Source organism: Cibotium barometz, chromosome 32 (assembly GCF_041138505.1).
Source record: "Cibotium barometz isolate CiBa-2024 chromosome 32, ASM4113850v1, whole genome shotgun sequence".
Classification (NCBI taxonomy): Eukaryota; Viridiplantae; Streptophyta; class Polypodiopsida; order Cyatheales; family Cibotiaceae; genus Cibotium; species Cibotium barometz.
This window is the reverse complement of record NC_141077.1, coordinates 51,250,306-51,373,431: the sequence shown is the minus strand read 5'-3', so window position 1 is coordinate 51,373,431 and position 123,126 is coordinate 51,250,306. Positions and strand designations below refer to the sequence as shown.

At 42.8% G+C, this 123,126-nt stretch overlaps 2 protein-coding genes across 2 annotated transcripts; one reads left to right on the top strand and one right to left on the bottom strand.

Moving 5' to 3' along the window:
- Positions 1–22,029: 22,029 nt before the first annotated feature.
- On the bottom strand, positions 22,030–44,480 carry S1P (SITE-1 protease). Its single transcript, XM_086772513.1, has 10 exons — positions 43,424–44,480; positions 43,188–43,316; positions 26,833–26,985; positions 25,652–25,768; positions 25,339–25,523; positions 24,962–25,225; positions 23,780–24,851; positions 23,014–23,685; positions 22,866–22,926; positions 22,030–22,722 (listed from the first exon to the last, which is right to left on the bottom strand). The coding sequence occupies exons 1-10, from the start codon at positions 44,216–44,218 to the stop codon at positions 22,631–22,633; spliced, it is 3,540 nt and encodes a 1,179-aa protein (XP_086628639.1). The 5' UTR covers positions 44,219–44,480; the 3' UTR covers positions 22,030–22,630.
- A 20,510-nt stretch (positions 44,481–64,990) lies between these two features.
- Positions 64,991–106,293, top strand: CLS (cardiolipin synthase). The gene is made up of 8 exons (XM_086772512.1): positions 64,991–65,602; positions 70,134–70,200; positions 97,745–97,819; positions 97,923–97,974; positions 98,137–98,222; positions 98,308–98,382; positions 98,481–98,575; positions 105,676–106,293. The coding sequence occupies exons 1-8, from the start codon at positions 64,992–64,994 to the stop codon at positions 105,749–105,751; spliced, it is 1,137 nt and encodes a 378-aa protein (XP_086628638.1). The 5' UTR covers position 64,991; the 3' UTR covers positions 105,752–106,293.
- Positions 106,294–123,126: the final 16,833 nt, after the last annotated feature.

The following is a 123,126-nucleotide window of genomic DNA, read 5'->3' as shown; positions in this document are numbered from 1 at the left end:
GTTGCATCCTTCTTTGGCACTTGTTAAGGCTCACCCTAACCCCCCTTGAAACGCATTTAACAAGAGGTTACCTGGTGAATCACAACTGTCATGAGAGGATCTTTCTAATGGCCGAGCTCGTAACCCTTGAGGTTTCCAAGCTCACAACTCCTTAGAGAAGCAATTCCATCATGCCTCCCGTGAGCATTGTCACACTGTCGCGTTGCACTATGGGTACTTGTCCCTCCTCTCACATCACTTCAATCACACACTGACTAGCATGCATTAGGGAGAGAGATTAACACAAGAGCAAGACTCAATTCCACAATGAAAGAGTATGCTATATAATGAGAGATATTTGTTGAAATATACAAGTGAATAGGGTGTGTGCGGGAACAAGCCCTTGGTTAGAGGCTGTAAAAGAGGATGTGTAAATGTGAAAGAACCTGTGAAAAGGTGAGAAGAATCTATTGGGAGAGAATAAAGGGTAGCATGAGAAGATTTAGGAAGTGTGGAGATATTCTGGGAGATATTATGGGAAAAGTGAAGAGGTGGAGAGAATCAGGGAAAAGAGGTGGAGTGAATCAAGGAGAAATCAGTGGGATTAGATGCTTGGATGTAAACTCTATAAATTGAGGCATTTTCCTAATGAGAATTTGCTGGTTTTTTATTATCCATGCCTACATTAAGCTATTTACTAATTACTCACTAATTACATCTTAATTACTCACTAATTATATCTTAATTATTTATTAATTACTCAGTAATTACATCTTAATTATTTACTAATTATATCTTAATTATTTACTAATTACTCACTAATTACATCTTAATTATTTACTAATCACTTTGTTAATGATGTTGATTCTAGTATTTGATCCACCATAGCTCATCATATTACTCACTAATTATATCTTAATTATTTACTAATTACTCACTAATTATATCTTAATTATTTACTAATTACTCACTAATTATATCTTAATTATTTACTAATTACTCACTAATTACATCTTAATTATTTACTAATCACTTTGTTAATGATGTTGATTCTAGTATTTGATCCATCATAGCTCATCACATTGCTCTAATTTCAACATGGTATCAGAGCCATGCCTAGAATCCATCAGGTTTATGAGCCCATTATTTAATTAAATAGGATTAGTATATAATTAGAAATTAATTATATAATTAGTATATAATTAAAAATTAATCAAAATTTTAGTTAGTTTTCAACTAGCCTCTGTACCCCCAGCTGGTGGAGGAGCTCTAGCTCCTTGCACACATCACATTAGGCCAAACCCTTCTAGCCATAGGTAACCAACCTCCTTGTGCTCCAGCCAAGTGAATCCACGCAGCAAACCGCCGCCTCTACAGCTGTCGATTTTCGCTGATTTGCTAGCACCGTTTTTCTGGAGAAGAATGGAGATGTTGTCTTGCTCAGCTACAATGGGTCTAATTCCTCTTAGCCTCGGGGGTTTTTAAGCATGCTCTACAAGAAGCTGGTGAAGACAGAATTCAATTTCATAAAGTCTACAGTGAGATCCAAGCTCTTCATCAAATCTGCATAGGTGACTTTGGTAAAACAGAGATTAAGCTTTCAATATTTGGTCAAATCTTGTGTTTCTTGGCTTAATCCTCTACTAGACTCATTGCTATTGATGGCTTTGAAAGCATTTGAGCTCATTTGAAGTCTAAGGCACCAGATCTGGACTCCCCGCATACTCTGTTTTCTGCACACAAAATAGTGGATTAATTTGTTAATCAGTGATTAATCAGTGCTAATCACTGTATTTTGGTGCAATTGAGGGTTCAAATTAGCCATTAGGTATTTGATACAGATCCCTATAACTTCAGATTGCAATTCGGAGTTGGTTTGATACTCCAACCATTCCGTACAAATTGGTTACCCTTGATTTAATGTAATTTTTGGGGAAAATTATGCTGATAAAATTATGATTTTTGGAAAAATTATGCTGATAAAATTGTGATAATCATCATTTTGCATTTAACCCTTGGTTAATGCCTGTAAATCTCACTCAAATTCAAGATTATTCACAGCCAGAGTTGTATTTGGGAATGTGCATAAGAATGAATGCTATACGCATTATGTATTGGGCACATTACATCAGTGTAAATATGGGCACAATGCGCTTTTGAGTTTTTCCATATGGTAGTTATTTTCCTTAGCAAGCTTTGGACGAGTTAGAGCGGTGTTATGTGTTTGAAATGTCAACCACAGGACCCGCTTTGGGTTTGGATCTGGTAAACTGTATGCACCAAACAAGAGGCGATGATTTGAGGAGAGCTTGGGTTTGTTTTGATCACGTCAAGTGGTGCAGCGATGGACAACAATGGCTGCACATGTATACGATCCAAGGTACATTTTGGTCTTTTCAAATTCTTTAAAATTACGAACTTGTTTTCGGCTACTTTCCAATTGTTATATGATGGCATGTAGCCTGTAAGAGCTCATGACAATTGCGACTTGCAAAATGAAAGAGGAGGACACAATGGCATAAGTTCTTTTCTAGGAAATGATCAACAATGTTGTGGTGTAAAAAGGCTTTTCCAAACCTGAATTTATTGGCTTCATGGTGGATGAGGCCGGAGCCAACTGGAGGGCAGTGAGGATAGTCTATAATAATGGACCAGAGAATATAATGAAAGGTTGTAAGTGTGTAGCATTATACGGTAGTGATGTGTGTGAACACACTTAGGACCATCAGGGCACTTTTTCCCTCACTAGGAGGTTTTTTTTCCCGTGCGTATGTAAACCCTCTTATCTACTCATTTTGTGGTGTGTACTTATCTTTTGTATCTGGCACACATTTGTTGATTCTAATCTAGTGAGTTCTTATGCTCTCAAGCTTCTGTATCTTGTGTGTGTGCATTGTTGCAACCCTAACCCTAATTCCAACAATTGGTATCAGAGCTAGCTTCCTTGACATGTGATCTAGTAGTCTACCTCCCTCCTCACGACTCTTCTGTCTCCAATTGAGATACCCTCTTAGGAGAAGAAGGTATATACTGTAGTGTTATGTATACGAAGTATACGTAGTTTTCGGGGTCTATGACGTGTTGGACACCGCAAGGTTTTTGCAAATGTTCTGGAGAGGTGTCATTTTGGATTGGCTCTGCTCGATTTTGGGTGTTTGGGCTGTGCAATGGCAAAGATTTGGTGTGCAGCAGCATTTACAGTGTCTTTAACAACATCAACCATCATAATTTTGCCAGTAACAATCTATTCTCTACTCTTTGTTATTTTTCATACACTTTGTAGGTGATTCAGTCAGTTGGCAAGCAGCCATCCGAGGTTGCATTCAGTGAATACTGAGTACTTGCAGTGTGTTGAAAGATTTTGCATTTGGTAGACAGTCATGGCTGGCAGTAGTGATATATTCAACATGTTATCTGCTGAGGACAAACTTGATGGGACTAACTACCCATTGTGGTCCTATATATTGAGGCATGTACTGGTTGCTAAAGGCCTTTGGAATGTGGCGAGTGGTAGTGAAACTCATCCTGTTTCACAACTACTAGTGCAACCAGGTGCTGCAGGTACATCTGAAGTAGAATCTGGTACAGATGTGGCTCCTCCACATGTACCACTAGTACCTCCCACTGTTGCTCAAACAAGATAGGATGGAAGAGATGCACAGGCACATGCATTGCTTGCACTTTCTATGAAGTGAAGCATTATTCCTCATATTCGATCATGCAAGACTTCACAACAGGCATGGAATGCATTGCTTGCACTTTCTGTGAAGTGAAGCATTATTCCTTATATTCGGTCATGTAAGACTTCACAACAGGCATTATTCCTCATATTCGGTCATGTAAGACTTCACAACAGGCATGGGCAGGCATGGGATGCACTTGTTGCATTATACCAGGTGCGCAATGAAGCACGTGTTGCACTTTCTGTGAAGTGAAGCATTATTCCTTATATTCGGTCATGTAAGACTTCACAACAGGCATTATTCCTCATATTCGGTCATGTAAGACTTCACAACAGGCATGGGCAGGCATGGGATGCACTTGTTGCATTATACCAGGTGCGCAATGAAGCACGTGTTGCATATTTGCACAAACAATTGGAGTCTGAGCACATGAATGAGGGAGACTCAATGGACAGCTTCTTGACCAAGATCAAAGATTTTAAGGAGCAGCTCGCTAGTGTGGATGAGATATATCCTGATAGTACATTGGTGCCCACAATTCTCAATGTATTACTGGATTCTTATCAGAGTTTTGCCTCTACCCTTAGATGAAGAGAAATCCAAATGCCCTTACATTTGATGAGCTGGTTTCAGTACTCTTGTAAGAAGAGCGATCTAGGCAAAACAGATCTGTTATGTGAGTTGGTGACCAAGCTTTTGTTGCCACTTAGAAAGGCAAAGGTAAAGCTTCTTCACATGGTGGCTATAAGCCAAAATCAGAATCCTCAGGTAAGGATGCAGAGAAAGAAGGTGATAAGCCAAAAAAGAAGGGCAAGTTTCACTATTGTAGGAAACCAGGGCACTACATAAATGAGTGTAAAAGAAAGAATCGGGCATGGCTGGGCTAATGCATTTGCACCAAGTGCAGAGAAGAAGGAATCTGTAAGTTTTGCTTAGATGATTGGGCATGGACTGTACATTGCAGTTATGACCCTTCTGTTCATGATGTATGCATGTAAGTGGTAGAATCGGATGCTTGGTACTTTGAAAATGGTGCTAGTAAGCACATTACTTCACAAAAAAAATTATCCTCATCTCTGGAATCTGTCCCAAGTGCAGGAACCATCACATGTGCAAATGGTTCCTCATATCCTGTCATAGAAGTTGGTAGAGTTGTGCTCACTACTGCAAATGGGAGCGCATTTACTCTTTTTAAAGTTTTATATGTGCCAGGCATTAAGAAGAACTTGCTATCAATTTTAGCCTTATCCTTGTCAGGTTTGATGTGGTGAAATTTATGGATGACAGATGTACAGTTCATGATAGAAATGATGGTTATTCTATCATTGTCTTAGGTACCTTGTTTCATGGCCTATATAAAGATGGATGTATTTGAGAAGTTACAGCAGCTCAATCTCTCTACTACGACTCGTGCTATGAGTGATACAGAATTATGGCATGCACGATTTGGCAGTTTGTTACGCCTTCAAAGGCATGATATGGTGTCTGAGTTGCCAACTCTTGAGACCCCTGCTAGACATGTATGTGAGGGGTGTATTCTTGGTAAAATGCATCGGGCATCGTTTCCAAAGGATGAATCTGTGAGAGCTGTTAAGAAATTACAGCTTATACATAGTGATGTATGTGGTCCTATGAGGACACCATCTATTGGGGGATATCTCTACTTCGTCAATTTTATTGATGATTACTCCAGATATAGTTGGGTGTATCCATTAAAGTAGAACTCAAAGGTTTTTATGTGCTTTAGGCACTTTGTATCCATGGTTGAAAATGCATGTGAATGTAAAGTTGGCACCCTTCGTTCAAATCAAGGCGGGGACTATATGTCCAAGGAATTTCATGCATATATGGCTGAAAAAGGCATAAGGCATCAATGTACACTGCCATACACACCTCAGCAAAATGGTGTGGTTGAGAGGAAGAACAAATCTCTCATGGAGATGGCACGATGTATGGTGAAAGCCCAAGATTTACTTCATGGTTTTTGGTTAGAGGTAACTATGTGCGCAAACTATGTGTTGAACAAATGCCCTACCAAGGCCTTGTAGTCTAAAACTCCTTTATGAAGCTTGGCATGGCAGGAAGCCTTCTGTGGCTCATTTGCGTGTTTTTGGTTGTCTTGCTTATGCTCTTATGCTCGAGCAACAACGCAGTAAGCTTGATGATAAGGCAATTAAATGCATATTTGTGGGATGATACAATTCAGAAAGCAAGGGATATAGACTCTACAATCCGGCCTCAAAGCGGATTTTGGCAAGTAGAGATGTTGTTTTGTCAAAAACTCAGTTCAGCCCATGCTTTCATGCAAAAAAAAGCAGAATGTATGCTCACAGGACATGTTTGATTCACTCCTACCTTTGTTTAATGGAGGCCAGCCATATGTAGAGCAATTGAATGCTCAACCAAGTGCTGAAATTCGGCCTGTAAATTAGCCTTTTGATGAGGCAATTATTGAGGATGTAGTGGATGAGGAGAGAGCAACCATAGAAGAATCTAGGTGTATGCCAAAATGGCTTGCGCAAACATTAAGGGATAGCAAGTTGGCAGCTCCTTTACCTAGCAGAACTCGTGTAGGTTCTCATCATCATATGCAGATTATTCTCATGTGGATCATGTTCTCATTTCTACTTTATGTAATGAGGAGGAATCTGTTTCCTTTGAGGAAGCACATGATGATGATCATTGGATGCATGCTATGCAGGATGAGTATAACTCTATACTCAAGAATGACACCTGGTATATTTGACAGATCTACCTCATGGCAAGAAGGCCATCGGTACTAAGTGGGTTTACAAGTTAAAACACAAAGCAGATGGCAGCATTAATCACTACAAGGCCGAACTTGTTGCAAAGGGGTATGCCTAGCAAAAAGGGCATTGATTATGAGATGAGACCTTTGTACCCACATCTCGTATGACTACCATTAGGTGTCTTATTGCTTTGGCAGCACATCATGGGTTCAGTTGGACATTAAGACTACATTCTTGAATGGTGATTTACATGAGGAGGTGTATGTATCACAACCTTCTGGTTTTGCTGTAAAAGGAGAAGAGTCTAAAGTATGCAAGTTGAAAAAGGCTCTTTATGACCTTAAGCAGGCTCCTAGAGCATTGTATGAGAAGATTTATGCATACTTGGTTGCAATTGATTTTTGCAATAGTCTAATAGAGAGTACCCTCTATGTGAAGACGAGTAAGGACACATTTTTGGGCATCGTTCTATACGTTGATGACATGCTGCTCACAGGACCCGATATAGATCAGATTTTAGCCTATAAGGTTGATTTGCAGTCATCGTTTGAGATGTCAGATTTGGGGCCCTTGCATTACTATTTGGGGATTCAGTTTATGCAACGCAATGATGGCATTGTTATGTTGTAGTCTAAATATATACAAAAGCTATTGAAGAGGTTTAATCTTGAAGACTATAAACCTATGGCTACACCTATGGAGACAGGTACTACCCGACTTAGTCTTCAAGATGTAGGAGACTCTTTTGATGCTAGTTTGTATCAGCAGGCTGTTGGATCCCTTCTTTATGTGTGCAACACGAGCCCAGATATACAATATGCGGTCTCATAGTTGAGCAGATTTATGCATAGCCCAGGTATGAAGCATTGGCAAGCTGTTAAGCAGGTTTTCTGCTATTTACAGGACACTCAATATTTTAGATTATTTTATCCAAAGGGGGGTGAGTCATAGCTGCATGCTTTCAGTGATTTAGATTGGGCTAGATGTTATGACACACGAGTGTCCACTAGTGGGTTTTGCTTTCGCCTTGGTGATTCATGTATATCATGGCTTAGTAATAAGAAGCAATCTACAGTGGCCACTTCCAGCTGTGAAACTGAGTACAAGACATCTTTTATAGCTACAATTGAGTGTGTGTGGCTCAGACATCTTATGGCTGATTTGGGTGTTGGTAGCATTACGATTTTCATTGACAGCCAGAGTGTATTAGCAATTGGAGGAACCCAGTGTTTCATGCTCGCACTAAGCACATTGAGGTGCATTACCACCCACTATGTTAGGGAAAGACTCTCTGCAGGCAGAGATTAGCTTGGTCTATTTGCCTACACATGATAACATGGCAGATTTATTCACGCGACAAAAGCTCTTTCTCGTGAAAAGTTTGAAGCTTTTCGTAAAGCTTTGGGCTTACTATCTTTTCAGGATTGATCGGCCACACTCTGTACATGTTCACATCATCACTCCATGGGAGATTTGTAGCATTATATGGTAGTGATGTGTGTGAACACACTTAGGATCGTCGGGGCACTTTTTCCCTCACTAGGAGGTTTTTTTCCCCGTGCGTATGTACACTCTCTTGTGTGTGCATTCCCTAACTCTAATTCCAATAGAGTGTTCTTGTCTTTTTCATTGGGAACAAAGCTTGAACATCCATACAGTACAATATGTAGTCAGAAATTTTCAAGAAGAGCACAAGCGACTATGCCGTCAGTGACTTGTGCATTGAGTGAAGAGGAGACACTCTTGAAATATAGACACATTCGATCATGGTGGATGAATGGTAAAGTTGTTGATGCAAACTTACCAACCATGGATCTTGGCTTAGTTATAATTACCCCAACAAGTTGCTTCCTCCAATGGGTGCTTCTTGTCTTTTGCATTGGGAACAAAGCTTGAACATCCATACATTAGAATATGTAGTTAGGAATTTTCAAGAAGAGCACAAGCGACTATGCCGTTAGTGGCTTGTGCATTGAGGAGGCACTCTTGAAATACAAACACATTAGATCGTGGTGGATGAACGGTAAAGTTGCTGATGCAAACTTACTAGCCATGGATTATTGGCTTAGTTGGTGGCATACTAGATATCCCAATTGGAGGAAGCACCTTGTAGGGGTAAGTATAACTTTCTTGGATTTGAAAACCAATTGCTTGCATTTGGAATCTGAATTGTAATTCTATTCTTTTGTCATGGTTTTATTTTGTATATTTGTGTATCTTTAGGTTAGATGCAAACTATAATATGTTTATATATCAACCCACTCTAAAAAAGGATAACCTAATGAGAATGTTCAGTAGTAGGAGAACAATGTGAAAAGGACATTGTACCGTTGATGACATTGTACTATAGTTTTAAAAAGATCCTTTATGTTGCAATAATAAAATGTCCTTTGTCTCAATTCTCAAGCAAGGACTACTTACTTTTTGTTTTGTTTTTAAATGTTTTAGCAGGACAATCAATATGTCAATGGCCTGAATATGTTCATTCCTTTTGCAGGATAATATGTATGTCAATATCATTTTTTTAATGTTTTAGCAAAACAATCAATATGGTTTTAGTAGGACTATCAATATGGTTGTATGTCAATGGCTTGAATATGTTCATTCCATGCATCTACTTTTCTAAATTAAGGAAATAGCCATGCATGTACTTTTCTAAATTTAGGAAAAAACTATGCATCTACTTTTCTAAATTTAGGGGATAGCCATGCAAAGTACCTTTTTGCTTTTAGCTTTGTGTATCTATAAATATGACCCCTGTCTCTTACTCTAATCCTCACTTCCAAATCTTTTTGCCTCCCTCTTCCTCTCATTGTATTTATCTCCCTCACCATCGTTTGCTTCCTTACAACCCTCACCATCATCAACTAACCTTTGTTGATCTCTAATGGCTTCTTCTAATGGCCCCAGCTATACTCTGAAGGATACCCTGGATAGGGTTTGCAAAGATTTGTGCAAGAAAATAGGTGGAGATGTAGACAGAGGCCTGCAATCTTTGGACCAAGTTGCTAGCAGACGAGCCTATTGATTCTGGAGATTTGTATGTGTGAAATATGAAGATTGGAAGCACTATCAATACTTGGCGGAGTTACGAGTATATTGCCGAAGAGATGGAAGAGCCCCTATGAGAAGGGTTGAAGAATAGAGTAACCCATAAAAGCGCATAGGTGCAGGAGCCCTAGGTAGTTATGGTATGTTATCAGTTGTAAACAATGTTTGATTGCTGTAGCCCTTATAAGTACGTAGTTATCTTTAGCCTGAGAGGATGACGTAATAACCTTTTTGGAATAAAGTGGTCTCAACTATAGTTCGCCTTGTCTTTTTTATTAATTGCCTTGTCAAATTCCGGTTTGTTGTTGTTTCGAGTAATCAAATAAAATTTTTGGCTTGTTGTAATAAAATGAAATCATAATTGTAAAATTATTGACCTTAATAAATTTACATTCTTCATTGGTTCTTATGAAAAAGTATGCAAGGCATACTAGATATCTTACCTAGAATGAAATTATCTTGTATGTATAATTGTGTACATTATTCACCTTGTCAATTGTACTTGCATGCAATGATATAAGATCACATGCAAAGGCTTCAAATGATATACAATCACATGGAAAGGCATGTAATGACATGCAACACTATACAAATGACATGCAACACTATGCAAAGGGCAAGAAGTACCATACAATGACGCACATGTAATAACATCCAAATGCAATGCCAAGTCATGCCATGCAATGCAATGTATTGTAATGGACATACATGCATTGACATGTAAAAGGATAATAAAGCACAGACAATGTGATGTAAACGCAAAAATACAAATGTAGAAAATAAACTCACATGCAATGCTATGCAAAGGCGTGTGAAGATGAGGGAGAGAGAGAGAGAGAGAGATAAATGAGGTGAAAGAGAGACATGGGGGCAAAGGAAGGGAGAAGGGTTAAAGATGAGCGTGCAAGAGGGAAGATAAGATTATGCATAGGGAAGGTGGGACAGGGAGAGAAAGAGGGAAGAGGGTGGGAGAGGAGAGGAAGGGTGGGTGGGAGAGTGAAAGGGAGGGAGGGAGAGGGTGGGAGAAGGAGAGAGAGGGAGGGTGGGAGAGTGAAAGGGAGAGAGGGAGAGGGAAATAAAGGAGAGAGAGAGAGGGGGGGGAGTAAAGAGAGTGGGAGAAGGAGAGAGAGAGGGAGGGTGGGAGAGTGAAAGGAAGGGAGGGAGAGGGAATGGAGGGAGAGAGAGAGGATAGAGAGAGTGAGAAAAGAGAAGGATAGAGAGAGAGAGAGAGAGAGAGAGAGAGAGAGAGAGAGAGAGAGGGGAGGAAAGAGGGTGGGAGAAGGAGAGAGAGAGAGGGAGGGTGGTAGAGTGAAAGGGAGGGAGGGAGAGAGAAATGGAGAGAGAGAGAGAGAGAGGGGGGGAGGATATAGAGAGCTACCAAAGAGAGAGGATGAAGAGAGTGAGCAAAGAGAAGGACAAAGAGAAGGAGAGAGGGAGAGAGAGAGAGAGAGAGAGAGAGAGAGAGAGAGAGAGAGAGGGAGGGAGGATAGAGAAAGTGAGTAAAGAGAGGAATGGACAGAGTGAGATAGGGAGGACAGAGAGAGTTAGCAAAGGGAGAGAAGGATAGAGAGAGTGAGATAGGGAGGACAGAGAGAGTTAGCAAAGGGAGAGAAGGATAGAGAGAGTGAGATAGGGAGGATAGAGAGAGTGAGAAAAGAGAAGGATAGAGAGAGTGAGAGAGGGAGGGTGGGAGAGTGAAAGGGAGGATGGGAGAGGGAGATGAAGGAGACAGAGAGGGGGAGGGAAGAGGGTGGGAGAAGGACAGAGGGAGGGTGGGAGAGTGAAAGGGAGATGAAGGAGCGAGAGAGAGAGAGAGAGAGAGAGAGAGAGGTGGAGGGAAGAGGGTGGGAGAAGGATAGAAAGGGAGGGTGGAAGAGTGAAAGGGAGGGAGAGGAAGGGACGGTGGTAATAGATAGAGAGAGAAAGGAAGGAGCAAGGTTGGTGGTGTGGAGGGGGCTAGCTGGGCGGTGGTGGGGGGAGATGGTGGTGGCAATAGTTAGAGAGAGATTGTTCAAGTAGAGAGAGAGGGCAACCAAGAAAAGCTCCCTTGGTGACCATCCTCACATCCTAGGAGTGGTTAAGGAAGTGAGAAGGATGAAAAGGTATCTGCAGGGGGAGTTTTCCCATTCAATAGACCTGGAACATAGGAGTTCAAAGTTAAGTGAAGTGAGGACCTCTCCATAGGAAATCACCTTGAGACCAAGAAGCGTAGTAGCATGGCAACAAGAAGAGAATTTTATTTTATTCCACAAGGGAAACAAACTGCAGACTCGAAGCTGAGTTGAGACTTCTCTCCAGATTCGACCCAGACATTCAGATTTTATAGGGATGAGAACCATTAAGTGAGAGCCTTAAAGAACAAGGTTGGTAACCCCAGTTGACCACCATAATACCAATATAGTTAGGAGAGGAACCACGAGAGTTGAGAGCCAAGACAATAGAGCCTCAAGCATACCACAACAGCTCATGGCGCATCGGTATATGGATAAATGATGACATATTCAGGCTTTGTAACCCTTGAACAACCAAGAGAAGGATCTTTTAGGGTAACAACCTATGGATATACGGGACCACCCTATACACATGTACCAAGAATTGAACCCAAGCACATGGCTTGTGAATATATGGGACCGCCCTATACATAGGTACCTCCTAGAATGGAACCCAAGTACATGGCCTAGCTTTTGAGCTAGTTACAAAACTAAGAGAGACTGGATTCAACCCAGAAATAAGAAGAAACATCAATCTCGTTTTGACATTAATGAGACCAACCAGGGGATTGAGGGAGGAGGAAGAGAAATATAATCATCCTAAAATAAGACCCTCTCTTGCCAAGCTGATTTCAAAGTTTGACAGATTCGGAGATCCCTACAGCCATCTAGCTGCATCTGTATAGCAAAAAGGGTAACTGATCCTTGAACTAAGATAGATGCTTTACTCTAGTTTCAATTGTTAAAAGATTCCCAAAGAGAAACCATGGAAGGCTTAGAGGTAGTGTTCACAATTAAATTCTCTAAGATAGATGTCAGCATAGCTCATTAATACAACTTGACCAATTCAAAGAGCTTGAATATGAAACAAGTGTCAAGCAGCTTTACCAATTCAAACAGTTGGAACAGAAAACAAGTGTCAAGGAGCTTTACCAATTCAAATAGTTGGAATAGAAAACAAGTGTCAAGCATAGCTTAGTAATGTAGCTTTACCAATTCAAACAGCTTGAACACAAAGTAGTGAGAGACTGCTTCAACCGTCTCAAGAACTTTAATAGTAGGTGCCCTATTAAGGAAAAACCGAGCCAAATTAGGCCGATTTTGTTGTTCAGAAGGGTTAAGAAGTAAGCAATTTCGTGATGCATTATATGCCAGAACAAGGATGATTTGATTGTTCTTAAAAGGGTTAAGAAGTAAGCAACTACATGATGAGTTATATGCCAAAAGGCATCGAGTGCTAGTGGAATGTTACTTGGATGCCATAGACTTTGATGCATTATATGCTAGAACAAGGCTGATTTCACTATTCTTAGAAGGGTTAAGAAGTAAGCAACTACATGATGAGTTATATGCCAAAAGCTAGTGGAATGGTACTTGGATGCCAGACTTTGACAACCATGCAACCACCTGGCACATCAACAACAACAAGGCCACACCATGCTGACAAGACGCCACTGGTGAGCAGTAGGCTTCATCTGGTCGCGCTACTAGAAATTTGGCAAGCAACGATCAATGCTTGCGTTTCACTCTTCCCAACAAATCGGTAAGTGCAGGTAACCACTTCACCCTCCTTTTATTGCTCATTTGGCTCCCCATTGAGTGGGTAGAGTGCTCCCCACAGAGGGTACAACTGGTATATCTAGGCTAGTTTGTAGGTACATCGCCCACAAATAGTCCAATGACAGAAAATCTTGCTAAGGCCAAACCCAAACCCAAACTTGCTTGCACTTACAATGAAACCATGGCAAGTTTCTAATGTGAATTCAACCCCCTTCACTCACATCCTTTCACCACACCTTCTTGCACTTGCAACCAAACCGTGGCAAGTTTCTAATGTGCATTGAACCCCCTTCACTCACATCCTTTCACCACTCCCACACTGAGGAACTTTGACCATCACTCCTACCTTATGGTCCATTTGAACCCCATCTACAATGTCATGCCTTCCACCATATCCCATTCTTTCATGCAACATCCATTCCCCATGCCAACACTTTGCATGGTTTCCTTTGATCCTGTTGTCTTGACTTGCTCATTGAGTCTCGTTCTTACTCAGTCTAGCCCTCTTCCCATCCATGACTCACCATTCTAGTGTCTACACCCTCACAAGTACTACTAGCCTTCCATCCATGTACGGCACACTTGAACTTTGTAAATATGCCCAATGGAGAATCTTTCATCTTGCCCAATCCATTGGGTATCCCAATCATAGTCTATGAGTCATCTTGGATCCATGCACCCAAACAGAGTTCTTCACACAACACGATGCTTCAATCAACCATGCTCTGCATCTCCCTCTAGGTAGAAAACTTGCCTACATCTATGCCAATCAAGCGAGGTAGAGATGCCCAAAAGGATAAGGCAATGTTGCATGCCCAACATTGGCATGGTCCGGACATCCCAAATTTCACCCCATGCCATGGGTAGCTCTATAATTCTTCCCTTCTGTCTGCCAACATCTCTATGCTTCTAGCACGTGGACCGTACAACCACCAACATTTTAAAACAAGGCTCAAGAACCACCTGGCTCCATACATCCATGTCCGGCAAGCCACGAATAGTTAGTAACTTACCATTGTCTGAGCGAGATAGGGTGTCCAGATTACTTCCATTCTCATGGACACCCTAACCTCAGTCTCATCTGCCTTATCTGCCAGCCTCGTTACACATCAACCACCAATTTTCTATCTGAATCATGTGTAAGAGTCACATAAAGCAAACAAATAAGTGTCAAATAAAGCAGTGTGTTAGAACTTTCACCAGCCGAAGCCTCCACACGAGCCCACAATTTGCCCAATGCCTATGCATGCCACCTGCAATATATGCATAGGCTCTCCATGTTATAGACACATAGGCTTTGTTTATACACAAACTTGCAATGAGCCTCATTGTCAACAACCTTTCACTGGACCTTCCTCAAATTAATAAGAACCTTCAGTGGCCCCATCTTCAGCCACATCGCCCATTCAACCCACCTTGCCTCTTTTGCGAGTGCTCGACAATGCCAAATCCCTCGAGCCACCGAGGCCGGCAACTTTGTGCATGGTGTGTTGTTGCCATGCCCCAAACAAAGTAACAACCTTGACTCCCCAAGGTAAGGGCTATCAAGTAACTATCGAAGAAAGCAACCAAAAGAGTTGAAGAAAGCAAGCAATGGTGTTGGAGAAGTTTTTGTTTGGAGAAGTGCACCCACATTGCCACACCTTCTGCCGCCCATTACCCATGCACATCACTTGTATATTTCACTGCGAGAATCACTTTTTTTTTTCACTTCTCCACACACAAACACTTGCACCTATAACTAACCTCGTTAATGCTAACCCTCTAGGTACATCTCTAGATGGGGGGACCATAGTAGGCTTAAGCCTAGCCCATGGTATGAAACGTTGCTTGGAAATTGCTCAACCTTGTAGGTACCTCCGTCGAGCTTCCATGCCTATATCCTCTCCTTCAACTCCAATTCAACACCAACAAAATCTCGCCATGGTTGGTCGACGTATTCATCAAGCAAGAGCCCAATCTCTAGGCATTACACTATGATACTGGAGCATAATACCCTATTGCGCCAAGTTGTCCCGACCTTCATCTACCCATGCCAATCATTCTATGGGGTCTTGGTGCTCATTTTGCCAATTACATGGTGCGGACCACATCTACCAATTACCTCATACTAAAGGGTTCACACCACTTCCACAACCACTAGAGGCTTGGCATGAAGCACCTCTTCCTTGCCTATCACTTTCCATGTTGCCTTAACAAAATGTCGGCCATCAGGACCGCCCACATCTTCCCATCACCTTGCCCTGCATCTAGCTGTGGATTGATCCCGAACTATACCACTTAACCATGGTCGGCCAACTCCCGGGTGGTGCATCTTGGGACCATCCGCACCATGCACTTCTCGACAGAGCAGCTTCACTACCGACATGTGATGCAAGAATGCGGTCACCATTAGGAAGGGGGATATGTTAACCAATTCATTGGTTAACATGATTTTGCTCGCTTGCCTACTACCATAAGGTTCTTTGCCATCTTACCTAGAGAATGGGTACTTAATTTTTGACAACACTTAGACATATAAAGCAACCTTACCATGAGCTTAACGTCAAATAGGAAAATTCTACGGACTTAGTGTACATAGTTGCTTAAGACTAGTAATAAAGGCCAAACCATTTTTACGCTTGGTCAGCCTAGTGTGAAAACTAGTTATTTGAATATGCGTCATTCTTGAAAAAAAACAATAATCATTCCCTTGCAATAGTTTACTTGTGAGTGAGACCTCCTTCTTCCCTATTCTTGCTTGCTTGTATGCTTTTGAATCTTTCTTGCATGCTAGATAGGTTTGATTATAGGTTTTCTTCTTGCAATAGATTCTTCTTCTTCCCCTACCTTTGTGAGAGAGAACCATCACAAAGGACCATCTCTTCTTGCCTCCATCTAGGCATTGAGAGCTCTCCCTTCACCCCTTTGGCAAGAAGCATTCTGGTGTGATAATGGAGTGAGGATGTGACAAATGAGCTAGTGCACTTACAATGAAAAGTTACATTTGTGGCTCGAAGGGAAGACCTAATGACACATGCTTCAGCAAGGCTAAGGTAAGCTCTTGACTTGAACGATAAGTGATATTTATTCTTAATCATAGATTTATTAAGAGACTTGTACTTTACATGTCTTCTTATTGTCTTATTTTTCTTGTCCACCAAGAGAACTAACACTTCCCAAGGTAAATTTCTAGGCCTAATATGCCCCATGTGAAGGTAATTTTGAAGCGCTTCATTCTCCTTATACTGTCTCAACTTGTATGGCTTCCTAAAGGATGGCTTTATCACAAAGTAATATCCTAATCTTATGGTCTACACATCTCTTATGGTCTACACCCCTCTTATGTTCTACACTTCTCTTTAGAGGTAAACTATGTGATGGTCTACACCCCTCTTATGTTCTACACTCCTCTTTAGAGGTAAACTATGTGATACTTCCTTTGAAAACATGTATGACTACTCAGACAAAATCTCATAAACGAGCACATCTAAAATATCTGCACTTCAAAGATAAGCACTTTCCAATCATGCCACATCCATGCCATGAGAACTTAAATTAACTTGCTGATCTTTAGTGATAATGTACTCAAAGAGAGGAAATGAACCACCCATTTCTCCCCATTCAAAGTCTAATCCATAAATTACTATGAAAACCAAAAAGCAACCAACCATGGCACGAGAACTTAAATGAACTTGCTGATCTTTACTAATAATGTACTCAAGAAGGAATGAACCACCCATTTCTCCCCCATTCAAAGTCTAATCCATGAATTATTATGAAAAGCAAAAAGCAACCAATCAAGAATAAATTACTCATATCAAACAATGCTTTATATATGTTCTTATTTATATATAAATTAATACTATCATCAAATCATAAATTAATCAAGAATAAATTGTTCATCTCAAACAATGCCTTATATATGTTCTAATTGAAATATAAATTAGTATCATCATCAAATCATAGATCAAATTAAGAACACACCAAAGATGTCCCATTCTTGTGTATGGAGCATATTCACAAAATTCAAAGCTGAACAGTAATGGCCATTACTATGCAAGGAAACCATCAGTAAAATTGTGAGTACTCCCATCATAAAAAGATATGTGTAGAGGTTCCCAGAACCTCACTTGTTATACGATTAATTCATGAGGACCAGTTATGATGGCAATTAATTCATGAGGACCAGTTAAGATGGCAATTCTCAAAGCCCCCAAATCACCTTGTAAAATCGACGGGTGTATGATTCGACGCTTCACTTATTCCTCTACAGCGTATCTTAATTTCTCTTTGGCGTGTATCTTATCCCTTTTCGACATGCATTCGGGACTCTTCTCCAATCCTTCTTCGACTCTTCTCCAATCAATGCGCTTCTAATTCATCTTTGGCACAACTCTCAAGGAAATTCTCACATTTTCTTGTAAAGGTTTTGAGAGCTTATGGGTATAAGGATGAGTTGAATTCACCATCTGGTCTAGAACCCCTTTCTAATGAATGGTGCCTAGTGAGATTGGATGTCCAAATACAAGTATCGAGAACATGAGATTTCCAAGATATGAGAGATTTGCAAATAGACATTAACACTAGAAATAAAGGGATTACTTATTTCAACAAGTGTACTATTGATGGCTTGTCACCACTCCATGACCACCAAGTTTCTTGTTCAAACTATAGGCCAAAAAAAAAATTGGCCTAGTTTGTGACATTTGGTACACAGCCCCTTCACACACGGCTACCACAAAATTCGCTTGAAGTCTCTTACCAAGAGATCTCTACTTTGATTGCTCATCAAGAGGCCAGACATGCCTACAAGATCTCTGGGTTGTAGTTATTCAATGCTTTCTTTCTCTTTTTCCATCCACTTTGTTGTCTAGAAGAGAACTATTCTAGAAGAGAAGTAACATTGTCTTTCCAAGTGTGGCGGTGCCACAACATCATATAAAACTTAATAAAGTGGATTGCATTGTCATATGTCTTGACCAAATTTTGCCTCACTTCATTTTGAAAATCTTGGGAAAGTCCTTGTTGGAAAAAGAGGTGATTTGGAAAGTGGCACCACATGTGTAGTTAGTCAACTATTGCTTACTCAAAGAGCAACCCTAGCTTGAAGATCTTAGGGCCATGGGGATAGGAACACTCTGAGGCTAGGTGGTTTTATATCCCATAATAGGTCCTCTATAATCATACAAATCACCAAAGTAGAAGACAATGTCTCCATATTCTATCAATTTAAAACAATTTGATTCGATATCTGTTATAAAAATAAGACCCATCCAAGTAACACATATAAATCACTAATGCATGCTAAAAACCTTTCACTATTTGCAAATATATAGGTAGAAGTGAAACCAATCAAAATGTGCTAATTTATAAAGTCTTAGAAATGTTAATGAAAATTGAAGCTTTAGAAATCTTTGCTTTATCAAGGAGAGAGTTTAAACATTTATAGGGATTTATTTAATGATGAATAAAGCCTTTGTAAGTTTGAAATATTAGGTTTAGGACTATTAAATGTGTACCCCTCACATTTTTTTTTCGGTGTTTCGAATACAATTATTCTAGCATCAAGCTGACGGGTGTGTAGTTCAATTGGTAGAACAATCGGGACCTAGGTTCGATGCCTAGGGACTACATGATGATGGCGCGCTTGTTGAGCTGATGGTATATATCTACCTTCACAATTGTTCTAGCGTCAAGAAACAATGTCTGAAGGTTTGTTGTTTATGGTGGCAGGTACAACTCCATGCACGCTTGACATGTACTTCTCCTTGCTTCTATCATATCATCATGGTCTAGGGTCGTAGGAGTGTAAATCTCCACCACAAATTTCACTTGCTTTAAAAACAAGAATTTGCCTTTAAAGGAAATCATGACACATCCAAATACAAAAATATCAAGTGATACCTCAACATTACTTGGAATTTAAAAATCAATAAGCTTATAACACACCATCAAAACTTGGAATTTAAAAGAAATTCCACTCGCCTAGACCATGAATGGTCCTCGAGAAGCTTTTCTCGGTCAATAACTCCCAGTCTAATGGCAGTCCATGCATGATCTAGCGCCTGTAAGGAACTCAATAGGGGCAGGTTTGCCTTTTATGTAGGTTGGATAGAGACTACAAGAGAACAGCGAAGCTGCCGCGGAGACAAGTGTTCTCTCTGTGTCTGTAAGCTAAGGGATGGAGGAACCAGGGATTTGTAGCGACCTTAGAAAAGCCTCACAGAATAAACAATATCGTGTATACCAAAGGTGGTTTCCTTGCCAAAAACACACGCTGGGAAAGAACCACGTTTGAACCTTACATTGCTTTAAAGATGGTGGTGCCCTTCACAGAGAAGGGCAAGAACGCCACATGTAGTGCTAGAAAAAAAAAACTGTCCTCTAGTGTATTTTGCATCGCTTAAAATTCAAAAAAAAAACATTGAATTTACTAGTCTTTATAAAAATATAAAAATCGAATTTTGAATTTAAAAAACCGATCATACTACAACTTGTCTTTTTTCTCATCGACTGGAAAAAAAAGTTTTTCTGTAGCACTGGCCACATGTATAGCCATTTGCTCAACAAAGCATTGTCATCACCGCCTTGGAGAAGCCTAATAGTTGTTTTCCAAGAAATGGAGGCTAGACCACGTGGTCATCCTTCAACATGATGGTTTTAGAAAAAATAGTACTAGTTTTTTAATATTTTAACTTAGTTTTTGACGGCTAGTGAGTGTATTTTATGACCAAAATCCCCAAAAACAGGCATGATACCACCTATTGTTTTTTAATTTATTGTTTTTTTTAAATAAAAAAAAAACTTGTTCCAATGTGGCAACCAAGGAACCTCTCAAAAGGTTGTGTCATCCGACAACAACTTTAGTCCTCCGTGAAGGTTTAGCACACCCACGACCCAACACCACCTTACCCAACTATAAAATCCAAGGCGAGGCACAAAGGGTGCCAAGCCTAAAGGAGCTAACCAAACTCCACTAAAGGAATGTTGTGAGGACCAGCCCACTACCACACACGCGGCCTTCTTGTGCACACAACATCGTGCAAGCAAAAAAAGAATAAATCATTATTTTGAATATTGTACTTATTTTAGGGTTAAAACAAACTTTTAAAAGTTAAGTTTTTTTCCTCTCTTTTTTCATAAGCTTGTAAGGTTCCTTAGAACCTTTACTCTCTCCAAGAATAAAACCCAAAATATATCTCATATTTAGATTTCTCTTCACATACAAGTTTAATCAATCTCTCAACAAAGGAGCCTTCATTTGTTTGCTCAATCCATAGTTTCCAATATGAACCTTGGTTCATATCCAAATAGTTAACAATAATACTGATTTATTAAGCTTCACATCCTCAAAAAGTGAGCTCTAATACCAAATGCAACATCTCCAAAGTAACAAGTCCAGTCTACCCAAGATCTAATCACACAAATACCACTATGAAGACAAAGGTGGGTTTAGATAGCACTTGCCACCCTACCACAGGCTGCAAAGCAGATACAATAATAAGCCACCCTTGAGGTAGAGACCACCCAACCTTGGTAGAGGCCACACTACAAAGGCATGCGTGTCCCATACCATGCTCCCCCACTTCCCTGGATCATCAGAGATCAACTAGTGGAGGCCCTTCTCCCAAGACCCAACTCCTATATTCTGTCCCAATAACCCAGTTCACAACAATATGAACTGTTAGGTCCAAACAAGAAAAAATAATCTGGCTTCTTCCTCTTCCTCCAACACAATCCACTATCCTTAAATTATGCTCCTCATACTTTGACCATTGTTGTACCTTTTTGACAATGATGATTCCTTGCCATTTCTATCCAATGTATCACGACAGCCTTCTACATTTTCAAACCTAACTTGAAAAACTTGATAGTAGAAACTGATACAAAACTAGGATAAGAGGCAGCATACCAAGCATGGTACAGACACTTGTACACACCTTATGTTTATGCAAGTGTTTTGAACCTATCAAAAAGCTTTTGGCTTGGAAGGCAGTCAACAGACTAAAATCGAGCATGTCCTTCCTTAGTATTGCAATTAGTGTGGACTTCATGAATCCTATACCCTCTGTTGTTAACTCAGCTTAGCAACAGTAAATACCAAAGAAGTCAAAGCCCAATATGGATTTAGTGGCAGAGGGTCAGTGACATCAAGAAATACTCGCAGTTATACGCATTCTTGAGTTCTGTGATACGGTAGGAAGACACGTTTCACCAAACTTCCTCCACCACTGTCTTAAGTCATTTTCAAGAGAAGGCTATTCATGCATTGTCCATGCATCCTCAACAAAGCCCTCTTCTACAAATGGGGTGGAGAATCCAACGCAGGACTTGGGGGCTCCTTTGGTCCATTAAAGTAGCCCAGCTTCCAAAACAAGTAACCAGGCAAAGCGCTGTAGCAGCTTATTATAAACATTGTCTCCATGTATTAATGGCAATTACGTATAAAGAAGTTTGAAGTGCTGCAGGCTGATCATTAAATGCAAATTGAAAATTTAGAATAAAAACCATTCAGACTTAAAAAGAACTTGAACTAGAACTGTTGAAAAAAATCTGCTTAAGTTTTTTTTATCTCCTAATATGTAAGCACATACCAAAAAAAAACTTAACCAAAGTTTGTTTCTGCAAGAGAACCTACATCACCAGCAACCTAAATTTTGGGTTATTTCCCAAAGACGAACAAAGAAAATTTAGAATCAGATTAAAGTGTGGATGTGTATTCTTGTTCATATCCCTTTTGGTCTTCTTTCAAAGGCCCCCCCTCTCTCTCTCTCTCTCTCTCTCTCTCTCTCTCTCTCTCAAAGACAACGAAACCACCCAGAATTTGTTAGTTCTTCCAATCCAAGCAATCAATTTTCCTCCACTGTTTCATTAACTATTGACCCCTTGAGTTATCTGTGAAGCTCTCTTCACTGGTCTCCTTTGTTTGAAGGCATATGCATACAAAATAGCACAACTGTTATCTTCTACACTGCAAGAAATTTGCAAAAATACAACAAAGCATTGGGATTGCCGCATTCGTAAAACCAGCAACAACATAGCTACCTTGCTGAAACCATTGCACTGGCAAAACTGGAGCACAATTGGAGCATCCTTGACAAGCCCAAAGCAAATGAGAGGATCCTCTTTGCATTTTGATAGGAGCAACTAGACTGCCACTCATAAGTGGTGATAACGGTTAGAAAGACCACCACATATATCATGAGCAAGGTGGTGCCATTGGTTAAGGATGCATCATAACGTACCACTTGGAAGTGGTGATAACAGTTAAAAACACCACCAATAGCCCGTGCAAGGTGGTGCCAATTCAATCACAATGCATCATATTCTTGTGGACTATATTAGTGTACAAATCCAAGCTGGAAATGGCTGTCAGCGATTGCAGAATCCTAAGGCATTTAGCAGGACATGCATTCTAGAAAGTTAGCAATGAGCGAGTTGTTCCTTTGCGTGCACGTTTCCGGCGCTTCTGTTGCATGCGCCACAGACCAAAAATCAAAACAAAGCCTGCAGAACACAATGGCAATTTAGGTACACAAAACAGATAAAGCATTCCATGCATGTTCTTTTACGTATGTTAAGCTTTTCAAACTAGCTGCCATTTGAACCACCATGTACTTTAGCATGAATTGCATACCATGAGAGCTTACCTGCTATACACAGAAGAATAGGGATGAGCCATTGAACAGCCAGTAATGTTGATGAATCTAACTGCACAAGTCAACAAAGTCTCAGCCCTGAGGTGGAGTTAGGAGCAAGAAGCTACTCAGAAAGTCCAAAGATTCAAGGGTCTCTCACCTCGTCATGGTTTAGCTGTCCAGACCTCAAGCCAATGTCTTTCCTATTCTGCTGTTGTTTTTGACCTCTGCCAGCTCCTCCCTTGTTCTGCCCAGCCAATGCATCTTTTGTGACAAGATCTGCAGTTGCATCAGTAAAACCACCACCATCTTCTTTGCTTTCACTAAGCTCAGTCTGGATAAATTCCATGTCTGTCCTCGAGTCCTTACGGATCGATGTAAAATTCCTTTCTACATCACCCATGGAAAGGTTGAGAGACAATGTAGGTGTATCGTCTCCCCCATGTGAGTTACTTCCCATAGGTTGACGCTGACCGAAACTATAAGGGGACCTCGGCAGTGGTATTTCATAACCTTTAGTACCTTGCACCTCAAATCGGGCATCATTACCACATTGTAGCTCATGATCAAGGACCAGTGAATACATTGAAAAGTTCACATCATCTCTGCGAGAAGGAAGTAGAGATTTAGGACCATTTAAGGGGAAAGTTATTTGCCTCGAAGGTGCAAAAAGTACAGGATCCTTTATATCATGGCTTGTAAAGTCCAAGAGCTTTTTAAGCAACCAATAGCAGTTTGTCACCAAGTGGCTACTATCAAGACAATTGGAATCTCCATAGACTGCAACACGACCTGCGCCAACTTGTACAGCTCCAAGTATTGCTGCCTCCACCTATTCAAATGGTTAAAAAGCACTTAACTTGTGACATGTATAGCAAGAGAGCTCGCAATCCACTGCAAAAAAACACTTTTTATAAAGGACTTACTTGAGGTTGAGCGGACGTTTGTAATGAGGATGAAAGTGAACTTCCTTTTGTGCTATCTTGAAACATGAAGCGATGCAGAAACCCACCGTCTGGGAACCTTGCAATGTCTGTGCCAGAAGCAAAAAAGCCCCGTTCTCCATTGATAGAGTAGGGTCCATTAAGTATTGTACCTCCAAAAGCAATACCAAAAGGCAGAAGTAGCTCATTTAATGCAGGGACATTTGCTCCACCTGTAACAGGAGTCCACCAGCTTCGAGTATTGTCATCAAAAAACCTCATTTTTGCCATTGTTTCTACATGATACCAGTCAGCAAAGACTATCAAGCCCAGCCCTAGAAGCTTGACATCATTTTCTAGCTTCTTTATTTCCTCTTTATGGTATTCATCTTCAAGGTCTACCATCAACAATGTCCCATAGTGCCGGGCATCAAAGCAGGTGATTGGAGAACCTAGAATTTCCAAGTAATACCCAGCATCTCGTAGCATATCAAACATTCCATGGAAATTTGTGTGAGGATGGTCTCCATGCCAATCAAGTATGTCATTGCGAACATCCAATGAGTCTCTTGGTATATATCCCGGTGGATACCGCACATTATGAAACTGGTCCCAAAGGATTCGGCGTTCTCGTTGAGGAGTGGAAATAACATTTACTCTCACATGAAGTGTGCACTCACTTCGCTGCATTGCTTGTTTCTGTCTTCTAGAAGGTGACACAATAGACAAAGCTACATCCCCTTCTATTATGCCCGAAAAATTGACTCCTTCATCTCTGATCTGCAGGTACAGCCCCAAGAAGCCTGTCCAGGGCCAGATGACATCCGAGAAGGTGAAGTGAATGTCCAAAAGGTCACCAGCTGCATCAGAGGGCTTCCATTCGGGACTACCCTCAACATAGCCCACCACACCCATACCATTCAATATTGTAACATTGAAGATAACAGGCATGGCACCTGCGTAAAGAGGCTGCCGACAGAACGGCCACATGTATGGGCACTCCAGAAAATCTATTGCGGGTGGAACAATGCTTGCTCGAGGTTCATATTTGACCAGAATTTCATAAGACTCCAGCCTGAACCCACAAAAACATACAAATGTAAGAACTTTACTCCAGTATGGGTGAGCTTTCTAAAGCTCCTGAAAACAACTTCTTTATTGCAGACAAGCTCACATAATACTTACAAGTTCAATCGACCGGCACCTTGTTCAAAAATATTAGGACCGTCCAATCGAGCAGCACCCTCAATGAGAGCTTGTTTCATACTGGCTGGATTGATTATCTCCCAACGAATGGCATCTGGGATGACACTAGCCAGTAGACACACTGCACCAGCCACTACAGGGCTGGCCACACTAGTCCCGGAAAGGCTCTTGCAGCCAGAATTTATTTTTGATCCAATGATATCTTTTCCATAGGCAACAATGTCCGGTTTAACTCGCCCATACCTTAATCACACCATACGAAAGTGCTTCAAATAGTACACATCCACAAGCAACACATCTATAAAAGTGTGCCATAGAAATCTCTCTCAAAAAAAAAAATCTACTAGGATGTATACCCATGAGGGATTTCCCAAGTGGTCATTCCACGTGATGAGAATGAAGCAATGTGATCACTGTAATCGATTCCACCCACGCCAATCACATCACTCTGATCCGCAGGATTGTTAAGAGTTCCATAAAGAGGCCCATCATTCCCGATGGCAGAGACCATAATGACATTATTAGCTGTCATCTCCCATACCTTCCACACCAGAAACCAAACATCAGACTAAGACATACAATAAACAGTTACAGGTTATGCATTGCACAGGCCCCAAGAGCCAGGCTGCCTGGTTTCCTTCCTATTTTTTGAGTGAAGTAAATTCTCACCTTTTCAATAAAAGGCCGGTCAAGAAAATCTGGTCCACCAATGCTAAGATTGAGGATGTTCATATCAGTTGCAATTGCATAATTGAAAGCATCTAAAAACCATGATGTGTAAGACACCTGCAACACACTGAGAAAGATTTCCCATTACATAATAATACTGACGGAGGAAACATTCCAAGAGACCACAAAACAACAGCAATCGATTACATTCATTTGCTAAACTGGGGCTAGGTACATAAAGGATCACAGAGATGATGAGGTGCTGAGAACAAGCGAAGGGAAAAAGCCAGTGTGCATATGTATATATATACATATATACATATATGTATATATGTATATACATATATGTATATATGTATATACATATGTATATATATACATATATGTATAGATATATACATATGTATATATATATACATATGTGTATATATATATACATATGTGCATATGTATATATATATATACATATGTATATATATATACATATGTATATATATATACATATATACACATATGTATATACATCTATACATATGTATATATATATACATCTATACATATGTATATATATATACATATATACATATATACATATATGTATATATATACATATATACATATATACATATATATACATATATACATATATGTATATATATACATATATACATATATGTATATATATACATATGTATATATATATACATATGTACATATATATACATCTATACATATATGTATATATATACATATGTATATATATATACATATATGTATATATTACATATATGTATATATTACATATATGTATATATTACATATATGTATGTAATATATATGTATATATATATACATATATTACATATATAATATATGTAATATATATATATACACACACACACACACACATATATATATATATACATATATATAAATGAGTATGCACATACCTACCTACATATGTGCCTACGTACAATATGCATGCGCACACACACACAGCTTGCATGCTGGATGAACACTAACACTCTACTACTCAACTCTGACTAACCCAACTAGAACACAATAAGCTCTTCTTGATTTATTAAACACCAACAAAAATGGAGCAAAAATCAGGGCATTAAAATGAAACGGATCCATGAAAACACCAACTGAGATCCTCAAAGTGCACATTTTTATCTTACCTGTGCATCTGTGAATACTCGAAATGCAAATATCTCTGCATCTGGAGCAAAACCCAAACATTGAGGATCTTGACTCGAGATAACCCCAGCCACAAACGTCCCATGGCCTAAGTTGTCATTCAATGTATCTTCATTTGTCCAATTAGTTCTCTCCTGCGAGTAAACAAGAAATTGTTAACAAATATCTCATTCATACCAGTGCACTTATGATTTGTAAGACCTTAAAAAGGCTTTCATTAGCTATTTAGCCCACAACACTGTTCTTGCAAGAATAAACTCTCCTTTTGTTTTTAAGTAATCTGATGGGTTTAGGATTGAATAAGATGGCTAGCTGGAACTTGCATAGCTATGATTGAAGAAGAACATGCCAATGCCTTCAACGAGGAGACACCGGAAGAAACTTTAGTCAACTGGCTGCCCCAGCACCCTGGGGGGGGGGGGTGGGGGGGGCAAATTATAAGATAGAGGGGAATGAGGAGATTATCCAACGGTTGGAGAGCCAATTGGCAGCTTGTCGACAAGAGATCCAAGCAAGAAAGATGGCACATGAAGCAATAAGTCCATCCATAGATGAAGCTCAAGAGGCGGAGGATGCCGGAAAGCTTTCAAGAGAGGAAGTGGTATCACTAACAGAGTCCCTAAGTAAGGAGCAGATTTTGGAGGATGAGCCGATGGAGCAGACATTACGAGGCTTCGAGGTAATCCAGACACATGGAGAACAATCCATCCTAGAGTCCATTTTCGTTTCCGAGGACAAAGAGGAGACAGTGAGTGAACTTCCGATTTCTCTCTCCAAATCCATTGAGGAGGATGAGATGAGCAATTCCGCAATGGTGTCTACCATGGTAGCTGAGCATCCAAAGGCAAAGTGCCCACAGTTCCTAAGGAGGCAGTGGCGGAGACATCATTGGAGACGGTAGGTCCAAGAGCCATGCCATTGGAGTTCAAACCAGTGTGGAGCAGAGCATGAGTTCGCCAGAAGATCTGTACCAAGGTGGAGCGGTTTACACCTGTGCTCCAAGTCTGAGCAAAACGGGATGTCACGTCACACTCTCCCAAGTGTGACGTGGACATTCTTCTACCCATTGGCCAGCTCAGAGGTCAAGAGCATGGCCGGATTTGTGTTTGTAAGAGCTCTTATGCCAAATCTTTGTAATATTGTTCAGGCACCCAATGAGCAGCCGAGCGTGGACAGAGTTATTGGGTTATTGTGTAAACACACCTAGTTGGACATTATTCTTAGGGTTGGTAGAGTTGGTAGCCAACTCACCAACATTAGACACTATAAATAGGAGTCTAGGCTTTAGCCATATTCATTCATCGATCATCATTGAGTCATTGAAAACTCTAGAGCAGTGCTACCATTGAGTATCTCAATTCTCTATTCAACATTGTATATACTTCATGTTAGTAATACATGGTAGATTAGGTCCTCTCTCCACTCTGTATTGAGCATGAAGAAGAAGCAGTTTGTACATGGATTTAAGTCTCTGCTTAGACGCTAATTGCAATCAATCAATTCATAAGCACGCTTCCGCAAGCACCCATGTTACATGCACGTTATTATAGCTAGCAATGATGTATTCTGCATGCTTATAGCTAAGGACAAATTGGATGTGACTAACTACCCATTGTGGGCATACATGATGAGGCACTTGTTGGTTGCCAAGGACCTATGGGCTATGGTTTCAAGTGAGGAGGCCCAACCTTCCTTGCCAGTTTTACGGCAGCCAACTGCTCCTACTCCTAAAGGTAACCAAAGCATAGATACATCTGGAACTACGAGATCTTTTGTCACTTAGGCACCCACACCTCCTATTGCGGATAGACTATGGTGGAATGCCAGGGATGCACGAGCACATGTGCTCATTACGCTCTCAATGAAGAGCATCATTCTTCATATCCATTCTCGTGTCACTACTAAGTTGGCTTGGGATGCACTTGCATCGCCCTACCAAGCGCAAAGAAGTACAAGTGGCCTATTTGAAGAAACATTTGGATATGTTGCATTGGATGAGTACTTGAACGAAGATTAAAGACCTTCGAGAGCAGCATGCCAACGTTAATGAGATCATGTAGTACAACCCTCTTGTCACTTCTATTCTCAATGCATTACATGAATCGTATCAAGGCTTTGCCATGCCACTCAGGATGATGAGATGAAGGGCAATCCTAACACATTCTCAGTTGATGAGTTGGTGTCCTTCCTCCTGTAAGAGGAGCAATCGAGCGGAAACAGATTTAGAATGAGAATTGGGGATCAAGCTTTTGCTGCCTACCGCAAAGGCAAAGGCAAAGGCAAAGCATCTAGTAGTATGTCTATGGCCTAGTGCTGAAAAGAAGGAATCTGCTAACTATGCTCAAGAAGATTGAGCATTCCAAGTTAAGTGTAGCTATGATCCTTCTTTTCATGTGATGCATGCATGTCGGTGGTAAATACACATGGTATTTTGATAGTGGTGCTAGCAATAAATGAGGCATCCAAATGCCTAGCTGTAAATGCCAGCATCAAAAGGTTTACCAATGTCATGCATGCTAAGCTGTAAACCTAGTTCTACTGTAATAGAAGGCAGCTTACATTCTTCCATGTGAAACCTTTCAGCAAACTCTTTATGTGCTTAGTTTGTTGCATAACAATGCCATCATCTCTATGCATAAACTCTATGCCAAGATAGTAAAGTAAAGACCCCAAATCTGACATATCAAATTCAGATTTCAAATCAGCCTTGAAATTTCCTCTTCGCAAGTCCCTATTATGAGCATGTCATCTACACACAAGATGACTAAGAGAATTTCGGCACTAGATTTCTTCACATACAAAGTGCTTTCAATTGGACTATTCATATAACCTTGGCTAGTCAAGTGAGCATGTATCTTATCATACCAAGCTCTTGGAGCTTGCTTTAAGCCATACAATGCTTTGTGTAACCTGCATACTTTATGTTCCTCCCAGGAACTTCAAAGCCAATGGCCTGATTTACATAGACTTCCTCTTGCAAATCCCCATTCAAAAATAGGGTCTTGATGTCCAACTGATGCACTTTCCATCCTTCATGTGCAGCCAATGCCATCACTGAACGTATTGTACTCCAAAAAGTATGAGACACCTTCTATGCTTTCACTATACATCTAGCCATCACTATGAGAGACCTATTCTTTCTCTCAGCTACACCATTTTGTTGCGGTGTGTAAAGCATAGCGCACTGGTGTTTAATGCCCTTCTCAAGCAAGTAATTCTTGAATGCATTAGACATGTATTCCCCCCTCTATCTAAGCAAAGAGAGAGTACCTTACATCCAAACATATTTTCAGCCAATGCCGTGAAATGTTGAAAGCATGTAAATACATCTGCTTTTGCTTTCCAATGATACACCTAGGCAAACCTTTAGTCATCTATGAATGTGACAATAAAGATGGCCCTCCATGGATGGTGTCCGCATTGGACCACATACATCACTATGTACGAGCTGTAATTTATTTTCAGCTCTAATAGCTCCATCCTTGTTTGCGGTGCGTCTTTCCCAAAATACACCCCACATACATGTCTTGTAAGAGACTCAAGAGGCAACATATTATCAACCATATGATTATTCTACAAAAGCATCAAACTTCCAAAGTTTACATGCCCAAAACAAGCATGCCATAGCATTGCATCATGCCTAGCAGGTAGCCACTGTATGTGCATCATATGGACACTTGTTATGGCTGTCTAGCTTATACAAGCCATTGCATCTTGCTCCAGAAGTGACTATAGCATAACCCCTTGAAGGGTCCTTGACTAAACACTTCTTATCTGTAAATTAAACCATCAAACCTTGATCGGTTATGGCTGAGACAAAGAGCAGATTTTTCTTTATCCCTTGAACATACAATACATTTGTCATGCATACATTTGCACCATTGGCTGCAACAAGCATGACCTTGCCTATCCCTTTCACTAAATAAGTAGAAGTGATATGGTTTGAAGCACCACTATCAAAATACCAAATTGCATCCTTCCTGTAGGATGCAATCAAAGACATATCCTATTATGTAGCACTTGGTGTGTCACTAGTGCATGTGACCAAAAAATGTCCACTCCTCATGGACTATAGTCTACATTAGCAGACTACTCTGCTTTATCGTTAGAAGTGCTGGCTACTACTGCATTACCTGCTTCTTTTTCCTTCTCTTTTGCCATCCGCTTTCTACATCCATTTATGTAGTGGCCAAGCTTACAACAGTAGTGACATCTGCCTTCTCTTGGGCTTGCTGGCATCCCCTTTTTTAGACGAATCACCCCTAGAAGAGGGCTGTCCATGACCAGCCTTATTGGACTGGTGTTCTCCATGCTTAAAGCTCTTTGCTTTCCCTTTGTCCTTGGCTGAAAATGCCCTATCACCACCCTAGTTGCTTGATAGATGTAACACGCGGAAGCTCTGGGGTCTTCTTTCAGCCCTAAACACCAGTGAGAACATGCTGATGCAAAAACACAGACAGAAGGGAGAGTAGAAAGAGAGAGATATGGCTGGAAATTCAATATATTCATATGGTACAAAAAGGTACTCAGTCTACAGCCCTAGGCTGCCTTGTAAACAAGGTGTAACACACCAAAATCTGTCCTACATTAAGGACCCATTCCTTAAGGGAATGAATGATCTATCCAATGAGCACATATGCTATTTATAGCCCCTTTGGACACAAGGAGAACTGCTCGACTGCTGGTCGGCCAGCCAACTTGGCATCTTCTCCATAAAAGCTGATCGAGCAGCCGACTAAACCTGTTCTTCATAAACGCCGAAGCGCTTTGCTGTAGCCGCCTTAATCTAGTCCAGCCGCCTCTCCTGTGTGCAGCCGACAACTCTGTCCTGCAACTAACAGCCTCCTGTGCAGCCGACAGAGCCTTCATCTTTTCCATGCCTTGCTCCAAGTCCAACACTGGCTCCAAATTGTAGCTTGCTCCTAACTCTGGTCTTCTTCTGATCTTTTTCTGGCTGCCCCTTCTGGACTAGCTCCAAAGAATGTCCATGGCATTTTCATGCACATGGAACTGCTAACTGAAACAGAACCTAAGAGAGCAACTGTCACCATTTGGCCACCTGACTGGTTCACTCTTGCTTTCACACTATGTACATATTGGATTGGTGTCCATGGCTTATGGAATGTGCCTATGCATGTGATTGACACGTGTCATGCTGTATAGTTGGATATGATATTCCGCTGGGACTTGACGTTATCATGTCCGGAATATCTGGAGGACTTGGCTTTCCGCTGGGACTTGTGCCTTTGTGTACATGCCCGGAAACGCTTGGAGGATTGGCTTTCCACTGGGTCTGGTATCGCATATACTTGCCTGGAAACGCCTGATCTTATATGGTTTCATGAACGGAAATTGCTCATGCCAATGCTGCATTGCATAGCATCTTTATGTGCTTGCCTGCAAATGAAATTGCATGACCTATGTGTAGTTCCGGGCTAGGGGACGCCCGCCCGTAAACCGTGCGTGTGAACTGTCTGCTGACATGGTTGTGTGGCATGTGAACAGGTGGTAAGTATTACCCAATCTAGGCTCAAATAGCCCTTAGGACAGTGAGTGCGTTCCCACTTCATTAAAGTTTGGGCATCCAAAAGTCACTTATAAATTATGACCGCTTCCAAGTTCACACTCACTGAAGTCCCGAGACGGACAAGACTCAATGTCCAGGACCTGATCCTCCCTTTTTACTCATAAATGGGCATCTCCCCATGTCCCTTCACCTGATTGGACCCCAATTCACTTACTTATTAAGAGAAAATTCGTGTTTTCTCTTCATGAGGATTTTTGGAGGCTGAAAACTATGTTTTTCCACCATTTCTCTCCATTTCCAAGCTCTCCATAGCTATACCCAACTTGCTAGGGTGTTTTCCAAGCTTCCAAGAGTGTTTCCAAGTGCTAATCACTCTCCTACTCACTCCCAATGACTGAAATTCAGCAAAACAGCTCTCATTTTTGTTGTAATTTCTGGTCTTTTTGCTGAAAACCCTAATTTCAGCCTTCCTTTCTCAAGTTGAAACATAGGGGAAGCTTTCCCAATGTTCCCTTCATCCTCTTGAAGACTTTTGTCGCGAAGGATTGCGGCAAATCGAAGATATCAACACTTCTAAAGCTTCCAACGCGAAGGCTTCCGCTTGCAACAACTTCTATGAAGACTGGAAAGCTAATTGGACAATGTGTTGTCATTACTTATTCAGTAGAAGGGCAGGACTCCTTGTTTAGCCGCCCTGTGTAGTATTTCTCTTGTCCTATGTGCTCTTGAAGATGTTGCTACCTTGCTTGGTAGAACATAGAGCCAATGGTAGAGAATATGGGCACTGAAGTCAGGCCGAGCATCAAGGCAGCTCCTTGGTGATCTACATCGACATACCATTGTTCTCTAAATGCTGAATTTCATATGCATTGGCATGGAGGATTTGGCAATGGATGCCCGTGAAGCTATGTATTGAATTTCTCCAATAGTAATACAATTTACTCAAGGGAGGGGTCGGCCGTTCCGGCTCATTGTGTGTCTCTTGTCAATTCAGCAATTTACTTCTTGTATTTGAGCAAGTGTCCTTCAAATCTTAGTGTACTTAAGTGTATTGATTAGCATTGTGTTCAACCAAGTTACATTAGCAAGGTAGCAACATCTTCAAGAGCACACAGGACAAGAGAAATACTACACAGGGCGGCTAAACAAGGAGTCCTGCCCTTCTACTGAATAAGTAATTACAACACATTGTCCAATTAGCTTACCAGTCTTCATAGAAGTTGTTGCAAGCGGAAGCCTTCGCATTGGAAGCTTTAGAAGTGTTGATATCTTCGATTTGCCGCAATCCTTTGCGACAAAAGTCTTCAAGAGGATGAAGGGAACATTGGGAAAGCTTCCCCTATGTTTCAACTTCAGAAAGGAAGGCTGAAATTGGGTTTTCAGCAAAAAGACCAAAAATTACAGCAAAAATGAGAGCTGTTTTGCTGAATTTCAGTCATTGGGAGTGAGTAGGAGAGTGATTAGCACTTGGAAACACTCTTGGAAGCTTGGTAAACACCCTAGCAAGTTGGGTATGGCTATGGAGAGCTTGGAAATGGAGAGAAATGGTGGAAAAACAGAGTTTTCAGCCTCCAAAAATCCTCATGAAGAGAAAACACGAATTTTCTCTTAATAAGTAAGTGAATTGGGGTCCAATCAGGTGAAGGGACATGGGGAGATGCCCATTTATGAGTAAAAAGGGAGGATCAGGTCCTGGACATTGAGTCGTGTCCGCCTCGGGACTTCAGTGAGTGTGAACTTGGAAGCGGTCATAATTTATAAGTGACTTTTGGGCGCCCAAACTTTAATGAAGTGGGAACGCACTCACTTATAAATATTGGTTAAGTCCTAAGGGCTATTTGAGCCTAGATTGGATAATACTTACCACCTGTTCACATGCCACACAACCATGTCAGCAGACAGTTTCACACGCACGGTTCACGGGCGGGCGTCCCCTAGCCCGGAACTACACATAGGTCATGCAAGCATGAAAACATTATGCAATTTCATTTGCAGGCAAGTACATAAAGATGCTATGCAATGCAACATTGGCATGAGCAATTTCCGTTCATGAAACCATATAAGATCAGGCGTTTCCAGGCAAGTATATGCGATACCAGACCCAGTGGAAAGCCAATCCTCCAAGCGTTTCCGGGCATGTACACAAAGGCACAAGTCCCAGCGGAAAGCCAAGTCCTCCAGATATTCCGGACATGATAACGTCAAGTCCCAGCGGAATATCATATCCAACTATACAGCATGACACATGTCAATCACATGCATAGGCACATTCCATAAGCCATGGACACCAATCCAATATGTACAGTGTGAAAGCAAGAGTGAACCATTCGGGTGGCCAAATGGTGACAGCAACGAGAAAGCTATGTCCTGCCAATTGAAACAGAACATCTGAAAAACATAAATCAAGGCATCCACCTCGTGAATAGTCATGTCTCCCTGGGTGCTTTACCTGCTCCGCTCATGGCCATCCCTCAGGACCCATGCTCAGCAGTACATCATGAACATGAGTAAACACTGATGCATATCAAACGAAAATCTAGAATAGGTGTCCCCATTCTCTCAAAAGATTCGTATATCCATGAATCAAACCATGTGACTAGTACACATATATCATAGAAATCCCATAGGCAGATATACTGTCAGCTTAGTATCTCCAGTGTGCTGATAAGAATACCAAGCGACTTCCAAATCTCATCCAAGTGAACTCTGTGACAAGGAAGCGGAGTCACCCCCCTCTTGAGTAATAGGTAGTAGTCCAGAATGCACAGCTGAACCTGTTGAAGCACTTTCTAAGGTAGGCTCCAAACCAAAAGCCTTGAAGTAAAGTTGTAGTATCCTCGGTGAATCTGCCAAGTCACGCTCCTCCATCCACTTCGAATCCATAGGTGAATAGTTCACAAACTTCACCAGATATCGACGTGAAACTTTTACTCTGACTTTTCTTTCTTTATGTGCCAGAATCTGTTCCGGTTGAAGTATCTCATCAAGTTCTTCTACCTCTGGTTGTGTCTCATCAACCTGATCTGTAGGCACCTCACCTCTGAAAGGTTTAAGATGACTCACATGGAATGCATTATGAATCCTCCAATGATCCGGTAACTGAAGACGATAAGAAACATCACTCATCTTCTCAATCACCTAAAAAGGCCCATAGTACCGCATACTCAATTTAGGATATAAACTTTGTTTACCCTTCATTTTCCTGCGTCTAGCCTTCTCAAATCTCAAAAGCACCCAATCACCCAAATCAAAAACCAATGATCGACGGTGTAGGTTTGCTGCTTTCCTCTGTTTTTCTTGAGTCCTTTGAAGAGCCACCTTGACCTTCTTGTAAGCCTTATCCATATTCTCCACAAAACGATATGCCTCGAAGATCTTATCTTTTGTATGTAGGATCGGAGGCACTTTCTTCCCACCTTCCACAATCTCGAAAGGTGCCTTACCTGTCGAAGTGTGAATGGTGTTGTTGTAAGCAAACTCCACCAAAGGAAGATATTTTTCCCACTGTTCCTTATGATCCGAAACATAACACTTTAGAAGATCCAATACAACTGAGTTTGCAATTTTCGATTGTCCATCTGTTTGTGGATGAAAAGACCATGACAACTTCAACGAAGTCTTCATGTTCTCGAACAATGCTCTCCAAAATAAACTCGTCATTCGAGGATCTTAGTCACTGACAATAGATGTGGGCATTCCACGGTACTTGAAGATATTTGTCAAAAATATCCTCACCATTTGCTCTGCATTAATCTTTTTCCTGACTGGAATGAAATGAGCCTGCTTGCTGAAACGATCCACGATAGTCCAGATGCCATCATTCCCACTCTTTGTCCTAGGAAGATTAAAGATAAAATCCATAGCAACACTCTCCCACGGTCTATCTGGAATAGGCAAAGGATGAAGTAACCCAGGTGTCTTTTGACGGTCATACTTCACCTTCTAACAAATGATACAATCACGAACAAAAGCATCAACATCCCTACGCATAGTAGGCCAATAAAAGAATGCCTCCAAAGCCTTCATTGTAGCCTCAATACCACGATGGTCTGCATAAGGCGGAGCATGGCATTCTGTCAAAACCTTCTGCCTCAACTGAGATGTGACACAATTTGTCATGCATCATCAAAAATCCTTCCTTGAGAGAATAATGATCGACTCGCTCTCCTTCAGTCAAACGATCAAAAATCCGCTCAAAAGTTGAGTCATGAGCATACTGTTCTCGCATATTATTAAGTTCATGATGAAAGATAATAGAGACGGCGGTCACATGTGGTTTCCTAGACAAGGCATCCGCAACCACATTCTTTTTGCCATCCACATGAACAATCTGAAAGTGAAACATGGACAAAAAGTTTGCCCATCTCATATGCTTCTCTGAGAGCTTTGTTTGAGTAAGAAAGTATCGAAGAGTCTAATGATCACTCTGAACAATAAAATCAGCCCCAAGAAGGTAATGCTTCCAAGTAGAAAGAGCATGAATAATCGCAAGAAGCTCCTTCTCATACACTTGTAGATTCCTTTCTGCTGGTGACAAAGTTCTACTCTCATAAGCAATAACATGTCCTTCCTGCATAAGAACAGCTCCAATGCTATTTCCGCATGCATCACACTATACCACAAAAGGTTTATGTAGATCTGGTAAAACCAAAACTGGACCAATGGTTAGCTTTTCCTTAAGCTTGTTGAAAACTTCCACTTCCTTCTCTGTCCATGGAAATTTTACATCCTTCTTGGTCAGGTGATGTAAAGGTGAAGCAATTTCTGCAAAGAATCAAATAAACCTTCTGTAATATGAGTAAAGTCCTAGGAAACTTCTCACATCATGAATGGTCTGCAAATCCGGCCAATTCTTTATTGCTTCAACTTTCGCTGGATCCATCCTGACGCCATCCTTAGACACTATGTGCCCAAGAAAGTGAATCTCCTGCATTAAAAATTCACTCTTCTTTCCATTGACAACCAACCTATGCTTTCTGAGTTCCTCAAACACTTTGGTCAAATGCTCCCGGTGCTCCTTCTCTGAATGAGAAAACACAATCATATCATCAAAGAAGGTGCCCACAAAAGCACAGTGTGGTCGGAAAATTCAATCCATCATCCTGGTGAAAGTCGCTGGAGCATTCGTAAGACCAAAAGGCATGACCAAAAACTCCTAAAGTCCAAAAGTTGTCATGAAAGCTGTCTTGTGCACATCTTTTGGCCTAATGCGAATTTGATGATATCCACTCTTCAGATCAATGCGACTGAAGTAAGCTGCTCCCTGTGACCGATCCAAGATATCATCAATTCGGGATATAGGGAATCTGTTCTTGATGGTAATCTTATTCAGTGTCCTGTAATCAATGCACATCCGCCAAGATCCATCTTTCTTTTGTACCAAAAGCACTGGTGAACAATAGGGCGAAAAGCTCGGCTGAATCAACCCTTTGTCCAACAGATCACGCACTTGGCTCATAATCTCTTCTTGCTGGGCTGCACTCACTCTATAGGGTGACTTATTCGGTGGTGAACTTCCAGGAATCAAATCAATCCCATGATCCTCAGGCCTAGCAGGCAACAACTCCCATGGTAAAGCCTCTGAAAAACAATCTTGAAAACTTTTGAGAAAGTCCAATCTTTCCTTATCCAACTTAGACAGGTTAGAATCTGTGGTATCCTGATTCTCTTTAACAAACACTAAGTAAACACAAAGATGTTTCTTTGTTAAATGAGAAATGGCCGAGGCCGATACAACAGGGATAGATTCTCCTTTAAGCTTTATATCAAGAGTGTGTTCCTTATTCTTGTGAGTGAGAGATTTTCCTGTTGAAAGTATCTACTACCGCTTTAACATTATGGCACCAAGGCATACCCAACAAAACATCACAACCCTCCAAGGGCATAATGTAGAAATCATCCTCTCTGTCCGTGTAAGTCTGTACACTGAGTCGCAGTTTCCCAATGATCGGTGTAACCTCAACTGAATGTCCAGGACAAGCCAAAGTAGCCTCATGTAACACACCCATCTCCTCTGGTTTGATGCCCAACTTTGCCGCAAGCTCAGGGGTGATGAAGTTAGCACGAGCCCCAGGATCGAAAAAGATCAAAACCTGCTGATCTCGAAGTCTTCCCCATGCTCTGCACAACTCTGAAGATGCATCCCCTTGCTTCAACCCTATCAAGTCAGGTACTAGTCCAGCAGACGGTTTCTGTTTCTTTGCTTTAGGCTCTTCCTATGAGTCATCTACGTTTTTAGGTGTTCTCTTCGGACAACCAATGTCCCTCTTCTCCACAAGAGAAACATTTGTTGCCAGCTATAAGCTCTTTCTTTTCTTCATCTGTTCTTTGAGGTAAGGGCTGAAATTTTATGTTCTTGGATTGCCTCTTCTCTCGTGGTTCAGTGTTTTTGGCCTCCTTTGACTCCTTTGTCTCTTTTGATGCTTTCTTGGAAAAGAGACGTTGATCCTTGAATCCAGACATCTGACCAGTAAGCATGGCATATCCAGTCTGAGCATTTTCTATCATCTGAGTCATATTAATCACCTTTGTTTTAATGCAATAATCACAAAGCTCCTTGGGTAATGAAACTGATCCCGTCAAGTGGGAAGACTCCATTGGACACCCACACGCTTAATAGCACAACTTTAAAACCACAATTTGAAATGGACAACTTATTACAACTTGAAATTGAAATGAAAAATGAAATGGAAAGATGGACACCAGCACTGGGGCCGGAACGGGCCGACCCCCCCCTCAATATATGATATATTTATTGGGAGTATTTAACAAATACAATGCTCCATGGGTTCCAAGAACCAGATGATGTCCATGTACATATGAAAATAGTACCAAACAAATAGATTCGAAGTCGACGTTTGAAGTAGACGCTCGAAGCAGAATGACCACTAGCGTGGTCCAATCTCTACGGTCCTGTGCTTTCACTGGACTCCGCAGAGAGCGCCTCACTGGTGTTCCGAGACCACGCACAAACAGGCGCTCTCGTACTAACGCCTGGCTCTCCCGATCTCAGCACCTTTGGTGCCGAGGTTCTCCAATAGAGCTTGGACTACCCGGCACCGAACGGGTGTGACCGTGGGGAATGAATCCCTTAGCAGATTTAACACAAAGTACTTTATTTAAATCTGAAAATTCACTTACTTGTGGATTGCAAAGGAAGTCCAATACCCGAGGTATTTGTGAAGAATAAGCAGCCACCTTGTTGAGATGGCACAATCGCCTCGTGGTGAACTTAGTGCAGCCACCAAGATAAGTACAACCGCAAAAAGCACAGCCGCCTGCTGTGAGAGAAGGAGCACCCACTAGCAAGGGAGGAGAGGCCTGGCTGCAGCGTGGAGGAAAGAAGGCGTGGAAGAGCTCAAGCACAGTCGCCTGAGAGCAATGTTCTGCTGACTGGAAAACAGGCTTACAGCCACAGTCGCCTGTAAGAGCATGCGTAGCCTGGAGAGGTGCAGCCGTTGGCTAGGGGTCGCCTGCAGTCTCTGGAGGTACAGCCGCCTGTAGAAGAACATGCGCAACCAGCAGTAGCATAAACAGCAGTCAGTAGAAAAGCATGCGCAGCCAGCAGTAGCTTAAACAGTCGCCAGTGGAAAAGCATGCGCAGCCACTCTAGCCTGTGGAGTCGCCAGCAATGATGGAGAAGGAAGCATGCGCAACCGGCTCAGCCACCTGGGAGCAGAAGCGTAGGAGATGGTCGCCGGTTCTTGATCTTCACGAAGATGGTGGAAGCGGGTGATGTCCACGCTTGAAGGAGAAGGTTTTTTTTATAAAACTTAAAGTGGAGTTAACACTTTAGGCTGGCCCCCACACGATTGCATGTGGGTGGCCAGTTCTAAGGTGGGTTGGGTAGGTGCCCATGCACCCACCCCCACACACACTTAAGTGGGGCTCCCCACCTTGGCCCCTAAGTGGGTGCCCAAAGGGGATGCCCACTTTTAAATGAATGTGAACATTTAACCTTATAAAACAAAAGGTTAGAAATAAAATATTAAAACAACATGTGCGATATGCTTACCACCTGTTCACATGCACCAAAACTTGTCAGAATACAGAGCAGACTTCACGACTCACTGGCAGGCGTCCCCACTCAGTAAGTAACACGTCAAGCAGGCAAACACAAAAATACATGCCATGCGAAAACAGTTTCAAACATGCAAATCATGTGTGCATGTGCAAATAGTAACATGGACATATCTCCCGTTCATGGAACAAGTACAAAATATCTGTCGGCACAAAACTGGCCCATCCCTCTACCTATCACTGCCTTCTCCCTCACCTATTTATTGGCCCCTCCTCACCCTTCCTATCAACTTCTACTCCTCCCTGTCACCTCCTCCATTCCTTCGCATTCCCACTGCTACAGAGAGGCAAGCTGAAGCCATTGTGGCGCGTTGTCAACAAGGGGGACAGTGGGGTGGTCATGCATGTGGCTAATGGGACGCTTGCTAAACTGGAGGACACATCAAGCACCAGGCTTGAAATTTAAGCAGTTTTCAGTAGTGCTGGGTCACGACGTAAAACATAAAAACCTAGTCTTCCTATGGAGTGACAGTCCCATAGGTAAGACAGTTCCAGGCACGAGTTTCCCTATGGTGTGACAGTCCCATAGGCAAAACACGGCACGAATACTGGCTCTTCCATGGCGTGACAATCCCATGGATCGAACACAGTCCAGGTCATACACGGGTGGCACCAGTCTGGCTCCCGTCCATACGACACCATCCTGCTAACACACGCGTGGCACCAGTCTGGCTCTCGTCCATGTCAGCAAAATACTTGCCTCTTCACATGAGACACCGGCCTGGCCTCAAGTGAACGAGACGCAAAAACTGGAGATGGACCAAATGGTCGGCCAATTGGTGACAAGTAACCCACAGCAATAAGTCTCTACCTCCTCAACCAGGGACACAGGCCTAAAGGATGTGACCGGTAGCAGAGTATTCCAAAATTTCTTGTTATATTCTTCCAGATTGCTATAATCTCTGGAATCTAATCGATACCAAGCTGTCATAACATCCACCTCAAAAGTCGGTGTCAACCATAAGGAAGATAAGATTTGCTTGAACTCCACCCAAGTGCTAGGTGCTATTCCCTAATGAAGAAGAGTCAACCACCATTGAAGAGCATTTCTCTTTAGGAAAGAGCTTCATAGGTGGCATCATCATCTTCAGCTTCTGGCATATCGGTAGGTATTTCTTGCTCGCTTTCCTAATCTTCATGGAAGTAGTCGTCCTCTTCCGAAGATAAATCCTTCATCTCCGCACTAGTTCCAGCCATAGAATTAAATGTGTCGACCACAGGCTCACCCCTTGAGAAAGTTGACGATGAATCCCGGCAATGGAACCTTGAAACTGGCCTTCAAAAACTTGACGGGCAGTGAGCACACTTAAATCTCTTTACGAACTAGAATAATAAACTTGGAAGAAGAAAAAGAATAAGTGGAGCTAGAGTGCTCCTGCACAAAAGACCAATTGGCCCCAAAGCATGGCGTCCCCGCAGGTATTTATTTATCAAACGAGGTCGGCGTAGCCCTTGTACAATTCCCGAGAAGAAATCTCCTTGCTCCACGTAGAGGAGATCTCCTTGAAACAAGAGCCTTGGCCCCTTATTTATACAAGTTTGGGGAAAAAAGCTGTGCTTTTTCCCCTTAGAGAAAAAAAACTATACAAATGCTTCTTTTTTTTTTAATCTCATTCAAAAAACTCGTTGAATATTTTCTTTTAAAAAAATAGCACGGTGCTAGCGTTTTTTTTTTCGAATTCCACGCTGCTTTCTTCTTCGCGTTTTTGGCTGCCCGGTGTTTCTCTTGCGCTTTTGCTGCCCGGCGCCTTTTCCTTGCGTTTAGCTGCTGCCCGGCATTTCTCTTCGGTGCTTTTTCTTGCACTGAGTGCACCTGCTGGACTGCTAGCCAGCGTCTGCTTCTGACACGTGGCAGCGCCTGTGCCATGTCAGCTGACTGTGCAGTCAGCCGCCTCACATGCGCTTGTGCCCTGACATCGCTCCAGCCACATCAGCGCCTGCATCAGCCTGACTGTGCCACGTGTCAGCACCACGTCACCTGCTGTGCTGACTGGCTGTGCTTGCAGGGCTGCCCCACAGGTTGCCTCAGCTGCTGCTCTTGCAACAAGGTAAGAGAAATACCCAAAAACACATACATGCAGATGTATCTTCATATGAGCATGCACACACATGTACTCACACACACGAAAACATGTATCTGTACCTACACACATGTGCACCATATTACATATGCATATACAGAGCAAAACATGATTAGTGAATGTTAGACATGCTTAAAACATAATTACAATGCTTAAGAAAAGAGGTAAAATACTCAGTCCTGTAACAGTCACAGTAGTCATTTAGCATGTTCTTTCTCGGCTAAAAAGGTACCCAACCCGTGGCCGCTCTCAACCGGGTTGATGTGCACACGCTTAGGCTGCAAAACTCATCCAAAACTACCCTATGGGCTGCCCACGCTGCTGTCCATCACTTCCCGACCAAGAGATTTGCTGCCTGACTTGTCTGCCTTGCTGTCCCCGCCCAGCACTAAACTACCAAGACACTTGTACAAGCCTCGACATAAACCGCCTAGACTAGGGCTCACAATAAGGGCACAATGCTCATCTCGCTAGCCCAAAATTGGCACATAATGCTGGTTAGTATGCCCCCAAGTGTGGGGTGCACACGGTAATATTAAGCTAATGGAGCTAATAAGAGGAGAACAAGAAAATCAACCAAAACACTTTAATGAGATATTTCAAAGTTGCTCATTCATGTTCCATGCAATGCAATAGTTGAAATACCAACCTTTATATTCCTGAAATGTGGATGGTCAGCCCTTACACCAGTGTCAAAAACTGCCATCCTAACTTTTGCCCCCGTAAAACCTTTGGCCCAAAGCTTTTCAGCTCCAAACATAGAAGTAATTTGTGATCTCTGTAACCAAAAGAAAAGGAATCTCCTTTTGTTAATGAGCTCTCTATCTCTCTCTCTCCTCTCTCTCTCTCTCTATCTCTCTCTCTCTCTCTCAGATACTTAAGTACCTGCAAAAGAAGCTTGCGGCCTGTGTTAAGGTGAAAACCCTTTTCAAGCTTTTCTAGAGTCTCCCCCTCCAGGGTCCAAGAAGTGAATTGCTTTCCTTGCTTCAAAAAATTCTTGCGGGAATCCCCTTCATTTTGCCAGAAATCGCTGCTTTCCATTTCAAACGATTTGCCAAAGCCTCCAGGAGAACATTCCTCCTCTGCATCTATCTCTAACTCTTTCAACAAGGCCCTAGAAAACCGTGATTGCCGAGAAACATCCTTCACAAAGCTCAGCCTTTTCAACTGCTCCAGCACTCTATGCTGGGCAGCTTCTTCAACTCTAAGCAAGGCAAAGTCTGTAGGAAAAGCAGCCGCAGGATTCACCCTGTCTATCCATTGCCATCCACCTAACCACCGTAGAGACTTGTCCAGCACCTCTCTATGTTCAGACGCGTATTTATATGCCGCAAATCTTACGATGATTTCATCAGAGACCTGACCAATGACCCTAACGTTTGCACTGACAGGTTCACTAACAGTGTGCTCTTTTTCTTGTCCCTTCAAATCTGACAAGAGATCATCAGAAGGACTACACAATTGCTCATCTATGTTGTGATTCTCCTGGCTACTATGCGGACTCCAGCTTCCATGGTTGCAGAAAGCAGAAGAGCTGTTTCCGACGGAAAAACGGAATGTTTCTGCAGTTTGCAGCTCGCTGCAGAAGGGACTAGAGGCCGAATTTTCGACGGGCAGAAACCCTAGAAAAAGCAGCAAGAAGAAGAAGATCAATGGCGAAGGAGTTGCAGGAAATACCATTATCGTTTTCACATCCTGATCGTCCGCGATCCGATCCTACTCCAAAGACGCGTGCCCTAGGCTTAGGAGAAGACGCTGTGGTGCACAGAGTTCCTTCATGTCTAGAGTTTTGTTTGATCACATACTTTCGGTGCCTGCTGCCATCGACGACATGTGATACATGTAAGGATACATGCCAGTGATGCCACTTTTAGTTCCTTTGGGTTGCTTTAAGAATCTTGGCTCCGATATTTAACGTGTCCCCTTTCACATGAGATTAAGTGAAAGAAGCTACGTTGTAAGGTCCAAACCCTAGATGAAGCTACATATGACGCTGGATCAATTGATGTCTTTATTACCCAATCATCAGACACAATTAATTCGAAAGCTTGTGGGAGAAGATTGTCTTGTTGAGGTTCCAACCATAGCGGTTCATACTCCAAAAGACAAAGAGGATTAGTCTACTTTCAAAGTCCAACTAACTACAGATTGGGACGAGGTAGTTCCAGAAGTGACAGTTCAGATACAGGGTAAGACCATCAAGGGTGTGGTTCTTGATAGCAGATCTAGAGTAAATATTATTATGGATAAAATCCGCTAGGAAGTGGGCATCCTAGAGAAAGAATTAGAACCAGCTCCATTTCTCATCCGAATAGCAGATTAGCGCGAAGAGTGAAGCCACTTGGGTTACTTCGAAAGTCCGAAATCCAGATAGCAGGATGTGACTTCCCAGTTCCTTTCATTGTGTTGAAGATGGAAGGAGTTGTTGAATCTTACCTCATGCTTTTGGGTCGACCATGGTTGAGGCAAGCAAAGATTAAACACAATTGGGCAACTGATCAGATTACAATCCGGAATCGAAAGAAGAAAGTTCATGTACAAGTGGCATCCCGTGATATGTTACAAGAATCGGTGCACCCAGTTTGTGCTAAAGGATTGAACTGGTTGCTGGAAGGAGTTGATGTGGATGAAGAGGAAGAAATCCTTAACTAGAATCTAAATTTAGTATCACTGTTTGAAGTGGATGTGGATGTGGATAAAATTATTTCCTATTATAGTCCAAATTCGAATATGGTCCAATCTTCTGAGTTGGAGAACACTATCTTAGATGATGTGGGTGTACCGAAGGAAGTTCAAGCTCTCATCCAGGTAGAAGAAAGTCATGAGAAAGCAATGAAGCACAATCGCCGCAGGGTGACAGCAGATGAGCTGGAAGACATAAATCGGGGTGATGCGGAGGATCCAAAGATGGTGGTCCACGTTAGCACAGCAACAGGCTGAATGCGGAGGATCCAAAGATGGTCCACGTTAGCACAGCAAACAGGCTGAATGCAGAAAACAAAAACTCCATAAATTGTATAAAATCGTATGTGGATGTATTTGCTGGAGTTATGAAGATATGAAGGGAGTTTATCCTCAGTTTTATCAACATCATATCAATCTAAAGGAGGAGGATGTTTCCATCAAGCAACAGCAATACTGGATGAACCCGAATTATGCAAAGTAGGTTAAGGAGAAAATTGATAAACTTTTGAAAGTAGGATTCATATATCCGGTGGACAAGGTGACTTGGCTGTCTTGTCAATGGTGATTGTGTCGAAAAATAACAGAAAGCTCCGCACCTGTGTGGATTATCAAAAGCTCAATGCTCTGCAACACAGACAAATCCTTTTCTACTTCCGTTCATAGATTTAATGTTAGATGATATCGTAGGCCGTTGGATGGTTTCAGTGGATATAATCAAGTCATGATGGCTCCAGATGATCGAGAAAAGATAGCTTTTGTTACAGAATGGAGAGCATTTGCTTCCAATGTGATGACATTTGGCTTGAAGAATGCTCCGGTAACATTTGAAAGAATGGTTCAATAAATTTTGTATGATTACTTGGTCACATTTATGAAAGTATTCTTGGGTGATTTTAGTGTCTTTAGTAAAATGGTGGAGCATCTCTTGTTTTTGACACACTGTCTTGAAAGGTATCGGACCGCCCGTCTAAGTCTCAATCCGGCTAAATGTGCATTTGCAGTCACCAGTGGAATCCTGTTAGAGCATGTAGTGTCCACAGCATGTGGTAGATTCCAAGAAGGTCGAAGTAATTAAGGCTTTATTGGCACCCCGCAATATCAAAGAATTACAAAGATTTCTAGGTCAAATTAAATGGCATAGTCGATTCTTTTGCGGTATCTGTGTGGCTTATTTGATGTATCTTCTTACAAAGAAAGATGTTCTGTATGTATGGACGAAGAAAGCCTGTCAGCAATCTTTTCGGTAATTACAACTGATGTTAGCAGTCGCACTAAGTGTTCAACCACTAGATTGGTCCAAACCATTCCATGTCTTTGTTGATGCCTTAGATGTAGCCATTGGAAGTGTACTTATGCAAGAATCTGAGGATGGATGGTTCTGACCAGTTTATTATGCTAGTCGGATGTTGTCCAGAGCTGAAAAGAATTATTCTACTATGGACCAAGAAGCACTTGCAATGATTTATTCAGTGAAGAAGTTAGTACATAACGTCACATACATTCAGTATGTCGGTTGAATTCTCATAGCTATTCGGCATTAAATAACTAAGGATAAAATATGCGTTAACACCTGGCACACTTGGTGGGCTATCCACCCCACAAATGAAAGTCGAACCCACTTGATGACGAGGATAGGTAAAAGTGAAACCAGATTCTATAACTTCTTTAAAGAAATTCTGCTAAAAACAGTTCTATCTAAAGGGTTTCTAAAATCTATATCTATAATATGGGCTGATGGATGTGCTTGCCTATAATATGGGCTGATGGATGTGCTTGCCTATAAGAATGAAATTGAGATTGTAAATAATTTAAGAAAGAATGTGCCGGATTTTACAGACTGTCAACTTCCTCTGCATCTTATGTGTTCTCTTCTGCTTCTGGCTGGTTACTTTGACCATATAGTCAGTCAAGTAAGGCCACCTCGACGTTGTGCATGACCAGCTCCTCAGAAGATTGTCCCTAAGCCCTTTGTGCATATTCTTTGAATCTTCTAGATCGCTTTGCACTTTGTCTTTGCTGGTCATTCAGTGGTTGCTGGTTCGATGGCTATACATTTATGCTGAAGTGTGCAACTATTTTCTATACCAACCGTCACCCAATTGTAAGGAAGAGGTAAATCATTGGATTGGAATGTTTCCACTGCTTCCATTATGCAAATTGAGCACTTTTATAACTCCCTCTCCTGCACCTATATTGATCCCCGGCGGAGTCCCCTTATCTTGCCTTCACTTGCTTTGGCATATTCGTTGTGCTCATCCTGCAGTCTTTGAAGATTTAACTTGTATTCTTCCAGTCTTTTCATTGTGTCTTTGAAATCTTTAGTACTTGCATCTTTTTCCTTCAATTTATTAATTTTGGCCAAATCTTCCAGCTGGCCATTACGCTCCTCCAGTTGTTGATTTGCTAGCTTTAATGCTTCAGCTTCATTCTTGAATGCTCTACATTATGATGAAAGGCTCTTGCTTGCTCTTGAATCAAAACATATTGCATTCTAAGTTGAGTTAGTGCTGAACCTCCTGATGGACCACCTTGGTCTCCTTTTTTCTGCGTGGTCTCTCCGGCTATTTGCTGATTCTGTCTAGTTTGTTTGGAAGGTCCTGCTCCTCTAGCTCCTTCAGGTCCTTCACTGGATCCACTTGCCTCGGATTCATCATCATTCTGTTGTTGGAGTACATCAGGGCGGCATGTTAATTGAATAATTTCCTTAAATTCTTGGATGTATGCATCATAGAGACTATCCATGAGCTCATGGATAGGAGCTTCATATGTATCAACTTCACTTGGCAGATAGTTCGTAGACTTCTACATCATCTGCTTGCATCAAGAGCACTAATTCTGCTTTGCAGCACCTATAGAGTTGCTATGTCTGCCTTTGCTTGAGCTTCATGCTGCTCCATGACAAACATGTGGTGGCTTAATAGATGTTCACTTTGGAGCTTAGCATCTCTACATTTTTTCTACAGGTCCTGATATCCTGCTGCATTTGCACTTTTTCTTGTTTAACTTGAGAAAGCTCCCGAGCCTGCATATCAATGATACTCCAAAAATTTGTTTATTCCCCCCGTCAAAAGTTGCTGTTTGACTGGCTGAAAGTGTTTGCAGCTCTTCCTTCTTTTTAACGGAGCTCTTCTCTGATTTCATCTACTCCCTGCTTTGAAGAGATACAACTTTGTATGCACATAGGGAGGGATATGTGCAAGCAGCCTGTATCTTGTCCGGATTGATAACATTAATTATATCTAGAAAAGAGATTTCTGTAGAGCACTATTGTTGACCAGTCGGATTTGGAAGGGCTTTCTCTTCGTTGGCTGCTGTACGTTGCTGCTCCTCTTGTGTTCCTTCTGCAGGCGGCACTTCCTTGCACTTGATTCTTTTTGCTATGATCATCCATGTGCATGAAACCAAATGCACCTCCAGCCACAGCAGTATGCAAATTCGGTGTGCTCTGCAAAACTTCTTGGTGCATGAATTGGATAAATAGGCCAATCTTGGTCTTGGATGTTCTTCAATTCTACTGCTGCTAGTACAGAATTCGAGCCCATGCAACTAGTTTCCCTGCAGATGCATACAAATATAATCCCATGGCCTTTTTTGACATGTAAGTTACCTCCAATCTTGGTCTTGGGAGTTACACCCAATGTTCTTCAATTCTGCCTTTGACTGTTGCTGCTCGTATAGAATTCAAGCCCATGCAACTATGCATACAGATATAATCTCATGGCCTTTTTTGTCATGTAAGTTACCTTATGTGTTAAGATTATCATTTTGATGATAAATCAAAAATGCAATCTATTGTGGGCGTCTTGATTGTTTGTTGACCTTGTATTCTTTAGGCTGATCCTTTGGAGCCAAAATAGTACTCCATGTCCTCCTCTGTAGCTGGTACGGCTCGATGGTTTGCTGAGCTTGTATTCTTTAGGTTGATCCTTTGGAGCCAAAATAGTACTCCATGTCCTCCTATGTAGCTAGTATGTCAACTGCACCTTCTAATGGAAGATTGAAAACTTGAGAAACATATTCAAGAGTGAAGGCGAAGTTAACATCTGTAGTTTTAATGCATTCTTTTGCACTTCCATAGCAAACTGTTTTAAAACTTCGGGACCAGGTGGTATCTAGTTCCATGGCATAGAGGCAAATTGTAGGCTCACTTTTTTCAGCCATGCTCTGTTTCGGTTAAGATTGACATCCATGGTTGCTGTAAGCCTTTCAAATTCCACCATGGCTGCTGCTACTTCTAAGTTTGGAGGATAAAGTAAACTGTGAAGGCAACAAGCATAAAGAAAGCAGAGAGAACAGCGAACATGAAGAAAGCTAGGAAAGTAAAAAGTGCAAAGTGAGCTCTAGTAAAAGATTGTAAGAAAAGGATGAAAAGTAGATAATAAGAACGTTAAACTGTGTGGTGATGATAATTTAAACAAAAAAAAGATTTACCCACGATTTTACCATAATGACAATAATGAAGTTGCATTTTATTTGAAAGAACAAGGCAACGATGTGAGTTAAAAATGATTAAAGAAAGGCCGCCCCATTTTATGATAATAATGGCCCAATTTGGTACTGCATGAACCAATGCATGAGTGCAACATGGACTGCAACACATGGTACATGCATGTATGATAGAAACAGTGTACACTAGGGACAGACGTTGGTTCAAGTAACCATCCAAAATAAGGCTTTAACCAGAAACCATTTACAAGCTTCGAAAGTTTCACACCATCCAGTGTCACTAATTTGAATGTGCGGTGCCAAGTCTAGAAAATATCTGGTATGGGCCCGTCCACTGCAACCTTAATTTACCCGGATGTGGACCCATCCTGGAATTAAACAATAAAATCGGATCATTAACATAAAAAATTTGGAATTTTGTATTGCGCTCGATCGATCTACAACTTCCTCTAGCACTAGATGACATCAAATGTCCAAACACTTTCCAACCGCTTTTCTTCCGGGGCCAATAACTATTCCGATCTGTGTGCTTCGGATTCTTCGGAAGATAGTCGGGTAGACACTGCCACTCTTAAGCTAGGTACCACAAATTCCATTGGAACTACCACCCCCAATCCATAGACCATGGAAAACGGTGTTTGTCCTCTTGGTTGTGGTGATTTGTAAGTTGTCCGGAATGCTCAAAGTGCGGAATACAACTTTTAATCCCAATTTGTCTGATTTTCATTGACCACTTTCTTCAAGATTCTTAATAAGATTTTGTTGAAAGATTCAACTTGACCATTGGCTTGTGGATAATATACTGTGGACTTCTTATGAATAATCATATGGTATTGAGTAAATCTTTTAATTACTCCATTCAAAAAGTGTCCACCTTGATCTCACTGACCAACTCAATTGGGCAGCTGAATCTGGTCATAATCATTTTATAAAGAAATTTTGCAACAGAATTGGCTTTATTATCTTTTAATGCTTTGGCTTCCACCCATTTGTTGGTACAATAATATGTGCCTACCAGAATATATTTATTGAGCTGGTGGTTCAAATGGTTCGATAAAATCCAGGCCCCATTTCTAAAAAGGTTTCATTAGAAGTATTGGACTGTGGGGCATGCACTTGGCTGACCCAATCATTGACAAATATTACACTCTCGAGCAACCTTCCATGCATCTTTAATCACTATAGGCCATAGATTGATCAATGCCCATTTGGTACAATTGACTCGCAATTACCAAAAAGGTTTTACTTTGGAGAGCTGAACGCTTTTGAACATCTCTGGTCATACCATCTAGGAAATTTCATTCTAATAAGAACATAAGCATTTCATCATACCAATCTAGAGCTACAGTAATTCAAAACAAATCTGCATCCGGTTAACTGATCTAATACACCTTCTGGAGCTTCTCCAGTGTCTATGTGCGACAGAAAATCTACACCTATATGTTGATTGCCTGGTGTGTGACGAACAATAAATTCAAATTCTTGTAATATCAACATCCACCTTGATAATTTTCCTAATAAATTGGGCTTATTGACAAAATAAATACCAAAGCTTAATGATCTACGTGAAAAGTAAATTTATTTCCCAAGAGATAGTTAGCATCTTAAGGTGTAAAGCGCACTATTCACTTATTCATTCATTCAGAGTAGTAGTAATATACGTAGTCATTGATGGTTTGTCGATTACCTATTCTTTATTTACTTGTTTACACATTGTTATCGTTTAATGTTTTGTAATTTTTGTATGTTAACATGAGTAATTATATACGTTGGCATTTCCACCAACAATAATTAGTTGTCAAGCGCAATGACGTCGTGACCATTGAAAGTGGTTCAAATGAGAGCTCCAAGGAGGTTGCCTCCCTTGTGTTCAAGACAACTAGTAATCTCCTACATAAACCTCCTCTTCCCAAATAAAAGAAACCCGTAAATTACAAAAACCTTTTTCAAAGAAACTCATGGAGTACCCTAACCCCATGTTGGAGAAAGAGAGAATGAAATAAACCTAAGAGCTTGTTAGGAAGGTACACGCTATGAAGTGCTAGAGCAAGTGATCAATTACAAACTAGTAACCTCGCTCGAGTGTATCCTAGACCCTTGCCCATATCCAATGATAGAACTAGTGAGGTAACTTTAAAATTTGTTAAAGGCCTCAGAAATACCCGTTACCATGCATAATAGGCTGCAAACATAGCTATTTCTGGAGCCTTTACCACGAACCAATCCAACCAAGACCCACATTGCTAGATGCAGTGAGGGAGGACTCAATGGGAGGTGAAAGTTGGCCATTTATGGGTTATCATAGCTAGCGTAACATTTTCTCCGTGGGTGGTGAACGACAACTTCATGGCACTACTTGTTACACTTTAATAACACGTCAAGCATGGTCTCAAGCTATGCTAATACTCCTCTTCAAAGGCACCCCCTCCTAGGGGGGCAGGAGGATCAATGCTGCACATCCCTTACATATGGGTAGCTATCCCATCTCACAGAGTGAGTATAAACCTACTGAGTGTGAATATCTAGTAGGCATTATAGCCTTGTTGTCCTCTGAAGTCCAAGTTTCGATAAGTTCTCTCTTGCAAGGAAATTCCAAACACTTGAGAGACTTATTTGGTTGGATGAATGGGAACTTAAGAGCCCACACAGTTGAGCCTAAACAGGAGGAGGACAAGCCTTGTCCCATTGAGTATCCTCCCTTTTGCAAGGAAATTTTGATAAGTTCTGAATAAGTCCTCTTTTGTAAGGAAATTCCATTCATTGGAGAGACTTATTCGGTTCGATGAATGGGAACTTAAGAGTCCACATAGCCAAGCTTGAACTTGAGGAGGAGGAGGACAAGCCATGTCCCATTGAGAATCCTCCCTCCACCACCAAAACCAAAGAATAGCCAAAAGTTCCCATGGGACTATTTTAAGAGTGACAAAATGAACATCGTCATGTTACCTATCATGTACAAGGGCCTTGCGATCTTCACGATCTTGAATGGTGGTGCTCATGTCAACATAATCAATAAGGATTACTATGAGGCCTAGGGTAGCCCACCATTCATAGGCACAAGCCTCATAGTAAAGCTTGTCAACGAAAGGAACATAGCCAAACTCGTAAGACATCCTGCAAGATGTAAAGATTGTACTAAGCTTTCCACCACACATTCGTGGTGATGGATTTTCAGAGAATAGGGTCATATAGATGATCGAAGGATTTACATGAGAGAAGGTTGTTCATGATTGGGAAACCAATCACATTTATATATGCAAAGGCAACCACTACTTGAAGATAAAATTGAAGACATGGAAGACTCATCACATGGGTAGAGGTATCCCATGCGTAGAGACATACTCATTAATGAGTCTGATACAATTGTCTAAATCACTTAGTCAAACATGTCTAAATCACTTCAGTCAAACATGTCTAAATGTTACAAACAACTAGGACTACAAGTCTCTCCCATAGCATGACGACTTTGAGGATTCGGTCCATATATTGGCCACCATGAAAACTCTTCCACAAAATCTTGAATAAGGTTTGCAAGATTGGACGAGGTACAAATCACCTCCCTATATCATGCTTAGTGCACCATCCATTTTGGGAGCTAACACAATGACAACTTCAAACCAGGGGTAGCTAGTAACTCATTTAGCGAAGACTCCGCAATATAGAATAATCAACTCTTCTTTGTTGCCCATAATCTCCTGAGGCCAAGAAGGAGAAAACTACATAGAATTCCTAAAAGTATCTTCTCCCCATGGAGACAGGACTTCACTTGCTTCTCTAATGTTAAGGTTGTAGATTCACATGAAGCCTACACCCAAGACAGTGGGAAGCTAACCTACGTAAGATCACCATTCAGGCCAAGACAGTGATCTATCAAAGTGATGAGGAGCCTATGAGCTCCAAGCAAGCCAAGATCTACTGCACCACTAGACACAAGAAGCTGAATAAAGTTAAAGGTTGAGGCAAAGAAGGAAGCAAAACTCAAAGAGCTTGTCGAGCTTAAGAGGAAGATTTGAGGCAAATGCCTAAGTACTTTAAGTCATATAACATTTGGGATAAAGTGGTACATATTGTGAAAGGCTTAAAGAAGCATGGGCAAAGAGCCACATGCTTCATATAACATCAAAGAAGTGAATCTCACTAGCCTAGGTGAAGAACCCAAGCCACATTTATTGCCAAGGACCTCACCAATGAGCAAGAAGGATAATTGATATCTTTGCTCAAATAATTTTAGGATCTGTTTGCCTAGAAATATACTAACATGAAAGGGATTCCCTCAAAAGTGGTGAAACACAACATCCATCTCCATGAAGGTGCAAGACCATCCAAATAGAGAGCATGTCAAATGAATCCCAAGTACGGACAATCTAGAGAGGGTTAACCTCAAAAAGAATGAAAAGCTTAGAGAGAGGGTTAACCTAAAAAAGGTAATGCTATAACTGTTCATAATCACTACTCCTTGTTGCTTCTCACACTGACCACATGTTGGAAAGAATCATCGGAGCAGAAACTTATAGCTTCTTAGATGGCTTCTCTATCTATATCAAGTCTACTCCTTGCTAAAAAAGGTTAATGCTATAACTGTTCATAATCACTACTCCTTGCCTCTCACACTGACCACATGTTGGAAAGAATCATCGGAGCAGAAACTTACAGCTTCTTAGATGGCTTCTCTATCTATAACCAAGTGACAATCAACCCAACCAATCAATGTAAGCCATCATTTGCTATGGAATGGGAAACTTGCGTGTATATACGGTGTCATGCCATTTGGCTTGACCAATGTCCCTACCAACTTTGAATGCTTAATATGTGCAATCTTCGAGGATCTCCTTCCAAAGATCCTAGAGATATTCATTGATGACCTATGCGTACACTCAAGATGGAAGGAGCATCTTGCTTATCTTCAACTAGTCTTAAAGAGATGCAAACTCAATGACATCTCTTCACAACATGTCCCCCTTCCTTGCCCTTCCTCCTTACCTTGCTATCGAAATCAAAATCATCATTAAAATCATCTCCATGTATGTCTTTGCCTCACTACCCAAAGAATCATCTATGTCTTTGCCTTGCTACCTGAAGAATCATTTATGTCTTTGCCTCAAAGCCTTAAGAATCATTTTCTCCCACCTCTTTTTTCTTCTTTTTGGTCTTTAGGAGACGGGTTATGTTTTGCTCTTTTAGCTACCTCAACTAGTTTCTCAAAGACGTTAAATGACATTAATTGTGGCCCCACTGCAGGCCTGGGCTTACTGCTCAGACCCTTGATGAACCAATCTCCCAACAATTTCTCTGATGGTCTATTGTCTTTGTCGAATATTTGTAAAAGTGATTATAGCATATCCTTCCATATTTATCTTCTTGTTTTTTAGTTCTCATATATGATATTTGTCAACTAGCATGGTGTCTTGACTTAACATCTTCAAGAATGCATCTTTGAGCTCTTCAAAGGATTCAAAATGATCATCATCAAACTGTGTGTACATCTTTCAATGTAGAAGCAAATTGGTCTCTTTTCAGCTCTTCCAAATGCTATCCTCTTGCTATGTAGACTTTCCATGCTTGTTCAAATTTCTTGACATGTATATCTAGGTCATTTGATTTCTTACCTTTGAATATTTATGACATGCCGTTTAAAATTTATCGACATTTATATCTAGGTCATCACCAAGTCTCCTAGTAACTCTTCTTCTTGCAGTTTCTCGTTGTTCTATAATTGTTACACCCACTCATCCTCCACATTTGCTAGGTTGTTCTCAGTGCAATGTTGATCTGCTTCTGTTCATTAGTGTCTGCTTCAATATTCTTCCTCTTGACTATTAGTGAACTTCTCCTCAAGCTTCTTTGATAACCAACCTTTTCCCCAACAAGATCACTATACTAAAAGTGTCAAAGGTCAATTGACACAACAAGTAGACATTCGTTGATTCGGATGGATCTAGAAAAATATTTGGTTATGCAAGATCGTGAGTCATATAGCGCAATTTCACACACACACACACACACGCACGCACACACACACACACATAGAGGTAGAGAAGTACATAGTCAAACTACTAAAAGAGACTATGTAGATGCAGTAGGTCACACAATCAAAGAAGATACAATAGGATTATTAGGACTGTATTATTATTTGTAAAACAAGACTACAAGAGGACCGTTGTGTGCATAGAGCTTATTAACATTTAGTGCTCACAAGAAAGAACTGATAGGCTTTACTCTATGCAAATATTGAAAGAGTGCATAGAGCAGAAGCAAGATGAGCCTGATCTAAGAAGTGCAAGAGAGAGAGAGAGATATGAAGCAACTATGTTGAATATACTGCAATGAAAGTAGACGTGAGCAAGAGACATAAAGGTCTCATAAGTGAGGGATACAAAAGATGACCAAGCTATGACAAAAGTGAAGAGGCTAGCCCACATATATATAGGTCATGAAGGGCTGGCCAACTAGAGCACAAGACCTGGCCGACTAGATAAATAATATGGCCGACTAGAAAATAACAAGAAAAATCGAGGAAAAATAGGGGTGGCCAACCCACAACCAAGGGCCATAAAAGGGATCAAATATGGACACAATACATGGGTAGAATATGGGGATGAATATGCTAACACCCCCTCTCACCACCAAATATGGACACAATACATGGGTAGAATATGGGGATGAATATGCTAACACCCCCTCTCACCACCAAATGCTGAACAAACTCCGAAAAGCCAAAGAAGTCATCCTTTGTCAAAGACAAAAGAATACAGCAACAACAGGTACTAGGAAATCTCCACAAGCAATCTTCTTAGCAACTCAGCTTCTACAAAAGCAACAGAACAAGCTGCCAAGTACACTGCTTCTCTAGAAGAAAACAACCATATAGGTTGCGTCGTGCTACTCTAAATATCGGTGCTTGCCAAACCCAAATGTAAACACAATGCCACAGAAATCCCTAGAAGCTTGTAGCTCCAAGAAGATAATACCCTCAAAAGAAATAGAGTCCATCTACTCCAACTCCATAATAAGATTAGCCAAATGCTGTACAATAGCATCCTCCTCGAAGGTCGACATCGCCAGATGTAATGACTCAACTGCCCCCTCTGAAAACTGATGTCGGGACTCCACAAGCCCAACTAAATCCAAATCCCAATCCCAATCCTTCAATCCCTAAAAGTACCATTGTGCCCCAAGCACACGATCACAGACACACCTGACGAGAATCCATAATCCTCACATAGAGTAAGGAAAACAAGAACATTCACAATAGTGGTAACTAAAGTAGTAGTAGCCTCCTCAATAGCATCATATAGTGTAGAAGCAGGCTCCTCCATAGAAGGCAAAGGGTCCAGCAACACATCTTAGTCACTGGGTGTCGAAGAAAGAGTCAGAGGCGAAGCAATAGGAGACAAATCCCCCTTAAAAGCAGTGAAAAGATAGCCCACTCTCTTCCTCAAAAACATTACCAAAGATAGCCCACTCTCTTCCTCAAAAACATTACCAAAGATATCATCCTGGGGCAAGGAGAAGTATGCACAAAAATTGAAGGTAAGGCAACAAGAGAAACAAACTCTTCAGATGTAGTGAGCAAAACTAGCCCACTATCCTTCGCTACAAGAACATCTCCAAAAGAAGTATCCATACGATCACTGGTTGCATAGTACCCAGAAGCAGAAACCATCTGTCGATCATCACCATAATACAGGTCACAAAGCAACTGCCACACATAGAAAGTAGAAGCATCATCAGGAGCATAGATGAAGTGTCAAAGAACCGAATCCTGACAATTCAGGAGGAGAAAGCCATAGATCTATCCGTTAGTCTTCCTCCACCGACACACATCCTCTGCAAAGGCAAGGTCTGACAAGCACCAATTCTTGTATGAGAGAAACTCCATCAAACCATACTCCCTGAGAATAGAAGTAACCTGCAACTTCTATGACTGAAATTTACCACCATCCAACTTGTCTACCTCATCTAGGAAATAACAAGAATGGGAGCCAAATCTGAAGCTGTCATCATTGATCCAACCAATAGGACCAAACCTCATAAGATAAAAAAAACTATCCAACTCAAAAAACGCTAATGTAGGTCCCTTCCTCCCACCAAAACGCAGCCCTAAGAGGCTGGACAACACCTGAAATTCCTCCTGTAGCAAAAAACGCAAAAGCTTCTATTGATTGTACCTCTAACCTTGAGGCCACCAGAAGAAGGAAGCAAAAAATGTAGATGTGATATAGAGAGAGAAGGCAGCCACATAGGGCTTGGGAATATGTTGTAAGAGGGTGCAAGAGGGAAAGGCATCAACTATAGGACTGTAGCTTGGGGTCTCCTCAAGAAAAAAAAACGCACAATCTTAGAAGAAGTGTCCACCACCCACATGTACCAAGGTTGCCACGAAAGCCAGAATCACCACAAGACCCCCTCTGCAATAGGTAATGTCCACTTGAGAGGAAAATGCAGCCAAACAAGTGGCTGTAGACCTGAAAATACAGGCCGAACAGCTCCACACTCTTAGTAGAGAAAAACGCTGATGAAACAATACCTTCAGGCTAAAAGCGATGAAGCGCAAGTGAAGGCAAAGCGATGAAGCGCAAGTGAAGGCAAAGCGACCAACAACTGTCCAGAAAATGCAGTAACCAGAGGGCTACAAATCTAAGAAAAACACAGAGGTGAAGGGGCTATAGATAGGGCAAAATCTGGGGCAGCAGAGAGAACTCAGAACCGGGAGCTCTGATGCCATGAAAGAGTGCACAGAGCGGAAGTAAGATGAGCACTAGAGTGTGCTGATCTGAGAAGTGCAAGAGAGAGAGAGAGATATGAAGCAACTATGCTGAATATATTGCAATGAAAGCAATCCTGAGCAAGAGATATAAAGGTCTCATAAGTGAGGGATACAAAAGATGACCAAGCTACGACAAAAGTGAAGAGGCAAGCCCACCTATATATAGGTCATGAAGGGCTAGCTGATTAGAAAATAACCCAAAAAATGGGAAAAAATAGGGGTGGCCAACCCACAACCAAGGGCCATAAAAGGGATCAAATATGGACATAATACATGGGCAGAATATGGGGATGAATATGCTAACAAATACACTACAGTGTGAGTGAGTGGGGATCTTCTTACCTCTAACCCGATCGTGTCTAAGTCCACACATGTCACTTACATCCATGCATATTGGCTACATCAAAGATCCTATAACGGCTTAATGATTACAAGGTAATGTACAAGGAAAGGCACATGGATGGATGCTAACATATGGTGTTACTGAGTGGGTGGTATTTATATGGTCCAATGAGCAATTTGTGGTGCAGGCATGTGAAGAGTTATTCACATGGTCTGATAGCTCTCTTCAATGGCTATCTAGCGGGCCACTTGATGGGTTGGTTCCACCAGTAAACAATTTCAAACGCTAAACTTATTAGCATCTCCATCTCCTTTGTCTATTGGATATTTTCCTCATAGTTCCCTGTTAAAATGAGGTCGGCCATAAAAAGGACTATGATCATGTACTTGCCTTTCTTAGAGAAAATGTATAAATTTATATCTAGTGGGCATTTAGAAAGACCATTACTCATAAAATATGTGTCAGTCTACTCATAACAAATGTTTGAGGGGCCTGTTTCAACCTGTACAATGCCTTCCATAGTCTATTGCTAGTCTATTTACATTGCCTTTTGAATCGAGCATCACAAATCCTGGGGTTTTTCACAACATACACCTCCTCCTTGAGATGTCCATTCATAAAGGTAGACTTCACATCTATATGCGCATTACTATAACCACTTTCCATGGGTAGCCAAAGCTAGTACTAGTCGATTTAGTTGGTGAGGAAAATGTCTTCTCAAAGTTGAATCCTTTGACTTGTGCAAAGCCCTTCACCACTAGCTATGCCTTGTACTTCTCCATTGATGTAGCATTGAGTCTCCCATAGTCCTCACATTGTGAGTTCATAATTTTCATGAACTCACAATGTGTCATTGAGTTTGCCAAGATGTGATCCCATATGGTTTCCTTGGATTTTTGCTTTAATGTTTGAAGTTCCCTTGTTGCACTCAACCTAAAGCTACGCCTTAAGAATCCATGAATAATGCTTCTTTTAATGTTTTAAAATTTGCCTTTATCTCGTATCTTAGAGTTCAAAACCACTGGCTTGCTTTGACTTCTAAACGTAAATTTAAGGCATACACCTTTGAGGAGTAATTGATTACCCCACAAAGGCTTGCACCTTTACGGGGCAATCAAAGTTTCCAAAAGCTTCACCAATTGTATCAAACATCTCAAGTTATTGAACATGATCACCTTCTCCATAAAATTTAGACATAACTTTGGAAATTTCCATGGACGTGGTTTTAAGTGGCTTTAAACCTTAGCAGAGCAAGAGAGACTAAATAACATATAAATAGCCTCTAAGGGACCTTGCAAATGTTTGGGAAATCTGATTTAAGTCTCAAAGTTCTACAAATGTAAGCACAAGTGCTTTACACAAAAAGATCCCATGTGGTCACCCATCCCTGTAGTATTCTTGATGAACTAACTATGAAGTTTCCAAAAAGTGGTGTAATCCAGGATGTGGAGGTTTATTGTAAATACTGTGTGGGATTTTAAGGGGTGTGTTTTTTTTTTAAGAAGACACTCCACTCCCTCCATGCCTTTTGAGAGGAAAATCCGCTCATCTCCCCAAGTCCACTTTTAGGGTGTGTCTCAAGTCTCAAATTGTTTCCTCCCCTTACCTTCAAGTATGTGGAGGGTCTATCCCCACTTCTCAATGTCCATTTTTCACTCACTTTTATCCTTCTAATCACCTTGGTTCCTTTGGACTATATTATTCTCTTGGATGGGGGTTTGGGTGTTTGAACAACACCGTTATTTGATTTGAGTAACATCGTTAATGTGTTTGAGTAACACCGTTAGTGTTTGAGTAACACCGTTAGTGGGAGAGCACTAACATATTATTGGATTTATTAATTTGGAGGTTTGAACAACACCATTATTGGAATTAAGTAACATCATTAACGGGTTTAAGTAACACCATTGGCAGCACAAGAGCATTAACAACACATTATTGGATTTGATTAACATTGTTAGTCGGAAACACTAATCCATTATTGTATTTGAGTAACATCATTATTGGGTTTTTAAAATAATGTCATTATTGAGATTTCGAGTGATGCATTATTGATTTTTGAGTGATGCGTTACTGATTTTTTACTAACACCATTACATGCATTTCAGGTATAGAAGATGAAGGCTCTTAAAAGGACATTGGCTAAGTTTAGATCAAGATTTACGAGATCCCACACAGTCTACTATGGTACATGTGATTGTTCTTTGGGAGGGTCACAAAACAATTACATATAACATAGAAAGTAATTGATGTTAAAGGGAAGGATTCTTTCTTAGATAAAAGATATCATTGATGTTAAAGGGAAGGATTCTTTCTTGCCATCAACCTAAAAAACAAAAGAAGTTAGTACTTAAATTTGTTTTGAAAGGAGAAGGCACATGTCAACACCTTTCCCCCTTTTTATCAACTTTTCAACTTTGTGGTGCATGTAACTTCATTTTCTGTATCAATATAGGAGGTCCAAGTGTATGGTTGAAAAAAACAATCCATATACGTCAAGTTATATGTATCCAACTCACAATAAGAAGGGCTCAAACAGCTTCTTATCTTGTTATAGAGAAGCAAAATATATTGTAATTGAGTTTCCTATGTGTTACAAATACACACATATCTTTGGTGCCAAAAATGTGACAACATCTCCTCCCTTGATTCTTGTATATGCGCTTGGAGGCTTTCGAGTCAAAGTAACCACCCTTCCCTCTTGATTAAAGTCACCACTTCTCTCTAAGTTCAAGTTCTACTAGAACTACGCCAACATGTAACATGTAGATTCAATTTTATTTTACTTTTTCAAAGCCTACTTTCAAGGGAATGTAGCCGAGCTAAAGGCTTACACCACTCACACACACAACCCTAAGGTGTCACGGCTCGAACCCACCACCTCTGTTTTTCTTAGGAGAAGGAGCAATCCATTTGCTGAGAACAAGAAGACAACAATTGACCTCACCTTGCTCCAAAATGTAAGTGCAAGAGCTTCTTGGCCAATACAAATACCAACAACTACAAAGCTTTGTACCCAAAGTGTATTAGCTCCATCATCAGGCAATGCAAAAGAGGATCGACTGAACAAGTAGAAGCACGAGCTCAAGCCTCAAAGAGATCGAGAGACCATATGCAAACTGCTCAGTGCAAGAGCTGTGGAAGTACACCATTAGGATGGTTGCATCAGGTTGGCGAAATGCACCAGATATATGCAAAAGAAACGTACATAAATCTTGGCATAAGTTTTTGATAACCTCTGATACCTAGCGACCCTCATGTGCACAATGCAAGCTTCATATTTCCACCCGCATGGGTACCCCATAAAAGTAGAACCTTTGTTTTAATAGAATTAAAACTTAGTTATACCATCCACAACCCCCTTTTGTGGCTCAACTCGCATGTCCTTGATTGAACAACACCCCCCCTTCCCCTTTCTTCATCCCATTTAGCTCCAGCCCTCTCTAATCTAGGGTTCCTCCACTAATGTGTAACCGCCACTAGGAGAAGAAGAAGAAGGTTGGTGGGGGGGGCATCTGCACCCCTCACCTCACAGCTTATAACAATCATCCATAGATCTGCCATTAACAATTTTCCACACACTTGTCGGTCCATCGCCAAAGCCTGCACAAGTACCATGCCTTAGAATTGCTAGTATGACGACAAATGCCATATCACATGTGCATGTCTTTTGACATCCTTATAGTGTATCATCATGATACAATAATAGGATGGACAATTCATCCTCTCCTTTGATCATTATGATAATAATAACAAGATGGACATTCATCCTCTCCTTTGATGATCATCATGATAACAATATGATGGACAATTCATCCTCTTCTTTAATGATTGGCATTTTATGAGCTAAAACAAGTAGCCTTTTCTTTGGAGAAGTAGTTTGAGCATGTACAATAGCAACTTTTAATGCTACTCCTCTACAACAAGATCAACACCTTGTTCCTTGGCTCCATAAAACCACAACCGTTTTGTAGTAATAGCTCGCCTTGCACAACGTCATGAGGACTTGTAGGTGAACTTAGTAGTGAGACTAGCATCTTTATTGAAATAACTTTCAATCAACTTCATTCTCTATAGCGGTGGTGAAGAAGAGCAAATGGTGTGCTCCCCCAAATGGTCAATAATTGAAAGGTTTCATTCAAATTTTGGCTAAGGTTGTTAGGCCTAGCTCTGAAAGGCATAAAACCCTTTGTTGTGGGAGGTAGAATCGCAAATCGGTATGGCCTCAATCAATTCTGCATGGCTATAATGTGCTTTTGCAACAAGTTCTCATTATCATCACTGGGCTCTATTAACATTTCATTGCCATTGGAATTTACACTAACATTTTCTTCACCAAAACCTTTTATGTGCTTAAATCCTAAATGCAAACATTGTGGTTATGCTGAAATTTTCCATTGGCGAGAAGTTTCATGTTTTACAAGTCCCTTGCCTTGACTAAAAATGGTTGTAATCATGTGCAATTATGAAGTGTTGAGAGCTAGTGTGGGTTATCAAAGGGAGTAAGTGTGTAAGGGCATGGTTCCACCCTTGATTTTGTCTATCATATGTGCAACCTAAGGTGTAAAAGTGTCTTGTTGTCGTGAGGGTGCTCAAGGTTCCAGAGGAAGGGTCTAAAATTGGAGGAAATTCGCCTAGACTTCTCTCACCAATGATTGTGGAGTATTGGGGCAAGCTTGCACGAGTGCCAAAGAGCTTCATCACCAAGGAGGGAGTGTTGAAAATTATGGTAATTGATGATGTGTGAAAGTCTAAAGGGCCTTATATGAAAGGTTATTTGTGTGATTAGTGAAATGTAAAAGGGAAACACAAAGAAGATTCTAGAGACACGTATATTCCAATCACACGAGTTGATTAGTGAGTACATATGCATGAAGGTTATTTGTGTGATTAAAGGGCCTTATATGAAAGGTTATTTGTGTGATTAGTGAAATGTAAAAGGGAAACACAAAGAAGATTCTAGAGACACGTATATTCCAATCACACGAGTTGATTAGTGAGTACATATGCATGAAGGTCTAAAGGGCCTTATATGATTAGTGAGATGCATGAAGGTCTAAAGGGCCTTATATGATTAGTGAGATGTAAAAGGAAAACACAAAGAAGATTCTAGAGACACGTATATTCCAATTACATGGGTTGATGAAAGGAATTTATGAGTTGATTAACAAATTCCATGGAGAGAATCAAGGTGAGAGAATTTGTATGATAAAAGGGATTAGGAGTTGATTTACATATTCCAATTACATGGGTTGATGAAAGGAATTTATGAGTTGATTAACAAATTCTATGGAGAGAATCAAGGTGAGAGAATTTGTATGATAAAAGGGATTAGGAGTTGATTTATAGATTCCAAGGAGAAAATCAAGGGGAGAGAATTTTAGGTTTTTGATGGAGGAATCATGGAAAAAATTGTGGTTCTAAAGATGCCTTGCTTGGGCTATAGAATAATGTATTTGGGGTACCCTTATGCATGAGACAAGGAATAACATTTCTTGATTAGAGAATTATCATTGTCATTCAACCATGGCATTAACCATTTACTTTTATCCACCCTAGGTTAGCAAATTTAAGTGGATGTACCATTGCTCATTGTGAAAAAGACAAACTAGGTAATTCTTCTTACTTGCTTAGGGGATTTTGAGATTCATTTTAAAGTGCACAATCCTAATATAGGAGAGGGGATTGGCATGCACATACATCTTTTTTCTTCCCCCTCATTAGTATTCAAGTTTTTTAAGCACCTTAGAGTTGTGCATTGCCTTCAAAATATCAAGGTCACCCTCTCAAGGTGAAAATGACAATGTCCACCCCTGCACCTTTGTTAAACAAATTTGATGGGCTGGGGTTTTGTATTGTCCTGACTCGTCATTTGTACATCTAAGGGTGACTTCACAAAGCTAGTCCTCCTTTGAGTCCACCATCCCATTGGGTGACTGGTTGAGGCCATTGTAGCACTTGGGGCTCAGCCATTGTAGCACTTGGGGGTCTTGTGAAGCTAGTCTAACTTTAATGTGTAAAAGTTTAGACAACATGCCCTCCATCAAGAACAACATTATAAAGATTAGGATTAGGATAAATGTCACAACAATAACATTATTAGGATTAGGATCATGATAAATGTCACAACAATAACATTATTAGGATTAGGATCATGATAAATGTCACATATTAGAATCCCTATATAATACATGGGTCCTATATGCAGGGGTATGATGGCTTCTAAAACGAAGAAGCTAATTGGGTTGCTCTACGCAACAGCTAAGCAAAGCAGAAGTCTTCCCGCTGCGCGCACAAGTTTGCCTACCATCACCATTATCGACTGGCCATCGCCAGCACACAGCTGCCAGTTCTCATCCTTATCAGAAAACAATGTAGGTTCTGAGCACCCCCCATCGCAATCATTCCTTTCCCGCCCTTCTGGCTCAGCTCACCTTTCCCTCCTAAGCCCCCACAGGTCTGCACACCATTTCAATGCCTTGGCCGGAACCTGTATATCCTGTTCAACTAGAAGCCCCCTATTCCTCTCATCCCCTTCATCTCTGTTATCCCAATCGGCAACCCCCTTCTATTGCCCCAGAGATGTCGACCTTACATGGGTATGCCGGAATTTATGCATCCATGATGCGAAATCCCGCCTGCAGGATGATGCTCCACTCCACCATCAAGAAGCAGCATGTGAAAAAACACGTGGCCATGATGTTGAAGAAGTGAAGAATGAACGCTCATCAAGGCAAGGGAATCCCTGGAGTAGCCATGAGGTTATCAACTGGCCCAATGCCATCTCCTTTGGACGCCTTTTATCGGGCCCTTTTCTAGCTTGGTATTCTTCATAGCTCTTATACTTGCTTAATTGATTTTATGGTATATTACACCCATCTTCTCACACACATATTGCATGAACGAAGCCCCTTGGCAAATTCAGTAGGGATCATCTATGCCATCGGGGGCAGGTTACCTGAATAGACACAATCAACAGGCAAGGTGGCCAGAATCAGCATTCAGCAGGGCTCTCTGCAAGGTCATCATCACCATCATCAAGCGGTCTGTAAAAGCAAAACGCAGCCTGCAGCTATATGGGCAGCCTGCAGGGTAGCAAAATGCACCCAAAAAGGCGCCCAAATCTTGTCATAACAGGGGCAACCTGCCGGACAGCAATCGCACACCAAAGGGCAGCCGTAATCAGTTCTGAATGGGTTCATCTCAGCCCCACAGCAGGTCCATCTCAGTCCCGGTACAATTCAGTCCTGTGGGACAGCAACACAGGGGTATGTTTTTATTCAAAGTGGCAAGCAACTCTTCACGGCAGCATCGAATGCGTTTTGGGAAGAGTATCTTCGAGCATCCAAGGAACATGAAGGCCAATGCATTCAGGCATATGAAGAAAGAGGATGGGGAGCCCAGGAGCGAGCAGAAGTTCATAGAAAGGCATATGAGGAAGCAATACGAAAAGTGGCACAACTCCAAGAAGAGCTCGAGTCAGATGTTTGAAAGTGTTGGACAAGTTTTGTCAAACAAAGGGAGGAGTTACTAGCCATGTTTGCCGCATTCATAAGACAAGAAAAAAAGTGGAAGCAGTTGTGGAAAAACCTAAGGAAGTCGACAAGAGTGCTGTAGTTGAAGAAGCTTTCCAAGGTCGATCAAGGAGCACCCATATCCAGTTGTGCAGAGCCACTGTTGGTTTCCAAACCGCTCTCTGAAGTCATCTCATTCATCGAGGAGGTGGTGACACCTGAGGTTCAGGCATGTCTCTGCGAATGTGTTGAGGGGGAGGATGAGTTCAGTGCTTCAGCAGTGCTCGAGGTTTTCGTGGGGCCTACCATGCCAGCACAAGATCTAGAGGCAAAGGGGGTAGTTTCAATGTCCACAGTTCCTGAGGAGATAGTGGCGGAGGTGCTTGTTGGAGGATTGACAGCGTGGAGCAAAGGCACATCTTGTGCACCCGTGCTCCAAGTTAAGGAGGAGTGGATGTCAGGTGCACACTTCTTTGAGGTGCGATGTGGTCATGCTCCTACCTGTTGGCCAGCTCAGAGGTCGAGTGCTTGGCCGGATTCATGTGTGTTTAAGGACATTTGTGACAATTCATTGTATTCTTGTCCGAGTGCCCAAGGAGCAGCCAGTGGACAACAATATTATTATTATGGTGTGAACAACTTAGATTAGGGTTGGCAATTTCTAGCGAGATAAACTCTCTGCTCAAGGCTCTCTTTTACAAAGTGATAGTGTATCTCAATATGCTTAGTCCTAATATAAGGTGTTCACACCATTGGAGTAGCCAAATGTGAAAATATTGTTATTATTATGGTGTGAACATGAACACCTTATATTAGGGTTGGCGATTTCTAGTGTGATAATCTCCCTACTCAAGGCTCTCTTTTGCAAAGTGATAGTGTATCTCAATATGCTTAGTACAAGCATGCACCATTGGATTTCTAGTGAGGTAGATGCTAGAAATGTGATCACAATTGTCACGTGCATCCTGAACTTGGATGCCACATAGACATATCTGAACAAGAAGGTGCAGGACTTGGAGTGGAAACTTGTCCCATTTGAGCCCAGTCCGGGACGAGTCAACCAAGGTTCCACTCTATGTGTTTGAGGTCAGGTGTGCATTGTCTTGCACACCAGTCCGTACTGTGAGTCTCCCTCTGGAATGATGTCAGGTGATTTGAGTATTTGGTTTGTGACTGGGTGCCGGACATGTGTATATGCATGTAGGTTTGCATGTAGAGAAGGGGCCAGCCCATAGGGCTACCCTAGGGCAGAGCCTAGAGCTCTTATTGTGGGCGTGGGGGAGGTGTAGAACCACCTCCAAGGGGCCAGGAGGGCCGTAGGCTGTGCCCACCAGCCTTGGCTTGGGTTGGAAGGGCTGTCGGCCAGCCCTAGGGCCTCTGGACAGGCAGCTGATAGGGCCTGGACAGCCTGTTGGCCAGCTGTAGGGCAGCCCACACAGCCAGCACATGGGCTGTCCAGCAGTCCAGCAGGTGTGCTTGGTGGCCAGCCATTTCATTGGTGTGAAAGTGAGGAGATTAACTAGAATTTAATGCCTTTTTAGCAAGTCGCGGAGGATTTGCTGCATGTAGAACTGGCCGACCAGCAGCAGTAGGGGTATACAAACCCAACGCTGGAAATTCAGTCATTCATCTCAGTATTCACAAGGGGTTGACTCGATCCAAGGGCCAAGACAGCCAAGGGGAGTGCTCCAACCAAGGTGAACATTGCAGGTCAAGATTCAATCTTTATTTTTTTGATTTGCATCATTTTAATAAAGCAAATACACCATCCGTGGTGGGGGCCACACAGAGGGTATTTGGGACCCAATACTGCGTCCTCTTCTCCTCTCTTTTTCTCTCTCTCTATTTTTTGCACATCTTCTTTAGTTTTGTGCGTTATTATCGTCGTGAAAGATTGCTGAATTCTGAGCATTGAAGTTCCAATTCGACCACAAAGCTATCACATGTTACAACAATAGATGATTGTGGGGCAACCTAGAGCTATACCAAGCTCATCGACGAGCATCCTCCTTATCCCAAAAGTCACTATGAATAGAGGGCTATGGTTGAGGGTCATATCATTTATTCAATCATTCATCATTGAGTCATTGAGAGCTCACGAGATGCCCTACCATTGAGTATCTCTATTCCATTGTAAATACATCAGTAGGTTAGGTCATGCATATTGATACATGAGTAGGTTAGGTCATCTCTTTATCTACTATGTATCTTGCATGAGGCCACTAACTTAAAGGGTGTCTTAACGCTTTATGGGACACATCAGCTTCTCCAGGCAATTCAATCTTGTATGTCGGCATAGCATTGTCTGCTCACTATCTTTCAGGGGACCAAAGAGTGCCAAAGAGATCATGACACGCCCAAGAAAGCTCTGGCAAGTGCAACAATCTTTGAAGCTCCCAACTAGGATATTATATTTCATGTGTACATTGATGCATGTGCCTTTGCAATTAGTTTCATTAAAACGATGTCGTCATGAGGGAGACAATGTGGTTGATGGATTGATTGCTTTGTAGAAGATCAAGCAAATCATGGACCTGATATGATACTTAATAGAAGACAGAAGCGATTGAGAAATTGAACTCTTGAGAGGGTTTGATAGCCTAGAGAGGCAATCCGTTGTTTGATGCTACTTGGGAAGTTGAGTCGTAGTTGAGGCAATGTTACTGAGAGTTTATCATCAAGGGCGATGAATGAGTTAAAGCGGTGAGAATGTGATAACGAGCTGATGACCCGTGCTGGATCACGCGAGTTGGTCATCCACAAGTCTCTTTGTAGGTTTTTGTGCTAACGCGGGCGAGGACGAAATGCGAGACTTCACACTGGATGCAAAGTGGTCTTGAAGTGTTGGAAATCTTGGGTACCTTGGATGATCTTTGCTTGGATATTTTTCCTTTTATAAAAGGGCACTTTATGTGGACACCGTGCAGCTAAGGACAACTGCACTGCAAGTAGGGGAGAATGTGACACCTTCATGTACTGCGGTGTAGGTAGGCGCATGCACACAAGCCTGTGGGCAACATGCACAGGCATTTGACAGGCCCAGGTGCCACATGGTAGTTGGCCAGTGGTCATGTATTAGAGCTGGCTGACAACAGCATAAACAGGCTGACCAGCACATTAGGGGCTATATATACGAGCATGGAAAATTTGTTGTTATGATCTTCATTTCTTAGTGTGGAACTTCTACAGAGCGATTCTCTGCAGTGTGTGGGCTGGCCAAAGGAAAACTTCAGTAGAGTATTGGGCTGCGAACTGTTGTTTACATTCTCAGCCATCTCTTGTACTTGAAATTCAGTTGTAAATCAGTAGTTTAGGGCTATTGTGTTTGCTGTGTTTTTGATTCCACTGCTATGGAGTTATTGATGCAGTGGAGTAGAAGCCCGAACTTTGCTTCTACAGCCTGCAATAATATAAAGGGGTCAACACCAGTGGTCTTGAGTGTGTGGGTCAGCCTCATGAAGCAAGCTGTGTGGATCAGTCTGTGATGTAGCTTGTGGTTCAACAGTAAGTTGATGCATCCGTCAGTCTGCTGCCATAGGCTCTGAAGGGTTAACACAGTCTTTATAGCACTTGAATCAGTGGGCCAGCCGGAAAGGGGATTTGCCATCACTTGTTACTTCAGTTCAGCATGTCAAGCTTGGCATATTATGCATATACATGCATACATTCATACATACGTGTATAGATGCTTGTATACACGTGTAAGAATCTGTATATACATATATGTTTCTGCAACCCATCCTATTCAGTGATCTGCCAAAGGGGAGTATGACTTTATTCAGATTCTTATGGTAGCTTCTATGTGCAGCTGGGATGCTAACCACCGTTTTCTGGTGACAGGTTCATCGTGCAAGGTCTACCACAACCAGCATTGGTGGGATTAGTTATTGCGGGGGCTAGTGATTGGGTAAGTCCACATTCTCTCCACTTATACACATGTAACATAAATGATTGCCTAACATGAAAAACGAAACTGTAGTCAATTTAAACAGTATATATGGAGTCAATGTCCACCACCAGGGGTGGTGGAGCATATCTTGGATCTGGAGCTGGTGGGCAGATGGGCTGGATCTTGGAGGGTGAGTGTGTCTGGCTTTGTGAAGGGACTGTGCTTGAATCCCGACGACTCCCATGTCTGTGAGGTGCTAGGAGATTCCAGGTCCCTTGGGCCCTCTTGTGGCAAGCGCGGGTGTCTTGTCCATGATCTCTCTGATTGGGCTGGGTGTCTTGTCATAATAACTTGATGGTGCCCAAATAAAATTGTAATGGATGTCTGAGTGATGTCTTGTTGATCTCATCGCCCTCAATGAAGCCTGTTTGTTACAGGGAATCTCTAGAAGTTAGAGGCCCGAACATCTCTGATCTTGGTAACGAATCACTCGCGTGAGGTGGCCAAACTCATTGCTGAAGAGACAACGAAACCTCCCTCGTATCTTATAGTACACCATGCATTTGAACAGGTAGTGCTCCTCAGCCTCTACCTACTTAGTCCTGTGCATCATCTGTAGCCAAATTCCTCTATGAAGTGATCATGACAAGATTCAGGTGTCTGATTGAACTCGTAAGTGACCATGTATCACTCACGTGAGGGGGTCAAACTCATCGTTGAAGAGAGAATGAAACCTCTCTCGTATCTCACAGTACGCCATGTATTTGAAGTTTGAACGGTAGTGCTCCTTATTCTCTACGTCCTTAGTCCTCCATAGTTTGCATATTTGTGCCTCTTGTGGTTTGCCCTCCGCTCTCCCAATCTCTATTCAGAGGCAATGGAAAGACTTTCTCAACCTGGGCTCTCTTTAATCCTGCATATTCTGCATATTTGTGCCTCGTTGTTATCATTTTCTCTCCCAATCTCTATTTAGAGGCGGTGGAAAGGCTCTGCTTTGGCTGGGTGACATAATAACTTGATGTTGCCCAAAGAAATCTCTAATGAATTGTTGACATCTATGTCAGGTAGTGCTGTGTGAACACCGTAGGATAGCCGGGGCACTTTTTGCTCTCCTTAGGAGGGGTTTTTTCTCCATGCACAAGAATACACCCTAAGCCATTAGTGTGTGTCACCTTATCATTTCATTGTACTTTCATTTTTGGTACACCCAATATCGTTGTGTTACGTGCTTTCTCTCACAAGCTTGCTTGCTTGCTTGTGTGTGTGTGTGTGTGTGAGTGTTGCTGCTGCTCCTCTCTCTACCCAACATTTGGTATCAGAGCTGAGACTACAGCTATTGGGGTTCAAGGCACTCTTCAACAATTTGTGGGCAAACTGTCGAACAGCTCATTTACTTGCAGATGGTGCTTCTTTTTGGGAAGCCCCACCAAAAGGCCCAACAAAGCTTTGCTAGGTCCCCACTAAGGGAGCCTAAGCTCCATCTAGGAGCTTGCCCTAGTTAGGGCAGCCGCCGCCCAACAAACAACCAGCGTCGCCGCCTCTGTCCACTGCTCCTACTTTTTGCCTACAGGAGAACATTTGCCTTGCTTCCAATTAGAGAAGCCCCAAATCAATTTTTTGATTTGGGCACTTTTGCCTCCTCTGCCCTAGCAGCGCCCATTAGCCGGCTGTTCTGCCAGTGCCGCCCGTTGGCGGTGGTGCTACCGTTGTAGAGCCCATTTTCAGAAGTCAAAAATTTTGATTGTTTTTGCATGGGTGTATTCCTCATCGTTTTCTGAGTCTTCCAAGCCAAAGAAATCCAGAATTGGAGCCCGTTTAGGCCATCAAAACCCTGCAGCAAATTTTCAGCTTTTCCAAAAACAGAGCTGAATCAAGCCTTGGTTTGAATCCGGCATTCCTCGTGCTCTCTTTTTGTGCATTGGCATTGATATACGACATTTCGACACCCATCATTGGGGTCCTTTTTGGTCATCAAGCCTCTATTCAAATAACTTTTCTATTCCTACACTCTGTCATTTCAATACACTTGCAGGTCCTTGTCACATTAGTGGGTCATTGAGCATCTCAGAAGGCTACCTTTCAGTGGACATTGGGTGTCTGCAGTGCATTGTAATGACATTTGCTTGGGGAAAATTGTTAGTTTGCTTTGAGTCATGGCTATTCGGGATGCTCTTTGTCGAGGACAAGCTTGACAAGACTAACTACCCGTTGTGGGCCTACATGATGAGGCATTTACTGGTAGCCAAAGGGCTTTGGGGTCTTGTTATATGTGATGATGCTCGTCCACCAACGGTGGCTGCTGCACAGTAGACTGCTCTTGGAGCATCTATTGGAGAAGTTGAAGTCGCTTTAGTGATACAGCCACTAGCACCTCCTACTGCAAATCAAAGATGATGGGACTCTACAGATGCACAGGCACACGTCCTCATTTCTCTCTGTGTGGAGAAGTATCATACCGCACATCCGTTCATGTGTCAGTGCTAAGTTAGCATGGGATGCCCTTGCAGTACTATATCAGGTGCGCAATGAGGCTCGTGTAGCCTACCTGAAAAGGCAGCTGGACCTTTTGCAAATGAATGAGGGTGACAATAATTGACTCTATGGATGAGTATGTCACGAAGGTTAAAGACCTTCGTAAATGAGTGCACAAAGCGGAAGCAAATAAGCACCAGAGTGTGCTGAGCAGAGAGTGCAAGAGAGAGAGAGATGGAGCAACTATGCTGAATATACTGAAATGATACAATCCCTAGCAAGAGACAGAAAGTCTCATAAGTGAGGGAGCAAAAGAAAGACTAGGCAAGATGAAAAAGTGAGAGGCCAGTCCACCTATTTATAGGTAAGAGGGGTTGGCCAACTGGACATGATAAACTGGCCGACTGGGGAAAATACATCCAGGCTGGGAAAAATCCTAGAAAAATATATAATAAAAGGGGTGGCCAGCCCACATTCAAGGGCCATGAAAAGGGACCAAAAGGGACACCAAATATGGGCAGAAACTGGGGATGAATGTGATAACACCCCCTTTCAGCACCAGATGCTGAACATACTCTGAGATGCTGAAGATGAGGAGCCAAGGAAGCCTGAGAAACCGGCTTGGTGAACAAATCTGCAACATTCTCCGTGAAGGACAATACTCCAAACGCAAATCTCCAGCAAGAACACAAACATAGTGATACTGTATCTCAATGTGTTTCGTACGAGCATGAAACACAGGGTTCTTGGCGATGGCAATGCAACTTTGATTGTCACACCAAAGAAGAGTAGATCCGGTAGGACAACCAAGCTCCTCCAATAATCTCTGCAACCAAATTGCCTCACATGCAGCATAACAAACCACACGGTACTCCACCTATGTAGAGGAAAGTGCCACAGTAGGCTGCTTTTTACTGCTCCATGAAATGGCTCCAGACCCAAGTGAAAAAACACAACCAGTGGTCGAACGCCGAGTATCTGGATCTCCAGTCCAATCTGAATCAGACCATCCAAGGAGAGTGCATCCTTGGCCATAGAAGATGCCAAAGTCCAAAGTGCCACGTAAGTACCGAAGAACTTTGAGCGCACACCGCCAATGCTGCTGACGGGGTTTGGATGAGAAGAAACTCAATAAGCTGACTGCAAAACACATGTCCAATCGAGAAGAGTAGGTCAACCAAACCAAACAATTGACGAGAACCTGATACTGTCCTTGATCAATCCCCGGAGAAGCATCAAGAAGAGAAAGCTTGTCACTAGTATCCATAGGAGAAGATACTGGTTTGCATCCAGTCATCTAAAATCTGTCAAGAATCTCCCGTGTGTACTTCTGCTGAAGAAGAAAATGCCCTTCGGGGTCTGCCAAACCTCAAAGCCAAGAGAATAGTGCATAAAGCCAAGATCCGTCATCTCAAAGTCTGTCTCCAAAGCATCCATGACTGAATAGATACTCACAGAATAAGAACCTGTAAAGATGAGGTCATCAACATAGACCACAATGATAACAATCAATCCCCTCTCAAGGAGGATATAATGTAATATGCGGAAGCTTCGGTACTTCAAAACTCAGAAATCAGCACTCTTTTCGCGACGGAATTAACGCACAAACTGAAAGGAGATGTGTAGAAAATAGAGAGAGAAGGGGGAGATGGAGAGGACACAGTATTGGGTCCCAATTACCCTCTGTAGGGCCCCCACCACGGATGGTGTATTTGCTTTATTAGAATGATGTAAATCTGAAAACAAATACAGGAAACTTGACCTTTTCTTGGCTGGAAAATCCTGCCCTTGACCTTCAGAAGTCCACCCCTTTGCTTGGCAATCTCCTTGGCTTGACTGGCCCTTGATTGGCTTGAGCACTTGGTGAAAACTGAGATGAATGATGGGACTATGGCCTCCACTATTTATACTCCTCCTCAGGAGCAGTCGGCCAGCTGAAAAACAGGCTATGTCCCACGACTGGTGAAAATTCAGCAATAAATGCTGAATTAAATCTCAAAAAATACTGCCTTTTTTTCCTAACAGGCTGAAAGTAATGCGCCTGCTTCTGATTGGCTGGACACCACTTTTGTCCACAATCCCAAGGCTGGGCAGCCTGTATGGGCTGTCCCATACATGCCCTACAGCCATCTAAAGGCTGTATGCTCCTGAAAATAGCCTTATCTTTGCCCTAGGGTTGTCCCACAACCCTTCCGTGGCTGGTGGGTCCAGCCTGGGCCTTCCTGGCCCTCATGGGGATGGTTGTCACACCATTCCCATGCCCATACTAAGCTTCGGGGTAGCCCTATGGGCTGGCCCCTTGTCCTAAACATAATCTACTCAGTGATCTGGCATCCGGTGTACCATACCAGATACACAGAACCACTGACATCATTCTAGAGGGAGACTCACAGCGCGGACTGGCACTGTTTCATGTGCAAGACAGTGCACACCTGACCTTAGACTCCTGTGCAGAACAATGCACACTTGACCTCGGACATCTGAGATGGATCCCTGGTTGACTCGTCCCGGACTGGGCTCACATGGGACCAGTTCACCATCCCAGCTCCTGCACCTTCTGTACAGAAATGTCTACGTGGCATTCAAGTGCGGGATGCACGTGACATCCCCTTCTGCTTAACTTGATGGAAGCTGCATAGCCTCCAAATAATCCGTCAATAATGCCGGATAGTCTTCGAAAAATTCTTTGTCGAGCCATACCGCTTCATGAGTTCCTCAGTCTTGAAACTTCGTGAGGAACTGTTGTAGTCTTCGGCCTGAGCCATGCTTGAAATGGTGTAGAAGGATTTGTTCTGGAACCATTACTTCTGCTTCATCAACAATGTTTGGTTCCATTTTGTTTTTGACCTCTGAAGGGGGTGGACCTGCATATGGCTTTAACCAACTGACATGAAATACATTGTGCATAGTCCAACTCGGAGGTAACTTTAACTGCATAGACACCTCATTAATCTTTTTCCGGATGGGAAATGGTTCGAAACTCCTGAAAGACAACTTTGGGCATCGCTTCAATCTTTGCTTCATAATCCGAAGATACACCCAATCCCCTTCCGAAAACTTCATGTCCCTTCGGTCTTTATTGGCCTGTCGAGTGTAGACCTCTTGCGCTTTAGCCGATCTGTCTTTAACGGACTCTAGGATCTCCTGGTAAGACTCCGTCACTCTGTTCGCCTCTGGTACTGAAGACGAAGTCCTGGTTAACAACGACTGGAAAGGCCTTCCAAACGTTGCCTCATATGGAGTCCTGCCAATAGTTGAAGAAAAAGAGTCATTCAAAACAGCTTGAACTAAAGGCAAAAACGATTCCCACTTACCTTGCTGATCGTGGACATAACACTTCAGCACATCAAAGGCCAACTGGTTGTATATCTCTGTCTGGCCATCTGTCTGTGGGTGGAATGCACTGGAAAAATTCAACTTAGTACCAAAATTATCAAACAATGCTCTCCAAAAATGATTAGTAAACTTGGCATCTCGGTCTGACACTATGGTTCTAGGAATCCCGCCAATCGGGTACCAATACCGAATGAATAGCTGGGCAACATCCTCGGCGGTCACATTGGCCCTGCAAGGAATAAACATAACAAATTTGCTGAACCTATCAACAATAGTTAAACACTGCGTATTACGCTTACTCGGACTGGGAGGCAAATTTGTGACAAAGTCCATCGAAATGTCCTGGAAAGGACCCTCAGGAATTGGCAAAGGCTGTAACAACCCTATCTTCTTTCCCCGAGGAGCTTTCACCTTTTGACAAATGTCACAGCGTTGTACATATGTAAACACATCACGCCTCGTCTTTGGCCAATAGTATTGCCGTTCTAATTTCTGCCGTTCTAATTTCTCCAGAGTCAAATTCATGCCCCTATGACCACCTGTAATGGTGTCATGGGCATCATGGAGAAGAGCTGCCCGGAATGATTTCATGACACATAGTCGGCCTTTGTAGAAAAGCCAACCCTCGCGTATCAGAAAATGGCATGGTCCTGTGGCATCCAATGCCTGTTCCCACTGAGTACCGAATTCCTCCGAATCCGCGTACGTGTGCATCATGTCTTCTAGTCCTGTACCAACAAGGTCAAGTCTAGTGGTCTGAATTGCAGATACTTGTCCCTTCCTGCTCAAAGCATCGGCCACTGGATTGGCCTTTCCTGGAAGGTACTCAATCATACCACCGAACTGCTGGAATATCTAACTCCAGCGGTGTTGTCGATCACTCCACTGTGCACTTGGCATTGTCTGAATCTAGCGCAATGCCTGATGGTCAGTGCGAACCTCGAAGTGACGGCCATACAGGAAATGTTTCCAATGTTTCAAGGCGTGTATAACTACTAAGAGTTCACGATCATAGACTGAGTAGTTCTTTTCGGCGGGCAGTAACTTACGAGACATGTAAGCTACCGGATGACCATTCTGTTGTGCAATACATCTCCAATTGCGATGTTACTCGCATCGGTGATCACTTGAAATGGTTCGTCCCACGAGGCAAGGGCTAAACAAGGCGCTTCTGACAAAGCCACCTTGAGGTTCTGGAATGCCTCCAACGCTCGTGGAGTCATTCGAATCTTTTGCCTTCTTGTTTTCACTCCCTTTAGCAGATCGGTGAGGTCTGTCGAGAGGTTGGAAAACTTGTCAATGTGGGTGGAATATGCCTGGCATATACCCACAAATGATCTAATGTCATAAGCTGTCTGTGGTACTTCCCAGTTAACAATCTCGGCCACTTTAGCCGGATCCAGTCGAATGCCTTCAGCACTAATTATATATCCCAAGTAATGTACCTGGAACAGATAAAATTCTGACTTCTTTTCATTGACGTAGAGCTCGTTGCTTTCCAGCAACTTAAGGACTTTCTCCACATCAATGTCATGCTGCTCAATTGTAGCTGAAAATATGAGTATGTCGTCCAAAAATATGAACACACTCTCTCTAATCAACTCCCGGAAAACACGCATCATCATGCGGTTAAATGTAGCTGGGGCGTTCGTCAAACCAAATGGCATGACCACAAATTCATAGTGGGCCCGTTCTGTATGGAAGGCTGTTTTGGGGATGTTCCCCTCTACAATCCGTACCTGGTGGTACTGTCAAATCCCCACGGATCCCCTCGTGATCGATCTTGGTTCGAAACTCGAATCCTGCAAACAAACGAACAAACAAACAAGCATGGGGGTGCAGGCCTGACTCACCTCCCAACCATGACAGCCGTGGGCAAGCCCACAGTCTTGGCTGTCCCCACCGAGCCACGAGCTGAGCTAACTAGGTTGACGTACCGACCAATCTCCTCCTCGCGACGTCCCATACCGCCACGAAGCTGCCCTCGCGGGCCTCGAGATTGCTGCCGGCCTCGGCTGCACAAAGCAGGTGCACGTCTGCACTAGATCCAGGCTCCAAGACCATAGAGCTCTCACAAACTCGCGAGACTCTCTATCTTCCAATAACTAACCTTGGCCACCCTTTTATAGGCTCTTGGCCGGTCATCGGGCGTCCACACTTGGCCGCCCGCCCGTCCATACTTGGGTGCCCGCCCGTTAGTATTTCCCTAACTCAGCTCGTCAATCAGCCTGCCTAGTTCCAAGCTTCCCCAAGCCTCGAAACTAGTCTTGCATGCGTATAGCACACGGTAGATACCCACTGTGCACATGACATACTCCCCTTCCTCTAAGAGCTCACTCCTGAGCTCACTAAAAAGCCAGGGTAATCTCTCTGAAGAGAAGTCAATGTCTCCCATGTAGCGTCCTCCTCAACACGATCCTTCCACTTGATCTTGTATTCCGTGATAAGCGTATGACGCAATCTTCGTTCACGAAAGCCAAGAATCTTTTCAGGTTCGTGCGGAACAAATGTCATGTCCTGGACATCTATAATTTCTTGAGGAGTAACTAATTGATCTGCTCCACCCAGTACTTCCTTAAGTCTACTGACATGAAATACAGGATGAACTTTCACATGAGAAGGCAAATCCAATTCATATGCAACTGAACCAATCCGTCGTGTAACACGAAATGGTCCACAGTATCTAGGGGATAATTTCGGAGATCTACCTGTCCGTAAAGTCTCGGAATCTTTCGGAACTCGCAAATACACCATCGTTCCTTCAGAGAACTCTCTAGGTGAACGATGTCTATTAGAATAAAACCTGTCTCGGTCTTGAGCACTTCTAATAGATTCCTTTGCAACTTGTAACATTTCCTGCATATCTTGCAAAAAATTACGTGCTGCATCATGCTGAAGTCCTGAGAATCCTACTGTAACAGGTGATCTTGGTTGAAAACCGTACATAAGCATGAAAGGACTAAACCCTGTACTCGTATGCTTAGTACTGTTGTATGCAAATTCTAACATAGGAAGATAATCCTCCCATGAACTTTGTCTTTTGGATACATATGCTCGAAGCATATCCTCCAAAATCTGATTCACTCTTTCAGTCTGGCCATCAGATTGAGGATGATCAGAGGAACTCAAATTCAAAGTTGTTTCCAACTTCTCGAAAACAAGTTTCCAAAAGTCACTCGTAAACTTAGAGTCCCTATCACTGACTATGTCCTGCGGTAACCCGTACAGTCTAAACAATTGCTCGATAAACTGCCGAGCTAATTGCGTAGCTGTAATAGTCTTCCGGGTCGGTAAAAATCTAGCCATCTTTGTCAAGCGATCTACCACAACCCAAATAGAATCGTGGCCTTGATGTGTTCTTGGCAATCCGGTAATAAAATCCATGGAAATACTTTTCCACTTACTACCTGGGATTTGCAAAGGATGCAACAACCCAGCCTGTCTAAAGCGTTCAGCTTTATTTGCCTGACAAATCTGACACTTGAGAACATAATCTTCTACATACCCTTTCATCTTCGGCCAATAAAAAGTGTGTTTCACTAATGATAGTGTCCTGTGTACCCCAGGGTGTCCAGCAGAAGGGGCGTCGTGACACTCCCTCAGAATCTTGGACCTAATGTCCGGGATCTGTGGTACACAAATTTTGTCATTACGGAATAGTAAACCATTCCGAATCATCCACTGACCTCCTGCAGCCTGAATGGTAGACTGCACAGTCACCGAGTCTTGGTCAATCAATGAGCTCCCGTCCTGGATCTTCTGCCAAAATGGACCAAAATAACTATCAGTCCTGCAAAGCCCTCTCAATGACTGAAATAAGTCAGTAGAAATCTCGGTGAACGACAAAGTATTCACCTCTCTAATCCGACTAAGCGCATCTGCAATATTATTCATGGACCCTTTCCGATAACGGATCTCAAAATCAAAATCTTGCATTAACTCTGCCCAACGAGCTTTCCTGCCTCTCAAATCATCCGCATCACACACATACTTGATTGACTGATGATCAGTCAATACCACAAACTTGGAGCCATATAAATAATGTCTCCAAACCTTGAGAGCATGAATCACAGCATAAAGCTCCTTCTCAAGGGTTGGCCAACGAGATTGAGTGTCGTCTAGCTTTTTACTTTCAAAAGCAACCGGTCTACCATCTTGAAATAAAGCAGCCCCGATAGCATAGTCACTGGCATCAGTTTCAAGAACATAAGGCCGACTAGGATCAGGCAATGCTAAGATAGGTGCTTCCTTGACTTTATCTTTCAAAAGTCTGAAGGCCATATCCAAATCGTTATTCCAAGTGATAGGCTGATTGGACTTACGTCCACGACCTTTCAATAAGTCGGTCATCGGTAGTGTGAGCTGAGAGTACTCCCGTACAGATTTCCTAAGAAAAACTACAAAACCGAGAAAAGAACGAAGTTGTTTCACTGTTCGCGGTATAGGCCAGTCCAAAACCTTCTGAACTCGGTCATAGTCAATGCTCAATCCATCTCTAGTGATCTTGTGTCCCAAGTAAATGATGTCGGTCATAAAGAACTCACATTTACTCAATTTAGCATATAGTCGATTCTGTCTTAAAATAGATAAGACAATCGTGAGGTGTCTGACATGATCCTCAAGAGTACGACTATAAATCAAAATATCATCCAGGAACACCACCACAAATTTTCCCAAATGTTCACGAAAAAGATCGTTCATCATTTGCTGGAAAGTGGCTGGAGCATTGGTTAACCCAAAAGGTAATACGAGAAACTCGTAATGGCCATACCTAGTCCGAAAGGCGGTTCTTTCGACATGCCTTTCATGAATACGTATCTGGTGATAGCCAGTACGCAAATCTATCTTCGTGAAATATTTCGCTCCTGCTAACCGGTCAATTAGGTCATCTGATCTAGGGAGAGGATAACGGTTCTTAATTGTCAACTTGTTCAATCTTTTGTAATCTATACACATTCTCCAAGTATTGTCCTTCTTTCTCCTAAGCAACACAGGTGCACCCCAAGGTGATTTACTTGGACGGATCTGGCCCATCCTCAAATAATCTGCGAGTTGTTTAGCCAACTCATCTTCCTCAGCTTGGCTCATCCTATAAGGTGGAATACTCACAGGATGAGCACCAGGGATCAAGTCAATACGATGATCTACTGCCCGTTCAGGTGGTAAACCCGATGGCAATTCCTTAGGAAATACATCTTGAAATGAATCAAGTATCTTCTGTAATTCTTTGCTTTCAAACACACTTAATTCATTCACATCCATGGAAGGGATGAGAAAAGAAGAAAGTGGAATCAATACACAATGGAAAGCGGTATACAAAGAAGAATCCATTATATTTCCAAAATCAATTGTATTTACAAGAGGTCCCTGAGAGGGATGGATACAATCACCTAAAATACTATACTTGGTGTCCCTATGCTGAAAAGAAAAAATATGACTAGACCAATCTATCTGGACATCAAGAGTCTTAAACCACTCAATCCCTAATAACAAGTCTACATTTTCCAGATGCATGACATAGCATTCCAGAGTATCTTTGTAGTCCTGAATCTGGATTGGAAGCATCTCGACCTTGCGATCCCAAACTTGTCTGCCCGCAGGTAGACGTACCTCATAGGTATGGTCGCTGAGTGTCGTGTCAAGACTCAATTTCTGCACAAGTTTGTAGTTAACAAAGTTATGCGAACTGCCAGGGTCTAAAAGAATGTGAATTTTATGGCCATTCACTTCTCCATAAACTCGGAGAAGATCATGCATGCCAAATACCTTAGAATTAAACAGACAATCAGAACAAGTACTAGGGCGAGAAAGTACAGTAATTGACGTACCTGTCAAAGACAACTGGTTAGCTGCCTTTGACTTGGGTCCTGCGTTTGACTTGGTACCCTTTTGCTTTGGGCACTCATTACGCATGTGTCCTTTTTCTTCGCAGATAAAACAACGTCCTTCCTTCTTGAGCTTCAAAGCCCGAAGTAGTCGTTTCTTCTTCGCTGGTGTCGAACTTGAATTCTTCGAAGGTTGGTCCGAAGACTTGCCTTCATTCGTGTTAGCCATAGGTGCGGAGAACTTTCTTTTATGCTTGTTCCCCTGCTCGGTAACGGGTTTTGACTTGGAAGAGACCATCGTATCATCATAGATACGAGCTGAATGAATGGCCTCGTCCAATGTTTTACATTTGTTATTTTTAACTTGTAATCGGTACGAGTCGGGTAAACCAGCTACGAAAAACCCCAAAAGAGTAGTGGGATCCATCTTTGTAGCCTTCATCTGCAAGTCACGAAATTTCTGGAGATAGACCTCATAAGTGAGGTGCTGCGAGGTCATGGTCAAAGCTGAAAACCGGGCAACAACATCGTAGTCATCCTCTTTCTTGAGGAATTCTTTCTTGAAAATGTCTTCGAATTGTGCCCAAGTCGTTGGCTTTGGGTTCAGTTCCTTCCACCAAAGCAAAGCTTTGCCGGACAGGAAACCTGCTGCTAACTGTATCTTCTTTCCATCATCATATGGATGAAACTGAAAGTGAACTTGCCACTTATGTAGCCAAGTGTCCACGATCTCCTTGGTTCTCTGCTTTTGCTCGCCCCCGAACGGTTCCGGAGTAATATTGGGGCCTAAAGCAGAAGCCAAGGTATCCATTCCCGAAAAAGTAGAGAGGGTAGTGGTCAATAGAGCGATGGAGTTCTGCAAAGCCTGCATCTGGGCTGCGATTTGTGCCTGACGTTCCGCCGAAGAAGCTTCGAGAGCTACTTTGAACTCTTGGAAATCTGATTTTGACACAAACTCGTCAAAAAGATCGGCATCAGTGCCTTCCGTAGCCGGCAAGCCTTCGCGTTCCACGAGGGGCTCCAACTCTGATTCTTGGGTCGACATCGTGAAGAGGGTACGCGGAGAGAAAATTTGGTCTTTGCACAACAAAAGTGCGAGCGAACTCGAGAGCTTGAGAGCTTGAAAACTTGAGAACTTGAGAACTCGAGAAGTCGAGAGATGTGTGGCAAGAAGCCCACCTGAGGGGGGTTTATAAAGGTTTCCCAAAAGCCAAAAAAAACTCGAAAAGCTAGGCTTAGCTTTTGCTTTAGCTTTTGTGTTTTTTTTGTTTTTTTTCTTGAATAAATATATATATATATATATATATATATATATTTTTTTTTAATATATATATATATATGGATATATATATTCTCTAGTCTTTAAAAAAAACCTTGGAAACCTTAAAGATGGGAAGACTTTTAAACCTTTTTTTTTTAAAATTAAACTCAAAAAAAACGAAAGCTAAAAAAAAACGTAGCTTTTCTTGTTTTTTTTCCCCTCCAGGATTAACTGGCGGCGTGTGCTGCTGGCGCTGACGTCAACCTGCGCTGTCTTTCTTGCTGGCGCCTGAGTGCGAATAGGTAGGCTGCGCCACCCTCGAGTACGCCTGGCCACACCTGGCTGGCTACGCAGGACCTGGCCTGGCGTTGCTTGGCTGGCTGCGCTGCCTGGCCTGGGCGTTGCCTGGCTGGCTACGCAGGCCTGGCCGACTTGATTGGCAGGCCTGGCCGCCTGGTCATGCAGGCCTGGCCGCCTGCTTCCCCGCCTGGTCATGCGTACAAGTCCGCCTGCGCACAAGGCTTGCACACGAACGTGTGCGAATGTGCAACCTTGGCCGACTATGTACTTGCCCGCCACAACGCTGCCCACAAACATGGCGCCAACACGAACTCTAGCACTTTGTCCAGCACGCCTCCACGTTTCAACCCTTCTCTTCTCTCTCTCTCTCTCCCGTTCAATCAACGAAAAGCAAACTTGCTTTTTCGTTTTTCTGTTTCTCTCCCTGCAGGTTAAACGGCTGCACAACAATTCACCTCTTCTTTGCAAAAGCAATCAACCCTATTCAACCTACCATCTCCCATCAACATGGGGTTCTTTGATGAAGAAAAAACACATACAAAACTGAAAACTGCAGTATGCACAGAAAAAACAGCAAGCTTTTTTTTCACATACCGTTCTTCGACCTCTTCTTCTCTACCTACCGACTTGCTCGTTCACGAGGTATGCTCTGATACCATTGTCAAATCCCCACGGATCCCCTCGTGATCGATCTTGGTTCGAAACTCGAATCCTGCAAACAAACGAACAAACAAACAAGCATGGGGGTGCAGGCCTGACTCACCTCCCAACCATGACAGCCGTGGGCAAGCCCACAGTCTTGGCTGTCCCCACCGAGCCACGAGCTGAGCTAACTAGGTTGACGTACCGACCAATCTCCTCCTCGCGACGTCCCATACCGCCACGAAGCTGCCCTCGCGGGCCTCGAGATTGCTGCCGGCCTCGGCTGCACAAAGCAGGTGCACGTCTGCACTAGATCCAGGCTCCAAGACCATAGAGCTCTCACAAACTCGCGAGACTCTCTATCTTCCAATAACTAACCTTGGCCACCCTTTTATAGGCTCTTGGCCGGTCATCGGGCGTCCACACTTGGCCGCCCGCCCGTCCATACTTGGGTGCCCGCCCGTTAGTATTTCCCTAACTCAGCTCGTCAATCAGCCTGCCTAGTTCCAAGCTTCCCCAAGCCTCGAAACTAGTCTTGCATGCGTATAGCACACGGTAGATACCCACTGTGCACATGACAGGTACCCACTCTTTAAATCCAGTTTGGAGAACACCTTAGCTCCATTCAGCCTCTCGAGAATATAGTCAATTCGAGGCATCGGGAATCTGCTCTTGATAGTTAGCTTGTTGAGTGCACGATAATCGACACAACCGAGAAGACCCATCTTTCTTCTTGACAAACAAGATCGGTGCTGCAAATGGCGACACGCTGGGGCGGATGAAGCCAGCTTGCAACAATTCTTGGAGTTGGCGGTCCAACTCCGATTCCATTGCCTTAGAAAGGCGATATGGAAACTTGCTCGGGGGGTTCCGAGCCTAGGAGGAGGTCAATCCTGTGATCCTCCGGTCTGGACGGGGGGAGCTGGGGAGGGAGACTGTCCCGAAGAAAAATCTTCTGGAACTTTTCATGGAGGACCGAGTACTTCTCGGAAGCACTAGCCACCATCTGGGCTGTCTGGATGTAAATCATCGCACACTGTGCGCCTTTTCTTACTGCTCGCTTAGCCTGCAAGTGGCTTATGAGCGGAAAGTTTGGAATACCTGGCTCACATTTAATGGTCACCAGGGTGTTCGACACATTCCGATTGATTTGAAACGTGTGCTTGTCCCACTTGACATCAGGAAGAAACTTGTGAAACCACTGGATACCCAAAATTATGTCTGCCTCTACAAGAGGGGTAACCATAAAGTCACGCACAAACTCGATGCCCTGAATCACTAACTTAGCACCTAGAGCTTCATACTTGACGCTCGTTGTCATACGTGTGCTAAAACCCTCCACCTGTTTGTCCACTGGAGTCAACTCGAAACGGGCACGCCTAGCGGCCTGTTCCGTGACCATATCCTCCGTGCTGCCGCTGTCAAACAAGACGACGACTCTCTAGCCACCTATGTAGCCAAAGGACTTGAGCAATTCGTTGCGCTAATACTCCTGGTCATGGGTGCCCTTCTGCTTATCTTCGAGCTCCCGGCTAATAATTGCTCCAACTGAAGCACCGGGGGTTGAAGAACTAGGGGTAGCCGTTGGGGTCTGTGTGGGAGCTGTGCTCACCACGGAAGCTGTGGAGGCGGCGGCGGCCTTTGGAGGCTTCTTCGGACAATCCCGAGAAGTATGTCCTTTTGTGTGACAAAAGAAACATCTACCCTCCTTCTTGTACTGAGAAAGCTCCTCAGCACTCAACTTGCCACCTGTCTTGCTTGCCTTCGCTTTTTGTTATGGAGTAAGCTTAGATGCATTGTTCGAGTTCTTGGAGCCAGAGGCTCCCGGGCTTTGTCCTGGGGAAGACCCCGTCTGGTTCTGGCTTTTGCCCCCCGAGGTGTTAGCCCTGGGAGAAGCCGGCTGGGAAGTCTTGGGCTTGCCACCGTTGTGTTTCATTTCTGCACTCTGCACAAGCGAGAGTGCGTCCTCAAAGGTGGCTGGCCTAAACATACGCATCTCCCATTGGATTTGCGTATTCAGGCCATACAAAAACTGCCCTTTCTTGTCCGTATATCAGATAAGCCTAATTGCAGACACAAGGTCGAAATTTTATTGGCGAATTGAAGGACTGGTTGCTCGTTCTGACGTGCTCCCCTGAACTCGTCTTCGAGTCGCTCAAGGTAGTAGAAGTCATCTCCTGTCTAGATTTATACACCAGGGCCTTTGTTGTGGGTGTGCCCGCCCTTATCAGGTGTTTTATCATTTTTCCTCACTCCCTGCATTTTTCCCCTATTTTTTCCATTTTTCCGTGGCTTGGGAGGCAGCCCATGTGCTGGCCGACTGTTGAACTGGTCCACGACTGCATCTGGGAGGTGGCCGACTGCTGATGATCTGGCCGACTGGAGATGTGTGCTGGTCGTGGAGTTCTCAGGGCAGGCCGACTGCTGATGTGGGGGCATATAAATAGGCCCCCAACCCCCATACCACACTTGTACCAATACCGGGATCTTCTTGTGTATATCAGAGCAGAGTTACACGCCTACATCTCTCTCTCTCTTGTGCTGTTTTTTTCCATGCGTTTTTTGCTCGTGTTCCCAGATCTGGTCATCATCTCCGCTGCGTATTCTGACATGGTATCAGAGCCCTAGGCTCTAGATAGGTCTTGGGATTTGTGTGAGCAAGAGGGGGACTGTTTTGTGGCTGATTGGTGGACTGTTTTGGACTGTTCGGGAAGAGGAGAAGCAAGAGGAAGGCGGGCTGATTTGCTGGACAGCCACTTGCAGGTTTTAGTTCTTCTTTGTTCCCACCCAGCCACCCTTTTCAGAGGACATCCCCGCAATGGCAGATCTGTTTGAGATGGCCGAGAGACGTGTGAAGATCCCGACACTCCCCATGTTCCCGGTGGACCGTTAGTTGGACGGGAGCAACTACGGCATATGGAAGGTTATGATGGAATCTGTTCTGGAGTCTTACGACCTCTCCTATTTCGTCGTTGTTGGTGTTCCACGGCCGGAAGTAGAGGAAGGGGAGGTACCGTCGACCCGAAAGAACCGGGAGGCCTAGACATAGATGTGGGATCGTGTCAACGCCAGGGTCCGCTCATTTATTTTCCTCAACTGCACACTGCAGGTAATCAATCATGTAAAGCATATGACGCTGGCCAGAGGTATATGGCAGCATTTGGCCTCACTTTACAACAGGGTAGGATTTCCTTGGAAGTAGAGATGCGGGTTATGAGCCCTGCAAAGTCGTCGACGATGCGGGAGCATATTAACAAGCTGCAGGCTCTTCAGCAGGAAGTTCTTCAGGCTGGGAAGGAGATATCGTCAGAGGACATGGCCATCACGTTGCTGTCACATTTGCCCTCTTCGTACTCAGCATTTTACTCGTCGTTGATTACCAGTGGCAGGCTCAGCACCATCACGTGGGAGGAGCTTGTGCCCATGGTCCTGGACCAGGAGGAACGATTCACGAACCCTCCTCAGGGTGGAGGTTCGGAGGCCTTAACTGGCCAACGGTCGAAAGGCCGTAACTCGGGCAAAGGGAAGGCTTCATCGGGGAAGTCTTCTGAGAAGAAGTCCGACGCTGACCGCGAGAAACTGAAGGCAGAGAGGACCTGTAATGATTGTGGCGAGAAAGGCCACTATTGGAGCCAGTGTCCCAAGCGGAAGACCGAGAAGGGTGAAGATTCCTCAGCAGCAATCATGAAGACTCCGGCTTTTGTGCACCTGGAGGTGATGGACACCGATGTTTCATTTTCTTCAGGCAGGGAGGAGATTGGAGGACTCTCCGCAACGGATACTCGGGAGTGGATTCTCGATAGTGGTGCTTCTAGGCACATGACTCCTTCCCGTTCCGGTTTACAGGATCTCTGCTGGCTTTCTGGTCATATTCTTACTGGGGATACGTCCACTATCCTAGTTCATAGTGAGGGTAGGATGGAGATAGTTCCCGATGGCAGAGGGGGGAAGCATTCCTCCCAGGTGTTGTATGTTCCGGCACTTGGTTTTCATCTGTTGTCAGTGCATTAGGTTTGCAAGACTAGCGTACGGGTGGAGTTTGATGAGCATTTTGTTGCTCTCCGGGACAAAGCAACAGGCCAAGTGGCTTGGGAAGGCGGAGTGGAGAATGGAGTTTACAGGCTTTCAGCACTCTCTCTCCCAGGTCCTCAGGTTTGTGATGAGTGGCAGTCTAGTAATGGCCACTTAAGTGTGGATACGCTGTAGGTGCGGGCTTTCCGGGACCAGATGGTGGATAGCTTGCCAGTAGATGGCAGTAGTTGGCAGGAACTTTCCAGTACTGATGTTGGTAGTTCTTGTGTTCGTCAGTCAGAGGAAGCTGAACAGGTCACTTATGCTCTGATGTCTCGTAGTATTCGGGACAAAGAACCTCCAGTAGATGAGGATGTTCTTTCCACGGGGACCTTTCGGAAAGCCAGGCAGGTGGTAGTTGATTACTTGCAGAAGGAGGTGGTTTCTCCAGGCTTTGTGGTTCCGGATTCAGAGGGGGTGGCTGACAGGTTTCATCAAGTTTCCAGGACTTGTTTGTGCACCGGAACAGGTGTTGATCCTTGTGAGCAGTGTGATGTCTTTTTGACTCAGAAGCTGTATGGTTCATTGATCTGGTTGATGGACACCAGATTGGACGGGAGCTTCCTGATGAGGCGGTTGAGCTCATGGTTGCAGGATTGCGTTTCCTGTGGTTTCTGCGGCATGCGAAGGATCAGGGACTCTTGTACACATGAGGGGGATTGTTGGATGGAGTCCGACTCCACGATTGGAGTGACTCAGTTTGGGGAGGAGATCCGGACACGAGGGGATCTACTTCAGGCCCAGGAGCAGTTTTACGAAGCAGTTGGAGACAGTCATCTTTTGCCTTGTCGAGAACAGAGGCAGAGTACCGGGCTGTTTGGGATGCTGTTTGTGAGGTGGTGAGGATGCAGAGGTTGCATAGCAGGTTTGGGCTTCCACTGGAGGAACCCATGGTCATCCAGAGGCACTTTGTTCGTGAACAGATCGTTGCTGATGACATCTTGCTAGAGTTCTGTTCGACGGAGGACAGTACGGTGGACCTCTTCACGAAGTCGCTCTCTCAGGATTTGCTCAGGCGGCACCCCAGCTCCCAGTGGTTGGTTTCACAGCCAGGAGCTGAGAGGGGGTGTTAGAAGTCATCTCCTGTCTAGATTTATACACCAGGGCCTTTGTTGTGGGTGTGCCCGCCCTTATCAGGTGTTTTATCATTTTTCCTCACTCCCCGCATTTTTCTCCTATTTTTTCCATTTTTCCGTGGCTTGGGAGGCAGCCCATGTGCTGGCCGACTGTTGAACTGGTCCACGACTGCATCTGGGAGGTGGCCGACTGCTGATGATCTGGCCGACTGGAGATGTGTGCTGGTCGTGGAGTTCTCAGGGCAGGCCGACTGCTGATGTGGGGGCATGTAAATACGCCCCCAGCCCCCATACCACACTTGTACCAATACCGGATCTTCTTGTGTATATCAGAGCAGAGTTACACGCCTACATCTCTCTCTCTCTCTTGTGCTGTTTTTCTGCATGCGTTTTTTGCTTGTGTTCCTAGATCTGGTCATCATCTCCACTGCGTATTCTGACAGTAGAAACTGCTGCTTAAGGTCGCGGACGAATACGTCCCACCCATAAGCTGCCATACCTGCTCTGGTGTGGGCATGAGCCCACTGAGTCCACCAAGGAATGGCCTCACCTTCCAAGTACCAACTAGCTAAGATCACTTTGTCAGTATCTGTTTTCCTAACTGCGGCAAAGTAAGCTTCAAATTGATGCAACCATGAATAAAGAGTTGTGGGATCGAGTTTACCATTATACTTACTGAAATTCATTTTCTCGGGAAAATGAGTCGAGGGCGCCGCCGGTGTCAATCTGGCGTCCAAAGCTCTGAGGTAACGCTCGTGTTCCACGCGTCGCATGGCATCGTCTTCTCGTTGTCGAATCTCCAATGCACGCATCTGCAACTCAAGCAAGGAGCTTGGCTGCGGCTATGACCCCGCGAGAGGGTCCTTGTGACGAGGATCTGGTATCTGGGATACGGAAGGAGAGGGAGGAGGAGATGGAAAACGCGACGCTGGAGAGCGAGAACGCTCCTTCAGAGCCAAGATCCGTGCCTTTTGCTCATCCAACTTGGCTGTCTGGTCTGCGATTGCTCGCATCATCTGCTGGAACATGTTTGTGACACTCAAGCCTGGTGCCCTAGTTGGGTTGCCTGGTGCACTCTGGTCCCATGGTTCTGGTTCTCTCTCGTCGCCGAAGCTCGCCATAGCGGGAAAATGCAATTCCTTTCCGGAACGCAATCTGACCATCCACTATCTGTGTGGGAGACTTCCGGAGGCTTCCGGAGGCTAAAAACCAACCGTCCTTCGAGGGACAGGAGTCACTCCGAAAGGGGTAGTCCACCGGCGTCTAAAAACCAACCACACGAGCGAAATTTTTTTTCTGGTTTTCTTTGTTGAATCTTTGTCCTTGAAGTAGGCTCTGATACCACTGTAATATGCGGAAGCTTCGGAGAAGGATCGGTACTTCAAAACTCAGAAATCAGCACTCTTTTCGCGACGGAATTAACGCACAAACTGAAAGGAGATGTGCAGAAAATAGAGAGAGAAGGGGGAGATGGAGAGGACATAGTATTTGGTCCCAATTACCCTCTGTAGGGCCCCCACCACGGATGGTGTATTTGCTTTATTAGAATGATGTAAATCTGAAAACAAATACAGGAAACTTGACCTTTTCTTGGCTGGAAAATCCTGCCCTTGACCTTCAGAAGTCCACCCCTTTGCTTGGCAATCTCCTTGGCTTGACTGGCCCTTGATTGGCTTGAGCACTTGGTGAAAACTGAGATGAATGATGGGATTATGGCCTCCACTATTTATACTCCTCCTCAGGAGCAGTCGGCCAGTTGAAAAACAGGCTATGTCCCACGACTGGTGGAAATTCAGCAATAAATGCTGAATTAAATCTCAAAAAATACTGCCTTTTTTTCCTAACAGGCTGAAAGTAATGCGCCTGCTTCTGATTGGTTGGACACCACTTTTGTCCACAATCCCAAGGCTGTGTAGCCTGTATGGGTTGTCCCATACATGCCCTACAGCCATCTAAAGGCTGTATGCTCCTGAAAATAGCCTTATCTTTGCCCTAGGGTTGTCCCACAGCCCTTCCATGGCTGGTGGGTCCAGCCTGGGCCTTCCTGGCCCTCATGGGGATGGTTTTCACACCATTCCCATGCCCATACTAAGCTCTGGGGTAGCCCTATGGGTTGGCCCCTTGTCCTAAACATAATCTACTCAGTGATCTGGCATCCGGTACCATACCAGATACACAGAACCACTGACATCATTCTAGAGGGAGACTCACAGCGCGGACTGGCACTGTTTCATGTGCAAGACAGTGCACACCTGACCTTAGACTCCTGTGCAGGACAATGCACACTTGACCTCGGACATCTGAGATGGATCCCTGGCTGACTCGTCCCGGATTGGGCTCACATGGGACCAGTTCACCATCCCAGCTCCTGCACCTTCTGTACAGAAATGTCTACGTGGCATCCAAGTGCGGGATGCACGTGACATATAAAGGTTCGAATCTGCATGAGAACGGCACAGGCTGAGCGTCTGAAAGAACTTATCAATCCGCTGGTACCAAGCCCGCGGAGCTTGCTTCAGTCCATATAAAGCTTTCTTCAGTCGGTACACTTGATCGTGTTTGCCTGGAACAACAAATCCCGGCGGCTGATGAACATAAACCTCCTATGTAAGCTCTCCATTCAAGAAAGCTGACTTGACGTCCATCTGGAATACGAGCCATCTATGATGTCTTGCAAGAGCAAGAACGGTGTGAATGGTAGTCATTTGGGCCGTCGGAGCTCATCGAAGTCGACTCCAGATCCGGGCTGCTGATGAACATAAACCTCCTATGTAAGCTCTCCATTCAGGAAAGTTGACTTGACGTCCATCTGGAATACGAGCCATCTATGATGTCTTGCAAGAGCAAGAACGGTGTGAATGGTAGTCATTTGGGCCGTCGGAGCTCATCGAAGTCGACTCCAGGGCGGTGAGCATAACCCTTGGCAACCAACCTCGCCTTGTGCTTGTCCAAGCTGCCATCAGCTCGGAACTTTGATTTGAAGATCCAGCGCACACCAATCACCTTACGCTGCAGTGGCCTAGGCACCAAAATCCAAGTGCCATTCCGTTAAATAGCATTCAGCTCTGCTTTTATAGCACGACGCCAAGGCTAATGTGAAAGAGCCTCGTCCACAAAAGTGGGATCAGAAGGACCATGAATGATAGAGGACATAAGAGCATAGTTAACAAACATGTTGCCCTCATGAATTTGTTTCCCTGAAACTTTGGAAGATCGCGTGAGAGAACCAGGCGGAGGAGCACAAGGAAGCTCACGTAACTGTGAATCACGAACTGTCTGATAGTACCATCCAGGCACAGATCTACTCGAACTCGTTGGAGGAGGAGCAGAGTCATCATCATCTGACTGAGACTCCACAGCTGGAGGTGTAACAGAAGTAGAGGGAGGAGGAGGAGGAGGAGGCGGAGGAAGAAGAAGCTCACTACCGCCCTCTGAAGATGTAGGAGTCTCGTTGAATACCACATCACGGCTCACAACAACTTTGCCGGCTTGCTGATCATAAAGACGATATGCCTTGGACACAGTGCTGTATCCGAGAAAAGTCATGCACTGAGACTTCGAGTCCAACTTGGAGCGATGCTCCTTAGGCACATGTACATACGCTGAACAACCAAATACACGGAAATGAACAACAGAGGGCTTCTGAACATGGAAAACCTCATATGGAGTTTTATCTGGAAGAGCAGCAGTAGGAGACCTGTTCTGAACGTAGACAGTAGTGGAAGTCTCCTCAGCCCAGAAATGTCGAGGTAATGAAGAATGCTCAAGCATAGCATGGGCCAGCTCCATAATGGTCCTATTCTTCCTCTTTACAACTCCATTCTGTGATGGAGTATATGCTGTAGTAAGCTGTCTCCGAATGCCATGAGTCCTGCAATATTGCTGAAACTCCTGGGATGTAAACTCACCCCCTCTGTCAATCTTGAGAGCCTTGGTCGAGGAACCACTCTTTCTCCACCTCAACTCTCCAATCACAAAAGTGTTGAGAAAAGCCTCATCCTTGGACTTCAGAAAGAAGACCCAAGTATATCTAGAGAAGTCATCCACCATCACGAGCATGTACAATGCCTTACTCAAAGACGCGGTACTCATAGGACCACATAAGTCTGCATGAACAAGAGCAAGTGATGTCGAAAATCTATGTGTCGCCTCCTTCGGAAGGCGGCTTGGTGTTGCTTTCGTTGTAAACAAGAGGAACCAGCAGTAGATGGAGCCTTGATGGTCGGTAAAGTTGTAAACCCTCAACCAACCCATCCTTAAAAGCTCGTTGAAGAAGTTGATAGCTCAAATGGCCAAACCGAGCATGCCAAAGAGCAGAAGAAGAATCAGAAGAAAGCAAAGCGGTCAACTTGTACAGACCACTATCTTGGATTCCATGAGCCAAGAAGCTACCAATCTCCTTATCACGAATGGTAATCTCATAACGAGAGAAGATAACCTCGACACCCTGAGCTGTAAGAGCACTTACTGGCAAAAGGTTAAATGGCAAATCAGGAATGTACAGAACGTCAGAGAAGTACCTCTTGTCCTCGGAGGAGCGGAAGATGGGGATGGTGCCATGTCCATGCACTGGAACGGAAGAAGAATCACCCAAATTGATCTCGCCTATCCTGGCAGTGAAGTCCTCGAACCAATCTCGATGGGGTGTCATGTGAGCAGTAGCACCGCTATCCATAATCCACTACCGCGATTGAGAAGTCACAAGAGCAAGTACATGACGAGTACTTGCTAATAGAAGAATACCATTATCCTTCTTGGTCTCAGACACCGCTGTAGAGGAAGAGTTCTTTGCTTCTTCATCCCGCTTCTTCTTGTGACATTGGGGTGATTAATGACTCTTCTTGCCACAATAATGATACTCAATGTCCTTGTTTTTAGAAGATCTGCTTTTGTCTTTATCCTTGTCGTTCTTGTCAGAACCCCCTTTCCCTTTCTTCTGTTGATTCTTCCCTTTATCTCGTGCAGCCAAAGCTCCATCAGAACCACCAGAGGTGCCAATCCGCTCCTCGAAGCGAGACTCAATCTGTATAATGGAGAGGAGAACTTTCTCCCAAGTAACTGGAACAGGAGGAGGAGAACTTCCTCCCAAGTAACTTCCTCCCAAGTAACTGGAACAGGACGAGGAGAAGAAACAAGAGACTGAAAATAAGCATCAAACCTCTTTGGAAGCTTGGAGAGAAGCCGAATAGCCATATCCTTTGCAGAGATATCCTTGCCGCATCCTGGAGATCTTTCATCTTCGAGATGAAAGCAGATAAAGATGGAAAGGCAGAAACTGACAAGTTCATAAGTTGCTTTTCTAACGCCAAAATCCGACCTAGAGACTTAATCTCGTAGAGATCTACAAATGCCTTCCAAACTTCATGTGCAGCATCTGCTGTACACACATGAGAGAGAACAGAATCCTGACAATTCAACATCAGAAAGGAGAAAACACGACGATCATTTGCCTGCCAAATATCAATCTGTGTGCCTGAGTCACACCACCGGAATGAAGCAAGGGTGGGAGGGGTGGCATTGGCAGGTGTAACAAGCCAATCCCAGAGATCCACGCCACGCAAGGTTGATTTCACCTTCACCTTCCACAAAGTGTAGTTGGAACCATCCAACTTTGCAGACTCGGAGAACATGTGAAGTGTCAAGACAGCCATCACAAAAGCTTGGGCTCAATCTTAGAAATATGCACAATCTCGGACGTCGTGGAGGTACTTTATCACCAGTCGGCTGCCTTCATGTGTGCATATATATAGCCGGCATGCCTCCCTCATATCTCACTGCTTGCCTAGCTGCAGTCCCTCACATACGAGGTTCTTCCCTCTTGCTCGGGACATGTATTCCTTTTGGTGATGATATTGAGAGTAAGTTCTCACCTGTGTTTCCTCTCCATCTTTCTCTCTTACTCTCTCTCCTGTGTTTTCACTTTCCCTTCTTTTGCTGCACATTCTATCAATGAAGAGAGTTTCCTTGGAGCTTCAAATGTTGAAGCTTTCTACTTCCATGTGGGATCACATCAACAAATTGGAGTCATTGTGATTTGAGATGGGTGCGGGAAGGAGATTTCCACTAGGGATATGGCCATCCGGCTACTTGCTCAGTTGCCCCCGAAAAATGAGAGTTTCTATTCTTCACTTCTTACCTAAAGACGAACTAAAACCATTATGTAGGATGAGTTGGTGCCTATCGTCCTTGATCAGGATAGCAGATTGAGGGATTCTTCTTCAAAGAAAGGTAACTAGGTTTTCATTGGATAGAGAGGGACAAAGGCAAAGGTGGGGCACTCCTCCTAAGTTCTCCAAGGACTCCAAGGATGCAAAGCCGAAGGGGTCTTGAACTTCTAATTCTTCTGGCTACCAGAAGGTTTGTGATTATTACTCCAAACAGGGCCACTTATGGCGACAATGCCGGAGTCACATGAGAGATTTGGAAGGGAAGTCAAAGGACAAAGGGGCAAGCTCATCTGTGGAGGAGTTAGCTTTCGTCACCTTGATTGATCTTGAGTCCGAGACTCCCTCTCCAGGGGTTGAGTAGGCTCTTCCTTCTTGTTCCCACTCTCCTCAGTGGATTTTGGATAGTGGTGCCACACATCACATGACTTATCGCAAGGATTGGCTTGATGAACTATAGCAAAGCCGCGGTAGAGTTGCCGTTGGAGATAACTCTACTGTCCCTATTCTTGGCGAAGGGACAATGTCTCTCATTCCGGATGGCAATGGAGGGAAGTACACCTCGAGAGTGCTATATGTGCCAGATTTAGGATTTTCTCTCCTTTCTGTACACGAGATTTGCAGATTTTCAGTTTGTTATTCCATGATTCAGTTACTCATGGATTCATTGTAACTTTTGGTCTCATAGGCCTTGCGGTCTTTTGCAGACGGTCATATATCTTTCTTTCTCTCCGCAAAATGTCTCCAGTGCATCCAAGTGTCTCTTTAAACCTTGGCTGAATCTGAGATCAAGACAATGTCATCTGCATACAGCAATAGGGGCACCACTACATGAGTGAACGGTGAGCCTCTGCATCCAAATCTGTCCACAAAGGCCTCTATCTCATTACTGTATAGACCAAAGAGTGTAGGAGATAAGTGGGCAAACCCTATTTGACCCCAATAGTTTTGCATATGTCCTCAGAGAGTCCACATCGTGCACGAACTTGGCCAGTCATTGCCTCGTATAGGGCCATCACACCCCAAATCATGTCATGTGGGAGCTGCCGCTCGTGCAAACGTGCTAATAGGAGAGAGAGAAATGAAATGATATATTTGTTAGCACATTCATCCCCAGTTTCTGCCCATTTCTGGTGTCCTTTTGGTCCCCTCCGATTCTTTCTTTGACAACCCCAGTGACCAGGATGTGTTGCTGGTCCCTTTGCTTTCTTTGGAGGAGCCTGCTTCTACGCTATGTTATGCTATTGAGGAGGCTACTACTACTTCAGTTACTACTACCGTGAATGTTCCTATTTCCCTTACATTGTGTGAGGATTCTGGATTGTGGTCAAGTGTGTCCGTGACCGTGCCTGGGGCACAGTGGTGCTTGAAGGATTAGGATTTGGATTTGGTTGGGCTTGTGAAGTCCCGACATTAGTTTTCAGAGGGGGCAGTTGAGTTCTTACATCTGGCGATGCCGACCTTGGAGGAGGATGCTATTGTACAACATTTGGCTACTCTTGGTACAGAGTTGGAGGAGATGGACTCTATTTCTTTTGAGGGTATTATCTTCTTGGAGCTACAGGCTTCTAGGGATTCCTGTGACACTATGTTTATATTTGGGTTTGGCACCGATGTTTGGAGCAGCACGACATAGCCTACATGGTTGTTTTCTTCTAGAAGAGTATTGTACCTGGCAAGTTGTTCTGTTGTTTTTGTAGCTGAGTTGCTGTGGAGATTGCTTGTGGAGCTTTCCTGGTACCTGTTGTTGCTGCATTCTTTTGTCTTTGATAGAGGATGACTTCTTCGGCTTCTCAGAGTTTGGTCAGCATTTGGTGCTGACCAAACTCTGAGAAGCCGAATTTCTGCCTATTTCTGGTGTCCTTTTGGTCCCTTTTGCATGGCCCTTGATTGTGGGCTGGCCACCCCTTTTTTCCATATTTTTTTGGGGATTTTTCCCAACCCTTTTGGTATTTTACCAGTCGGCCAGCTCTTCTGCTCCAGTTGGCAAGCTTATTGAGCTCCAATCGGCCAGCCCTCCTCACCTATAAATAGGTGGGGCTGGCCTCTCACTTTTCATTCAATCTTGTACATATTTGCTCCCTCACTTATGAGACTTGTAGTGTCTCTTGCTTGGGATTGTTTTGCTTCAGTATATTCAGCATAGTTTGCTCCATCTCTCTCTCTCTTGCACTCTCTATTTAGCACACTCTAGTGCCACTTTGCTTCCGCTCTGTGCACTCTTTCAATATTAACGTCTCTAAGAGGCCATAATGGCCTATGAGACCAAAACTGAGAGTACATCTGAAGTTGGTGTCTCATCAAAGAGAACAACCAAATGAAACTGAAAAGGGGGAGAGAGAGAGAGAGAGAGAGGGAGAGAGAGAGAGAGAGAGATGTTGAGCTAAACAGGTACTTTCTTATATGTCTGACCAGTTAGATGGTTATGTGGCCCGAAAAAAAGGTATCGACTCAATTGTTGGAACCTACTTGGATCCTCTCGCTGATAAGGTAACAATTTCAAGAGTTCTTGCTAAGAACCTTTTTGGTGCTGGATATGCTTCACATATTTTCATAAGATTCAACTCACTTTGGTGTTTCAAAACGTTTTCAGGTTTTGATAGGTTGCGTTGCATTATCAATGGCACATGTAGGCTACTTACCTTGTAAGTGCAAATTTTAACTGCCTTCCGATGAAAGCTTTTCTTGTGAGATGCATACTTGTAGTTCAAGAGATGTATGGGATATAAAAAGCAATGATGTAAACTAGCCTTAAAATTTTGTATTTTGATGTTGTTTATGCAAACAAATTATGGGTATGCTTGCAGCGGCACTGGTTGCTTTGGTAGTTGCCAGAGATACGGCACTTGTTGGTGGGATTTTTATCCATCGAGCACAAAATTTGAATTGGCAGGTAATCTTGTGCTTATGTGTCTTTTACATTTGACATTTTTATGGATTGAATGGTGATATGTGGACTTCTATTCTTCATTATACAGCTGAACAGTCTAAGGGATTTCTTTAACATTGCGGATGGGCAAGTGCAAAAAGTTAAGCCACTCTTCATAAGCAAGGTCTTTTACTTCGTCCTTGTTTTGTTACATTTCTTACTTTAAGAAATTTCCATCGATGCTATTCTGATCCCTTCATACCTACCATGTTTGGGAAACAGATAAACACAGTGTTTCAGTTAGCTCTGGTTGGTACAGCACTTGTGCAGCCTGCCTTTGGCATTGAAGATACGAATTCACTTGTTCCTTTGTTGAGGTATATCATTCGTTTTGTATGATTTGCAAAGCTTAAGGAGTAGGTAGATGGTAACCCACCCAACAAACACCCCCCCCCCCCCCCCCCCCTTACAGTGTATTGATTTCATCGTAATCACATCATGGCTACGAGTCATTTCAATCTTTGGCCTTTATATCAGCTCATAGAGCAGCCAGATCACCACACTCATCCACGTATGTGTTTAGAAGGATCGCTCTACCAGTAGGAACATTTTTGCATCCCTTTACCCTATATTACAGGCTGAATATTCAAATGAAAACCCCTCATCATTCGCTCAAGCTGCATGTCGATGTACATTATCTCCTTGGGCTGCATGTCCTCTCACCTCAGTTGCATGGGCTGCATGCCCCCTCATAATATCTGTCGGGGCTGCATGCCCACTTACATCACTTGCTTGGGTTGCATGCCCTCTCACATCACTGTCTTGGGCTGCATGCCCTCTCACATCATCAGAATTCCCTTCGCAGGATAGCCTGTGAGATTGCCTTGTGAAGACCCACTTGCCTTCATCATTGGAAACGACATCGCCATGGCTTTTCAAATAAGCAACAACCAGCTCTCCAGGTTTGTCAATTCCCATCTGTTGGACAATTGTATCAAAGGTGACCACATCAGCCTTAACTTGAGACTTTGATTCAATAACCCTCTGTACATCTGGGCCCCATTGCAAAGCACGGAGCTCTTCAAGCTCATTCATCAAAGCATCAGGATCTTGTTGATCCTCAGTCCTAGCAGACAACAATGGATCGTTATCTGCCAAAGCCCCAATATGGTCCCTATCTCTATCCTCTTCTGACATGTGGTGAATACGGGTAATAGAGTCCTCCACATAATGATCTGACTGGCTGGCCATGATGTATTTACCAGATTTTCAAAAAGAGAAGAATTTCCGTGCGCCGGAATTGCTCTCTACCAGCTTTCCAAGTATGATACTGAATAGATTGCAAGGGTGCAATAGTGCCCCTACATAGACAGGAGGGCCACAAAGTCTTTCCACAAGCTCACTGCCGCTTAAACCAAAAGTAACCTCTTTCGATGCGCGACAGTAAGACGAGGGCTACCTCAGAATCCCAACCTTCTCTCACAGATAATGACTCCTTAGAGCCATATCCAGCATCATATATGTCACAAGCTTCGTAGAAAGCCAAGCTCTGATACCAATGTAATGAAGGGCAATTGTAACACGAAAATCTTATCAATCATGAAAACTGAATAAACACATAAGCATGCCAGATAAAAGAAAGATAACAGCTCTGCACAAGACACCACACTAGGGGCCAGAAGATGGGCTGACCTCCCCCCCCTCCCCCCTTTTATGGTTAGATTACCAAAAAGGAGTCTGCTTCCAAATACAACTTTGTGGGTGCCTAGGGATTCTCCACTGGCTAGCACCTATTTCTTCCACTACAATATGAAAACAAAACAAAACATATGCTGAATTTGATGTCAATCCTCAGCACAAGTGAGCATTCCCGGCATAAAGCACATGTAGGACAACCATGGATAGCCCATAGCACTCCCACATCAGCCCGGGATAGCCTTGCATCTTCATCTTCCTCCTGTTTGGTTCACAGAGCAAGTCGACCAGCCTTGAAAGGCTGTTTACAGTAGTCGACCAGCTCTCAGAAGCCACAGAAGAAATTGACCAGCAACAGTTCACAAACTAGATGATCTCTGATCAGTAAAGGATGTTTCTCCCACAAATCGGCCAGCACTTCCCTGCCTCCGGATGCCCTGACTAGTAGCTTCTTAGGGCTGTAAACAATTGGCCAACATCAGAAACAGCCACCAGATGAAGTCGACCAGCATTGGCCACACACCTGGTTGAATTCCATTGCCGGTAGGTACATAGTTGTTTCTCGTACTGGTACGAACCCATTCGTACTATACGGTATCGTACAGTACGAGTTCCTCCCTCCCCCCCCCCCCCCCCCCCCCAAAAAAAAAAAAACTTTGAAAAAAAAATCCAAATGCTTTAAAAAAATATAGAAACCCTGCTTAGCGAAGATCCCAAATGTCCGCAATACTTCGCAACTTTCGTGTCCACTCAGTATTCCATATGGGGTTGTTGAGAGACCTAAAAAATCTGGCAAGGTAGACTGGTAGTGTACACTTGATTGGTAGGATGAGAGAATCTTGCTACTGGAGATCCCTGGTATAGGTAGGCTAGACAGTTAGATTCTCAAGTTATGTACGAGGGAGAAGATTTGGACATGGTCATTTTGATCTAGAGAGGAGTCCCTAAACTTATCACCCTAGATGCACTGCTCGTATTTGTGCAAGGACGGTCCCTTAGTCATAAACGCTACACTGGGAGACCTTTGGTATTGCATTACCCATCCAGGTTCTTTTTTGGAGACAATCGGGAGATCCAACTGGGAGAGACACATATCCATGTTCTGGTTCGTCAAGCACTGTAGACTCCCCCCCCCCAACCTTCCCTCACATTCAAGCTTGAAGCTCCATAGGTTGTAAGTGTAAAAAAAAACCGTATTTTATCGTACGGTATCCGAAAATTTCATATCATATGAAAAATTCCCGTACGGTATTGTATTTTCGTACCATGACAACTATGGGTAGGTAGTGGTAGATGGTGTGGGAAGCTGTAGAACCAGTCGACTAGCTCCCCCCATGCACTAGAAAGCAAGCGCCTATGCAAAACTGAAGTTCTCCCTCCTAATAGAGTTCTAGCGTTTAAAATAGCCCAGTCGTGTGTTTTTTTGGACCAGAAGGGGTGCCTACTATGGTTTGGCTCAAATTAAGTCCACATGTATTAAAATAGTCCTGTCCTGTGTGAAAATCTTATCAGGTGTCCGGTCACTTATAAGTGAGTGTGTGGACATGTGCCTATAATTATTAGTATGTGAAATCATAAAGCTGTAAATTGGGCTTTTAGGGACACTTTACCACCTGCAAAACACATCTAGACCACATGTCTTTCAGTCCCAAACAGGTGTGCACATACATGTCCCCAAGGTGCCCAGGTGTCCTGGGCCCATGGACAACACATGTAGTAATCTCAAGAATTGTCCAGGCGAACAAAACAAGTCATCCAAATATAAAATCAAAGTCATGCACACATGAGTGCAGCTAGACTGGAAGAAACACCCATCTGCTTAGTTGTATGAGATAAAATGTCCAGGGCTTCATGATCCTTCTAGAATCTTCCCAGAACATAAATACAGAAGATCTCCAGGATAGCTAGTCCCAGGGAATCTGTCAAGCTCCATGAACCATACATGTACACCAGTCAGGCTCCACAAACCACACATGTACTATCATGTCAGGCTCCATGAGCCATACATGTACTGTCATGTCAGGCTCCATATGCCATACATAAGTATTCTCATTGGCCATAGCCTCTTTAGTAAAGATTTTTTAAATTAAGGATCTTGCTACCACTATGCTGAACTTGCCGGAATGTGCTATACCATGCTCTCCATAGAGTGATAGGGCTGAGGTCATAAGACATTCTTGAAGAGCCAATTTAATAGCCACCTATGAGCCCGCTAAGGCATTCCACATCCCCTCCGTGGGCATATCTCCAAGAGATGATGAACTTCCAAAAAGATTATTGAAGCACTCTGGGACACTTTCATTGTGAGCACTAGGATGTATGAGGTGGTTGGTTGATCCTGGAGTCATCCATCTTGTGTGTGGTCTACTATTTTGAGTGGAGAAGCACTACCGCTACCTGTGTCTTTGGTTGTCATATTTGGTGACCATATGGAGGGGACCAACTTTTGGCATTGGAAGCACCCTTGAATCTCATAGTATGCTGAACATGAAGCAGGGCATGCTCTTTTGTCTCAACTTCCTGTGTGTCACTTTGCTCTGCTTATTGAGAGATCCTCATGATTTTTTGTTAACTCTACGTTCTGGCTTGTCTCCATATTTAATGGGATTTTGTGTGTTGAGACTCATAGCTCCCCTATTAAGCTGGAATTTCGCTTGGGAGCTTGGGACAACTCTCGAAAATTTTAAGAAATTTTCCATGAATTTTTTCTGTAATTTTTTGAGATTTTTTGGGCTCAAAAAGGGTATATTTGGGTATGTAGCAAGTCACCACAGCTGATGTCAAGATATTTGGGCATCTGTAAAAGTCATCCTTAGTCAATGTGAGAAATTGGTCAATTGTTTAAGCATGTGGTGGATGTGAGAGTGACCCATAGGAGGGAGGTTTTCTGGATGAAGAGCGGCTGTAGCTCTTCTATTTCTAGTTAAGTAAGTGTGTGTGTGTGTGTGTGTGTGAGAGTGTGTGTGTGACGCGTTCTGACGCATTCTGATGCGCCTTGATGTGCCTGTTGCAGCTCTGTTTTTGCCCCTTCTTCGTGCTCCTTTCGCCTTGTGTTGTCTGCTGCTTTGTTCCCTTGTGTTTGTGTGCGTGTGTGTGTGTGTGTGTGAGAGAGAGAGAGAGAGAGAGAGAGAGAGAGAGAGAGTACAGAGATGGGTTCTTCTAAGCAGATTCACAATGTATATAGCAAACACCACTCTAATCCCAAGGAAACAGAAGCAAAACGAGCCAAACTTGCAAAGAATCTGGAAATTCAATTTCTCTATGACATACTGCACAAAGATTATGAGTTGGCACATAACAAGTGGAGCAAGGCAAAACCGTATGTGAAAGTGGTAGTGCAGAGAGAAACCATAATGCCTGAAGTGAGGAAATTTTCACGACATGCTGCAATATTGTTTTTCGTGGGACATATGCCCTTAGCGAGGGATATTGTCAGTGGGTCAACAATCTCTTGGCTGAAGAATGTGTGGACGGAGTTTACTATGCAGTGAGAGGATTCTTAGAAATCTTGCTTGACTCATTGTAGGCAAAACAAAAGTTGTTTGAGATTGCACCTCTCTTTTACGCCATGCAAATGGTGCATGTGCTTCCATGGGTGTGTACTGCTGACTATCAAGGGCTGCTAAAACATCAATGCCCGGATTGGTTGAGGTGGTGGATTTTCCCACTAATCTATAGGATGCATTGCCGCAGATAGATCAAACATTGGGAAAAGTAGCGTGCGCATCCAAAATCATGGGCAATAGAAACAAATTATGTGCGCTGTGGGATATGGATGTGCCAACACCCGAAAGCAGTGAAGTCAAGATTGCCGATGTTCCAAAGGCCATATGAATTAAATTGGTCTCCTTTTGCTGGGTCATGTTTTAAATGTCACAAGTTTAGGCATTTTGCATTGGAATGCCCGACACTGAAATTGCAACCCCCCTGAGGACTTAATTCCTCCCCTAGTGGTGCAGGAACAACCAAAACTGCTAGAACAAATACCAATGGTAAATGTGGTGAATGCAAATGCGAATCAAAGTATGGCACAAAGTAAAGGGAAAGGATTGCAGCAAGCACAAAATAAAAGCAATGTACAAAACTAACAAATCAGCCAAAGAAAAGATGCTTATGGTTGGACTACACCAATTGCTCAAAAAACAGTGGCCTTGAAAAATAAGCCATTGATTGCGAGGCACTGGGATAAAACATCTATGGCCTCCATCTCGAGCGAATCAACCAGCCTCGTTTGATCCCTTTTATGCCACCTTTTATTCAATATTTTTTGCGCAAGTGTTGGATCATTGTTGGCTGCTTCGAGTCTCTCCTCTGCTTCTCCTTGTTGCCTTCAACTATTCTCACTTGGCACTCCACAACAAAATGGTGTGGTTGAAGGCAAAAACAAGACTGTTCCGGAGATCGTCTTTTCCCTTCTTTTTTCTTCCGATTTTCGTCCCTCTTTCTGGGGAGAAGCTGTGACCACTAGAGAGATTACAACAGCTTCCATTGTGGGTAGGGCAATTCCTCTCCGGAAACCCGCCGGGTTCGTAGAGTTTTTAGTGGGTGAGCCTAACGGCAAGTCCCACAGTGCCTGGGCTCCTTCGGGAGTTCTTGGTCGCTGTCGTGCCCAGTTATTGGGTCTTCCGAGGTCATGCCTTAAGGAAGTAGCGAAACCGTTCTCACGACCGAGACGACGAAGCTAATGACAAAAGCGTTTCTCTGCTCGAGTCTCAGAGACGAGCATGCTTGTCTCTGACTCCGGCTCGAAAAACAAAAACAAAATTACAACAGCTTCGTCATTCTTGTAACCCCCCCTTGATGAGTAAAGTGGTTCTTTGTCCAGAGAACCATCGGCATGAAACTTTGTTTTAAAGACCCAATGACCTACCTATGCAAAGGCCGGTCCACAAGCTCCCATGTACCATTCCTTTCAATGGAATCAATCTCGGCCTGCTATTCTCAGATTGAGGGTATCGACTATGAGGAAAATTTTGCCCCTACAGCCCTTATGGTTTGAAACATGCACCCAAAGCATGGTATGATAAGATTGATGCATTTTTTCTTTCCCTTGGCTTCCAAGCTTCATGTGTATGCAGGGAATTCTCTACCTGTGCTTCAATTGTCTACAAGTTATCTCACCTCCATAAGCCACCATCCCGCATACATGCAGGGGTATCAGGCTGCTCAACCATGGTTGGGGGCCTTACATACATGAGCTAGCCAGTGCCTGGCCATTACAATATCAGGGTGGATCATTTAAACCTTCCTACGCAGAAACTCGTGGATATGCTAGACACTTGCCAACAAATACTTGCATTCTACATGTTATGTGAATCACATTCTCAAATTTTAGCCTATAGAGCAGAGTTGTATTCCCTTAAGTTTATGTCATTCGGGGTGCATGCTTTGGACATTTACAATGTTGTAAAGGTGCATGGATCTGCACTATGCACCCAACATGTGGAGTGGACCTCATGGTCACCTTCTTGAGTACAAGGCTTTCTCATACATCTGGGACAGGTCCAGACTCAGGATGGGTATAATTGAATTTTGGGAAACAGGGAAAGCTAAAGTCAAGGACAGGCCCAATCTCGTGTGCCCCCAGTCGAGCTCATAGAATGTGAATGACTGCTTTTGTTCATCAGCACTTAACTGTGGCTCGCTTGCCTTTCACTCTAGGATTGGTTGCATATTGTTTGATTCTTGACTTGAAATTGTGCATTTCAAAGAGTGATTTTTATTTGTAATAATGTGTCTGCTTAGCTGTTACTGATTGACTGCTTTCCTATGACAAGTGCAGCTGGTGTGTGGCCTTCACAACATGTGCATCGTCAGTAGGCTATGGATGGAAGCTTTTCCAAAGCAGGCATGGATGAGGAACAGATTGGCGGTGGCTGATGTCACACCTACCCTGTACAATATATGACTATGGTACATCTTGAAACAGGGAGGCATTGAATGCCAGTGAAACAGGTGTTTGACTGGTTCATGCAAGCTGAATTACAATGTAAGTAAAGCTTCAAGAAAGATGGAAGACATCTTATTGAGTAGGGACTGGGCCGCACCTATTTGCCCGAAATTCTGCTTTGACGCAGGGAAACCAATGCAAGTAGGTTTCAAAGACAGCCCCTGAAAGGTAGTATACCTGTAGGTTTGGTAAAAGAAGGTTATAGAAAATCTGTGCATTACACATCTTTTTTGGTTAATTATGGAAACCTGATGACTCGGGTGCATGTTTTTGATGTAAAATGTGCATTTGGGCAGAAGGTGATGGTGTTTGGGAATGAGGCTAGAGATGGTGCTGAATTTTCATCTGCAAACAATCATAACTAGTTACTCCTCCAAGGCTAAGTATATAAAGAAATGAACATTTTCTCTTAAAAGTCAGCGAAGAAACATAATGCGGCCCATTCTATTTTTGCTATGGTCTCAAAATGAGTTTTATTGTGCTGCTTGATCACTTTTATGTTCAATGCTAAACCCTCCGTTTCTTTTCTTTTCTTTTTTAGTAGACATTGTGTTCATTTCATTTTTCTCCAAAAAGTAAAAATAGACTTGTATAAATGTATACAAACTTAGCCTGCCATAGTGCTATTTCAGTCCCCTCCTCCCTCCTCTCTCTTTCTTTCCCTTTTTTTCGTCTTGCCTTGCCACATTGAGATTCCATTGCTATTTCTAAATTGAGCTCCATTTTTTCATACACCCCCCGGTGTGGAAAAATGTCGATGGTGGTAGATGTGTGGATGATTGTTATGAGCTGTGTGAGGTGAGGGTGGTGTGGGGCGCAAATGCGCCCCCCCACGGCCCTCTTCCCTTTCTCTTCTCTTAGTCGCCGGTTGCAAATTTGGTAGAGGAACCCTAGATTAGAGAGGGCTTGTGGGGAGCTAAATGGGATGGAGAAGGGGAAGGGGGGGGGGGGGGGTGTTGTTCAATCAAGAACATGCGAGTTGAGGCGAGTTGAGGCACAAAGGGGTTTGTGGGTGGTATAACTAAGTTTCAATTGTATTAAAACAAAGGTTTATTTTATCGAACCTTACTTCTATTTGGTAATTAGTGGCCTATGGCTTTGCCATGGGCAAGACAAATACATGATTAGCTTTTTGAAATTATTTACTAATAGGTTTTAGGAGTGAAAGAGAGGGATTGAAAACCAATCAGTGGAACAAACAAAGGTTTACTCCCTGCAGTACACTTGAAATAATCAAAATTTAAGGTGTAGAACGAATGTCTATATGCGTATAAGACAGTGAATAAGATAGTTGTTTTGAAAATTATGCCATTCATGCTTCATGTAGAGGTATTGTAAGGGATTAATGATGAGTTCATGGTGATTGCCTTCCATGGTCTTCATAATACATGCGAGGTATTTGGGCTATTTCACAACTAGTATGATTCGTGTGTCTAGGCTCTTGGCTTTGATTCACTTTCATATTGCTCTTTAACCCCCAACCATCGATTCAGTCGAATAGTTGAACTTCTTCTTCGATCCCTCACCTGGTCTACCAGTCCGATGAACTCATCTGCATCAATAGGTTTTGCTTTTATGGGGTACCCATGTGGGTAAGACTACATTGCGCGCATGAGGGTCGGTGGGTATCAGAGGTTATCCAAGATTTATGTACTTTTCTTTTGCATATCTTATGCATTTCGCCAATCTGACGCGACCGTCCTAATGGTGTACTCTCACAGCTCTTGCATTGAGCAGTTTGCATATGGTCTCTCCATCTCTTTGAGGCTTGAGCTCCTGCTTCTACTTGTTCAATCGATCCTCTTATGTACTGCCTAATGATGGAGCTCGTACACTTTGGGTACCAAGCTTTGTAGTTGTTGGTATATGTATTGGCCAAGAAGCTCTTGCACTCACATTTTGGAGGAAGGTGAGGTCAATTGTTGTCTTCTTGTTCTCGAGCGGATGGAATGCTCCTTCCCCTAGGAAACCTTGGGTAAGTCAAGCTAAAAGAGTTGAATCGACATGAGTAGGCAGTTACTTGCTCATTCGACCCACCTTATCCAAAAGGTGATGGGTTCGAGCCCTGACACCGTAGGGATGTGTATGAGTGGTGGTGTAGCCTTTAGCTGGACTACATCTCCTCGAAAGGGGGCTTTGAAAAAGTAAAATACTGGGGTAGCTTTAGCTCCCTATCTATTGTAGTAGTTTCTAAATGGGTCATGCTATTCGAGAAAGGCAACCAACTGATTGCTCCTTTGATGACTCTTTGGATGTTCGAATGTTGGCTGTCCCGTATGAAGTCTTTACTTGGGGGCTAGAGGCATCAAGTTTTTGGGTGTACTCGAGTAGATGATGTCTTCATACTAACTCATCATCTCATATTGCATATGGAATGGACAACAAAGGAAAACCCAATTAAAAAAGAGAAATTCACAAAAGGGATGAATTCGTACTCATCATGACCATTCTAACTCATCATTAACAAAAGGGATGCATTCTTACTCATCATGACCGTTGATATTGCATATGAAATGGACACCAAAGCTTAACCCCTTAAACAAAGGCCATTCAACCGTTACATTCAATTGTCTATATATACACTTTGAGAGCAATATCACCACATAGAATGAGATCTAGTTTAAAAATTGGTATGAATATCACCACATAGAATGAGATCTGGTTTTAAAAATGGTCTATCTCTATATGATTATCATCATGTCTATCTTTACATGATTATCATGTCTGAACATTTGATGGGCCAACATCTAGACATACACACTTAAAACAAGGGTAGGATTATTAGCATAGAAAATCGACATTTTTACCTTGATTATTCTAAAAAATAAAGAATTTATGAGTATTAAAATAACCATAAGCCAACCATTAATAGCAAGCAAGCAATGTAAGTAGGTGAAAAGCCATAGAAGATAAATGCCTCAAAGGTATTGAAGTCATAAAAATCAAAGTAGAACTTGAACTTAGAGGAAAGTGGTGACTTTAATCAAGAGGGAAGGGCGGTAACTTTGACTTGGAAGCCTCCAAGCACATAGACAAGAATTAAGGGAGGAGATGTTGTCACATATTTGGCACCAAAGATGTGTGAGTATTTGTAACACTTAGGAAACCCAATTACAATATATTTTGCTTCTCTATAACAAGATAAGAAGTTGCTTTAGCCCTCCTTGTGAGTTGGATACACATAACTTGACATATATGGATTGATTTTTTTAACCCTACACTTGGACCTCCTATATTGATATAGAGAATGAAGTTACATACACCACGAAGTTGGGAAGCTGAAAAGAAGGGGGAAAGGTGTTGACATATACCTTCTCCTCTCAAAACAAAAAGTACTAACTTCTTGTGTTTGGCAGGAAAGAATCCTTCCCTTTAACATTAATGATATCTCTTGTCTAAGAAAGGTAAGAGGTCAATTACTCTCTACGTTGGACGTAATTGTGTCGTGACCCTCCCAAAGAACAACCACATTCACTACAATTGAGTGTGTGGGATCTCATAAGTCTTGATCTAAGCTTAGCCAATGTTCTCTTAAGAGCCTCCAGCTTCTATACTTGAAATGCACGTAATGGTGTTAGTCAAAAATCAATAACGCATCACTCAAAAATCAATAATGCATCACTCGAAATCTTAATAATGACATTATTAAAAAAACCCAATAATGCGTTAAAAGTATCAAAGCCAATAATGATGGTACTCAAATATAATAATGCATTATTGTTTCTCACTAGCGATGTTACTCAAATCTAATAATGTGTTGTTAGTGCTCTCCTGCCACAATGGTGTTACTCAAACCCATTAATGATGTTACTCAATTCCAATAACGGTGTTGTTCAAACCTCCAAATTAATACATCTTAATATGTTATTGCTTTCCCACTAACCGTGTTACTCAAACACATTAACGATGTTACTTAAATCCAAACACCCAAACCCCCATCCAAGAGAAAAATATAGTCCAAAGGAATCTAGGTGATTAGAAGGATAAAAGTGAGTGAAAAATGGACATTGAGAAGTGGGGAGACACCCTCCACATACTTAAAAGTAAGGGAAGGAAAAAAATTGAGACTTGAGACACACCCTCACAGTGGACTTGAGGAGATGAGGGGATTTTCCTCTCAAAAGGCATGGAGGGAGTGTCTTCTTTGAAAAAACACACCCCTCAAAATCCCACACAGTATTCACAAGAAACCTCTACGTGTTGGACTACACTAGTTTTTGGAAACTTCATCAAGAATACTATTGAGATGGGTGACCACATGCGATCCTTTTTCTCTAAACATGGGATGGGTGACCACATGGGATCTTTTTGTGTAAAGCACTTGTGCTTACATTTGTAGAACTTTGAGACTTAAATCAAATTTCCCAAACATTTGCAAGGTCGCTTAGAGGCTATTTGTATGTTATTTAGTCTCTCTTGCTTTGCTAAGGTTGAAAGCCACTTAAAACCACGTCCATGGAAATTTCCAAGCTTATGTCTCAGTTTTATGGAGAAGGTGATCATGTTCAATAACTTGAGATGTTTGATACAATTGGTGAAGCTTTTGGAAACTTTGATTGCCCCGTAAAGGTGCAAGCCTTTGTGGGGTAATTGATTACTCCTCAAAGGTGCAAGCCTTTGTGGGGTAATTGATTACTCCTCAAAGGTGTATGCCTTGAATTTGTGTTTAGAAGAAGGCAAAGCAAGCCAATGGTTTTGAACTCTAAGATCTGAGATAAAGGTAAATTTTAAAACATAAAAGAAGCCTTTATTCGTGGATTCTTAAGACAGCTTTAGGTTGAGTGCAACAAGGAAACTCCAAACATTATAGCAAAAATCCAATTAAACCATAGGGATCACGTCTTGGCAAACTCAGTGACATATTGTGAGTTCATGAAAATTAGGAACTCACAATGTGAGGACTATGGGAGAAACTCAATGCCACATCAGTGGAGATATGTTTTCTCATGGGATTGAAGAAAAATAATTTGCCCAATTTAATCATAGTGTCAAATCCACATTCTTTTGATCAATATTGCAAAGAAGCAATCTGTTTAGATAACTGCACACAACAGTCCTCTTGTAATCTTGTTTTACAAATAATAATATAGTCCTGATAGTCCTATTGTATCTTCTTAAATTGTGTGACCTATTGCATGTACATAGTCTCCGTAACCTATTAGTAGTTGGATTGTGTACTTCTCTATGTGTGTGTGTGAGAGAGAGAGAGAGAAATCACGCTATTTGACTGGCAATCTTGCATAACCAAGTATTTTTCTAAATCCATCCTAATTAGCAAACGTCCTCTTGTTGTGTCAATTGATCCCTGACACTTTTAGTAGCGACCTTTTTGGGGAAAAGGTTGGTCATCAGAGAAGCTTGAGGAGAAGTTCATTGACAATCAAGAGGAAGAATATTGAAGTAGACACTAATGAGCAACACTGCAGTGAGAAAAACCCAGAAAATGAGGAGGACGAGTGGGTGTAAAAACTATAGAACAATGAGAGACTGCAAGAAGAAGAGGTACAAGGAGGGAAAATTACAATGGTCACCAACAAAATGAACAACACGCACTTCTTGACATTTAAAGGTAAGAAATCGTTGATGACCTAGATATACATGTCCTCGGAAATTTTGAACGGCATGTCCTAGATATTTAAAAGTAAGAAATCAAATGACCTACATATACATGTCGAGAAATTTGAACAAGCATGGACAGTCTGCATATGAAGAAGATAGCATCTAGTAGAGCTGAAAAGAGACCAATTTGCTGTTGCATTCAAAAATGTACACACAATTTGATGATGATCATTTTAAAACCTATGAGGAGATCAAAGATGCATTCCCAAAGAGGCTCAAGAAAGTCAAGACACCAGGCTAGCTGAAAATTGTCATATACGAAACTAAAAATGTTATGACCCATGTTATTTGAATAATAATCATGGTCATTTAAATTTGTATATATTTTTTATGATGCCTATTTCTCATCATGAACACGTTAGGATTGATTGATGTGATGTCAATTGATTGTTACTACTACTGACGTGGTTTATGTTTATGAGTTTAGGTGATGAGGTGTGCAAGGGTATCGATTTAGGTGTTGCACAGTGCGAGGGTACCGATTTAGGTGTCGCACGGATGGTGGATTGAGTCATGGCGTGTGGACAGATCTCACAATATTTTGTGACTGTATTATGGCATTTGATATTATTTTGACATCAGTGTGATGTGTGTGTGTGCACGCATCAATTTATTGTACAGTGTGCGTACGAGCATTAGTTGATTTATTTTGTAATGTGCATATGTGCACAAGTTAGATTATTGAATTAGAAAAATAGTGCAAACCTTAGAAGGTTTGAGGACAAATGTTAATTGAGGACAAAGGCTAATTAAATGGCAAAGTCCAAATATGGATGTGTACTTTATTTTTAGCTGAAAGCCTACTTTTTGGAATATATAAAAATACCCACGCGAGAAGAAGCCACTCACGTTGGGGGGGAAAGATTGCACCCAGTCTTGTGTTGCCTTGTGTTGATGGTGATGTATTTCTTTCTCTTGCTCTATGTTTTGTTATATGCTTAATTTTTAATTTAATTCAAGTAGTTGTTTTGATATTTGATTTAATTTTTATGAGTCTTTTGATTATTTCCTTCAAGAAAATTAAAGGTCCGGTTGCAGTGGTATCAGAGCTTTGGTGTAATTTAATTTTCTTAAAGGCGGTCAAAAGAGGTGAAAGAGACAAAAAACAGAGGTGATTTTGGTAATTTTCTTGAATTTAAATTGAAGAACACGTTTAGGGATTCTTGTTTATGTATGGATGAAATTAAGCTTGTTTTTAACCATTGGGTAATCAATCTCCATCAATCTATTGCTCAAAGGATAAAACTAGGTGGAAAACCATTAGTGGGTTTCCCAAAACCATGAAACCACCTTCCTCTTCACTAATCCTCTTCCTAATCTGTCTGTACGGATTGAAAGAGCAAGCAGAGGAGCATGGAGAGCCATAAGCAGAATTGCTAAACCTTCCCTTTGCTCAGTTTCTATAATAGAGGGTTGAAGATTATTCAAGAGTCTTTTAAAAAATTACTTTGCTTTTTAATTACTTTTTCCTCCTCTGCTGCGTTGGGCAAAAATTTGAGAGTAATATATATATATAATATATATAATTTCCCTCTCTCTCCCTCCTTCGTACCCGGGCGGCAGCGGCAGCAGCTTCTCTTTTCTGTCCATCGAGCTGCGAATTCAGGGAGGGCAGAAAATTTTCCGGTTGCGCGAAATGCATGAGGCATTGATTTTTTTTAATATAATTATTATTCTCTTCAAGAAAATTAAAGGTCCAGTTGCAAAAAATAGGGAGATACAAATGTGGAGGGATATGCTATACTCACTATGAAAAATATTGGATGAAGACAAGTAGTCACAATCAGATGGCATAAGCACGCTCGAAGGTACCACATCGTCTTAGACACAAAAGGAAAGGAAGGAGGAGAACGAATTGAAGAACATGAAATTGAATCTCACATTGGATTAGCTATTTATACGAAATTACCGGAAGAAGCTAGTAGCTAAGCTATTAGGACAGTTAACAGAGTTAGAAGAGGATAACTTGGAGGTTACAACTGATGGGCTAGAAGTGGATTTTCCAAAATATCAAAGTAGAAAAGATATTAGAAGTGGACAATGCAGCTTCACAAACAATGAACATTTGAGGAAATGTAATACTCAGAGTACTTTTGGATGAAGGTTCTAGAGTGAACATAATGTTGAAAATACATCTAGATAATTAGGAATACATGTATGGATGCCAACATCATTTAATATCCACATAATGACATTGCTTGTGATGTGGACGAAATCCATACACAGAATATCTAATCCTACTCAAAAGGCTATGGTTGTAACATGGTAGTAAGATTAAGCAGAACTAGGAGTAAGACAAGATAGCCATCATAGAAAAAGCAAGAAGAAGCTAAAATTATCAGGCAAGAAAGATAGAAAACACAATTTGACCACTTCATGTGGGACTAAATCTGATGAATTGTGTGGAAGAAGATGAAGAGGAGAGGATCCTCTTCATCCTCAGAGAGAGGATATAAACTTTGTGTCATTTTTCATGGTGGATAGGAGAAGATCATTGCATAATACACAAGCTGCATAATAGAGTTGAAGGGGCCACAAGTAAGCCCAATCTCAGCAGCAGCAGCAATCATGTAAACATGTTCAATCAGAAGACAAGAAAGCTTTGCAAGGACTTAAAGCATAACAACCTTTCCTAGAAGAGTTGTGAAAAATTGGATGGAAAATGAAAAGATGAAAGAAAAGCTCAACATGAAGGCAATCAGAGTAGTGCAAGAAGATAAAGTGGTGGATGCCAATCTATTCTTGTAGCAAGACACTAAGAATGTTAGAATCAGTACAAAATTGGATGAAAAGATGAAAGAAAAGCTCAGCATGAAGTCAATCAGAGTAGTGCAAGAAGATAAAGTGGTGGATGCCAATCTATTCTTGTAGCCAGACACTAAGAATGTTAGAATCAGTACAAAATTGGATGAAAAGTTTAGAGAAGAACTAGTAAACCTCATTTGATAGAATTTAAAGATGTCTTTGCATGGAGACATAGTAGGCATTAGTCCTAGTTTTTATCATTGGATCAATGTCAAGGAGGATGCAATGCCAAGCACTGAAAGAAGAGATAGACAAACCATTGAAGAGATTGGATTCATTTATCTTATAGAAAAGGTAACTTGGATTTCACCAATTGTGTGACTGTCCCCGAGAAGAATCTCAAAATTAAAGTCAATGTTGATTATGGGAGCTTGAATGTAGCTACCATTTCAAATCCCTTTCCCTTGCCTTTCATGGATTCATTGCTAAGCCATGAAATGTATTTATTCTTAGATGGCTTCAACGGATAGGGAAAATCCATGAGATGTTTTTATTCTTAGATGGCTTTAACCAACCCATCAACCAAGACAGCATGGCTTTAAAGGATAGGGAAAAGATGACCTTCATCACCAAATGGGGCACCTTTGCCTCAAACATAATGACTTTTGGCCTAAAAGATGCCCTTTCTACTTTCCAATATATGGTACATGAGATATTTTATGCATATCTAACAAATTTCATGAAGGTGTTTGTAGATGACTTTAGTGTGTTTGGTCAAAAAATGAAGTATTTACATCACCTCGGGTTATGCTTGCAAAGATGTAAGGACACACAACTAAAGTTCAATCTAGCCAAGTGGGCATTTAAGGTGACATCAAGAATGCTACTTAAACACATTATCTTAAAGGACAGATTGACAATTGATTTGTAGAATTGAGAAGAATTTGGGAGAGAGGATAAGCTTGAAGTGCAAGTAAGCACACACACACACACGAGTAGACAAGCACACAAGAGAGTGGTTGATTTTTTTAATATTCTCGTCTCTTCTCTACAACCATAAGAGAAAGAGATAAGAGTACATGCTATAAGGGAAATTACTCTCCTACTATAACTTCCAAAGGTGGGTCCATAATGTGAACCCGATTACGTGAGTTGACACTATAATTATGCGATAACTCTAGTACACCAAAGGTCGGTCCATATTGTGAACTTGATTGCATGAGTTGGCACTATAATTATGCCGTAACTCTAGTACACAGTCTATAAACCATTCACGCATAATTATGCCATAACTATAGTACAGAATCTTTAAACCATTTACCCATAATCTCACCAACCTAGTGAGTGGTGTTAGTGCAAACGATATCACTCAGCGGGTCATCAATGTCTGTAGCACTAGTTGAGCTCGATATCTCCCCCTCAAGCTCAACTCCACACACTACACTCCAAGTAAGCACCTAAACTTGCAAAGCTTCTCTATACCCCCAATACCTTCGTGAATATATCGGTCGGCGGCCTATCGGATGCCCTGTGCTAATACATAACAAATCTACATCACTTGGTTGAACCTTCTCCCTCTCATAAAAGGATAATGCACCTCAATGTGCTTCATCCTTGCATGATAGCTACTCATATTGTCATAATAAATGATAATGGCCATATCCACATGGGCATACATGTAAAAAGGTGGGGACAATGGAAATGCAACACAACAACCAACAATCAGATAGAATGAACAAGTTTGACACCAAATCAGCACGGTTTATATTATTGAATTAGATGAGATACAACAAATGATAAATTTTGACTCTACTGTGGATGGACTAATCCTCAAAACCCTATCCTAGTACTAAGAAGCTTAATCAGCTTAGATGAGAATTCATATAGTGCAATGGGTGCTAGGCTACACACTCAGCCTAGGTGGCTTCTCGTCGTTTTTTTTTAAGCAGCTGCATACAAGAAAGAATTTTATAATGATTCAAGTAGGTGAACAGCTCGTCGCCAATTGTAGATAGACGAGTCGTGATTGCAGCGTCATCTCTGTAATCTTGTCTCGCCGATGTAATCAGGGAGGTGCAACAAGTAATCTACAGTTTCCAGTTGGCTACATTGTGCCACTTAGGTCAGCTATGCAGAACTATCTCTTGAGAAGTCTACAACCTGCAATTCTTGCTTAGATGTAGGAATCTCTTTCCACCACACACAGGCACACATCACGTGCACATTTTCCAAAGGCTTTGCATACCTTGCTAATTTTAACACCTTCCCTCAAGATCAGCAACATCTCTAAACCTTTGTTTAGATAGCAAACTCCGTAGATTGGAAGCTGACTCTGACATACTCATTTAGTCAACTAATTTAGTTAGCTGACTCCGATATAGCTTGTTCAATTAGCTAATTCAAACAGCTGACTTTGATAGACTCCAGAGGTCAGAAGCTGATTCAGTCATCTGTTGAAAAAGAGCTCTTTTCCTAGGGCTTTAGTGAAGATGTCTGCAACATTCTTTGGAAATGCTGTAACATTATGTCACTTGAGTGTTATCTTCTCCTCCCTAATGAAATGTTCTCTGACTTCAATATGCTTGTTCCTTTGATGCATGACTGGATTCTTGGCTAAGGCTTCAGCTGAGATGATGCACAAAGAATAGTAGTAGGACCATCAACTCCATAAAGGCCAAGTTCCTACAAACATCTTTTCAGCCATATAGCTTCACAGGGTGAGGTGGTTAAGGCTTTGTATTCAGCCTCTAAGGATGACATAATGATTGTATTCTTCTTCTTAGAACACCATGAAATGGCTCTTGCACCACGAAAGAATGCATTGCCACTAATGCTTCTTATGTCCATCAGACATGCTTCTTATGTCCATCAGACAGGCTGCATAGTCTCAGAATCACTAAATCCATGTAGACTTAGTGTGTCACACCTGCATATAAGATACCCCAATGTTAAGTGCCTTTCAAGTATCTGAGCACTCTTTTGGCTGTAGTCCAATGAGATAATTTGGGGTTCTGCGTAAATTGAGCAAGAATAGTTACGGCAAAATAGAGGTCAGGCAGCTTAGTGATAGTCAAGTAAATGAGCAAAGTAACGAGTTACCTATACAAAGTAGTATCAAAAGGATGAGATGTTCATCCTTTGTCAACTTCATATTGGATTCCATTGGTGTAGACACTAGCTTGCAGGTCTCCATACCAAACTTCTTGAGAATAGTCTACAAGGTGCTTTTGCTGAGAGATGAAGATTGGTCTTGGCTACTTCAATCCCAAGAATATAGTGTAGATATCTAAGGTCTTTCATCTCAAACTTAGCTAAGAGTTTGGATTTGACAGCTGCAACCATGGCTTTATTGCTTCCTGTCAAAATCAGATCATCAACATAAACAAGAACAAGAACAATGTCCTTCCCTTTTACAATGAAGTAGAGAGTAATCTGCATTACTCTTCTAGAAACCTTGGGCTTTGAGATTCTCATCAATTTTACCATACTAGGCTCTTGGAGCTTGTTTCAAACCATACAAGCTCTTCTACAACCTGCAAACAAGATGCTCTATTCCTACTTTGACATAACTTGTAGGCTGTTGTATGTAGACTTATAGCTATTGAGGAAGGCATTGTTGACATCCATTTGCCACAAATTCCACTTATGAAGAGAGGCTAGAGAAAGGAGTAACCTGATGGAATTAATCTTGGCTACTAGTGCAAAGGTCTCTTTATAAATAAACCCCTTATTTTTTAGCAAAACCTTTAGCCACAAGTCTTGCTTTTTACCTTTCTATCTTCCCTTCCTTGTTGTACTTCAGTTTGTAGATCCATTTGTTGCCTATTGCTTTCTTATTGGGTGGAAACTCACATAGATCCCAATTGTGATTCTTGTGTAATGCAGTCATCTCTTTGTCCATTACATCCGTCCATTTTTTCTTACTATCACAGGCATCGTCATAGCAAAGGGGTTCATCATGCTACATCAGTGATGTTAAGAGAGCATAAGTTGTTTGTTCAAAGTTTGAATCATTATCTCTATGATATGTTAACCTTTGGGGTTGCCTTTCATCTCTTGTAGACCTCTGAGGGTTTGGTGGGCATTCTTCCTCATTCTTCAATGGAGTCTTTCAAAGGTGGTATCTCTCCTTTGAGGGTAGTTGATGAAGAAGGGGTGTTATCTCTCCTTTGAGGGCCCCTTTTCATATTTCATAAAATGTCTTATATATAAGAGCTCTTAGTTTACAATGGCCGGCCACCCATTTATGATTGAGGTCCCAAAACTAGTCTTTCTAGCTCTATGTACAACTCTTTCCTATGATCGGAATTACACAAGCCGTAAGCTCGGTCATCCCATGTCTCTTTTATCATTAAGCGCTTTGCGTGGTTATAAAAAGGTAAGTTATAATGAGCGTAGCCATGCTTGGAAAATAATGTTAACCGAAGTGGTTAACATAACCCCCTCCCTAATTCAGGTCCGTTCTCAGAGCTAGCCGGATCTAGCGACAATAGATCAAATAGGTTCTGATAAAATTGTGGCTGCAGGTAGGAGTCGGGGTGCTCGGTGTAAGACTCGATAGTTGGTCCAAAAGGTAGTCTCCATCATGTCTTCAAAAGTCTGGAGACACTAGGCGGGTATCCACACGATGAGCTCATAGTAGCCAAAATGTTTCTTGAGTTTTGGCCCTTTGTTGATGTTGAAGGCCAATCCGTGCATGGCTTCATGGTAGTGGTCCCAATCGGGGAATGTCTCTAGTAGCATGATGATTAAGTTGAAGAATCTGATTGTTGCAATCACGGTTGGGTCCGGGACCTGATTATATCTTTCGGATGAATTCGTGGAAGCGCTTGATCATGCTCTCCTCTGTGCAAGGATGCTGGGGCGTTGGAGGAGCGAATCACAAGAAGTTGAATTGCACCTTGGGTTTCTTTTTTGTTCCTCGTGGAAGAGGTTCCAAGCCCACCTTCTTCTAATTGGCAAGTAATCTAGGTTGATTCGAAGGGGGCGCGGCGCCTTGCAGTGCTTCAGTAAAAATGGGCACCTCCAGGCCACGCGGTTGCTCGCCCATGAGACTGAAAGTATTGGAACGAGTAGCAGTGGCGGGTGGCCGATGGTAGACTCCTCGCTGTTGGGGTGGATGCTCTTGCCGCCGGTTGTGCAATGCTTCACATCGATGTATGGACACAAGACATGGATGTCCATGCGTTCTGTGATCAGTGTGAGTGGCGCTGCCACAACAGTTGTTGACCTTTCTCAAGGAACAACCTCCCGGATGGCCGGCAAATTTGTGCAATATGACTCGGCCCCCAAAGGTCACACAATGGACAACTAGGGACCTTATACGATGGTCCAACCAAGGTAAAATAAATTAACCTGGCAAGCCCGGGTGAAGACTCGAGGCCAGTATACATTGGAAAAGACCTCTCTACAAAAAGGAAGAGACCGAGCTCGTTGTTCTACTCACAGAATTCCAGGATTGCTTTGCTTGTTAGAAGTACACGGATATGAAAGGTGTACCTCCTGAAGTAGTCAAACACACCATTCCGATGGTTGATGGAGCAAGACCGGTCAAACAAAGGAACCCAAAATATTCCAAGATGGTCCACAGGAAGAAATCGATAGACTTATTGATGCCAGATATTCATCTACAAAATCGAGCACACAGAGTGGGTATCACCCATCGTGATTGTGCCCAAAATGAATGGGAAGGTAAGAGTGTGCGTGGACCTCAAAAAGGTCAATGTTTCCACCATTATGGATCATTATCCCTTACCCTTCACTGAACATGTGCTAGAACAAGTCACAGGAAAAGAAGCCTACAGCTTCCTTGATGGATTCTCCGACTACAACCAGGTGTTGATCAACCCCAAGGATCAGCACAAAACAACCTTTGCTATAGAACGGGAAACTTTACGGATACCGTGTCATGCCTTTTGGGCTGACCAATGCCCTCATGTGCACAGCCTATAAGGAGTATCTTTGAAAATACCTTGAGGTCTTTATGGATGACCTTTGTGTTAACTCCTCATGGAAGGCACACCTTGATTGTTGTTTACGTAAGGTGTTAGAAAGATGCAGCTATATCGCATTTCATTGAACCCACTCAAATGTCAATTTTGGGTTAGGCATGGAGAAATCCTAGGACACATTATCTCCAGACATGGAATATCCACAGACGATAGCAAAGTGCAACTCATCCTTAAGCTACCTCCACCCACCAATTTTAAAGGAGTCTAAAGTTTCATGGGACATGTTGGCTATTATCCGTGATTCATTTTTATGTATGCTGATATAGCTCGACCTCTATATAGACTCTTGATCCTTTTAGAGTGGACGGAGGAATGCTAGCAGGCTTATACCACTCTCAAGAAAGCCTTGGCTAGTGCTCCTATTCTCAAGTCCCCCAACTAGGACATTACCTTTCATGTCCACATGGATGCCTCCCCCTTTGCTGTTGGATGTGTGCTAGCCCACAACCGCGGGTGTACACAGTATGGATTTTCCCATCAGCTTTGCCAACCGCCAACTAAATGAGGCCAAGAGAAATTATACCACAATTGAAAGAGAAGGGTTAGCCATGGTCTACACCATTAAGAAGTTTCGCCATTACCTTCTAGCAAGACTAAATTTGTCTTCTTTGTAGACCATCAAGCTCTTCTATACCTGGTAAACAAGCCCTGTACAACAGGATGAATCACTAAGTGGCTATTGATCCTACTTGAGTTCGACTTCACTGTTATAGTGAGGAAGGGTTCACAACACGTCTTGGTAGACCACATGCCAAGAATCCCCAACGGCGAAGTGCCTATGGGAATGGATGATGATTTACCAGATGTCGCCCTATTCCAATTATGCTTAATTCCTGAGTGGGGTAAGGAAGTAGCACACTTTATAGGCCAATGGCTTACAAATGGACCCCCCCTAAATAAGGATCTTGCCCGTCGCATAATTAAACAGTTAGCCCCCTACCAACTCATTGTGTAGGCCAACTCTATAGGCAGGGGAAAGACAAGATTCTCTACACTGTCCGTGAAGACGAATATATCTTCCTTCTAGAACAGGCTCACTCTGCCTATCCTAGGGGGCACTTTGCAGTAGATGTCACTGCATGCAAAGTCCTCATAGCAGCCAGGTTATGGTGGTCCACCTTAATGGCTGACATAGCAGAATACGTCAAGCGGTACGATGAATGCCAATGTGTGGCAATCCCCCGTTTTAAGGACAACATGCCTTGCAAACCATTTGAAAAGTGGGGCATTGATTTCATTGGTCCTATTAGTCCCGTAGCCAGATCAATTCAAGCCAGATATATAATCAGTGCCACAGACTATTGCACTAAATGGGTTGAAGCTTAGGCTACCTGTAAAGCTGATGCGCGATTGACTACAAAGTTTCTATATAAGTCAGTCTCATCACACGTTTCGATTTCCCCCTAGAACTTGTGAGCAACAATGGAACACATTTCATTAATGAGGTAATCCAATTCCTCTTACAAGAATTCCTTGTCACTCGTAGAAAGTCCTTCCCATATTACCCACAAGCTAATGGCCAAGCTGAAAGCACTAACAAGGTTTTGTGTGCCATTCTCACCAAAACTGTGGAGGCTAGCCGCTGCAACGATTGGGAACAAAAGTTGTTTGGGCCTATAGAACATCCTACAAGGCAGCTACCCCAATGCCACACCCTTTAGTCTGACTAATGGTACTGAAGCAGTCATGCCAATGGAGTTCTTGGTTCCCAGCTTACGCATTGATGTACAAGAGAAACTCACAGGGAATGTCTTAGGCTATTGCCTTTTCGAGCTTGAAAAGCTCGATGAAACCTAGTGGTATATAGCATGATTGTCGAGAAGCTAAGGCATAAACAATGGTTCGATGATCAGTTAAAAGACAAGAAAATGAACGAGGGGATGACATGGTTCTCCTATTCAGCACAAAAATAAACTCAACCTCAGAGGCTTAGGACCCTTCCTAGTATTGAGATAACCCCGAAAGGCGGTGTGTGCATAGAGACACTTGACTGTGTGGAAATGGTAGAATATTTCAACAATAGCAAGTTAAAACGCTAATATGGCCCATTCACCAAAGCCACCCTAAGGGCCATTCATGACCAGAAACAATGAAAAAAGGACCATGAAGAAATGAAACAAGCTGCCCAACAAGAGGCAAAAGCGAGGCAAGCCAAGCTTAGACAAAATATATAGTGGTCAATATGGCCTAAGTGGTAGATCTCGAAGAGGAAGAACGGGAGGTGAAGCTTGCTCGATTGTGGTTAGGAATGACCACCCCGACGAGCTTTGCCCAAAAATTAGCTCTCGTAACACAAGGGGTAACTACAATTTGATGTCTCACGAAACATGGAGTTCCCTTGGGGAACCTTCATTGAAAGATACTCCTGCCACAGTCACAATAATGGCATCTCAAGAAGTGCTTAGGCACAATCACACTTTTGTTCCACATTGGAAATAATCCCTTGGAAGGGAAGTTCTATGTGATGCTTGTAGGAACAATGCACGAAGAGATACTCCTCGGAAGAGGTTGGCCAGCTGGCCTCTGGCCAAGTTACTGTCCTCATGACGGATGAAGAGCCCATACGCTACTCCCCCATGCCAAGAAGTCACTCCTCCACTCACCACCATCATCCCATCCTCACATCCCCACAAATTCATTTGACTCAAAAAGAGGCCTCTCGTCTCACTCCGAACACCCCACTGCCTCTCACACCCTCCCCACTACTCCATTCGGCAGCCCACTCCCACATCTCAAAAAACACCCAAGCTGCTGATCATAGAAAACTAACCACACTAACACTTGTAGCCACTCACACACATAGGGCATGCCTTCTCAGCAATAGGTACCTAAAAGGCTCCTAACCGTGTAGGGCTATTATGAGGGCACGTCTACTTTGTGGATCCCCCGATGATCCAACTCTAATCCT

Coding starts and splice junctions, on each gene's coding strand:
- S1P (XM_086772513.1), bottom strand. CDS start 44,218: ATGGTATTTCCTGCAACTCCTTCGCCATTGATCTTCTTCTTCTTGCTG. Junction 25,769..26,832: donor GAGTATTCACAGATGCACAG/GTAAGATAAAAA, acceptor AGTGTGTTGCAG/GTGTCTTACACATCATGGTT. Junction 24,852..24,961: donor GGTGCCGGTCGATTGAACTT/GTAAGTATTATG, acceptor TTGTGGGTTCAG/GCTGGAGTCTTATGAAATTC.
- CLS (XM_086772512.1), top strand. CDS start 64,992: ATGATGGCTTCTAAAACGAAGAAGCTAATTGGGTTGCTCTACGCAACA. Junction 97,975..98,136: donor ACATGTAGGCTACTTACCTT/GTAAGTGCAAAT, acceptor GTATGCTTGCAG/CGGCACTGGTTGCTTTGGTA. Junction 98,223..98,307: donor CACAAAATTTGAATTGGCAG/GTAATCTTGTGC, acceptor TTCATTATACAG/CTGAACAGTCTAAGGGATTT.